This window comes from Xyrauchen texanus, chromosome 4 (assembly GCF_025860055.1).
Source record: "Xyrauchen texanus isolate HMW12.3.18 chromosome 4, RBS_HiC_50CHRs, whole genome shotgun sequence".
In the NCBI taxonomy this organism is placed as follows: Eukaryota; Metazoa; Chordata; class Actinopteri; order Cypriniformes; family Catostomidae; genus Xyrauchen; species Xyrauchen texanus.
The window spans coordinates 48,962,276-49,105,280 of NC_068279.1; the positions used below are offsets into that span (position 1 = coordinate 48,962,276).

Consider the following 143,005-nt stretch of genomic DNA (forward strand, 5'->3'; position numbering starts at 1 on the left):
AAAGGGAGGAACACAAAACACAAACACTGTCAAAAATCAATGGTTTCTGAAACTTGCCAAAGGCAGACTGCCAGACAACTAGCCAGCCACTGACAGGTCACGTGACATGCCAGGCTCAGACTGGCAGCTACCAGCCATCCACTGACAGGTCACGTGACCTGCCAGTGGCGGCTCCTGCCAGCCAGCTGAAGATTGAACCCCCACTCTATTTGGAGGAGGGTTGTGTATATGTTTAGCCTCTGTGTTGAGTTTCTGCATCAGAAGCTTCTAGAGTTTAGTTGTTGTGGTTTGTAGAATATTGTCTGCCTGTCTTTCTGTCTGCCTGTCTTTCACAAAACCAAAATGACAATTAAATACATTTTTGGCCTTTCACAAATATTCAGTGACCAATATAGCCACCCATCTTTTCAATTACTCCCTTGAGCAATTTATCCATCCAGTCTGTCAGTTTCTTGATCTGTTCATGATCAACTTTCGCTGAAGCAGTAACCACAACCTCCTAAATGCTGTTCAAAGAGGTGTATTGTCTTCCCTCACTGTAAATCTCATGTTTGAGAAGGGCCCACCATTTCTCAGTAGGATTTAAGTCAGCTGATGAAGGGGGCCAAGTCATTATTTGGGCATCTTTGAGGCCCTTGCTGGCTAGCCAAGCAGTGGAGTACTTGGATGCATGTGATGGAGCATTGTCCTGCATAAAGATCATGGCCTTCTTGAATACTTGAAGAAAGTACTTTCCAGAAACTGGCAGTAGTTTTGAGAGTCCATCTTCAACTCGACAAGGTCCAACTACCTCATCCTTAATGATGGCAGCCCATACCAGTACCCCTCCTCCACCTTTCTGGCACCTGACTCGAAGTGGTGCCCTGTGTCCATTAGTGATCCAACCACGTGCCCATCCATCTAGTCATTCAAGAGTCTCTCTCTCATTTCATCTGTCCTTAAAACCTTTGAAAAGTTTCTTTGCTCAATCTTGATGCTTCAACTTGTGAAAATATTCAGTGGTGGTCATGTTTCAGCCTTCTTGACCTTGGCCATGTCTCTGAGCACTTAGCACCTTCTGGAAACTCCAGGTAGGTTGCAGTTCTAGAATATGGCAGCATTGGAGGATTATAAATTCCTAGAAGTTTCACGTTAAATTATTCTCAAATCTTTTGCATTTAATTTGCACCTTTTCTTCTCCATGTGTTCTTTGCGCCCCAGTTGACTATTCGCAAGAAAAAGTTTGATTGTCCGGTGGTCACACCTCAATAGTTTAGCTATTTTAAGAATGTTGCATCCATCTGTTCTCGATTTTGAATCATCCAACATCATCCTCAAAGTCAAATGGATTCAAAATGATATTCGTTCAAGTGATAAGTTATGATTTTAAATCCCAAATATAATTAAGAAAATTAGAGGCATTTACTTTTTTCTTAATTGTAACTTTGATGTCAGCAGACTTCCCATTAAATTATCTAATTTCCATATACCGGTATTGCTATCGTGGATGGTTGTGTATAAGCACTTCTCCCATCACAGAAATGGTCATAATAAAAACACAAATTTTACACTCTTTAAAATGGAAATAAATAATAATTTTAATGCATTAACAGGAGTAAAAAAAACTGAAAAGCCCAAAAGAGTATTAACTTTTATAAAGCCTTGAATATCTCCTTTTGAATCTTAATGTTATATGCTTTGTATACTATATAATGTATAGCCTGTTAGTGTACACTGTCAATATACCCTTTTGAAAGATCTTCTTATTTCTCCTTTTTGTTCTCAATTGGATTTTGTTGACTCTACAGATGGAAGCATTCCACTAGAACACAAATGTTTACTTTTGTGTAGATACTGAATTGATTTGTCTTCAGGAAATGCTTCTACTTTGTTAAAACAATAAATTTAGGGGGACTGTGTAGCTCCGTGGTAAAGAGGCTGACTACCACCCCTGGAGTTTGCTAGTTCGAATCCCAGGGTGGGATGAGTGACTCCAGTCAGGTCTCCTAAGCAACCAAATTGGCCTGGTTGCTAGGGAGGGTAGAGTCACTTGGGGTAACATCCTTGTGATCGCTATAATGTGGTTCGCTCTCGTTGGGGGGGCGTGGTGAGTTGTGTGTGGATGCCGTGGTGGCATGCGCTATATCGCCATAGTAATGCACTCAACAAGCAACATGCGCGGATTGACGGTCTCAGACGCAGAGGCAGCTGAGATTCGTCCTCCACCACCTGGATTGAGGCGAGTCACTACGCCACCACGAGGACTTAAGAGTACATTGGGAATTGGGCATTTCAAATTGGGAGAAAAAGGGGAGGAAAAAAAAAAGATTTAAGTAAGTAAAACTTACGAGTGAGTTACAACTTTGCAGAGGTGCTTTTGATCATTGCATCAAAACTGTGCACGTGACCGAAACCACTGCCTTAAAATGATAAGTATTCCTTGCTTCAGTGTCACAAAAATGGGTGATTTAATTTATTAGATTGTTCAGATCCAGTGACCCAGACATTTCTATTACATTCTCCAAATTCCTTAAAACACTCATTCATGTGCAAGTGCATGTGTTTCCAATTGAAGCTAAGAATACAGAACATGGCCTATATACAACTTAAGAAATGGATTCGATATTTCTGATTCGCAAGCTCTCGAGTTGATTTAGTGTCATAGCTGTAACTTAGTCTCATGAATGTTGAGTTTTATGCACTGTGCGTTTTGCTGCAGTTTCCTGGTGAAATTATTGATTGCTTCATTATATTATTATTATACACTCACCTAAAGGATTATTAGGAACACCTGTTCAATTTCTCATTAATGCAATTATCTAATCAACCAATCACATGGCAGTTGCTTCAATGCATTTAGGGGTGTGGTCCTGGTCAAGACAATCTCCTGAACTCCAAACTGAATGTCAGAATGGGAAAGAAAGGTGATTTAAGCAATTTTGAGCGTGGCATGGTTGTTGGTGCCAGACGGGCCGGTCTCAGTATTTCACAATCTGCTCAGTTACTGGGATTTTCACGCACAACCATTTCTAGGGTTTACAAAGAATGGTGTGAAAAGGGGAAAAACATCCAGTATGTGGCAGTCCTGTGGGAGAAAATGCCTTGTTGATGCTAGAGGTCAGAGGAGAATGGGCCGACTGATTCAAGCTGATAGAAGAGCAACTTTGCCTGAAATAACCACTCGTTACAACCGAGGTATGCAGCAAAGCATTTGTGAAGCCACAACATGCACAACCTTGAGGCGGATGGGCTACAACAGCAGAAGACCCCACCGGGTACCACTCATCTCCACTACAAATAGGAAAAAGAGGCTACAATTTGCAAGAGCTCACCAAAATTGAACAGTTGAAGACTGGAAAAATGTTGCCTGGTCTGATGAGTCGCGATTTCTGTTGAGACATTCAGATGGTAGAGTCAGACTTTGGCGTAAACAGAATGAGAACATGGATCCATCGTGTCTTGTTACCACTGTGCAGGCTGGTGGTGGTGGTGTAATGGTGTGGGGGATGTTTTCTTGGCACACTTTAGGCCCCTTAGTGCCAATTGGGCATCGTTTAAATGCCACGGCCTACCTGAGCATTGTTTCTGACCATGTCCATCCCTTTATGGCCACCATGTACCCATCCTCTGATGGCTACTTCCAGCAGGATAATGCACCATGTCACAAAGCTCAAATCATTTCAAATTGGTTTCTTGAACATGACAATGAGTTCACTGTTCCACCAGATCTCAACCCAATAGAGCATCTTTGGGATGTGGTGGAACGGGAGCTTCATGCCCTGGATGTGCATCCCACAAATCTCCATTAACTGCAAGATGCTATCCTATCAATATGGGCCAACATTTCTAAAGAATGCTTTCAGCACCTTGTTGAATCAATGCCACGTAGATTTAAGGCAGTTCTGAAGGCGAAAGGGGGTCAAACACAGTATTAGTATGGTGTTCCTAATAATCCTTTAGGTGAGTGTATACTGATTCACTTTCACACAAATCAGGACTGCAACAGCTGATTATGTCTTTTATAAATATATTTTTCACACTATTACTCACACACTGCTTGATATCAAAGCACTTTTACTATAACACATCATTTGAAAAACGATACATTTTAGCACTTGTATTACAGACACACCTACAGACACACCTACATTTACACACTTGTTCCAACATGATCAGCTTCCGTGGTAGTTTACCTTATTGAGTTTTGGACCTCATTGAGTACTTGGCAGACCGCGGTTCGAGCCAAGCCAATCACAGAAGCTGACACATGAGATGAAAGTGTCATAGAAGCGAAATGAGATGACGTGGTTGCTTCAGAAAGTGTGCATTTAAGTTTTTTTATTTGGCTTTAGGACACTATCGGTTGGTTAAGGGTAAGGATGGCTGTTTTTTTAACCTCTCATTTACTTTTAAAATACTATTGTTTAGGTAAAAGTTTATGCTAGGGATGTATGTTTTACTCATTAAAACATCCATCTGATATTCACCTTAAGAACGTTGTCTAATTACGTCACCTTTTTGACGTAATTTTTGGCGCCCCTGCTGGACATTTCACTGGGAAACTGCAACCAAACTTCTATTGAAGCATGCAGTTTCGATTTGCTGAAATGTTTCAAAAGTCACATAACGTTCATAAGACAAAGCATAGAACGCAGCACATAAAAGATTGCAAAAATGTAGGCATAGTAACGTTCATTCTATGAGACTTAGTTGTTTTGTTGTTGTTTTTAATCTACAATTTACTGAAAAGGGTAATTAAAGAGACTGCGTGGATCTCGTCTTTGGACACACATCACTCACATTATGCACACAGTCACATTTCAAATGACCTTTTTGTCATAATATTTTGGGATTATTAAGACACTTGGACACAGTAATTTTTCATTTCTTAATTACAAATGATGATAATCAATTGTATTTTCTCCTTCATTTTCAGACCCCTTCAGCTGTGAATAAAGTCAAACAGCTTTTACAAGATAAGACAGAATATGTGAGTATTTACTCGAGTTATTCATCAGCAATGAAATCATGCTGTTTTTTATTTCACCCTCATTCTTTGAATTTATTTTGTACACCATTCATCTGATCCCAAACAGATTGGCCTTAAGGTCGGCGTTCGAACCAGAGGTTGCAATGGCCTCACCTATACTCTTGACTACACCAAGGAGAAAGACAAATCAGATGAGGAGGTGTTGCAAGATGGTGAGTAGGAAAATGAATGAACACACTCCATCTCAACAGAAGCACATAATAGCTCTAATCCAAAACATAATGAGCTGCATTGTTGTCTACTGCGTACATAGACTGCAACCTTCTAAGGCAACATCCTTAGAAGAAATGGAACCCTATAAATGACTAACTTGGAAAACCATGCAAAGGCAGCAACTATGTGCACCAAACAAATAGCTCCCAATGTGAAGCATGCAGGAGACAATTCACTATTAATGAAATAACTGAATGAATTCAATCTGATAAACTGAATCCGACTTCCCGATGCTACTTTAAAGAAGGGAGTGTTTTATTATTACCTCCTGCTAGTGTGCAATACATTATGATGTAAAACAGCATTTTGTCACACTGTGCAGTGCACAGCTACTCGTTGGAAAAGCTAGTTTGTTACTGGAAAAGCTACATTATTTTGAAAACAGCTGAGCAACTGTTATACTAATGAAAAATATAGGTAGGTTAGCAACATCAGTACTTTTTGGTATGTCCAGGACAAGCATGCCTTGAGTGCCAGTTAATATTATGACAACATTAACATTCCATTTATTGATTTAGAGTACATATATATTATTTATTTATTTTTGAACATTATTTATTTTTATCTTTGCATTAAGCAGTCTAAAGTGTAAATTCTTAAGTAAACAGTAGAGTGCAACAGTGCCCCGCCCACTTTTCCAGCCATCTTGGTTCTGGAAGTGTTTTTCCCACATATTTTTTCTCATAGGGATTTCATAAGCCATCTCACAGCCATTTCACAGCCATCAACCAAACCAGCCATCTCCAAGGTGAATCACAACATTACAAACTTTGTTTTTTGAAGTGCATAGAATTTAGACAACAAGACAAAGGTACAAAACTGGGTAATCAATGTATTTAATGAGGGAATGAAATACAATCCCATGAAGCTTCATTATACGTTGTTCATTATAAGTTTTAATTCAATACATTTAAAGTACATTTTAAAATATTCAGAGATAAACAAATAAAGTAGTTTGAGAGTGTAGGGAGGCAGATGCGATTCCATCATTTGTATTGCATCACGAAAGTGGGCGGTCGCTGCATATCTCTTGCCGTGGTTTGCCAACATGGGTAGTGTAGTTCTTCACCAGGAATTCCACTAGTAAACATATTTCAAAAATGGAGCTCATGGTTGCTCTGTCTTAAAAGGTTTGTAAGTTATTGTTCAAAATCAATTTGCCTATGGAGAAAATCAATGGGTTTTTACTTCCAGAACCCGACTGTTGCACTCTATTGCCAGATTACCATGGAGACCTATTTTACTTGTTTTGTTGCTGCACATTTTTCAGGCGTGAGGGTGTTCATTGAGAAGAAGGCACAGCTGACATTGCTGGGCACAGAGATGGATTTCGTTGAAACAAAAATTTCCAGCGAGTTTGTATTCAACAATCCCAACATCAAAGGAACATGTGGGTGTGGCGAAAGCTTCAACATGTGAACCTTGCTGCACGTTCCACTGAACTTAAAGCTCTACCCCTGCAAAACATCCACTCCAAGTCCATAATTCAGAGGTGTGAGTAAAGATCAGAGACACAGGAGACCGAGAAAGAGGAATGTTTGGGCATCACCTCCTGCACTGCTACCAGCCACCAAAACACACACCGATGTACACTTTCTGTGGAACACAATTGGAGATATTTTGAAGAATCTTCGCACAAAGTTCTCATTTTGTGTTTCACAGAAAAATAACAGGTTTGGAATGACAATAGTGTGAGGAAATAACGACAGAACAAATTTTGGGGTAAACTACTATTTCCTTCAAGACAATTTTGTGTTTGATATTGTCTATTGAACATGTGCCTGTACAGCCATCTCATGCGGATCTCAGAGGAGATATTATAACAGCACTCCATGTTTGTGGTTTTTGAAGGAGTTTAATGAATTAATTTAATAAATAAATGTAATAAGTAATCTGTCATCCAGTTGAGCTGACACGCATTCATATTTTGCTAACCTGGTTAATGAGATCTAATGATGAGGCTGAACCTGCTGATGTCACATGTCTCATCCTTAAAATGATAGGGCCTCGATGTACAACAAAGGAGCTTTGCAGTTGCTTCCTTTTAGTTAATTGTGGACCAGCAGTATTTTTTATTTATTTTTCTGTCCACGAATAACTGTCAAACCATTTAAATATTACCTGTCTGGTCAGTAAATACTTAACAAATTAAAACAGTGGTTTATAACTATATATGTTGTAGCATGTACCATGTTACATGGTAGTGGAAAAGTATGCAGCACAGGAAGAGATACCATTTAGAGAATTTTCAAATGCAATTGTTTGACTTAGTCAAACTTGTTACATTGAGATGTAAGTATAATTAATGTGTACATAAGAATGTAAATCCCTTCGACTGTCTTTTAACGCACAAATAAACTCCTGCTATACATGAGTATGTCGTTTTTGTTGTTTTTTGCCCTCGATTATTAAATGCCCCCATTATCTTCGGATATGTGTGGCAGTAAAAATCTATTCTAGTGCAAAGACAAATGCAGTAACTGCATATTTTGTTGAAATTGAGTTCCATCTGAAATTTGGTCTCTTGTAATATGATCGGTCTTGTGGTCTGATTGATGGGTTTGGCTGAATTATGTTGATATTGAAAGAAACAGACGGAAAATTGTAGTAATGCATCTTATTGTTAAGATAATAACATACTTGGTCACTTTTTAAGATATTTCATAACAAAATTCCATTAAATTGACTTGTGTAATATTACAAGCTAAATATACTATAATTTAGAATCACTTTTCATAGTAGATTTATACAAATAGATTTTTGTTGCCGTATTTAAATGCAGCCTGCACACATTTGTCCATACTTAAAAACACTGCAACAGCAGGCCTACCTAAAAGGTCTAAACTTGTCATATTCAAATTATCCTATTAAATATTGTTTTCCTATTTGGTAAGGTCTTCATATCCATATTTATCTTCGTAAATATTTTCAAGATAATGATTTCACATAATTTCACTTTTGTTGGCTTTAGTACAATGACAACATAAAAGGCAATGCTTTATAATATCACTATTTTTCCCACACAGTATAAATGGTCTCAAGAGAAAGAAATAATTCATTTGCAGCTCTGGATATTTGTTTGTGGTTTTTAATGTAAACGTCCTCCTTTTTATTTACACATTTTGTGTAAAAATCTTATTTTTTGTCATTTGAAAATACAAGCCTATCTAAAGAAAAAAAAATAAAATACTTTGTTTTTAAAATGACAATTAAATGGCATTTCATTAACATAAATCAATTGTATATTAGGTACAACAAGGGCAATCCGAGGTAAGGGGTTTCTCAAAAGTGCAAAAGGCACAACAGCGATCCCAATAAATGCAATCAGGGTTAAGGGGTGTCTCAAAAGTGCACAACAGCGATCCCAACAAGTGCAGTCCGAGTTAAGGAGTGTCTCAAAAGTGCAAAACGCACAACAGCGATCCCAACAAGGGCAATCCGAGTTAAGGGGTGTCTCAAAAGTGCAAAACGCACAACAGCGATCCCAACAAGTGCAGTCCGAGTTAAGGAGTGTCTCAAAAGTGCAAAACGCACAACAGCGATCCCAACAAGGGCAATCCGAGTTAAGGGGTGTCTCAAAAGTGCAAAACGCACAACAGCGATCCCAACAAGTGCAGTCCGAGTTAAGGAGTGTCTCAAAAGTGCAAAACGCACAACAGCGATCCCAACAAGGGCAATCCGAGTTAAGGGGTGTCTCAAAAGTGCAAAACGCACAACAGCGATCCCAACAAGGGCAATCCGAGTTAAGGAGTGTCTCAAAAGTGCAAAACGCACAACAGCGATCCCAACAAGGGCAATCCGATTTAAGGAGTGTCTCAAAAGTGCAAAAAGCACAACAGCAATCCCAACAAGGGCAATCCGAGTTACGGAATGTCTCAAAAGTGCAAAACGTACAACAGCGATCCCAACAAGGGCAATCCGAGTAGTGTCTCGAAAGTGCAAATTATTTATATCCCTGTTATAACTATAGTGATGTCAGACCACCTGTAATGCATTCACAAACATCTGACACACATCGTACACTACTTGGACTTTAGAAATATGATTTTATGTCGAGGGGTCCAATAGAATCTACGTAAAATCTTGAATTGCATAAGGCGCACCCTTGCATCTCTAGATGCAGACTTGATGTTTTTTAGAATCCTATCCCACACTCCCTCCTCCAATACCAAGTTTAAATCTTTCTCACATAATCTCTTGAGAGAAGTTAAAGCTCCATCCCCCAGACTCTGAATTAGCAGGGAGTAATACACTGATGCCTCATGGCCTTTTCCAAAAGGAGTAATCGTCACTTCCAAAGTATCTGCTGCTTTAGGGGGGTGTAAGCAATACCGCCACTCCCTATACGCAGACTATGTGTAGGGCACCATCTTACCATAGGAGGGCACCAGAAAGTCCAACGGCTGCTCTTACTCAGACGTTATACGTTTTTCAATGATCCTGTACGTTTGGCCCCTGAATGGAACCTGCCAGATAGGCCAGGATTAGCTCGATCGGTTATGAACACCATCCTGCAGCCATTAGATGAGCAGATGGGCCCAGGCACATTTATAAGAGCGGGCTATCTGCTATAATTCTGATATAGCCGCCGGTATGTAGGCCGCTGTCAAAATTGAGAGTGCCTCTTATTAGTCTCTTCCTTCCCAACCATGGTTGTGAAGTACTTATACTGTGTGTATTTATAAGATTCATATACATTCCCAGTCTAGATTAATTTTCCCTCCTGGGTTTTCACTATTTAGGGAGATTGATCATTAATATATACATATTGAGGCATATTTTCACCATCCTATGTGGCCTGTGTCATCCTATACATATCATTCCTCAAGTGTCTTTGCCTCGGGCAAGGCCCCTCTGTGGGGAGTGATCTCACATCAGTAGTGTTCCCACAGCATCAGAACACAATGTTGAGAGGCCATAATCGAAAGGGAACATCTTGACTGCGCATGTGATCTCGGTCCCCTGAGATGAAGGGAACGAGACATTGCATAAGCTGGCCGCACTACTGACCCAGAGCTTTGCAGTGCGAGCATTGCACTCCTTGTCCCTCAGTGGAAAAATTCTGAGGAAATGTTTGTTTTGCATCAGCTTATATAGGCCAACTGTGTGCCTAAAGGATGGGGCTGAAATACCATTGCCAATTTTTGAATTTCCATTATTGTACAATGGACTTCAACTAGGTTGTTGAGAAAGGAATTTCCCATAGCGTCAGCAACGCAATTGTAACAGATAAATTACGGGCAAGGAGGTGGGAACCAGCTGAACAGTAAGCAAAGTGTAATAAGAAACTCAACTTAAAAAACAATTACAAAAAGAGGTACATATGCAACGAGGCAGCTTGCGTCTCTCTCTCTCGAACTGGTGCCTCCGGCTCCCCTTTATCTCGCTCTCCCGCTGATCAGCTGATTCAGCACCGGTTGTTCATCATCATGGCCCGGCCTCGCCCTCCTTGTCACACTCCTCCCCTGCCTGATTCCCATTTGAGTGTACAGCTTTAACAGTTCAACTTTTAAGACTTTATACAGTATTAGTGTGCAAGTACATAGGTAAGTGTGTAATGAGTTATTCAAAGTAAAAACATGTTGTTACTATAATAGGCTGTTTTTCTACAGCTCCTAACACATTGTGAGTGTTGTCAGTGCTACTACTTAAATTGATATAAGGTCCTAATAAGCATGACATAGCCAAGTTAAAGTACAAAATGTTATGCGGCAAGTCTAAATGTTCAGGAGCATATTTCAAAAACTAAAGAGGGGAAGGATTTTTCTTCTTCTTCTTCTTCTTATTATTATTGTTGTTAATATTATGGGTAGGATGTGTTTGCGAAAGTATTAAATGTGGTGTGACATCACTGATGTGTTTGTGAATCTATAAAAGGCGGTTTGACATCATCAGGTTATATGACCAAGAAGTTATATGGATTTAACATTTTTAAAAATCCATAAAAAACACACAAAATCATATTTCCAAAATCCTAGTTGTGAAAGATGTGTTATGGGTGTTTGTATATGTTTAACAGGCGGTGTGACATCATCATGTCATAAACATTCTATAGTTACGATTTTAAAATAAAAGTTATGTAAGGTGGAAAGGTGTTGTGTATACATGTGCTATAGGAGGTCTGACATTCATCTATTTATGTTAGCTATAAGTTAAATGCGATTCCAGTTACATTACATTGTTATAACATCATTACATACCCTAGGGAATAAGCCATTTCTGGCTTTAAATGTTTGTTTTGTACTATGTATTTCTACTTAACTTGTTTGACTTCTTTCACTTAAACACACAATCCATCTAATATTTACTCAACTGCTTCTTCTGACAAGGATGAAAGCCTTCCCAGTGGTCAGAAGTTAAAAAGTGGGGTTCACTCTGAACTGTTTATTGGTGCATTACAGTCCTAAAATAAAAATAATTTTTAGGAAATTATTTGTGAACCTCAAAGATATACAATCCTTTTTGACAGGTGTTGTCCAATTCTCTTTGTGCTGAGTATTTAAAGTACACTGGTATAGCATGTGATTTGGTCATACTGGTGCAACTGTGGACCAATGCCATTTTGTATGGTGTATTTGTCTTGAATAAAAATATAGCATCACACATCAAGAGAAGAGCTATCAAAACTAGTTAACTTATTTAATATGGACAGATGTTTATTTCAGTTGACACAAATTTTGCAATAAAGTTTTTTTTAATCCTTCTAAAAATAGTCAAAGTATTTTCCCCCCTAAGTGTTGTAGTATAACCAACAGGTGACCACTGATGTGTAAACTGATTTTGGTGACACTACACTTGTAAGAGTGAAGTTATTGAATATTTTTGTAGTCTCGCTTTTCACCGTTGCACTTTTTAGACGGTCCCTACGCACCCTCCGGCTGCACGTAGAGACCAATGTTATTGTTTACACTGTTAACGTTTCGCTTATGTTATTGATATGGGAAGTTCGAATATATGAATATATTTCCTACTTTACCGAACTGATAGATGTCATGCTTCCCTTTTGCCTCTGATAAATGTACTATTTATATTTTCTTGCGCGTGCAGTGCTTTAATCCTGCCCCACCTCAAACACAAAAGCGACACCTGAGCCTCCAGAAGACTGTTGTCATGGTAACGCGTGTACGCGGGCTGTATTGCGCCATACAGTGCGCGCTAAAACACCCGGGAAAAGCCGCACTTCACCGGACGACCTCAGGATGCTGATCACGCGGGGCAGGTCTTTCAGTACAGCATCACTCCCCGCAGTTCAAACCTTTACCTGGAGAAGCAAGGGAAGATAGTTGTGAAGAGAGTTGTATTCGTCAGAGATGTCGACATTAAGTGACTCAGGCTTTGAAGAGGATCTTCAGAGTTCTCCGGCAGTTAAGCAGTGGACAGTAGATTCAAGCATCAGACTGACACTGGAGTGCGATTATGAAGAGTGTTGTTTCATCATTCAGAGACACAATGAGCAACAGTTTCTGGCACAGAACTGTCTGGATCATCAACCGCAGGTCAGATGAGCATGATACACATCTTGAATACAGGGGCGAAAATTTCATCAAAATGTTGGGGGGGGGGACAATAAACATAACAATTCTCAAGAGCAATTTTTGAAGGGGACACCAAGGTTTTTTTTTGTTTTTGCCCCGTTTGCATTTGTATTATTTTATTTCTTAAACAATTATTTTAAGAATATATCATTATATTATTTACAATACACATATTTTAATGATATTTTTGGGGAGGGACAACCCTCAGATAGGGGGATAGGGGGTCCTGACCCGCCTTTGCTTGAATACCTCATGCGATTTCTATAGGTGTCTCCCCTTCATTTGTCTACTAACAATGTCCAACACCAGAGGAGATCTTAAAGTCATGAGTTGTTCCCACCATAGTGTCACTTCTAGCACATCTTAAATTGTGTTTTTGAAATAAAACATCCTATTTGTCTTGCTAAGGCTATAAATACATTTTATAGCTAACATATTCATGTAGCCTAAATTCACATATTGTAACTAAGTAATATGTTCACAATTCCTGCATAATTTGGCAAAATTACAGCTTGACTGTAAATTACACCCAATTAAAATATTCTGCTCACCAAGTGTATTTACTTTTTTCTCATTTAATGTTTTCTTCAAATGTCTCTTTTCTCATCTAGCACACTCTTCACTGATGCGTTTATCGACTTTGTATAAAAGCACAGTCACTTTTGAAAAGCTTTTTGTAGCATAATGTTGATTATCACAGAAAATAAGTATGACTCTTCCCAGGGCGGAGCCAGAAGGGTGGCATGGAATATTGAGCTTTGCCACCCTGCTTGGCACCTCAACTCGGACCCCTCTCGCATTCTGGAGACAGTGCACAACAGCCTAACTTGCATGTAACCGGTCCTACTTGACCCGCTCCAAGTTGGATTCAAACCGGCATCTCTGGCATGGGAGGTGGGTGCGCTAACGAGGAGACTAAAGACTGCAGCCTCTAGCATCAGTCGCTAGTGCGCCTCTTGAGGCCCGGCGGAGTGAGGTTTACACACACTGCACAGCTACCTACCAGCTGGCCACCGTTACACTCACCCCTTTACACCTCACTCCCATCTGGGTCACGGCACCACTGTAACCGGTCGTACTTGTCCTGCTCCTAGCGGGATTCAAACCGGCATCTCCGGCATGGGGGACGGGCGTGCTAACTAGGAGGCTAAAGGCTATAGCCTCTACCGTCAGTCGCTAGAGCACCTCTTGAGGTGAGGGGAGTGAGGTTTACACACTGCAAAGCTGGCTACCGTTACATGCGCATGGTCCATAACGATGTTACGCACCCCCACTCCCCCACCCTCTGCTCTGACAAACTTATGACTCGACTCGTGCCACCCCTGGCTAAAAAATCATGGACATGCCCCTTACTAGAGGTCGACCAATATATTGGTTTTGCCAATTAATTGGCACCAATAACAGATTGCTGTAACTATCGGTTATTGGCAATAATGCACACCGATAGTTCCCCCATTGTGTCCGGTGCTGGGGAGACTGGGACGGATCAGCTGTCATTATACAGTATGAGAGTGGCCTCTAGAGGTGATCACTTCAATGAAAGTTCTTTTTAATTAGGCACATCATTTAAAAAACAGTGCTCCTGCACGAGATGCGGAATATACAAAAACAAAGGGAAACAAAGACGTTAGTCTAGGGTGCGTTTATATAGAACACGAATGGATGGTTGCAAAAGCATTCGGTGTGAACAGCCCCTTACAGTAGGTGGAGGTCTTTGGTCATTGCGTCTTGCTCTCTTATAAGCGTTTCTCAGATTAAGCAATGAGTTGTTTAAATGCTTTGTCAGGAAAGATGTTCAACTTGGAAATGTGTGTCTAGTGATCCTAGCATTCGGTTCCAGTCTGTTGTGTTCCGTCTGTTTGAGCAGCCCCTGGCCTGGGCTCATAGTCTGAGCCGCTCCACCACTGAGTTCAGCCGAATACCACTGGTATCTGGGAATATTGCTACTCTACTGCTATCTGGGAATATTGCTAGTCTAAAAACAATGTGGTATTTCGCTGTTATTATGAAGCTTGAGTCTGGAGTATTAGGAATCTGTGCAAGTGTAACACCATGTGAACTGTCTACTCATTTTACTTTTGACTCAACATTTGAGAATATGGACTGACTATAGCTTTTTATTTATTTATTTTATGCACATTAGTTGAAAATGAAATGCTCTTTTTTTTAACAGCCAGGATAGAAATGTTCTATGCTATTATATTATGGTGCAGAATGTCTTATGTATTTACTGCACCCTCTTGTGGACTAAGGAAATCAGCTGACTTTAAAAATGTGAATATTAGTTTATATATATTAATATTTATATATTTATTTCATTTAAAAAAGTATAATAATTGTTCAGTCAGTAATGTTTATTTTTGTAATAAAGTTTAGCACTATTTTACTTTGAGTATTATTTCTTAATCCAGTATCGGATTAAAAACTATCAGTTGATTAATCGTTTATTGGGAGGTACTGCCCAACTTAGTTATCTGTATCGGTAAAATCGGTCGACCTCTACCCCTGACTCTTCCCTTGTAAAACCCCGGGGACATGAAAGTGCCCGAAGGTGAAGAAATACCCATGTTCCACATTTCCACGATGAAGCTGTTAGAGGAGGACATGTGAGGCATCTATTTCTCAAACTAGAGACTCTGATGTACTTATCCTCTTGTTTAGTTGTACATCTGGCCGTCCACATCTCTTTCTGTCCTTGTTAGAGTCAATTGTCCTTTGTCTTTGAAGATTGTAGTGTACAGCTTTGTATGAAAATTATTTTTTTTGGCAATTTTAAGCATTGTATAGCCTTCATTCCTCAAAATAACGATTGCCTGACGAGTTTCTAGAGAAAGACGTTTCTTTTTTGCCATTTTTTGACCTTAAGACATGCCAGTCAATTGCGTACTGTGTCAACTCAAAAACAAAGACAATGTTAAGCTTCATTTAACAAACCAAATAGCTTTCAACGGTGTTTGATATAATAGTTCAAACACCTAGTAGTTCAAATAGCTCGGTCCGATATCAATCACACCTATGGAAGCATTGGTATGAGTGCCTTTTAAGATTTTTGTGAAAAAGGGTGTATTGTATATGTTTATGTAATTGTTTTTTCTTTCTTTTTTTTTTTTTCTTTTTTCTCTCTCTTTTTTTTGTGATGTATGTCCTGTTGTTGGGCCTAGAGCCTGTAATAAAGTTTAAAAAAAAAAAATAGTGATTTTCTAGAACCAAATTATCAATTTATCATGATTACTCAAGGATAAGGTGTTGGAGTGATGGCTGCTGGAAATGGGGTCTGTCTAGATTTTATCAAAAATGACTTTCAAATAGTGATGGTGCTGTTTTACATCAGTAATGTCCCGATTATACTTTGTGATCAATTGAATGCCACTTTGGTGAATTAAAGTACCAATTTCCTTCCAAAACAGCAAAATCTGTACATTAATCCAAACTTTTGGCCACCAGTGTATATATGATATACAGATAAACACTATACAAATATATATATACACACTGTATAAAAAACCAAAAACATTTTCTCCAAGAAAAAATATTGTTCTTGGCTCAAAGCATTCATGAATTAATTTTTTAAATTAATTTGTATATTGTTACAGATAACTGCAGAGGCTCGCAGCAGACTGATCAGCTGGCTCATAGCTGTACACAGACAGCTCAAATTGTCCTTTGAATCATGCTGTTTGGCTGTGAATATCATGGACCGTTTTTTGATCTCCACATCAGTAGCTGCAGACTGTTTCCAGTTACTGGGAGTGACATCTTTGCTGATTGCAACTAAACAAGTAGGCAATAGCTTTTTCTTTCCTTTTCTCAGTTTGATTTCGTTCAGTTTCATCAGTTTCATTGTATTTATAATTAATAATCATTATTTCTGGTAATTTTGTCTTAAAGTTAGTATTAGGACCAACAGTGAATTTCTGTACTTAAGAGGTGTTTAACCCTTAATCGCTGTTCAGGACATATTTGACCCGAATAATTTTTGTTTTGTTAACAAAAATGGTTTCCCTCATCTGTGTGGCATAAGGCTTGGGGAATTTTTCCTACAATTGTCATCTGAACACACACACACAAAATGGATTTGATTCGATGGAAAGTTATTGTAAAAAAAGTGCAACACTCATTGTGTTTGGGTCAAATTTGACCCGCCATTGGAAATGAAGGGGTGAGACTATAACACAGCAATTTTAAATTGTAATCAAATAAAATAAATAAATCTAACATAATGCAGAACTCACAGTCACTAAAATAAATTAGTGAGACTACAACACACACACACAGGTTTGTTTGATTATATTAATGAGGACATCTCATAGATAGATCAACATCATCTGGCCCATTTTGGAGGCTTATTTTTACTTATGAGGATATTTGGCCAGACAAACCTGTCCACACATATCAAACATACCATAAAGGTCTGAGTCTGAGCTAGAATTTTGATGTTTGAAATGAATAATAGGTAACAAAATATGTACTCTGTCTTTTCTTTATATCACAGTCAGATTTAACTGTGGAAGCATGGTCAGGTTTGACAGTTCATCACAAGTGGTTTAAAAAAAAAAATGCTACAATTTGACAAATAATATTTTTTGATATTGTCTATATATATATATATATATATATCCAATGCATAACTTGTGATAATATCAGAGATCAAGTTTGTTACAACATTGACTCATAGAGATTAGCCAATGCATGGAGGAGTGAGGCCATCTTCTGGTTATAATTGTCAGTTCATGTTATAATTGTTATTTTAATCCAGCAGATGGTCCCAATTTGACATATTTTGATTATTTGTTAATTATAATATAAAGATTTTTTTATAGAAGTGAAGATAACATAAACGTGCCTTTTATGAAAATGTATAAAGTTAATAATTTAGATGTAAATTAGGATAAAATGGTTTTTTTTTAAATCCCTAAAAATGCATAACTTTAGTGGTTTCACTTTACAGTTTTTTTAAGCACGATTTTGAAAACAGGGCTCCTTTTGTCAAAACACTAGACACAACCACACACACAAATAGCAGAACACCTCAGATCTTTGCAAAATGAAACGCTTCATTCAATACTATACAATCATTTATAAAAACCCAATTCTGACACCGTATGGCGTTCATATGATCTGATTCTTTTTGAACCAGTTACACACGGCTGTGCTCAATATAAACACTTTTAACAGTTCTGCTTTTCTAATGATATAGTCTGGGTTTGATATTGTTAGAGTAAAGTACATAAATATATTGACCAAACACAACACACAAGGCCAGTACTGCACACGGATGAAAATATTTCTCCCCACATTGTAAAATTAGTCAATACATCCATGCATTTCCAAAGGTTGCATTTTGCACTGAAAATCAGAACATATTGTAAATAGAATATAATACGTAAACACAGCAAAAACATTCATGGAGACAAAAAAGCATGACCTAAAAAAACCCTAAGCATCATCTCTTTGCCTAGCTGGATCTGGCCATAGCACTTCATCCACATCACAGGCTATGTCCTCTCTTGCAAGACAGTGGGGACAGTTTTGGACCAGAGCTGCTCGGTGGAAAGATACATGAATATTCCGGGTCAAATTTGACCAGAACAGTAAAACTGTATTCCTCAAATGAACACAGATTAAGGGTTTTTAAGTGGGGCCTATGTGTCCAAAAACTGCTTGGGGCCACATTACGTCAATCTGAGCGTATTTGGATTGTTTTTTTGTTTTTTTTTTCAGGTTGAAGTGTGTTCACCTCGCATCAAAGAACTCCTCTCACTTTGCTGCAACTCTTTTTCCAGAGAACAACTATGCAATCTCGAATGCCTTATTCTTCTCAGACTCAATTTTAGACTGGTTGCACCTACCCTTGCATTCTTTCTGGACTATTTCACCAGTCGTGGCTTTCCTGGTCATCAAACTAGTGGACACTTGGGAAAGACCATCCCTACGCAGGATCGAAATATATATAATGAGCACAGAGCTGCTGTGGACCAGCATTCCAGTGAAAAGAGGTTAAAGTGGTTGGCTTGCAAAGTCTGTGAACTGAGTTTGGCAGACTACACGTTTAACAAGTATATACCTTCTGTGATTGTACAGTGTGCTATGAAATTGGCAAAAGATCTGCTGACACCTTCAGTTCAATCAACGGACAACAATAGCTCTAAGACATTTCATTCATTCTGTTTTGAAGAAAACCTGCTACTTACCTTCGAGAATCAGGTTTTATTTCAACAATGCACTGAAGATCTGAAATTGTTAGTTTCTCTTAATCAAGATGCAGTCCAAGACTTTGTAACACTATAAACAATGTTTATTAATTCTATAAAATGGTCACATTGAACATTTGCTATACATTATATTATTCTTAAGTAATTTGTACTGTTACTAAGATACCCTACTAAGGGAATGTTTATTATTCTGAATGTACTGTCATTCTTTAATAGTGCATTTAGTTTGACCTCATGTATTAGCTTGATGTTAGTAGGCCTACCTCTAAACTCAATTCTTTATTGCTAAAAGGGTGATTCTTACAAAAATGTAAAAAAAATATGTAAATTGGGGTCCAGAAAAAAATGACACAATGCAAAAAATCTTAATGGTCCTAAATTCAGGCTTCATTTTCTTTATTTTCTTTTATTATTATTTTTATTTGAGGTAAATATGACCAGGACATTTTCTTGACAAGTTTTATGAGAATCACCCCAAAAGCTGAATTAAAAGGTGAATTGATATGATACATTAACCGTTTGAAGGCACTAAAGCAGTATTTGCTTAATTCAATATTTATTTAAGAATAAGTTGGTATGTGTTTATATATAATCAAAATGTAGTTTTCTTACCATGTCTGTTTGTCACCATAAAATTAAAACTGCAATTCATGAAAATGGTAAATCAAAGTTTCTGTTAGCTTTGATTCTCTGGGAACAGGTCAAAAATATGGCTTTGATGTTGTTGATGCATTTGAAGTTCTTAGAGGCAATCACAGTGAACTGAATCCATCTCTCTGTATTAAGGCCAAAAGTGTTCCTATTCGTTCGCGCTTAGAAAAGTATACTCTGATCGGTGTCGATCAGGTGCGAGGCGATCCGGAACCCGCAAAAGCATATACCTGGGACTTTAGTGTGTTTGTGGGAGTGATGCAGGTTGCAAGTGTGTTGATTAAATGTTGTGCTGGGACACTACTGTTACACTATTTGTGCTACAGACATTAATGATACCTCAAGTTGTGTGGCTTGTGTTAGTATTTTTCTAAGTAATCAGACGTATACGATTTTGGGGTAGTATATAATGAAATGTGCGAAAAAAAAATGCCTTTGACTTACAGTGATTGAGGCAGCAAAGTCATATAGTGACCAGAATATCAGAGAGACTACTAAGTCGAAATACGACCTAGGACTAGTTGGAACCACATAGCAACGACACAGAATACCCCTACAATCACAGAGCAAAGCACTAAAAACTCACCCAAATTACCTTAGCAGCCGCATAGCAACACTGGAGAGAATTCTCTCCATTTCGCAGTGCATAGCAACAAACGGGGTCTTGATCCCTTTACCCCAGGGGCCTTTAGCCTAAACAAAAAGTCTGAAGTTCAGAACTAACATCTTAAAAGGATGGTTCACTCAAAAATGAAAACTCTCTCATCATTTACTCCCCCTAATGCCATCCCAGATGTGAATAACTTTCTTTCTTCTGCTGAACGCAAAGACCTTTTCAAAATATCTCAAGTGAATGGTGGCCAGAACTTTGAAGGTCCAAAAAGCACATAAAGGCAGCATAAAAGTCATCCATATTACTTAAGTGGTTAAAACCATGTCTTCTGAAGTTATAGGTGTGGGAGGGAAACAGATCAATATTTAAGTCCATTTTATTTTACTCCTCCCTGTCCAGTAGATGGCGATATGCACAAAGAATGCGAATCCCCAAAAAAAACTAGAATGTGCATTGGAGGGCTGTTTGAACGTGTAGATTTATTGCAATGAAGGACTTAAATATTAATCTGTTTCTTACCCACACCTATCATATTGCTTGAAGACATGAATTTAACCACTGGAGTCTTATGGATTATTTTATGCTGCCTTTATGTGCTTTTTGGAGCTTCAAAGTTTTGGACCCTGTTGACTTGCATTGCATAGACCAACAGAGCTGAGATATTCTTCTAAAAATCTTCATTTGTGTTCTGCAGAAGAAACAAAGTCATACACATCTGGAAATGCATGAGGGGGATACTTTGGGGTGAACTATTCCTTTAACAGAGTGAGAGAGTTTAGAACTATTATTTTATTTTTAATAATGTTTCTAAATTTAGCCTACAGAATATAACAAAAATAAGTTTAGCATTCCACATGTAATTTGCTGCTGGGCATTTTTGTGGCATACTTTACGTGACGTAAATCAGTCTTGCTCAAGTCGTTTTGTCACACAAGAAACAGGGCGTAGAGATCGGTGACCATATTAATGTTGACATAGACTTCAGTATAACTACATTGCAGTGCCAAATGATTTACAGTAAGAAAAAACAACAACAATCTACTAATTTGTCTCGCCAATCATTCACCAACCTGGGCGTGAGATTTCGAATTTGTCGGTCTGCTATTGGTTAGTGGGACAAAAGGGGCGGGACTTCAACTCAAATCTCTCACCGCATGACTCTCTGCAGGCATGCAGTCTGTCTGACGCAAAAACGTCAGGAAAACGGTTGGAGGGTGAATGGAAACATAAACGGCTACCGGTTAATAAAGAGCGCTCTTGTTTCCTAAAGAGAGTGTATTATAAATACGCTGGCCAGCTCTTACCTTTTTAGAGAGCATCTACACAAACCAACCCGATTGAACCGCTTATGTTTGTGAGACGCAAATGATTTCGCTTCTTTAAAAGTATTTTACTTTTTTAGCTCCTCTTTCAAGGCAGTGACATGACTGAGAAGCGATACTCCAGCATGGACGAGTCGTCGCTCCGTAATCTGGTGAGCTCAGCTCTCAATAATGTGACTCCTCAATTGTAACAGATTGTATGATGATGACTTATTTTTCCGGACATCACCCATCATTCTTAATGATATCCGAGAATCTTTAATAACAATGTCCTTTTATATATTGTTCTCGTCAGTAGGAGACAATTGCACATATAAACATAATGCGCCACCTCAAGCACGTGTCATGTTATAAATCGGTTAAAAACGTCTGTAAAAAGTTGCTTATGGTCAGTCTTGACAAAATGATAACGTTATGTTGTTTATTATTATTGTTGGCATTAATGAGTGGTATATTCATTTCTCTCTGTCTTAGGGCTGACAAAAAGTTATTTCCTATTTAAAAATTCCCCTTGATATTGCAATTGCGATTATTATAATTGTTATAATTTTTTTGATGAATGGAATTTAAATAATTTTGTGTTGGTATTTTTTATGTCTCAGAAGATGCGATCTGTGTTCATTAATTACTTTATTTGCATAAAGTGTTATTCAAATTTAGATTTTTGAGTGAGCAAGTGAGCAACAATACTAAAATAATAAAGCTGTTGTTACTTGTATTCAGATAGACTAATTAAAACATTTCTGATTTGTTATTGCACTCTTGCACACAATGGACAACAAACAAATTAATTGTAAATATGTAATTGGCACTTCAAAATGTGTAAATTGCAACAGCTGTAATTGTAATCCCTATTATTTTTTAGATTAATCGTGCAGGCCTACTCTATCTGTAAGACTGATGGGTAAAATTGATGTTGGCAGTTGGGATCCACAATATACAGTGGGTACGGAAAGTATTCAGACCCCCTTAAATGTTTCACTCTTTGTTATATTGCAGCCATTTGCTAAAATCATTTAAGTTCATTTTTTTCCCTCATTATTATACACACAGCACCCCATATTGACAGAAAAACACAGAATTGTTGAGATTTTTGCACATTTATTAAAAAAGAAAAACTGAAATATCACATGGTCCTAAGTATTCAGACCCTTTGTTCAGTATTTAGTAGAAGCACCCTTTTGATCTAATACAGCCATGAGTCTTTTTGGGAAAGATGCAACAAGTTTTTCACATCTGGATTTGGGTATCCTCTGCCATTCCTCCTTGCAGATCCTCTCCAGTTCTGTCAGGTTGGATGGTAAACGTTGGTGGACAGCCATTTTCAGGTCTCTCCAGAGATGCTCAATTGGGTTTAGGTCAGGGCTCTGGCTGGGCCATTCAAGAACAGTCACGGAGTTGTTGTGAAGCCACTCCTTCGTTATTTTAGCGGTGTGCTTAGGGTCATTGTCTTGTTGGAAGGTGAACCTTCGGCCCAGTCTGAGGTCCAGAGCACTCTGGAGAAGGTTTTCGTCCAGGATATCCCTGTACTTGGCCGCATTCATCTTTCCCTCGATTGCAACCAGTCGTCCTGTCCCTGCAGCTGAAAAACACCCCACAGCATGATGCTGCCACCACCATGCTTCACTGTTGAGACTGTATTGGACAGGTGATGAGCAGTGCCTGGTTTTCTCCACACATACCGCTTAGAATTAAGGCCAAAAAGTTCTATCTTGGTCTCATCAGACCAGTGAATCTTATTTATCACCATCTTGGAGTCCTTCAGGTGTTTTTTAGCAAACTCCATGCGGGTTTTCATGTGTCTTGCACTGAGGAGAGGCTTCCGTCGGGCCACTCTGCCATAAAGCCCCGACTGGTGGATGGCTGCAGTGATGGTTGACTTACTACAACTTTCTCCCATCTCCTGACTGCATCTCTGGAGCTCAGCCACAGTGATCTTTGGGTTCTTCTTTACCTCTCTCACCAAGGCTCTTCTCCCCCGATAGCTCAGTTTGGCCGGACGGCCAGCTCTAGGAAGGGTTCTGGTCAGTCCCAAACGTCTTCCATTTAAGGATTATGGAGGCCACTGTGCTTTTATGAACCTTAAGGGCAGCAGAAATTTTTTGTAACCTTGGCCAGATCTGTGCCTTGCCACAATTCTGTCTCTGAGCTCTTCAGGCAGTTCCTTTGACCTCATGATTCTCATTTGCTCTGACATGCACTGTGAGCTGTAAGGTCTTATATAGACAGGTGTGTGGCTTTCCTAATCAAGTCCAATCAGTATAATCAAACACAGCTGGACTCAATTGAATGTGTAGAACCATCTCAAGGATGATCAGAAGAAATGGACAGCACCTGAGTTAAATATATGAGTGTCCCAGCAAAGGGTCTGAATACTTAGGACCATGTGATATTTCAGTTTGTCTTTTTTAAGAAAATGTCAACAATTCTGTGTTTTTCTGTCAATATGGGGTGCTGTGTGTACAATAATGAGGAAAAAAAATGAACTTAAATGATTTTAGCAAATGGCTGCAATATAACAAAGAGTGAAAAATTTAAGGGGGTCTGAATACTTTCCGTACCCACTGTATCATTGACCATGTGGGCTGATATTAATAATATTTATTATTATATATTTTTAATAATCGATAACAGTCTGATTTAGATTTTTTTTCTATTGAAATATATTTTTTTCCTGTGCTATGTTTCAAAGTGTTAAACAGTTATAGGTTACATCTTACAGATCAATATAATGTTTTGATGCCAGATTAAAAAATTCTTAATCAGTGGTCCACCAAAATTAGTTTTTTAATAGCCGATGCAGATATATCAAGAGATAGCAGATAGGCCATATGATTCTAATGAAAGACATAATACAATTTAATAAATGAGACACAACATGTCTTAAATTAAGTTAAAATTTATCTTGCGCAGTATTTACTCCAAATTCTTTCAAATTTGCTCAGACCTTTGAACTAACATTTCTGTTAATTTGCTAAGCGAACACTGTTGGCCAATGCCAACAATATAAAAATGACCAATTATCAGCAATTGGCCTGGCTAAAATATCACTGGCCAATGACTATAATATTGATTATTGGCCATAACATTGAAATTGCGACTGGTATTGGCCATACTTTCTGTATTTGTGCTAGTTAGCAGACATGACATGTTCTGATTCTGATATAGGCATAAGAAATATTATTGCATTAACCTGCCTGAAACCGTTATTCCAAATGTCATGAATGACAACAGTGTTAGCACCTTCTTAGTAGGTTTTACCTGAGTCTGGTATCTCTTCAGTAACACAGTGGCGGTTGTGACTCACATGGGGCCCTAAAGGGTCATCACCGAGCCTCCACCTGGACATCTAATGGTTAGACAGAGACCTGGAGAGGCTTACAAGACACAGTGTCTCGCACCCACTGTGAAATTTGGTGGAGGAATGGCGATGATCTGGGGGTGTTTCAGCAAAGCTGAAATCGGGCAGATTCGTCTTTGTGAAGGACGCATGAATCAAGCCACGCATAGTTATCCTGGACGAAAACTTGCTTTCTTCTGCTCTGACATTGTTCCCCAACTCTGAGGATTGGTTTTTCCAGCAGGACAATGCTCCATGCCACACAGCCAGGTCAAATAAGGTGTGGATGGAGGACCACCGGATCCAGACCCTATCATGGCCAGCCCAGTCTCCATCTGGAATGTTATCAAGAGGAAGATGAATGGCCACAAGCCATTAAACAAAGCCGAGCTGCTTGAATTTTTGCACCAGGAGTGGCATAAAGTCACCCAACAGCAATGTGAAAGACCGGAGAGCATGTCAAGATGCATGAAAGCTGTGATTGAAAATCAGTGTTATTCCACCAAATATTGATTTCTGAAGTTAAAACATTAGTATTGAGTTGTTTACAAATTTATATTATTTTGACCAGTTGTCATTTTCTGCAAATAAATGCTCTAAATGACAATATTTTTATTTGGAATTTGGGAGAAATGTTGTCAGTACTTTATAGAATAAAACAAAAATGTTAATTTTACTCAAACTCATACCTATAAATGGTAAATCCAGAGAAACTTTTGCAATGGTCTCTTAATTTTTTCCAGAGCTGTATATTATAGCACTATAATACAATAAAATGGCAGCTCACTTCCTGTTGATGGTGGCTGACTTCCTGTTCCGGTTGCTGCCAGCACGCTGCACGAGTGTTTGTACTGTTTCAACTGCGTGTATTTTTATCTCGCGTCTCGACTGCATACATTTGTTTTCTCCAGTGTTTTACATGGATCATAGCATCAATCTCAAACATCTGCTGATTAGGAATGACATCGAAACACATTGATCTCAAACCCTCTCCACTCAAGATCAACCATAACAACAACAAACAATTGCGGTAAGTCATGTCATCTGCTCATGTTATTTCTTCCTTTATTACATGCCACATGTTTACTATAGATTCTTCCATCAGCATTGAGGGATTTACATGTGATAAATGTAAGGAATTAGTCAGGCTGATGGCTAATGAGTTCGAGGCACGCATCTGAACGCTAGTGGAGGTCAGTGAGAAATTTAAGCCGGTAGATACTGTTTCAGATGTGGATAGTACAGCGAACAACACACACACTTTTGTTCCGGATGTAGAGCCCCAGCAGAATGGTATTTGGATGACATCTCGGCGGCATACATGCTCAACAAAGCGACACCGCTCTCCTGTTCCTGTTACGGTTTCCAATCGAGAATCGAGTAGATTTTCTAAAATTGTTATTCATTCAGTAACGATGTATGGCTTCGCCTGTCAGAGATCACTAAAGATAATGTTAAAGAGGTGTGTGAACTTGCAAAAACAATGTCAGACACTGTAATATGCTCTGGCCCCTTCCATGCTTGTGGGAACCCTGCAAGGTTTATAGTAGATTAGTGTCACTGAACGACTGGATGTCTGAGTGGTGTCTGGAGAATAGCATATGATTTATAGACAATTGGAAGAGTTTTTGGAGTAGACCTGACTTGCTAAAGAGAGACGGACTCCATCATTCCAGGGAAGGTGCCGCTCTCCTCTCTAGTAACTGGGCTCATAGTCTTAATAGTGAAAGTAATTGACTACCTGGGGTCCAGGTCAGACAAAGCAGACAAACGGGTTAATCCGAACATCTGCTATCTGCCTTGAGGCGTCACACAGGTCACATAAACTACAACACATAGATCACTTGGATATCATATAAAGACTGTGTCCGTTCCTGAACTACCAAACACAAAACACACTAAATCATTAAGAATACATTTGTTTAAGATCAAACATCTAAATAAATATAAAGGTAGGGCTACTAATCATAAAATTTATTTTCTACCAAAACACTCATTGTAAATGAAATTATTACATTTAGTTTGGATGTGCTCTGTTTGGCTGAAACCTGGCTTAAACCAGATGAATATATTAGTTTAAATGAATCTACTTCCCCAGGTTATTGTTATAAACATGAGCCTTGTCTGAAGGGTAGATGAGGAGGTGTTGCTATAATTTACAGTGAAGTTTTTGGTGTTACTTAGAGGACAGGTTATAAGTTTAAGTCATTTGAACTAAAAATGCTTAATGTGACACAGTCAGATATAAATAAAAAATCTCTGTCGTCTTTTGCCCTTGCTACAGTGTATAGATTACCTGGGCCGTACTCTGGTTTCCCAGGTGAATTGATTAATTGTTGGTGACTTGAACATTCACATAGATAATGAAAATTACACTTTGGGATTAACGTTTATCAATATTCTCAACTCTCTTGGAGTCAGACAAAATGTGACTAGACCAACTCATCGCCATAATCATACGTTAGATTTAATTCTGTCATATGGAGTTGATGTTGATACTATAGAAATTCTACCGCAGAGCTATGACATCTCAGAACCTTAACTTGTCTCTTGTTTGCTGCGATCAGCTAATGTCATTCAATCTACACCACGCTATCGTTCAGGTAGATCAATTCTTTGACCACTAAAGATAGCGTCAATTAATAATCTTCCAGAATTGTCTCACATAATCAGTAAGCCGAAAAGTATAGAAGAACTTGATGTGATAACAAAAAATATAAATAAAATCTTCTCTAGCACACTTGATAGTGTCGAACCCCCCCCCCTTGATTAAAGAAAACTGTTTTTTTTTGTCAGAAAAAATGTCAGAAGTTTACATACACTAAGTTAACTGTGCCTTTAAGCTGCTTGGAAAATTTCAGAAAATTATATCAAGCCTTTAGGCAATTAACCAATTAGCTTCGGATAGGAGGTGTACTGAATTTGAGGTGGACCTGTGGATATATTTGAATGCCTACCTCCAAACTCAGTGACTCTTTGCTTGACATTATGGAAAATCAAAAGAAATCAGCCAAGACCTCAGGAAAAAAGTCTGGTTCATCCTTGGGAGAAATTTCCAAACATCTGAAGGTACCACGTTCATTTGTACAAACAATAGTATGTAAGTATAAACACCATGGGACCATGCAGTCATCATACCACTCAGGAAGGAGATGGATTCTGTTTCCTAGAGATGAACATAGTTTGGTGCAAAATGTGCTAATCAATCCCAGAACAACAGCAAAGGACCATGTGAAGGTGCTGGAGGAAACAGGTAGACAAGTATCTAATTAAGCCACTGCTCCAAAACTGCCATAAAAAAGCCAGACTACAGTTTGCAAGTGCATATGAGGACAAAGATCTTACTTTTTGGAGAAATATTCTCTGGTCTGATGAGGCAAATATTGAACTGTTTGGCCATAACGACTATTGTTATATTTGGAGGAAAAAGGGTGAGGCTTGCAAGCTAAAGTACACCACCCCAACTGTGAAGCATGGGATTGGCTGCATCATGTTGTGGGGGTGCTTTGCTGCCGGAGTGACTGTTGCACTTCACAAAATAGATGGCATCATGAGGATGAAAATTATGTGGATATATTGAAGAAATAGACATCAGTCAGGAAGTTAAATCTTGGTCGAAAATGGGTCTTCCAAATGTACAATGACCCCAAGCATACCTCTAAAGTTGTGGCAAAATGGCTTAAGGACAACAAAGTCAAGGTATTGGAGTGGCCATCACAAAGCCAAAGCCTGGCCCTGACCTCAATCCGATAGAAAATATGTGGGCAGAACTGAAAAAGCGTGTGTGAGCAAGGAGGCTTACAAATCTGTCACCATTACACCAGTTCTGTCTGGAGGAATGGGCCAAGATTCCAGCAACTTGTTGTGAGAAGCTTGTGGAAGACTACACAAAATGTTTGACCCAAGATAAACAATTTAAAATTTTTCATTTTTAAATTCTGTTAACTACATTAAAAGATTTGAATGGTCTAACTCCACAGTAATTAAGTGACCTTCTGACATGCTATATTCCATCACGTTCATTAGGATCACAAAATTCTGGCTTGTTAATAGTTCCTAGAATATCAAAATCCACAAAAGGAGGTAGATCCTTTTCCTATTTGGCTCATAAACTATGGAATAGTCTCCCTAACACTGTTCGGGATGCAGACACACTCAGTTTAAGTCTAGAATAAAGGCTCATCTATCAACTCACAATTAGGCTTATTTAGTTAGGTCTGCGGGAACCAGAAACATCTATCATGATCAATAACTCTGCATCAAATTTGATTTGGCATTTACTAATATTATTCTATTTGTTTAAATATCTCAACCTTGGGATTCATATCCTGAGGTTACCAGAGCCAGACAGATCCAACTCCACTGCTACTTGTAACTGAGTGACAATGACAAACAACAGCCGTGCTAGCCAGACATCACTTCAGTCTTTTACGAGGGACTTCAGAGGATGAACTGATGCCAACTCCAACTGTAAGACATTGGATACTTCATATGCCACTGTCTAAACCTTGGATTAGGATGGACCTCACTGATCTCTGCCTGCGTCACCTTTGTCTATTGATGGACTGCACTCTTGAAATGGAATACATTGACTATCAATTTATTGCCAACAAAAGCCTTTAATCAGCCAATTAACAAAGGATAATTGCTTTTATGGGAACATCTGTAGTTAATCCAGGATAGACTTCAAAGACATTAGTCATTAATCTTAAAGTTCATTAAAAATATGTTTTTAAACACTGGACCTTAACACTTACTTAGTTTACAAATTTTAAACCATGACTTGCACTGCACACAAATGACTAATATTGGCATTATATTCATGATGTTAGCCAGAGGGGAACTGGCACCCACAGTTTTTCTCCCATTAACCAACATCTTCTGGAGTTTTGTGTTCCTTGCCGCAGTCACATTCAGCTTGCTCACTGGGGTTCTAAATACAATTATTATTAAATTTGTATATACAATTTACAATCATATTTAATCAAACTACACAATGATCACTAAGACTTTATAGATATTACAGATAATGTTTTTTGTTAATACATGATTTTCTGTAAAGCTCCTTTGAAACGATGTGTGTTTGAAAAGCGCTGTACAAATAAAATTGTCTTGACTAAATTATAAAATACAGACCTAAATTAATAATTCAAAATGGGTTTTGTTCCTTTGTTTAAAGGCATAGTTCACCCAAAAATGAAAATTCTCTAATTTACTCACCCTCATGATATCTCAGCTGTGTATGACTTTCTTCAGCAGAACACATTTGAAGAAAATTTTAAAAATATCTCAGCTCAGTAGGTCCTTAAAATGCAAGTGGATGGTGATCCAATATTTGAATCTCCAAAAATCACAGACAGTCAGCATAAACGTCATCTATATGATTGTAGCAGTTAAATTAATGTCTTCTAAAGCTATACGGTTACTATAGGGTGTAGTTCAAGCGGTTTCTCTCGTGATGTATTCATGTTGCCATGGTACAGGTGTAATCTCACATTCTCCACTCGGTTGAGACATCCAGGATAAGCACTCAAATGCTCCATTGTGAGTAAAGAAACAGATAAATACAGATATAAACTAGGGTTGGGCGATGTCCCCTAAATTGGCAGTTGACGATGTTGACAGTAAAACATCGCGATGGACGATGATATCGTCGGTGGGGGGGGGGGTTATATAATTTCATATAATTTTCAAAAATTATATGAAAAATTATAATTTCGTTATTTTACTAACCCAACTAATGACTCGTCGGCGCTTTATCAGTAGGTTGCACCGACACGTGAAGCATTTTTTTTTTTAGCTTTCACTTAAGAAGAGTTGTGCACTATTTATTTTAATATATCTCTTTACATAAATACTATTTTCCACTTAAAAACTATAATTTCGTTATTTTACTCACTGATGAGCAAAAGGTCGAGGCAGAAATGACCATGTACCTGCAGGAAATGGCCATTGATGGGGAAGAGGACCCGCTGACTTGGTGGAAAACGAATCGACAAAAGGTTTCCGCTCATGGCAAGATTAGCACGGAAATATCTGTGCATATGTGCTACCAGTACTCCATCAGAGCTGGTCTTCAGCACAGCGGTAGTGTAGTTACTCCAATCCGCAGCTTATTAAAACCAGATAAAGTGAATATGTTGGTATTTCTGGCCAGAAACATCGAAATTTAAACATGGTCTATGGTGAAAGATATTAGACTTCTTTACGCATTTTTCGCCATCCGCTATGGAGCTATTCGATTTTGCATATTATTTTTTAAACGCTCATTTGTGTAGTTCATATGACCACTTTACAATATTTCAATAACATAATTTATTTTGTAGCCTGTGCTGAAGTTAATTGTGCTGCTAATTATAAGTGAAATGTTAATGCCGAAGTTTCGGTCTGAGTGTTGTTCCCGCTTTCTTGTTTTATTTGTTGTTCTTCTATGTTTTAATAAATGTGTGTTATTCATATTCACCTTGTTTCTTTCATTTGATTTGACATTATGGATTTATGGCCAAGGAAATTTTTCTTTAAAAGTATTAACCAGACAAAAGTTATTTGACGCTCGCTGGTCTGGGTTTATCTTAAACTGCCGCTTCAGTGTATACAAGAGCTATGTGACAATGAGCAAGATTTTCTGAGACACTACAACTACTAATAATTAATTAATAAAGGCTATTTTCTTGTAGCCTACAACATAAAAATATTTTAATCTAAATGTACAGTGTAAGACATGTAAAAAAAGACAAGAAGCTAACAATGTCAAGATCAATATTTGTGTAGCCTGCCTGACACGGTATTTTCACAGACTAACACGCCACGCCTCTGGCATATACTACAGTATTTAAAATAGCATATATGCATTAGTTATATTCTCAATTTAATTTACAGAGCAATCCCTGCAAAGTTTTTAGGTTAACTATAGAAGAGACTAGGATTAGTGAGTCACACTAGCAAGACTCGCAAAAGGGGGCGTGGCATCACGATGGTGGCTCTACATCGTGATGTTGGTCAGCCATCACGATGGACGATGATATCGTCCATCGGCACAACCCTAATATAAACCAAAACTGTACAGCATTCCTCCTCACTTGTAAACAACGCTACTCTTCCGGCTGTGACGCACTTGCCTCCGTTCTCACGTGTTTCAAATGCCAGTATGATTACATCACATCCGCATACCGCTGCTGACCAGGAGCATGATTTAGAGTTTAAAAAAGTACTAAAATTTGTATTGTTTTCACACCAAAACAGATCGTGTCATTTTAGAAGACATTAATTTAACAGCTGGAGTTGTATGGATGACATTTATGCTGACTGTCTGTGATTTTTGCAGCTTTTAAAGAGATCTCCTTTCACTTGCATTTTTAAGGACCTACTGAGCAAGTAGTAAAATATTTTACTAATTTTCTTCATATGTGCTCTGGTGAAGAAAGTCAGTCATACAAACCTGGGATATCATGAGGGTGAGCAAATAATGAGATAATGTACATTTTTGGGTGAACTATCCCTAAAGAATTATTTTTCAATGGTATGGTTGACATTCCTGTGTAATTGCCTTTTTGCCCCTCAATGCAAAATGTAGTTACATGCTATTTGTCTAAAGGTAACTTTTCTTGTCCTATACAATCGTTCGTGTATATTGTGAGGGAACTTTAAAATCGTAGTTCTGAACAGGAACACTACATGGCAAAGGAGCTTAATTTTCAAATAACTTCAATCACAATCACAAATGCCACTGCATGTACAAGCCACATTAGATTGTAATTGCCATTTAACAGATATATGTTTGTTAATTAGCACTTTAAAAAGTCTAATATAGCTAAATAATTAGCTTTCCAAACATGGACACGCAGCTTCAGAAAAGAGTAAATGTGGTTGGGATAGTTGCTAATATACAATAATGTTTCCACTAAAGTTCAGCCTCAGAAATTCCTACAGAATTGTATCAGATCTTCTGTAACTCATAAGCTTCACAAATCTGACGTGTGCCAGCTCTTTACTGTAAATTCACAGGACACAGAACATGAGCACAAAACCTGCATTCAGAGCAATGGGGAAAACTTAATGGCCAGGTGATGTATCTTTCACCCATAATTCTTACATAACGCATCATTACTTTAAGAGAAAGGTCACCTGGCTGGAAAGATTTGATCATGGTTTTTGGAATATGGTAGATGGGTTATTGTTAGTTGTTGGGTCCGAACCAGCTTAGCCGTGGTGGTCTACCTGGTTGACCTCAGCCCCACATACTAGTTGTAGTCCAGCTGACCAATCTTAACCATCTTCATGAAGCTGGTTTTAGCTGTATTGTCCAATAGGGCAAGGATACCTTCTTTAATTACTTTTACCAAAAGTGTGAGCAGGTGTATGTATCCTATGGGGCAAAACGTATTCACTCAAATTCCAAAATGGTAATAATGCCCCATTTAACACAGAAAAACAAATTCAAGAGTGGTTTAATTACACCAACATGTCAAACGGCTTTCATTTCCCCCAGTTACCAGATCTAAATATTATCGAACCTTAATGGAAAGTTCTCGAAGGCAGTTGAAAGTGACCCCCCTTTGTCCCTTAAATTACTAAACACTTTTCCCTCAAAGCTCCCCCCTTCAAACATTTTCCACACTCCCCTCTTCAGAATGTTTGGATATCTCAGAGTCTTAATTCCATAGAAGTCAGAAGTGTCACAGTCTCCGGTGGGTTGTGGAAAAGTGGAGTTTTCCCCAGCTTTCCTGTTGACTACAGGGCTTATTTTATTTTTAGTTTCCTGTGAATTTATCTCCCCCCCCCCCCCAAAAGTGTCCTTTGCAGCACATCTACTCGCCCTTGTGAATATACACCCTGGTTTTACCACAAAACACTTCCTTTATTCTTAGACTTGCACTGCAGTATTTGTACTGAATCATGGTGGACTCCTTGTCTTGGTATTCTGCTTGTATTCTGCTATTGTACATCTATTTATTAAGGACATGGAAATCTCCAAAAAGGAAAAAAAAAGAAGTTTATATGACTTGTGCATTATATGCCAAATCTTCAGAAGCCATAGCTTTGTGAGATTCAGACCAAAATTAAATGTGTTGTTCACTGATTTCCCCTGCACCCGATAAGCATACTTCTAGTACAATACATATAGTATAATACTTATAGGCCTATATAGTATGCCAAAAATTATTTCAATGGAGTGGGGTGTCTGAATTCACTGTATTTATTAAACCGTAGGCAAGAAATGGATGACCTACTGTATCCAGCAAAATTCTGAAGTGCACATCCAATGGACTCTTAACTATCCAATAATGCCACAGGAAATAAGGAGATGCAATAATCGAAATGCTGAATGAAAGTAAAGATTAAAGCAGAGAACAGCTAGTCGGGAGTCTCTTCTATATTGTAAGTGCTATACTGTACCAAGTTAGTATAACAGTTAGTACCGTTCTTCGAATCTGATTGGATGAATGCCGTTTCAAGAGTGCCAATAGCTCAGGCCATCAGCACTGGGATGCTTTACTGTCAGAAACGGAGATGGAATTAAACACACACAGATCCTTTTTACTTCAATAACTTGTTAGAAATAGCCTAAGCTGTTGTTACTAGATCTAAACTGACTGCCTGAGGCATTGTACCTATGACAATGGACATACAGCACTCTTGCTCGTGTGATATTGCTTTATTAAATTGTACTTGTTTAACAAAACCAGAGTAAATCTCTCTCTCTCTCTCTCTCTCTTTCTGTTAAAATAACAGCATCAGGGTAACAGATATTCAAATAATGTATTCATTATTAACTAAACAGCAAAAAATTTAACATTTAAACACCCCAATGTAAAAAACAAATATTTCATTAAAATATAATCAAATGTGATGGGTCATTGTAAAGGGATCAGTGGAAAGGAGGAGGAGAGAACCGGCTTGATAATATAAATAATAGTTTAATGTTAAACTTAAAACAAGGACACAAACACACATGACGGACATGTCCGTAAACGATCTCTCTCTCCCGCACGATACTCTGCAGTTGGCCTTTAAACCTCAGAGGCTTGATTAGCCTAATACGGGACCGGGTGTGTATGATCACGACCCGGCCCCGCCCTCCGCCCTGCTACAGTCATATAGGGACATCTGGAAATGGACAGTTATTTTTACCGTGATTTTAATGATACTTTATCATAATAAAACCAAACATGGATTGTCTTGTTAAACAAAATAAAAAACATTTCACTGTTAACTAAAATATTTTTTTTACAATATTTTACCGTAAAATTACATTTATTGTCTTGTTAAACAATACATCGTTTTTCACCGTAAATGGTACTTTTATTTATTCATTTTACTGTATTTTTACTTTCCTTTTCCATTTAAAATAATGTTGTTGTTTTTTTACAGCGATGAATAGCAGGTCACGTTTGATTCGGTTTGGCCATTTTTAAATCTGTATGTATTCACAGGCTAGATGCAAGCTTTGGGGGAGGGGAAGATTGCTTTTAATTGTTTTATGTTATTGTTTATTTGCTTGAAAATAAATTCTATGAACATTTTGTATTGAAAGAGACCTCAGCATACAAATTGAGAACAATAATTTTCATTTTTGGGGACAATAAAGCTAGAGAGAAATAATGGTGTGGCAATGTACTAATTGTGTACAACAAATACAAGTCATTATACATTTTAATACAATATTAATCTTAGTAAATAGTCAAGACTGTAGAAATGAATTTTTATGATTTCCATTTTCAAAGTTTATTTGTCTTGATAGTATAGTTCTCCTCAACAGTGATGAAGGCATTTCCTGATAACATTTTGTGGTCCCAAAGGACATATCTAATTTGTGTTCCTGTTTAGATTGAACTTGGAGTGAACCATGTATACTGTAACACCAGAATTGTCATTCATTCACTAGTCATTGCTGTACTAAAGAGTTATAATATTTATACTTTCCAGAGTATTTTTATTCCCAAAACAGTTTATTAATATTAGTCTCCATAATACACATATGTTAGGCAGATTGTTAATGTCTAAATATAGGCTATATTTTTGTTATGTTTGAGTCACGTCTCATTCATACCGACAGCTTAGTACATCAAGTGGCTGTATTGTTGTTGGTCATTGTAGGCATTCTTAAAGTTTTCTGTAAACTACAGCAGTGCATATTGCATCAAATCATGAAGAAGATGAATGATTATTAATGCGTGAATCAAACACCTGGAATGCTGACAATATCTGACACGTTTTTCCACGCATCATTTTTATGATAACCCTGTATATTGGCAGACACAAATAATATAGAACAGTGAAATCACTTAAAGTAAGATGAACTTCCCAACCTTGCCTTCTCATCACTTGTGGTTACACTAATTACTCTAATTAGTCTTCAAGCATTTTCCTCTACTTTCCGTGCATTCGCTCACAGAGTTTGCAGCTTGACTATTTAAAATCACATTGTCCACACTGGTCTATTATTGTGTTATAATCTCAGATAAACAATTCACTGAAAACAATAAGAACAAAGCAAATATCGTCTTTTTATTTGAAGAATGTATGTTTACATTTTGTTTGGTAGTAGTTTAGATAATGATAAGCAATAATAGTTATAAGTAGGGCTGTCCATTTAACATGTTAGCTCAGTGCAATTATATGAAAAATAATGCTTTAAACACAGTTAATCATGTCCCCGGATGTAATTTGGAATATTTCTACCATCAGAGCAATTCAATCTTGAAGTACCACCTGTTTTCAGCAGGGGGCAGTAAGCAAAACTCCAGCTGCATAGGCAACATGCAGCTGTACAGATAACAAACCACACTCATGGTGCGTTCAGACCAGAGGCACCGAGAGCGGCAAAGCGACCGGAAGTCATTAATTTTCCATGGCAGCCAGCATCTCTCGGCGGCGAGTCATGGCCGTTGTGTCCGTGAGGAAATTTAGTTTATTATGGTAATCAGCCAGAGTGCAACAGTTCAAAGAGAGTGGGCAGGGTGTGTGGGGTCCAGAGTGATTCTACCTGCATGTTTCCTCACTGTGGAGACATACAGGTCTTGGAGGGTGTGCAGGGGGCCACCAATAATCCTTTCAGCAGTCCTGACTGTCTGTTGTAGTTTTCTTCTATCTGATTTGGTGGATGAACCAAACCAGACACTTATAGATGTGCACAGAATAGACTCAATGATGGACAAATAGAACTGTGTCACGAGATCCTGAGGCAGGTTGAACTTCCTCAGCCGGCAAAGGAAGCACAACCTCTACTGAGCCTTCTTCACAATGGAGTCTATGTGGGTGTCTCACTTCAGGTCCTGAGAGATGGTAGAGCCCAGGAACCTGAATGACTCCACTCCTGCCACTGTGCTGTTCAGGATGGTGAGGGGGTGAGTGCGGGGGGAAGTCCAATATCATCTTCACTGTTTTGAGTGTGTTCTACTCAAGGTTGTTGTGACTACACCAGACAGCCAGCTGATAAACCTCCCATCTGTATGCAGACTTGTTACCATCGTGGATGAGGCCAATGACCGTGGTGTCATCCGAAAACTTCAGGAGTTGACAATGGGGTCTTTTGCAGTGCAGTCATCCAAGTACAGGGAGAAGAGCAGTGGATGGAGAATGCATCCCTGAGGAGCACCAGTGCTAATAGTGAGGGTCCTGGATGCAAGTTTCCCCAGTCTCACAAGCTGCTGCCTGTCTGTCAGAAATCTGGTGATCATTCGACAGATTGAGGTGGGCATGGAGAGCTGGATCAGTTTGGTTGAGAGAAGATCAGGCATGATGGTATTGAAGGCTGAACTGAAGTCCACAAATAGGATCCTTGCATAAGTCCCAGGTCTGTCGAGGTGTTGCAGGAGATAATGCAGTCGCATATTGACAGCATCACCCATAGACCTGTTTGTTTGGTAAGCAAACTGAAGGGGGTCCAACAGGGGTCCAGTAATATCCTTATGTAGACCAAAACCAGTCTCTAAAACAACTTCATGACCGCAGACGTGAGAGCGACTGGCCTGTAGTCATTAAGTTCTGTGATTTGGGGGTTTTTCGGGGACTGGATTTGTGGAGTGTTTGAAGCAGCAAGGAACTTCACACTACTCCAGTGATCTATTGTGAAGATGGGGGCCAGTTGGTCAGTGCAGACTTTCAGACAGGCAGGTGAAACACTGTCTGGTCCTGAAGCCTTCCTAGTCTTTTGTTTATGAAAGACCTGGCACACATCCTCCTCACAGACTATAAGTGCAGATTGAGTAGCAGGAGGGGGGGTTCCAAGAGGTGTTGGTGTGTGTGAAGTGAAGATCAGAGCAAGAGAGGGGTATGAGACTGGGCTTTTCAAACCTGCAGTAAAACACATTCAGTTCATCAGCCATTAGTTGACTCTCTACAGAGTGAGGGGGAGGCGTCTTGTACTTGGCCATGTTTTTAGGCCTTTCCACACAGATGCAGGATCGTTAGCTGAAAACTGGTATACTGATGGAGCCACCACTAAATGGCCCTTCAGTTCCAGATTTAAACTTTGAAAAGCTTCTTTTACCTCAGATGTACCACAAACTTCGGAAAAAGATGTCCTTGCATGTGTGGCCACCCATATAGTTTTGACCCATTGCTTTTAAAGGTGACATTAAATATATATTACATGTATTTTTAGTTTTTGCATAATAATAGAAAATCCCACATCAGACAGAAACTACCTGAATATGAAAAACACACATTAAGACTATTTGGAAAGCTAAAGAATTTGAATTTCCTTTGGAATATTTTTAAGGAATTATGGTCTAGGAAAAGGAAATGGACTGTATATGTTGGGTCACATTATGATAGTAAGTGTTCCAGGCCAGTTTTCCAGGTCATTGCTCATCTTCCTGAATGTGTGTCACTAAAACTCTCATTGTCTTGCTCTCTTTCTTTGCCCTTCACTCTCTTATTCAAGCTGCATTGCAGTCCAGGGCGGGATTATGTGCCCTTTGTCCTTATATGGGCATAATCACACTGAGGCTTATTCACACACTCTCACTCTCATTCACACACTTTGCTCTGCTTTTGCATCTATTTCCATCACGTGTGATAGAAAGGTGAAAGTTGTTGTATTTTGCACCAAGGACTGTGGTATTTTACAAAAGGTACATTTCCACAGACTCTGACTATATAAAAACTTTAGGATTTGTCAAAGCATTTACTTACCATCATGTTGCTCCAAACCCTAAAATTACACCTCACCTCTCAAGGATCTTATGTCTATATCATTATTGTTGGTGATAATATGGTTCTTTGTGTTTACATTTTATACCTACCTCTAATGGCACATACAATCGACATTAACCGTGGTTGGCCATTGGACATAAGCTGCAAAGCTGCAGAATTTATGCTGTCTGTAAGACTAAATAACCTGCCAATCCATTAGTATAATTATTTTTAGGAAGCTTCAAGTTTAGAGTGAGTGTTTGTTTTGTATACTTTTGAGTAGTCTGCCCAAAAATGTAAAATATAAGTCTAATATATCTATAAGTCTATTTTAGCCTGTTCTGGAACTTCCACCTGACTAGACGTTGAATTAGCCATGCCCCCTCTTTCCAAAACCCCGCACACCAAAGACAAGCACACACACGCAATCAAACTTGAAACTGTTGTGTTGGAGCAGATGAAGGGCGATAGGTCCTCCTGAGCATTTCCCCGTCCGAGCCTGAGCATTTCATGGGAGCAGGTCATCGTACTGGCACTTATACGAACATATGGGCACCTCTGTGAACACACACAATCATTTCCTCACTGTGACAGGCACTTGTTCAAAATTAGTAAAATCCCATATGCTTGTTTGCTGTGCAACCAAAATTCCAATAATAATAACCAGAACAACATTTTTATTTGTTGCATAATGAATGAATTTTAATTACAAACAACCCAGAAATACACCAGTGACTCTTATTTTCAAATGTCTATGCTACTAGCTCACACAAGGGAAACAAAACATGCACTGGCACAATCATGTACAAAGTAAACATTGCCATATGGACTAATACATACTGTATGAGCAGTGATTCATCATTAATCAGTAGATCATCATTAATCAGCAATAGTTCAAAAGTGATCACTTGTCAATTGTCATGCGTTTTATTTTTAAATAACTTTTTGCATTAATAATCGTGAATAAGTCCATAAATAGTGATGTGCCAGAGTCTTGGCTCCGTTACAATGCTCTAAATGTTATTTTGTTTACTAATTTAAGCTCATGGTAGACTTTATATTCACCATATAAATGTTTTTTTTTTTTTTCCCCCACAAAGGAACACCGAGGAAAAATTATGCTTTTATCTCTGTTGATTTTTGCCAAAGACTGATAATTCCAAAAAGAAATCGTCTGTACCAATATATCGGTCGAGCTCTAGTTAACAATTACTAACTTTTAAGTTTAAACAAGGACCCAAAATAAACATAGTCCACTTGACTTGTGCGTCATATTCATGTCTTCTGAAATGCTTTATCTTAAGTCTTTCATGCTTTGTTTTTAGCTTACAGATGATGTGTTGTCACATCCAGTTTTAAATAGTAGCATGATCAAACTTCCGCGTGTACTCTTCTCACAGGCAACGTACGGTTTCCAGTTTCGATAACTCAGTTTAACTACACAATAAATCGATTGACCTTGCCAATAAACTGCAACATTTTAAGCTGCTTTTTTTCTCCCTTAACCCTACCTAATGGACAATGGTATCTGAGGTATTAAAATAATAGTTTACCAAAAAATGCAACATTTGTGTATGACTTTCTTTTTTAAAAATGACATTTTTTGAAGAATATTTCAGCTCTGTAGGTCCTCACAATGCAAGTGAATGTTGACCAAAACAGCTCCAAAAAGCAAATAAATTCAGTATAAAAGTAATCCACATGAATCCAGTGGATACATTCATATCTCCTGAAGTGAATGGGATAGGTGTAGGTGAGAATCAGATACATTTTAAGTCCTTTTTTTTTACTGTAAATCTCCACTTTCGACCTGCCTTCCTTTGTGCATTCACAAGAGGACGGAGTTCTTCTTTTTCTGTGTTTTGGTGATTCACATTCTTTGTCCATATCACCACCTGTTCGGCTGGAAGGAGAAAGGAAAAGGGAGGGATAAAGGAGAGGAAAAGAATAAATAAATCCTATTTGCACAACAGTACATTAGTGGGCGAAATGCACAAAGAATGCAAATTGCCAAAAAACGAAAGAAAAACCTCTTGTAAATATGCGTTGGAGGACTATTTGAAAGTGAAGATTTGTAGTAAAGAGGACTTTTTTTTGCTGCCGTTGTGCTTTTTGGAGCTTAAAGTTCTGGTCACCATTCACTCGCATTGTATGGACCTACAGAGCTGAAATATTGGTATAAAAATGTTTTTTGTTCAGCAGTGAAAGAAAGTCATACACATCTGAGATGGCACGAGGGTGTGTAAATGATGAGGAATGTAAATTTTTGGGTGTTTGTAGTGCAAAAGTGTTACAGGTCTGTGTGCATAAATAAAGAAAATGGACTATTCAGGTTACCCTCAAAGGATGGAACAGAAATAATTAAAGTCTGAAGAGTTTTTAACATTTTAACATAAGTTTTCCCTCCAATGTCTATGGTGGTTACAACTCTATAAGGGAAAGTTTGAGATGAAAACTCTTGAACGTTTTGTGCATACTTGATCTACACAAAACACACAGTCCATTTTAACAGAGCCTTTATAGAGAATAGGCCTCCTTACTGACCTGCTGTACAAATGACCTGCTTTTGCATCTTCAGCTGAACATTCCAGGTCATGGCCTCATTTACCCCAAAGTAATCTTCTCACACCAACCTCTTTTCTGTTTGTGCTGTGTTCTGTGTTTCTGCAGCTGGATAAGACTATAGACCTAGACGAGCGTCGGCTGATCCGGACAGCGATTCGAGACCTACGCCGCTCTGAGATTGAAGAAATGGAGGCGGCACTGACCAGTAAACGCTTCAGACGTGCCCACCAGCACACACATGATGATAAGGAAAACCAGTGCTGGTATGAAAAGTTGTCCTCTCTGTGGTCGCAAAGCATTGTTTTGCTTCCTTGCATAAATGAAAACAGAATAGAAATGTACATTTTTCCATTGTCCTTCCACCATCTTAACAATCATTTTAATTGACAGTGTTTTACCATTTCTTTTAAAACTCTGATATTGTAGCTGCAGTATACAGCAGGACCTATCCACTGTCCTACATGCTATACAGTCAGCATTGTGTTTGTAGATGGTAACACTGACCAATACGTTTGAATGTAAACTTGTTGCATGCTCGTATTTGCAGTCCTGATGTGGCAGCTTCATTAGATGTGCTATCGGGGAAGCTTCAGGCTATTCACGACATTGAAGAACTTACTGGACTGGTAAGGTCTAGCGCAAAGAAACAACATACAAGGCAAACAATTAAATGGGTCATGGCTGGAAGAATCACATTTTCCTTGATGTTTTGACATACAAGATGTCATTCTACTGTAAAAACACTAAGTTTCATAACACAAAACTTCCTCCTCACTTGAAACCAAGCTGCTAAAATGACTCGTTCTCTACTTCCTCCACATTGTGATGTCATTTATTTAGATTTACATTTCTGCATTTGGTAGAAGCTTTAATCCAAAGCGACTTACAGTGCACTTATTACCTGGAGCAACCTCGAGTTAAGTGCCTTGCTCAAGGACACGGTGGTGGTGGCTGTGGGGATTGAACCAGCAACCTTCTGATTACCAGTTATGTACTTTAGCCCATTACGCCACCACCACTCTGTCACACTGTGTCATACATTTGCATCTTACTGCTTCTATGATAACACATCATGGCCTACTTTACCTTATTACCTCAGTAGCCCCGCCCAGTAGTGGTGAGTAGTGAGATAGCAATGAGAGAGCATGTCAGTCAATAGCAGAGAGCCAATCAGAACAGAAGGCATTAAGTCTTAAAGGAGAAGCGGCAACAAAACAGGGCATATCTGATGGAGGGTCAGAATGAGGGTGGAAAATGATCATGTTTTACAAATACAGTATAGGATTGTTTTACAAGCAAAATACTTTTCTAACATTGTAAATTAACCTCAAGGAACATATTACAATTATAAAAACCCTTTAATAAACAGTTGCCCAACTTGTACTTACTGTTTTCTGTTCATGCAGTCGGTGAACATAATTTGTTTCAAAGAGATGTTTGTGTACATTTTCTGTTGATCATGGCATCATTAATTCGTCAAATAATTATGTAGAATGTAGTCAAGCAACTTTTCAGCATTTTAAAGAGGCGATTCATGTGCCTGGATCACACTGGTGATGTTTGGGGCGGAGCTATCTGTTTGTTGACCAGTTAAAGGTGGGAAACCTGTTTGACAACAATCATGTTTGCGGTTCCATTTGGTGCCACAGGACTAACACCTCTAAACTGAGCTGGTGAGGTAAAAGAGTGGGGTAAACAATATCCACGCACAAATTGCTTGTAAATGTAAGACCATATTTATAAGTAAAGGCTTGTAAAGGGATATAATAAACATAAATAATAGTTTTAATATAAAACTGAACAAAAAGACACAAACACACACGACGGACAGCTGCCTATTAACAATCTCTCTCTGTCGCACCATCATCCGCAGTCGGCCTTTATCCCTCTCAGAGGCTTAATTGTGTGCAGAATCACCACCCGGCCCCGCCCTCCGCCCTGTCACATTCCTCCCTCGTTCTCTCAGGCCGGGGAGCCCCCGGCATGACATACATCCCCCCCACCTTCCATGGGGGAGGGCGTGCCCTAAGCCCCGTCTGCCGGCAGGTCTTCCTGAATCTGGGAGGGGACAGGGGGAGGGAAACAGAAATAATTAAAATAGGGGGGGTACTTCCTGTAACAGTGTAGTACCCCCCCAAAAAACACTGTAAAATTTAAAAGAGGGTAAAGGCCATCGTGGAGCGGCAGTGAGAGAGAGAGAGAAAGAGAGAGGAGAGAGAAATAAAAAAAAAAAAAACACTTACTCGGCAGTTCTCCTATATATATATATATACACTGTACATACTGATCAGTCACAACATTAAAACCAACTGGTTTATGTTGTGTACGCCCCCCCTCGTGCTGCCAAAATAGTGCCAACCTGCATCTTAGAATAGCATTCTGAGATTATATTCTGCTCACCACAATTGTACAGAGCGGTTATCTGAGTTACCTGGCCTAGTCTGGCTATTCTCTGTTGACCTCTCTCATCAACAAGGTGTTCCCATCTGCAGAACTGCCACTCACTGGATGTTTTTTTGCTTTTGGCACCATTCGGAGTAAATGCTAGACACTGTTGTGTGTGAAAATCCCAGGAGAGTTACAGAAATAATCAAACCAGCCCATCTGGCACCAACAATCATCCATGCGATAATCTAATCAGCCAATCGTGTGGCAGCAGTGCATAAAATCAAGCAGATACGGATCAGGAGCTTCAGTTAATGTTCACATCAACCATCAGAATGGGGAAATGTGATATAAGTGATTTGGAGCATGGCATGATTGTTGGTGCCAGATTGGCTGATTTGGAATCGGTATTGAGTTTTTTTTATGTTCAGTTTTCAGAGTTGTGACAAGACTTACTTTCTCATGTCAAATGCACTAAAGAGGACTTTGTGGTTAAAGTTAAATAAAAAAGAAGAATTCTTAAATGTGAAGTATGTGTTTTCTTTAACTGTAATATTAGTCATGAAATTTAGTTGGTCTTATTAAAATGATGATTTTTAATTTTATAAGTATTATTTACAAACTGTACATTTGGGTATCCAGCTATAGAACCCACGTTAATAAAAATGAAATGTAATAAACTAAAACTAAACTATAAAATATTTGAAAACTAAAACTAACAAAGAATTAACAAACAAAAAGAAAATGAAACTAAATTGGAGTGAAATATTTTAAACGAGATTGAACTAAAACTAAATGTAAAATTTAAAACTATTATAACCTCGATGCGCAAACAACATTTCGGTAACGTGTTGTTGCATGTGCCAATGAGCATTGTCAAACTCACTGCTGATTGCTGAGGCTTGCACCGATGAATGCTGAGTTTTGTGCAGAGAGCACTCTGGTATTTCAGACTGCGAGGCAATTTTATCAAAAATCAGACAGAGGTCCAGATAAAGATGATTGGGGAAGCCAGTTGGCTAGCCCTGCCATATTAAGTACATGTAGTTACCTAATATTACGCAGTACTTTCTTGGGTAAGTACAGTACACTGTAAGTATACAGAAAGTACACGTACTGTAAAATGAATTGCAACCCTAAAAGGTTAACGGCAGTACCCATACACAGCCCAGCGTGCTGCCAAATGTAAACAAATGCACGCAAATCCAAATGGCCAGGGACTGTCTCCATCCGCGGATCTCCAAACCAAAACCCTTTGAGCTCGCTCGATTTCCAGCTTATGAATCAATGAATGAACGTAACATTTATATAGCACTTTTCTGACAGTACACTCAGTAGCGCTTTACACAGTGAACAGGAGACTCTTCTCAACCACCACCAGTGTGCATCCACCTGGATGATGCGACGGCAGCCATAGCGTGCCAGTACGCTCACCACACACCAGCTATTGGTGGAGAGGAGAGAGTGGAGTGATAGAGACAATTAATGGATGGGGATTATTAGGAAGCCAATGGGGGAATTTGGCCAGGACTTCTGAATTCTGTGGAAATCTACAAAGACTTTCTTTCTGTGGAATTCTGGGGGTGCAGATTTCATGTGGGCCTAAACATTAGTCACGTCAGCATAACTTCTGTTTTTATGTCTTACCCTTTGTTTGTCTTGCTTTCTTTCAAGTTACGAAGCGCCAGTCAATATGAAGAAAGAAAACTGATCCGTGCAGCCATTCGCCGGCTGAGAGATGAGCAGATACGAGGTGAGATTCTATCTGTAGAGCTAGCAGAGTATCTATATACTGTACGTGTGTGTGTTTGTGTGTTTGTGTTTACATTCCCCAGTTCTCATTCACAGGAGCTTTAGAGAAGGTTGAGAGTGCCGGCAAGAGAACTGAGCCCAGACTAAATTCCCACAGCAGCTTTGACCTGCAGGTGAGTAAATGAATATCATAAGATGTAAATACCATGTATGAACTTGGATGAAGTTTATGGCTTAATGTGGAATTAGGAGTGATAAGACACAGACGTGATGATTGGCCTTTTCAAACATTCAGGGAGTCAATAAGTACAAATGTTAACTTCAAGCATTCATTGTTTTTTAAAATCATTTGATTATGTATTACCAAAAAAGCGGAGTATAATTATGGAAAATTAGAGAAAAAGATCATGTAACCTTAGATTGTGCTGTTTTAGTTGGTGGTCTGACATTTGTAATAACCTTATTGCCATTTCATACAGAAATCTCAAATTAGGAAGTTCAGACCAACTCACACTTATCAGAAAACATTTTAATTCTAAATGCTATTTGGAAACAATCATACACTTTATGGTACTTAACAGTTTTGTTATCTGTCTACATGCAAATACTTGTATACAAATAATTGTATTATTTTGTTTATATTTTAACATATATTAAAGCATAATTCTCATACTAAAAATGTGCTTTTATAAATACATTTATGAAATTTGTCCTTGAATTGAAATACAATTTATTTGCTGTCTTCATTCATAGCTGGTTTCACTTTACCTACATTTGTGCAAAATAAATTTTCCATGCCTCATTGTACGTATTATGGCACTTTCCTGGTGAACAATGTACAAATTTATTTTTATTTTTTGGGTTGTAAGTGTTATTTCCTATTTTCTTATGCATCAAAATTATAGAAAATGGCTATTATTCCCCACAAACTTTGCTTTTATACATATTTCCAATGAGAAAACGGCAAATTTAGAAATTAGTCATTTTTCGAGATTTATGATTGTACTGTAAATCACATTCACGAATCAGCCCCCAAATGTAGTCTCCCATCATGTTCTCATTATACTGTACTTGGTAGCGGTATTCAAAGTCCAGTAAATCCTGATGGAAGCACTCACCTTGCTTCTCCAAGGACGCTCCCATGTTCTCCTTGAATTTGTCAAGATGAGCAAGAAGGAAATGGACTTTGAGGGATTTCAGAGGTGGAGCTGAGGAGAGAAACCCATACTACCCCAACCAAAAAGACCTCAATGACTTGATTAGAGATTGTGGTCTCACCAAGTCCAATGCCTAGCTTTTGACATCTAGGCTCAAGCAGTGGAACTTGTTGGATGAAAGTGTGAAAGACGCAGATCAGAGGAAGCGTCACCAACCTTTTTCCAGCTTCTTCACCCCTTAAGATGGGCTCTGCTTCTGCCACAATGTGACCAGTCTGTTTGATGCAATCACAATCGCCTGTAACCAGAATGAGTGGCGCCTCTTCATTGACAGCTCATCCAGGAGCCTCAAAGCTCCATAATGGTAACAAGTCTCTTCCCCTGGCTCACTCAGTGCACCTCAAAGAGGATTACAATAGCATCAAGACCTTGCTGGATGCCTTGAAGTATGACGAGTATGTCTGGGAGGTCATAGGACACTTCAAAATGGTGGCATTCCTGATGGGTCTCCAAGGCGGTTTTACCAAGTTTCCCTGCTATCTTTGCCTTTGGGACAGTAGGGAAACCAAGGCGCACTACCACAGGTACTGAGGACTGGCCACAGTGGACCAAGTTCTCTGTGGGGAGGAACAACGTCAAGTAGGAGCCACTGGTGGACCCCCGGAAGGTGCTGATGCCACCACTGCACATCAAATTGGGCCTTATGAAACAATTTGTCAGAACTCTAGATAAGCAGTCGGTAGCCTTCAAGCACCTTCAAGACTTCTTCCCTAAGCTGTCTGAGGCAAAGGTCAAAGCCGGTGTCTTCGTCGGACCACAGAAAAAGAAGATCCTGGAGTGCAATTAATTCCCCAAGAAGCTCACTAGTAAGGGAAAGCGACTTGGAACAGCTTTGTTGCAGTGGTTCGGGGCTTCCTGGGCAATCACAAGGCCAAAAACTATTTGGAGCTGGTTGAGACACTGGTGAAGAACTACGGCACAATGGGCTGTACGATGTACCTCAAAGTGCATATCCTTGATGCTCATCATGATAAATTCAAGGAGGACATGGGAGCATACACGGAGGAGTAAGGCGAGTGCTTCCATCAGGATATACTGGACTTTGAATACCGCTACCAAGTACGGTATAATGAGAACATGATGGGAGACTACATTTGGGGGCTGATTCGTGAAAGTGATTTACAGTCGTAAATCTCGAATAACTACTCACTTCTAAATCTTTTGTAGTCATTTTTGTATTACGTTACATAGTGTAAATAAATGTTAATTTGGATTCATATGTTGTTTTCTTCTGACTTTATGTGATCGAAAAGACACATTCACCTGTTTTCTCATTGGAAATAGGTACATTTCAAAATATAACTGTCCTGGTCACAAAAGCAAAGTTTGTGGGGAATAATAGCAATTTTCTATACTTTTGAGGCATAAGCAATTTGTAAATAACACTTACTACCCAGGAACCAAAATTGTGTTACATAGTGTTTTTATTTACTTTCACATAAATGACGAGTAAAACCTTTCCACAGCGCATGACTTGTTACGCGATGCATTTAAACCTTTGCATTACATAACCAACTACATTTGCAAGCTCAAATTGCGCAGTAGCTCAACTGATAGCGTTGCATTTGCTATGTTAAGGAACAGGGTACTAGTCCTGAAGAGCTTGAGTGTCGAGTCACAGAAGTGCCACAAAATGACATGGTTGTGTCAGCAATTGCATTTTTCATCTTACATTTGCTTTTTTTAACCCTATCAGTTAGGTTTAGGCTTTGTTGATTTTCAACTCAATTGAGCATTAACCATAACTTTATCTTTTAGCGCCACACAGTGAATATTTCACCTGCCGCGATACGTGTAATGAACCATGTAATATCACTGTGCAAAAATGTCACCACGGTCCCATAATTTTCATGAGATCAGCCTTAGGTTCATATCACAAAACATTGGTTTTATTATTTTGTTTAAATTTTATAGAGTAAATATAAACTATATATATTTATTATACCATTGATTGTATTTATAGTTAAACATTTATATACAAGAATAGTTTAACTCTCCTTGTAAACCTAGAGTATAGACCTCTAAAATATTATTCACAAATAAAATAATTTATAAAAACTTTTTCAAATAGCATTTGCCGGCTTTAAATGTAGTTAATGTATCAGCAAATTCTTGGTCTTATATTTAATTCATTTTTGAAAAACATGGAATTATTTATTTTTTTTGCTCATGCATATTATATTATACTATATTATTTTGTAAGTATGCAAACTCTCCCTATAAAAATAGACCTTTTAAAAGAGCATTTGCATATAGAGACTTGAAAGGTGTTTTGGAATATCTGGATATGTAAAATGTAATATGCAAATACATAGAATATGTCTCATACTGAATGCATAAACATCCACTACTTTCACTTTCTTTTCATTCCAACACTCACACACGATACGCATGCACTTGCATTTCTCCTTCATTGGCTGTAAGGTGTTAATACAGTTGAAAGTGTGCAGTTTCTGTTACCTTAATCCACCCTCTCCACTCTTCCCCATTAATTCCTCTTTATTTCAGCTGTATCCTCATGTGTTATTTCTCTGACACTTTGTCCTGGAGTTGCTTGGCTGAACATCTACACCCATGCCTATCCATTTTTTATTGTTTGTAAGCTCTAGGACAATTTTTACCCACATCCAGCTTGTACAATGACTACATTTAACAGTTAACAAACTGTGACATGATTTCAGTGTAGGAAACAAAGGCATCTAACACACTGAAGCTAACACATCCACACTAATACGTTTTGAGTTAAAAACGCTCTGATGTTCTAACGTTTATGCCTCTCATGCTCACTGGAACACCATTTTCCTCCACCGAAAATTTAGAGTTTCTGAAATGTTAGAACTGCATACTTTGGTTAACATTGACGTTAGGAAACTGAAAACGAATAATGACTAATAATGGTAATTAGGTCACGTGATATCAATATAGACTATTACTGTTTGAAATCATTACATATTACTTCCTGCTTCACAAAACTTTTTTTTTTTTTTTTAATAGTTGTTCGTATGCAGTATGCAGTAATCAGCATGCTAGTATTCCATTGTGAACATAGTCAGAGAGTTTAATGTATTAAAGCATCATATACATATAAGTTGGAGGACCCAGCTTATTGCATGTATTTTTTTTTTTTTTTATTTGATCCCCTTTTTCTCCCAAATTTGGAATGACCAATTCCCACCACTTACTGGTTCCTTGTGGTGGTGCGGTTATTTGCCTCAATCCAGGTGGCAGAGGACAAGTGTCAGTTGCCTCCGCTCCAGAGACAATCAATCCGTGCATCTTATCACGCGGATCTTTGTGCACGACACCACAGAGACTCACAGCATGTGGAGGCTCATGCTACTCTCTGCAATCCATGAACAACTTACCATGTGCCCCGTTGAGAGCAAGAACCACTCATTGCGACCATGAGGAGATTACCCCATGTGACTCTACCCTGCCTAGCAACTGGGCTAATTTGGTTGATTAGGAGACCTGACTGGAGTCATTCAGCATGCCCTGGACTCGAACTCACGAATCCAGGGGTGGTAGTCAGCGTCAATACTCGATGAGCTACCCAGGCCCCAACAGGAAACATATTTACTGGCTTAATCAGTTAATCAGTGATCCTTTAAATAGCTAGCGAGATTTCAAGATGTCAGGAACAGTTATGATAAATGGATGGGTGCAGTCACAAGGCATTTTCAAATTTCTCTCTGAAATGTAAGTGTAGAATGCAAATCTAATTTCTGACATCAGACAACTGTCTCATAGAATGAACATTACTATAACTGAGATTTTGCAAACTTAGTTATACATGCCGTGTTCTACATTTTGTGGCAGTGAAATAAACACTAGAGTCGCGTTGACAACTGTGCGTTTTATTCACTTTCACACAAAGCACGACTAAAATGGCTAATTATGACTTTATAAACACTTATTTTTCATGCTGTTACTCACACACTGTGATTTTATTCTATCAAAACACTTAATCTAATGCATCATTTGAAAAACAACACATTTTAATGCTTGTATTACAGAAACACTTACATTTACACACTCATTCCAATGCACTGATGTGCACGGAACGGGCCTGCCCCTTTCGTTCACATATCAAAATGTGCCCTTTTAAGAGTACGGAGATTTTAGCGGAGGTGCCCTTAAGAGTGCTTTGTTTTTGGACACTATCAGTTAGGTTTAGGTGTTGGTTAAGGGTAAGGATGTCTGTTTTGTTTACCTCTCATTTGCTTTTTTAGAACCCAATTGGTTAGATTTAGTTAAAAGTTTTAGGATAGGGAGGGACTTTTTTTGCTTTGTTTGTTTGGTTCTTTTCCATGCTACAAAAATACAAATAAAAAGTATCATAAAAGTGGTCCATATGATTTGTGGACTACATTCCAAATGTTCTGAAGTCATACAATCACTTTGTTTGAGGAATTGAGGATGTAAAAGACTTTAAATGATATTCACACAAAATGTTCCTTTCTGCCATAATCTTTAAATATCTTATGTATTTTCACACATTTAAAAGGAAGGTTCACCCAAAAAAGAAAATTATCTCATCATTTACTCACCCTCATGCCATCGCAGATGTGTATGACTTTTTTCTTCTGAGACAGTTTAGACTGTGTTTTGTATTCTAATGTTGTACTTCAGGCTTGTGAGACTTCAACAGTTCTTATTTAATTTTGAGTTGGACATTCATAACTTCCACATCAGTAAAAGATTACTTGTATATCGGACTATAAATGGAAGCACCGTGTGTTTCACGCTGTAGATTCAAATGGACCGGCTCATAAGAGTCATTCTTTCGCGGATTGGACTATACAAGAAGCGCATATAATTCGTGCTGTAGATTCAAAAGAGCCGGCTTGAGACTTGTTCGATCGGGAATCAAATACACCGGTAGAGCTGTGTGTTTTATGCTGTAGAGTCAGTAGAGGGCAGCGCTGCTGTAGAAATGTGCTGCTGGAAACACTGTCAGAGTATTTCAGGACGGTGTTCCAGCCGCATCAGTGGAAAATTGCACCGTTTACCAATCCTTCATGAAAGTCGTGAAGATCATACGGTTCCAGTACTTTTTTAAAGAATGCCCTATTCAAGATGCATTGCACCAGGTTTGACGTCAAAGATATGAAATGTAATTTGTTCTTGCATCTCAAACCAGACACGACACAGCTTGATGCTCCATATTTCAATGCAAGCTAATGATTTTTAAGAGATATTTTGGAGGGCAAGATTTTTAGAGAATAATGACTTGCACTGCATGGCTTTAACAGACTTGGAATATTGTTTTTAAGTCATACGGACTACTTTTGTTTCCTTTTTTTTTGGTGCCATTTCTGGAGCTTGATAGCCCCTGGTCACTGTCTGCTTTAATAGTAGGCTATGGAAAAGCAGCTTGAACAGTATTCAATAGAACTCTTCTTGTGTATTCCACAGAAGGAAGAAAAACATGTGGGTTTAGAATACAATGACCTGAGGGTAATGAAGAATTTTCATTTTGTGGTGAACTATTCCTTTAAGTGAGCAAAGATCTACAATGTGCAAATAGTATCAAAGTGACATTTTTTGGAATTCATTAAAAATTAAAAATGCAGATTTCTGGCTATTAGAAGTTTCTCAATAGGAGTACAGTCTATAGTGTGCTACATATTACAAATAATATGTATTGAATTAAATAGGGCTGAGTAGGAAATAGGAAAATGGCCTATGCACGTTCTTGACATTTACATTTAATTTGAATACAGTAGTTTATATTTGGCCCTGCGTATGAATGGTTTTGCCGTGTGTGGTCTGAGGGATTCCCTTGTGTGTGCCAGCAGAAGTTTAGTCTTTCAACCTTTTCTCTTACACATGTCTTTTTTGCTTGTTTTTGTTTTCATTTTTTTTTTTTTTCTCAGTTTGGCATTATTCAAGGGATTCAGAACATTCAGAAAATGTTTACAGTATATAATAGTATATAAGTATTAGTATAGAGTGTGGATTAAATATGAAGTTCTGAACACTAATCTGTTCTAATTTAAAGGATAGGTCAGGTCAGCATTAATATTTCCTCTATATATAATATTACTTTCACAGTTTTCAGAGTTTAAAAACGTGAAAACGCACAACATTTTTCAGATGCAAAGTTTAAACGGAGGATCACTGTTGTTGTTTATCTGTTGACCTACAATATAATGTGAGACGAGAGACTGAGTGAACCAGGATGAGGGGTGGGCTGTGAAGAGAAGGAAAGGGAGAGGGGAGTGATCAGGAAGAGAGTGGGTGTGGCCAGTGCGATTATATGTGTGTGTGTATCCGGTAGTCAGAGCTCAGTGTGTTGCTCTGTTCCATTTACACATACTGGGAAAGAGAGTTATAGACAGGAACACAGAAAGAAGGTAAATGACTCTTTCATTAAATAATATAATAGAGTTTTATGAGTTTTCATACATATTCTGTTGTCATAAGTTTTTTTTTTTGGACAATCTTTTGTTAATGAATATTGGGGGAAAAAATATGAAATATTATTTGATATTATCTATTGTATTTTATTGTATTATATTTGGGACAATATTATATTTATCTATTTTTTCTTCCAGTTTGCCAAAGCTGTGTTAATCTAGATTAGAAACACACAAACTCTTTTAAATGTAATTAATGTATCTGTTCATCCTTGGTCCATTTTTAATTGATTTTGGAATAAATTATGGATTTTTTGTAATTTTGGTTTGGTAGTAAAGTAAATATTTTATTTATTTTATTTAATATTTATTTTCTACTAATGTCCCAAAATAAAATAAATAAACACTAAATTGTGCCTTTTCTAATTTTGGATTTTCCTCAGATTTTTTTTTAATTTATTTTTTATATATTATAATTGATAATATAATATATAATTGTATTATTAAGAATAATATATTGTATTATATTATAGCCATTAGTATTATTATAGTTTCAGTTGAACTATTTGTAGAAAACTAAAATAAGATGTGTCTTTTTTTATTGTTGAAAAGGAAAACATTTGATCAGCAAAATGGAACTTACACTTGAACATTTTGTGATGAATTTGACATATCAAAGAGCAGCTTTAAGATATTTAGTGATTATAGTGTTTAGTCTCTAGTGTGTGTGTGTGTGTGTGTGTGACTTAGAGCCAAAATGACAGATTATACTACTTATTTCACTAATCATGAGTTCAGAGTGTTTCACCAGACGCTCATGGAAAATGACACAGGAAAAGCCTGACTGCTTCACTCACACTAGATCTTATGAGCTTTGTGCTCTCAGGTATCTTAGAGTTGGGTAATTTGGGTCATCTTTGGCAGTGGGAGGTGTCATTTTGGGAAAAAATGCAAAAGGTTTCCATATAGGTTTGACAAACAGAGATCTTGTGACTCTTGAGAGGTCAGGAGAGTCCGTTTGGCCCACGCTTTACTGTGCTCACCATCTGAGGACATTGGTTAGCTGGAAACCTCAACTATGTTCTGAATAGCATACTATCAAACTACTCATAGTTATTCTGTAGTATGCAGTATGTATCCTGTTGACAGCATATACACTTTCTGTTTACATGGAAAACCAGGATGACCTACGACACCTGCCGAAATGTGTAGTTCAACACTGTATCCCGCAACGTGCTCAACTTGATCTTCCATTTTCAATTAAATGGATCAGATGGAAAATTGGCAGATTTTCAGTATCTCCTTATATTATTATTTGATTAGACGGCCAAAAGTTAAGACATTTGTTACACCGAATTATAATACGAAAAGTAAAGTAACCATTTCTATTTCCGTGATGATGACTTGGAAACTTTAGCTGAATTAAACATGCAACGCAACATGATAATATAGCGTACTAGGGTACAGGGTGTCTTTCAACATAAAAAAAGGAGAAAGTATAAAGCGCTTATAACATTGGATGCAGTGAGCGGTACACTAGTATTCCATTCCGAACATACAGTAGCCTCTGATACAGCATGTTTTGAAGCTGAAGTATGTAATTCCTGTGACACTAGTGCCACCGAACGGAATTGCAAAAATAAAAACAATTTTCAGAACAGCTTTCCGAAAAAACTAAAGGATTGTGTATGAACTGTAATATTATAATTATGTGTCTTTGGATAGAAATACTGTATATAGATAGAAATATATAACTGCTTCTGTGTAAAGCCTTTTTATCGAAATGTGAAATATGCCACATAGATTTTTTTGTTTTTTTGCAAGTAAAATCTTTCAGGTTTACTATAAGACAAAATATTCTTGTCCTTCACCTATTTTACACACTGTATGTAGAGTCAAAATTATCTCCTCAGACTGGATTCCAAAACTTGATTCTGTTGATCTGGAACAAAAATGCTCCCCTTGTGTAAAGCATGATATTTGTGATTGTGTTTGTGTTGGGCTTCTGATTAACAGCGATTGGTGTTTATTGTACCATATAGCTTTGAATCCTACAGCAGCCAGACAAGGTTACCGACAATCCAAAAAGACAAAGTCCACGGCATTAAGCCAACTCTAAAGATTTTTAGCCCATACAGCTCCATTTACGACATACAGAAACAACTAGATCTCTAGTTGAGTTTGGTTCACCAGTCTGAGAGGATTCTTTACATAGATTTTCCCACTATTCTTAATTTCTGCACTTGAATGCGAATGTCGTGATTTTTAAGGGAATAGTTCACCCAAAAATGAAAATTCTAATTATATTGTCCTTAACTCGTATGACTTTCTTTTTCTGCGGAACACAAAAGGATATATTTAAAAGAATGTCACAATCGCTGTTTTCCAAACAATGGCATTGGATAGCGCCACATTTTTCAAAGTGCGTATTTTTCAACGTTTTCTTCAAGGTATTCGATCACATTGTATGATGAACAGACCAAAATGAAGGTCTTTATTCACTCTGAAATCGAAATAAATCAGTGATCAACTTGTGTAAATATGGCGACATGCCATTAACACCAAACCTCATTGGTTCTTCCACGTCTCGACACCAAACGATATGATGTCATTGTACAAGAACCAATGAAGGTTGGTGTTATTGACGCGTCACAAAATTTGATTTTGGCTCTAAATATGATTTGATTTCTGATGGCTTAATTTAAAATTGTCCTGAAACAGATTTTTGTATATTTTTTATTTTGGCCAAATGTATTTTTAAGTACTTGCTCCTTAGTAATCATTGAGAAGTTTATATATTTTTTTTACTGTTACTTGAATCATTTAATGGGGCCTTAGAAACATTGTATTTATTGACTCGTCTTTTAATTGTATGGTTATTTATGTATTCATTTTGCCTGTTTACAGGAAAGGCAGAGAGAGAACACCAGCAACGCAGAAACGCTCATCAGCCAGTCGGAGAGAATTGAGAACCACAGAGACGGCAAGTTAACAAATCACAAAAACCATATCGCACACATCAGTACTTCAGAATAACAGTTGACGTCTGCAAGTTTGTGAAAACAAACACTATGGTTTAGTGGTGACAGACTTCATCGGGGAATTTTATTTATAAATAACAAAATGATAACAAAGAATTGGCCGGACAGTGTCTAGTACAGACTGATCTCACTGTGAATTCGGTGACAGGAGGTCGAAAGTTATTCAGCTGAATTCGATCTGTGCTCACCGAAATTGAAAGCACTGCCCCCAGTGGCCAAAGCGGGAATTGTTGTTGAAAGTATGGGAACGCGTGAGCTCCGATTTCAATGTGAAATGTCTACAGGGTGGTGTCAAAAGCAAGTATTATTTGTAAAGTATGTAAAACAGTCAACAGGAATGCATATATTCTAAACCATACAGCCTAACCCCAACCCTGAACCTGACCGTCAATGGAGTAATAATGTAACCTTAGTTGGATGCGACCTCATTACTGATTATGTAAACACAATTACTTCATAGTTTCCACTGCTAACAGAAGCACTTCAGGAAAAGGTATTTGAATTGATGCAAAAATGTCTGATTGGAGATGGCACTTGACAGGGTACCAGAACATTCGGTAGCAACATGTTGTTTTGCTGCGTAATTATGTTGTACTAGAAAGCGTATGCAAAGGAGGAATCTTTTGGACTTTTTCAAATCCATTTGTAAGTTCATACTGTATGTTCATCCATTATAAACTCCTCTTAGACAGCAAAAGATCTTCCTCTTCTCAAAATGTTTATAGAAACAGTATTATGGGCAATTCTACAACAAGGTAGATTACTTTGTCGAAGAGTCACCCCCAACAGGTCAAGTCCTTTATTTAGACCCAGAGTCTGTTGAAGTCACTTTGAGGTTTTATGGCCCTTGACCTATTTGGTGTCTGTGCCCTTACTCAACTGCGCAGCCCGGTAGTTGTGGCCAGGGTGAGAGCAGGGCCAAGCAGAGATGGCTGTAATGACTGCACAAATGAGACATTTTGGTCTGACAACTCTCTGATTGTTATTCAGACAAAGGAAGTTTAAGGCTGGGACAGGACAGGGAAGAGCGGTTTATATATAGATGTTGTTTAGAGAAGGGGGGAGGGGCACACTTATTGTCCTTAACATTTTTTGAAGTTTGGGTCAGAGTCAAAGCTGCTTCCGTGTCATTTTTTTTTCAATGTTAAAATACTTTCTTGTATCACAGGTTTATATGCCAGGGAGCCCTTTAGGGGGACAGGGCGGGATAAAACATTTTCTGAAATAGTTTTGCATTCCATTGCAATAAGTTTTGCATGTTCTTGCAATAGTTTACATTTACTACGGTTTTACTATTCTAACTATATTTTTACCATATTTGTGATGAAACCATAGTAATAATCTATGTTACTCTAATTGATCTATAATCAAAAACTTTGGTAATACATTTCATAATTTGTGTTTATAGTTTTGGATACCATAGTTTAACAGTCTACACAATATTACTATAGTAAAACCATAGTTTCTGCCAAAAAACAATACGTAAATTATGGTTTTACTATAGTAATATTGTAGAATCCTAGGCCATTATTTAAATTTCACATGTGTTACCCTGATGGTGTTTAGTGTTTGTGTGAGTGACACTGAGCACTGTTTCTACATGTTTAATGGTCATTGCTCCAGGAATCACAATTACATCCCGTAAAGCCTGAAACATGGTTACCGTATTTTTTTCGGTGAGTTTTTACTGTAAATTTAACTGAATTTTTTTACAGTGTATAGTAGCCTAACTTTTATTTTGACCATGGTAACTATTGTGGTTACTGTAGTAAAACCATGGTTAATTTATTGTGAGGGAATGCAAAACTATTTTAGAGAAAAAACTAAACTATTCCCATCCTGGCCCTTTACTCTATGAGTAAACAATCATAGGTCGATTACTACAAAAAGTGTAAACACTTGATATGCGAAGCTCTAGAAAATCCACCTCCGTCTATCGCATAAACTAAACAGATTTTGAGAGTTTACGTGCTTGGCGCAGGTGTATTTTCTAGAGCTTCACATTGTGTCAAAATGTGCCTTAAAGTGGTGGAAATGGTTTATGTGCAGAATGATGATGTGTTTTGACCATTTTTGCATATGTTATGGGTGTGCAATAGCTTGATGTGACTGGCCAAATGAAAGGTAGGATCTCGGCACACAATTTTTCGAACATAGCCGTTGACATTCGGTAGCTGCTATGTCAGACTACTCTACAAATTAAGCAATTTTAATAGCACCACAGAGTGAATTATGGGACAAAATGCTTACATATAATTGTCTCTTCACATTAATGTATGATAAAAGAAAGTATTTTAACATTTAAATAATTGCATCAGCTTTCAAATGGAATGGTCTGGAAAAGTGTGATCTGGGGAAAAAGTAACAGAAGACGCAACACTCTTTTAAAAAATGTGCAATATGCATTTTCTATACCATCTAACCAATTAAACACTACCTCAAAACCCAAAGACCAGATTGGTCTCCCTTCAATTACACATTAAACTTTCAAACTTTACACATTAAAAATGGAAACAAATAAATAAAGAAAACTTATGGCAGAGGGAGTTTGTTGAGCTGCGGTCTATGTATAGTCAGGCATTTGTCTGACAGTGTGGAGAGTCTTTCTTTGCGTTGAAGGAGAGGAATGTGTCTGGGGTTTGGATCTTCAGACTTCATTGCCTCCCACATCACTTGTGGTAAACAAAGCAGAGAAGATGGCAATCTAATTAAGCTCCCGACTGGGCCAGAGCTTAGGACTTGGTGCTGGATAAAAGTGTCAAAATATGTCAATTACTCTCGTCTTAAACATGTCTTTAAAATTCAGATTCAGTCATTTAAGCCTAGCAATGCAAACTTAAAGAGCCATTCATTTAATAATGGTATATGTGAGTGTTTCTTCAACTTCTGCCACTTTTAAACTACATGACTTCATGTTGCCTGTAAAAATGAAATGTGTGCTTTGATCCTGAATGAAGCTGCTGCATCACATATTTCTTTGCCAAATTGCTCATTGTGGATGTCATATTCTGTGAATTAAGACCTTTTTAACAACTATGCACATTATAATTACTACATACACTGGGCTGGACTGGGAAGAGAAATCGCCCTAGGATTTTACATGGCAGCTGGCCCAAATCTTGTTGGGGTGGGGGGGGTTGGTGTCCGCTGTCCTTTTCTGCATATCGCGGTGCCGTTTTGTGGTCCATTCTGCATAACGCGGTGGCTCATTTTAGCTTATCGCGGCCCATTCAGCACGTGTCACGGCCGACCCACCTGCCTGCTCGGTTCTCCCGATGGCCGTTCCGCCCATGATCGGCCCCAAAGTGCGTCGGCCCACCGGGAAAATGCCAGGTATGCCAGATTACCAGTCCAGCCCTGTACATACACATGCACTGCTAATCCTGGTACAAGGAAAACATTATTAGAAATGAAAAGTACATTTCGCATTTAGATATGATGCATTAATACGGATTTGATGATGTCAGGTTTTGACTGAGCAGATTGTAATTAAATTAAGCTAACTGTTAATTAACTGTATGCTTATGATTTCTATGCTAATAAGTCCACACAGGAAAAATATTCATTGCTTTTTTCACGCTTATTTTGGTGAGTCAAGTGGCTTTTTTTGCACTTGGTTTTTCAGGCCAAGTTGCTTATTTCTTTTGTGAGATCTGGCAACACTGCAACTGGTATTTCACCCACCCTTAGCGCAGAGTACTTTCATATTAAAAATAACATTATTATAACCGTTTTTGGTTTATTTCGAACTGGTTACGATTTCAGATGGACACTGCTAAACTATTCCCATCCTGGCCCTTTACTCTATGAGTAAACAATCATAGGTCGATTACTACAAAAAGTGTAAACACTTGAAATGCGAAGCTCTAGAAAATCCACCTCCGTCTATCGCATAAACTAAACAGATTTTGAGAGTTTACGTGCTTGGCGCAGGTGTATTTTCTAGAGCTTCACATTGTGTCAAAATGTGCCTTAAAGTGGTGGAAATGGTTTATGTGCAGAATGATGATGTGTTTTGACCATTTTTGCATATGTTATGGGTGTGCGATAGCTTGATGTGACTGGCCAAATGAAAGGTAGGATCTCGTCACATAATTTTTCGAACCTAGCCGTTGACATTTGGTAGCTGCTATGTCAGACTACTCTACAAATTAAGCAATTTTAATAGCACCACAGAGTGAATTATGGGACAAAATGCTCTGTGCTACTAGCGTCACCAAACAAAACAAACAAAATATTCAATTTTAAAGCCACTTTTTGTATTGTGCCCAATGCTTTACTTGATCCTTAATATTGCTGCAGTAATACTGTTGCCACAATATTATGTAATGCATTTGAAATATTTGAATTATATTTAAGAGACCTATGTAATTATTATATTTATAATAATTTTAATTATTCTATATGACCTGTTTTCTGGTGCTTTTTTTTAGTAAATATTGGTATGTGGTTAATTTTGATACATTTTATTAATTGGCATATCTTGTAATTCATTTGAAATAAATCAAATAAAAAGTTAATCGATTAATAGCCCTAATTTGACCATAAATATGGCACACTTCAGCTTTAAATGTGATATTTAACATACTCCGCAGCATCTTACCTTAAAAAATAGCATTTAAAAACACTGATTATCATAAATCTAAAAATATATTTGAAAAGCCTGTTAGGGAGTATATCCTGGCTGAACCAACAATGTAAATAATGTAAGACGTAGACTAAGCACTCTCAGAAGCACCAACTGTGCTCTGCTTCTTCAGAGAACTGAGAATGGTAGAAACACATCGATACTTCCTGACCAGATGTGAAAAGCATCAGGATGTCGGGTAGACTGCTGTCATACAAATTACAGGGACATGCTCACAAATGCTGCTACCTTAAAAGAGCATTAGCTCTCTATCATTACAGCAACAGACTTTGACCAGTGAGAACGTAAATCTCTCAAATACTGTCAATTTGGACGAAATACAGTTTTTATGCTTTTTCCCCCACCATAGGCATGAAAAACCTGGTAATATCAGTCAAGTTTTTTAAATTGTGATTTACAGGTCTAGAAAAGTTACAGGAATGAATAAAATCTTTAAAAGATTTCTATAACTAAAAAAGTTCTATAACTTTTAAAATGATGCTACATTCTGAAATATTCATCAACTAAATTGCTCTTATTGACTTAATTCTGTATCTATCTATATATATTAGGGCTGTCGATTTAACACGTTAATTCAGTGCGATACATTTTTATAAAAAATTATGCGTTAAAAAAATGTACGCAATTAATCCCCCCTGGACCATAATAAGGAAGATTCCTGAGAAATGCAAGCTTGTAGTACCACCTGTTTACTACAGAGGGCAGTAAGTGAAACTTCAGCTGTGTGGCAACAAGCAGTTTATACAGTGAAGGGAACAACCATCCAGCAGCAGCACAACATAAACATGCGATACATTCAAAACACTTGATGGAGCGTAAATCCGAACTAAGGGATCTCAAGATGTGTTCTAAGTATTAAACTATATGTAACTTGACACAGTGACCTAAAAATGTTATGTTTATGACGCAACACACCCGAGACGCTACACAAGCATGTCTGACGCTTGTTGAAATTGACGGGTCCTTAAACAAGCCCTCATAATAAATCTCGAACTGATTGAAAAATTCACTTGTGAAATGGATTGCTGTGAACTGTATGCCAATGATTGACTTATGATCATTAATATGGTAGTAAACAATACATTGTATTCTAAAGCCGCTTTTTGTATTGTCTTATCAATTATTAACTCTTTTGCCACAAGAATGAAATGTTATTTATATATATATAATTTTGTAACTATTTAAAGATAAATATGTATAATTATTTAATCATTATATATAGAATTATTGTTATATGAGGGCTTTCTCAGCATATACGATTATTTGCGATTAATCGCGATTAATTAATTGGGACACCATGTAATTAATCCGATTAAAAATGTTAATCGATTGACAGCCCTAATAAATATAGATAGATATAATAATACAAAATATATATTGATATTTATATATATTTCTCCAATAATGAGGAACAACTGGAAATGTCATGGAAATTCATTGGCCAAAAGGTTTGGGAACACTGTGGCACTTTTTGTTATTATCACAAAGAAATGCCAGGATTTAATTAGAATTATTTCAAAAATAGATGTTTTAATTAAAATTTTAGGCATTTTTTTTTATTATTATTATAATTTTTTCCCCCATTTGCTTTTGTTTTGTCAATTTGGAGCTGGATTGGATCTTTGTGGCGATGAGGAACATAAACGTAATGTATTTTCCTAATAGTAGGCTGAAGGTTTGACTCTAAGCATAAAAGACTAGTGTCACTTCCTGCACCCAACATGTGTTCTCTTTGTCCTATATCCCTGTCGTATGACAGCCTTTGCTCTTGAGTGTGTGGATACACAGGAAATGTGAAAGGAAATGTCTCCATCTCCGCCCAGCATGCACAGCTCATTACAATAACCATCTTGCATTCCTTTGGCTATAGTCCTGTACGTTTTGTCTGCATCTGGCTGTCTATATTTGCTTTTTTATGTCTTTTATGTCACATTTAGAAAAAATTGTGAATGATCCGATATTTTGGTTTAAGAATATGATTTTGTCTGTTTGTTTAAAGTTAATGTGTTCAGAATTGCATACGTTCTACTCATACTGTATAACTTATGAAATAAATTAAATGTTTGTATTTCACATAACTTAAAGCTGAAATAACGTTTTCAGTATAAAAAGCTTTCTCCTATCCCAGCGTAAAGGTATATTTCATCCAAAAATAAAAAAGTCTATCATCATCTGTATGAAGAATGTGAATAACCAAAAATACTAAAAGAAGAAGAATGTGAAAGTGATTTGTATCTCACCCACACACATCATATTGCTTTAAATATATTGATTTAACTACCGGAGTCTTATAGATAACTTTTCTGCTGACTTGATTCATTTTGGCACCCATTCACTTGCCCTATGGACCAAATATTATACTAAAAATGTTCCTTTGCACATCTGGAATGGGATGAGGGTGAGTAAATGGTGAGAGAATTTTCATTTTTGGGTGAACTATCTCTTTAATATGCAGAAACGGATATAAGTAAGCCATACATAGAATAATTTTCTCAAAAACTAGTGGTTGACCGATATGGGTTTTTCAATAGTTAATTCTGAATTAATTTCATTATTACGATTATTACACCAAGTGACCAAAACAATATCTTGTCATGGCTTGTTACGAAAAAAAAGAACATGTTAGTGCTATCAGTTATCACTTGTCGCTTTAGCTGTTCTTCTTTAGGACGCTGTGGCCCTGTTTACGCTTAGTATTAAGATGCGTTTTGGGCGATCCATTTCAAATGGGATGATGCTAAAGAGAGATGTGAATGGGGTCCAAAACAGTTTCAGATTTGTCCTCATGCCGCATTCGGAGGTAGTCGAAAATGGGGTGTAACGATTTACTTATTTTCATTCACTCAATTTTACATCGATTACTAATTCCTGATTTCTATCGGCCTTGAAATATGATTTTTTTGAATCGTGGATCGTTAATATTGGTCAATAATCGGTTAAACATGCTAAAAATCAAATTAATCATGATTTGAAAAGAAAAAGTTTACAATATTTTAAAATATATAAATATTTTAATCATTTGTTGTGTGATTTAATGAAGACATGCTGATGTCCTGACTTTCAAAGAAAAAAAAGATGGGCAAATGTAGCCATTTTGCTTCTATTCCACAACACTCCCATAATGTGAGTCACGTTCACTGATCAGGACGATTGGGACTACAGTCGGCTATGATGTGTATCGCGCAGTCTGACATAATGTCGCATAGTATGCCATGGCGATATCAATGTATTCATGTCGTTCAGTCTGACAAGCAACAATCATAAAGGACTATTATAAATCGTACAGTGTGCACCCGCCTTAAGTGACACAAAAAAATAGATCTGAAACCTTTAAAGTCCAGATACAAGTTGAAAAAAATTGTGCAAAGAAAGCTGGCTTTTTTCCTAATGAAGTCTTTCACATGAATTACTGTTAATTTTGCTGCTACTTTATCTAGTAGACTAGTTAACAGGAAAGTATTTCTTAATAGGTTACACATTTATATTGAAATAATGTGTATTTAAAGGTATGTGTTTTTTTGCCTATAAAAGAATACCCCTAATTAGTGTCAAAGACAGTGATAGATATTCTAAACTGATGTTGAAAAAAACATCAACACTGGTATCGGATCAGGATTGGTATTGGACGACTAGAGAGAAATAGCGGTAATGGTGTTTCCCTAATTAAAACATTTGATCACAAAAAAACTGCCAGTAACATGCTTTTTTGAAAGAAAATAATTGTCAGATTTCAATATTTAAGAGAGCGAATGCATATACATACAAAGGAACTTCACAGAACTTCTTTAGTTTGTCTGATATTAACATTCGGTAGGCAAACAAAGCCAAAGCTCTGTTAATACAGGTACTCAAGTTTGCGCTAAACGTCATGTTGGTGCTTCGATTAAATGAAAGCTTAATTGAGAGAAACATTGCACCATTTTTGTACACTTTCTTTTTTACTTTATTTGCACTTTGGGCGATATCATGCAGTATGCATAATGCGTTGTTGTAGTGCGTAGTTATTGATGTATGTTGTCATATTATCAGACACCCTCCCTTTGAAATCCAAACACAAAGCAATGTGTCTTGCCTGTTCGCTTGTGATCATCCAAAACGCATCTTAATATCAGGTGGAAACAGTGCCTGGTGTAGTGAAGGAATAGTTACATATGTATTTGTTCTGTTGCAGGCTCCACCCCTGACATGGTTTTAGTACTAGATCCTCTGGTTCGAGAGAAAGTCTCTTGCCCTCTTACCCAACGGATTCAGTGTGATCTTGGCTTGCCCTCCTCAGAAGTCATTCCTTCGTACCGTGAGCATTCTGACTCTGGAGGAGAAGAAGAGTTTAATAGCTGTGACTCCCATCAAAGAAAGAGGCAGATCTCCAGCGCTTCAGACCACAGTCACAAATCCTTCACCTGTAGCACTGACCAAAGCTCTCTCTCTGGACCAGCTGAAGAGAAGGTGGGTGCAGGTAGATCTTTGTCTGGCATGGTTTCAGAAACTCAGCAAATTGAACAAGACCAGAAGAAACTTGACAATGGTGTGGAGACGACTCTCTTTAGGGGCAGGGCCAGTTCAAGAGACTACTCACTGAATGGGACCACCAAGAGGCCTGAAGACATTTCAGAACGAAAGGTAACTAGCACAGCAAGAGGAAGTTAATGGGATCTCTTGGGAGCAGTCCCTCTGTTAGTTCCACCAGGAGGTACTGTTTCTCTACAGTTCAGATTTAGACAGACAGTCTAACTTCTGTCCTCCTGAAGTCTCCTTTATTGATACACAACTAGCCACATCCTTCTGAACAAGCTTCATCAGAATCCAATTTGAGTATCATCAGAGAAAAACAATATAAAATAACGTTTTTGAGGAATCTTAAAACTGCTACTGTGCAAGCACTGTAATAACTTGAAGCAATATATTTAGTGTTGTAAACAGAAATTACATTATTGAAAAACTGGATTATGTTGTTCTCTGGGAAGTTGATCTTCAATAAATCTTTTTCTATAGGCTGCATCCAGTAGAGACACTCTCAGGTCTTCTCTCTCTAACGGCATTGAAACAGGTGAGCAGTTCTGTTCAGTTAGATGTTTTTTCTACAACCCCAATTCAGAAAAAGTTTGTACCTTAAGGAAAATGCTAATATAAACAAAAAGGTGTGATTTGTATTTTAAATTCATGCTTTGCTATATTGAAAGCACCACAACTACACATTATATGATGTTTTTCCTTGTGTATTTCATTTTTGTTTAAAAAGAAAATACAGTCATTTTTAATCAGATGATTGCTACACGCTCCAAAAAAGTTGTAAATTTAAGACTAATAACAATTTGATGAGTTGAATAACAAGGAGATGTGAAACAGGAGATGTTAAACAGGTGAGGCAATCAGTGTCATAGTATATAAGAGTCTCCAAAAACAGCCTAGTCATTTAAGAGTAAGGATCATTCAAGATTTGTCAATTTGCCAACAGATGCTTCAGCAAATAATCCAGCACTTTGAGAACAATGATCTCCAAAGACAGATTGGAAGGATTTTGTGCATTTCACCCTCTACAGTGCACAACATAGTTAAACGTTAAAAGATTCGAGGAATCTGGTCAAATCTCGGTGCATAAAGGGCAAGACGAAAACCACTTCTGAATGCACTTGATCGCTGATCCCTCAGATCTGTCTTAAAAAACGGCAAAGCAGAAGCCATACATCAACACTGTCCAGAAGCGCTGCCAACTTCTCTTGGCTCGGTCTCATCTTAGATGGAAAGTAGAACAGTGGAACTGTTTTTTCACTTTGTGTTTTTAAAAAAAATACAAAGCCGTCGTGTTCTCTGACCCAAAGAGGAAATGGACCATCCAAGCTGTTATTAGTTTCATGTCCAAAGCCAGTGTCCGTATGGGCCCGGGTTTGTCAGTACCCATAGCATTGGTAACTCGCACATCTGTGAGAACACCATGAATACAGACAGATATGTAAGAATTTTGTGCAACACATACTGCCATCCAGCACCATCTTTTCCAGGGACGCCCCTGCATTTTCCAGCAGGACAACTTCAGACCATATACTGCACATGTTTCAAGTGCATGGCTGTGAAAGCAGAAAGTGTGGGTGCTAGATTGTCCTGCCTGCAGTCCTGACCATCTCCAATTGAGAATGTGTAATGCTTTATGAAGCACACCATACAGCAACAAAGACCCCGTACACTTGTGCAGCTAAAGACCTGCATAATGGATGAATGGGGGAAAATTCCACTTTCTAAACTTAGCAAACTTGTGTCTTCAGTGCCCAAATGCTTAATAAGTGTTATTAGAACAAATGGTGATGTTTCACAGTGGGGGAAACACTTGACTGTCTCAACTTTTTTGGAGCATTTTGAAATTACTGTACATGAAATTCACAAGGAAAAACATAATATAATGTGTAGTTGTAGTGCTTTCAATAAAAAAATTAACCCTAGGAAAGGGTGAATATAATTTACAAATCACACATTTTTGTTTTTATTAGCATTTTTCATACTGTCTCAATTTTTTGGGAATTGGGATTGGATAAGTTTAGCAGATCACTTCAAACAAACCTCACAAATGGTTTTTGTTTTACCACTAGAGGCTCCCAAATTTCATGAATATTAATGTAAAAAGTTATTATTAAAATATATTAGTATTTATTAGTATCATACCAATGATCAATGCTATCCAGCATGATTTGGGAGTCTTCCAAAGAGCATCTTGTGTGTTTCAATGGAATCAAAGAAATATGTCCTTTTGTATAAAGGAGTTCACCTGGTCAAATCTCATTGGCTTATTTGATTAATGACCCAGAAATAGTCCAGAATCAAATATTTCACATTAATTTTGTGTTAGAACTAGGGCTGTCAATCGATAAAAATTTGTAATCGAATTAATTACATGGTGTCCCGATTAATTAATCGCATATACAAATATTTGCTGAGAAATCCCCTCTTATAACAATAATTCAATATATAATGATGAAATAATTATACTTGGTATCTTTATAATATATAAAAATTATATATATATATATATATATATATATATATATATATATATATATATATATATATATATATATATATATATAAAATAAATAAATATTCAGATAATTAAAATGCATTAAATTCTTGTGGCAGAAGAGTTAATCATTGATAAGACAATATAAAAAGGAGCTTTAGAATACAATGTATTGTTCACTACCATATTATTGATCATAAGTGAATTTGTCAATCAGTTGGAGATTTATTGTGAGGGTTTGTTTAGGGACCATCAATTTACATCTGCGTTAGACATTTTTTTTTTAGAAACAAGCCAGGGGTACATAGTACACAATACTACAGATATATTTTACAATAATGCCAAGACATTATATTCATTACATAGTGTAATGGTTTTCAATGCTTTGGAGTTGTTGGAGGTACAAAGAGTATTTAAATAATATTTTAAGTCTTTACAAAAAGTGCAAATAGGGGCTTTATAGACATAAATTTACACTTATGTATTAAAAACTTAGCAAGAAAAATAAACAGATTAATCAGAAAATATTAACTTATCAAATCTGTGAAAACCAAATAAAACATCTTTATAAAGCAAAGAAAAACTAGTTAAAATAGAGGTACGTACAAACAAACAAACTTTTAATCTACAGCATTACAGAAGGCATAGGCGGAAATCGCGGGGGGAAACCCCCTATCTGAGGGTTGTCCCCCCCTAAAATATCATTAAAATATGTTTATTGTAAATAATATAATGATATATTATATTATTGTAAATAATATAATGATATATTCTTAAAATAATTGTTTAAGAAATAAAATAATACAAATGCAAACGGGGCAACAACGAAAAAACCCCTTTGTGTCCCCTTCAAATATTGCTCTTGAGAATTGTTATGTTTATTGTCCCCCCCAACATTTTGATGAAATTTTCGCCCCTGACAGAAGGAGCAAAGTGGATCTATTTCAGGGAGCATGTTTCTTAAATAAAGATTGACTGGGTAAAAACGCTGTAACAGTTTAAAGGACACCTCATTGGTAATTAAATATGTATGAGGAAAAGACCGTATGACCTGTGTCAGACATGCTTGTGTCGCGTCTCGGGTGTGTTGCGTCATAAAAATAATATGTTTAGGTCACTGTGTCAAGTTAAATATAGTTTAATACTCAAACTTTAAACACATCTTAAGATCCCTTAAAGATCGCATTTGCGCTCCAAGTGTTTTGAACGCAAGAAATTGTTTTCTTCACTGTATAAACTGTGTGTTGCTCACACAGCTGGAATTTCAATTACTGCCCTCTGGAGTTAACAGGTGGTACTACAAGCTTGAATGTCTCAGTTAAGCATTGCGATTAAAGTGCGTTAATTTATTTAACACGTTAATTTTTGTTAAATCGACAGCCCTAGTTAGAACGTTTCTTTGTTTTACATTTTTACAAATCCTAATATTTAGTTTATTTTCAGGTGTATATTCATTTTAAATCCCAGATTTTCAATATGTTCTAAGATGGCCCCTCACTGCATTATTATTTTAGATTAATTGTTCAAATTGGAAATTCATTGCCAGTACTGAGCCCTACATATACTGTATGATGTTTTGTTAATTTTATTGGTAACAGTCCAGTACCGCATTACTCAGATTAAATTAATTGATTAAATTGAAATATTTGACTTGAAAAAATATCCCTAAAAATCTATTCCAGGGTGCAAATATTGCCCCTTAATGGTAAAGCTAATTTCTGACACTGCTAAACACACACTATTCAAATCGTACTTGCAAATATCACATAACTAGTAAGCTAGAATACAAAGCAGGAAGTATCTAGTACAAATTAAAAATGTCTAGATATGACAGTGTACCAAATAAAATACACCTAATATAGTACCCTTGCATTACAAGTGTGTTTTTGCTTTCCAAGATGTCAAGTGAAGTTGATGTCCTCCAGTTTTCTTTTAAGCATCAAGATGTCTCTCTCTTCACAGTCCTTGGGCTCTATCCCAAGATCTTTACTCTTTCTTATGACCTAATAGGGCCATTACCGCATACACAAGCCTAGGGGCCTGGTCCAGCATAATGCTTAATCAGTCTTTCCTCTCTCCTCCTCCTTTTGAAGAGACCAAAACATCCTGCATCAACCATTGGAAAGAAAATTCCCAAAATAGATCCCTGTAATATCTCAATTGTATCTCCAAGACAGCAATGAGATTCAATGGAGAGCAAACAGAGACTTTCTTTTTTTTTTGTAAAATTAAAATACTCCAATCCCAGCTTAATATGCAGCGACATGAAAACATAGCTCTGCTTCTTTGAGCATCCTGACCAGCCCAACACTGCAACGTTAGCTCCACCAATGCTGTAAGTTTTGAGTGGGACTATGAGTTTGTCAACCAATAGAAGACAGAGAAGTGTTTGGGGAAACCTTGAAAATGTTGGGCTTTGTAGTGAAACACAAGCAGGACGAATTTCTGTATAAATCATTAATAAATCTGTATTTATACAAATTGTCACATTGAAATGTTTGCAACAAATGATGTAAGGATGGTTTACAAATGATTTATAAGAAACTGTTTTTGCATTGTTTTTTGCAATTCCACATGGCGTTGCGCAAACATTGCACACTTCACCTTTAAACGAATGTTCTGATTTCTAAGTTTTCAATCAACTTCAATCGAAGAATTTGTGGCATTATGTTGATTAATATATTCATCCTGCTTTATTCATCTTGGTGCAACTACACTAAAGCCAACCAGGACAGCCGGAACCTAGGAGTGGTGGTGGTTGACCAGCTTAACTTCACCGGCCACATCTCATCAATCACCAGGTCTTGCAGGTTCGCGTTTTACAACATCAAGAAAGTCAGACCTTTCATGTCAGAATATGCTACAAAGCTCTGGCCATCTCAAGACTTGACTACTGCAATGCTCTGTTGGCCAGCCTCCCAGCTAGTACTATTAAGCCACTGCAGATGGTCCAGAATGCTCCAGCACGTCTGGTCTTCAATCAGCCAAAGAGACCTCACTTCACCCCACTCTTGATTTCACTCCACTGGCTACCAGAAGCTGCCAGCATCAAATTTAAGGCTTTGACTCTGCCCTTCAGGACAGCCAATGGAACCACACCCACTTACTTCAATTCACTTCTCCAGGCCTATGTTCCAAATTGTTCTACGGTCAATGAATGTGCGGTGGCTAGTGGTCCCATTGCAAAGATGCTCAAATTCTATTTCACGATCAATCACTTTCTCTGTTCCTCTGTGGTGGAATGAGCTTCAAACCTCCACATTATCTGCTGACGCCATCTGAACATTCAAGTTCCGCAAACATTTAACCTATGCACACTAATTGCACTTACTATCTAACAACAATAACAAAAAAATCCTTGTCTGTCTCTTTCTTCTACGCTAGTTAGTACTCCAGCCACTGTGAGAACTTGGCAGTGCGATACTGCAGAAATTGACTTTTGTATGAAAATTGCTTGCTATGTTCTTCATTTGCTTATCTGTGTGCAGCTATTTAAAATTCTTCCAAGAGCAAATTATCGGACCTATATTTTCTGCATTCATTTTATCCTCTTTTTTCAATACTCATACTCTTGTTCTATGTATATACTGTAACTTGCTCATTTGCTTCTATTTTTATTTCTCCTGAGAAATTTGAAATATTTTGTATACATTTCTTTCCAGATTCTAAAAACAAAAGCGCATTCTCTGGGCCCTTCATTCGCACAAATCCTGTGTGTGACAGAATGCGTACATTTGCCGAACCTGTTACGAATGTGCCTAGAAGTATCCATGCATCTTCTCAGTCAACAAACACACATGCTACTTCAAAAGCGTCTGCAGACAAGTCCCAGGACACCCTGTCCTGTTCATCCTCCATCCAAAAAAAAGGGAGGAATGTCAACGAAAATGTGTTTGCCCAGCCCAAGCTTTTCTCCAGCCAATCACGTGCCGCAGTGGGAGGCTCAAATGGTCACATTGAAAATGTTAGGCATGTGTGTAGTGCCTCAGAAGAAGCGCAGACTCCTGAGGGAACAGCATCTTCAGGGACCCAGGACACCCGTGGGGAACCGGAGTCAAACATGAAGACCTTCCTCAGCATCGAGATCAAAGATGGGCGAAATGCAACGTCACATTCTTCACTGTCGTCTTCTACAGGTGTACACAATATGAGCCCTCGAATCATCACAGCTGCTGCTCCACAGAGAACAGGTAAGAAAATGATTATCCAAAGGCCATTTATATTTGTGTTAAAAAGGACAACATATATTTGTTCATGTGCAGGGTCTGAAATGAACTTGAGTTTGAAATACCAGCTATAAATATATTTTATTGTGCATGAAATGTGATTTGTATCATATTTGTTTTTTTTATATATTAAAGAAATAATGCATATTGCACATATAATGCACACTTACCTAGAGCAAGCAGTGCAGAATGAGTAAGGAGATGTTCCCACAGGACATGTGTTTGCATTCAAAAACAGCTAGATTGAGCATGAACATAAAGCAGAATGCATTTATATATTCTGATTTTGTTAGAAGGCAGTTTCTGTGATGGGTTGATGGATGCAGCAAACACCAGAGATCAATGCATCACTTGCATTTTCATATTCAAGCTAGTATCACTGTGAAACTGCACCTTTCCCAAAAACCATTAAGACCATAGGGATTTTTCCTCTAAAATGTTCATGGTGATGGAATGCCATTAGGAATGTGTTGCCTAGGGCTGTGCCGATACAATGATTTATCGATATAACACAATGCTTTTTCTTAAGATATTGTTTTCATACATTCTGTATATACAGTACTCTCATCTATTTAAATATATCAAGTCCAACATTTCTAAATAAGCGCAAACTCTAAAGGCCTTTGCCCACTAAAGGTGACCATAAGAGGTGAATCTCAGATGAATGGCACTTTAACTTACAAAGTGATGTGAATTAAATTAATATTTATTGTCCACTCATGTTGAAATTGGTCTTTGGCCCCCCCCACGTGGTAGTAAAAAACGATATATAAAAAAAAAATAAACTGTTTTATACAAAAATAAATTTACCGTAACAAAGACAGGTATTCACATCCACACATGAAGACAACTACACTGATATCCTTCCTTTCAGCCTTGTACACATCAGAATCATCATATTACATTATTCAATAAAACAACAGAAGTTGGTATATATAACCTCTTAACAATATTTTTTGTGGCTCTAGGCACTCTATATCATTGTCCTGAAGGCAATTTTTCAAATTCATTGTACATTGGATGTAAGGGATCCCTCTCTATCATCATGGCTTTCCTCCTTGTTTGAGTTATATACATGTCTGAAATCTGTCTTTGTGGCTTCCCAATTATTTTACTTGCAATATTCACAACTCTTGTTGTTGATCCCTAAGTTTACATACCAACATATGATGGTCAGAAGGTCGCTGGTTCGATCCCCACAGCCACCACCATTGTATCCTTGAGCAAGGCACTTAACCCCAGGTTGCTCTGGGGGTATTGTCCCTGTAATAAGGGCTCTGTAAGTCACTTTGGATAAAATATTTGACCATTTACACAGCTTGGCCGTTTATTGTAGCAGGTTGACACAATGTTCCCTTTTACTGGGAACGATCGCCATTAACACATTCACGCCCTTACAATAGGTGGCGCTACTCTACAAGCAGTTTTACGCAGGTATGGTAGGTGGCGCAAAGCACCTTTCAAATGGTCCACCCAATGTCCATCACGGATTAGAAGAAGAACTAATTCACAGTTTTGCAAAATGACAAGCAAATGATCACTCTAGTTAGTGAGCAGATTGTGAAAAGAAAATGGAGGGAAAAAATGCAGCAGCAGTGTTGAAGAGTTTGTTGTTGAATGTAAGGTAGTAATGCAGCAATATATTTTACATGTTAAAGAAACCAGTATGAGAAAATTTGATTCAGTTAAGGCATTTGATGCAAATGAAATACACATTCTCACTGCTGGAACAGGATTTCATCCTCAAGTTACTTCAGGGTTTAATGTTGGTCAAAACCAAAAAGCCACCTTGCGCTGGTTTTGGTAACTGCAACAGCTCCTGACACGTGATCCAAGGCTCATATTTTATTAGTCAGAGCATTTCATCGCCAGGCGAAGAAAAACAAATGGACACACTCACTGTAAAAAAGCTCCTCTTTGATACGTTGTGAATGTTCGCTTCCGGTGAGAATGGCCAGTTAGGTATCAATTGTTTCAATTCAAAATGTTGATTGCGGTGAAAATTTGCCTTTAGTGTGCAAAGGCCTTATGTCCATCATTGGTGGCCTTAAAGTCCATCATTTCTTAGTACGATCAGAGTTTTGGCATGAATGTTTGCTCAAGTCGATAATGGCTTCTTACGAATCCATTGTTTCGATTGAAAATGTTGATTGCGGTGAAAATATGCCTTTAGTGTGCAAAGGCCGTATGTCCATCATTGGTGGCCTTAAAGTCCATCATTTCTTAGTACGATCAGAGTTTTGGCATGAATGTTTGCTCAAGTCGATAATGTCTTCTTACGAATCCATTGTTTCGATTGAAAATGTTGATTGCGGTGAGAAATCACTGCGAAAATTCGCCTTTGGTGTGCAAATGCATTAAAATCCATAATTTCTTAGTATGGTCAGAGTTTCAGCATGAATGTTTGCTCTAGGTGAGAATGACTTGTTAGGAATCCACAGTTTTGATTCAAAATGTTTATCGTGGCGAGAAATCTCAGCAAAACATTTTCTTAGTACAATCAGAGCCTCTTCTATGAGGATATTCAATCATGATCCAATTACGATATTGTGATGGAGCTTGATATATTGAATTGTGACGCATGTATCTTGATTTATATCGTATCGTGAAATTATTGGGTGGTAACACTTAGACTGCCGATTGTCAGAATTCTGAAGAAAAGGATAGATTATAATTCTACTGGCTAAACTGAAATTCCATTAGGATTTTTGATTAGGATTTATTCATTCTATCTGATTGGGATATAATAATCCACAATTATCCTTATCGGTACTATTCCAAAAAGATTTCGATTATGTTTTGTATTACGTTCCCTTTGGGAAAATTCCCATTATGATCCAATAAGACTTGTTCCAAATTAAGACCTCAATGGGGATTCCTTAGTATTCCATTTTTTTTTACTAGGGCTGTTGGGTCACAGGCCTAGAATTAGGGAAAGATTTGATACTATTAATGGATAAAAGGCTAGAAAACTGTCATATGTGTTTCACAGATGTTTTTATGAGCAAAGGTGTGTGGGCTGATGGAACACACTGGAGTTCAAGCCATACATTTTCTCAATTTGGCAGCCATGTTGGAAATTACACCCTGAAATGAAATGGATGAGTCTGCATATTTGGTGGGTTTTGCATTTAAACTGCAAACAAATCTATTCTACAGAAACTATTGCAGTTCCCTTAAGTGTCAGTAGAATTCAATCGATTTTATTGGTCGTCACTTTAGTTTACTTTTTCATGTGAATTCACAGTTTATAAATTGATTACATAATGATCTACAGTCATTTCGACCACTTTTGTAGTACATTTTCTGTAGTTCACTCCAAAAATGAACTACATATGGTTTTTCTTTTTCTGTGGAACACATAATTAGATATTTAGCTGAATTTCCAGGCTTGTCTTTTTCATGCAATGAAAGTGGATGGCGAATAGAGGCTGTCAAATTCCAAAAAGTATCATAAAGTGAGTCCATATGTATTGTGTTCTGTGTTCAAAGTCATCTAAAGCAGACTTTGTGTGAGGAACAAACTGTAATGTAAGTAAAAACTTACAGTAGTCTTGCTCTTATCTGACCACAAAAATGTCCCTCATCACAATGAGAGTAGTGCTCCCATGTAGCTTCAAATTTATTGTTGGCCTTTCTGGGGCTTTTTCTGTAAGTCTCCATGGTGACACTGTGAGGTTTGGGATATGAAATTTTCTAGGCAGTTTCACTGTCTGGATGTTATATTGTATCTTCTATTTCCTTATAATGAAACCAAGAGTTCTCTTACGAGAGGTTCTCTCGTATTGCGTAAGCTAGCTTACGCTACGGGAAAGATTAATCTTTTCTGAGATATTGAAGCCAAAAAATTATCCTTAATTTTGTATCATTTGTCAACGCAGTGCAGCAACTGCAGACCTTGAGCGGGCTAGCTAGCGAGCTCATTGGTTGCTCTGCGGCAACTGCTGCAGCCTATAGACGAACTTGGGCGAACTCGCGTCCAATGAGAGGCGTCCGCGCGCTTACTGCATCAAAGCCCGCCAAAATGGCCGTGGCTAGAGTGCATATAAGCATAGTTCGTAGGCTGGAACCCTGATTTTCATCTCTTCAGCGAAGCTCTTCGCATCTCTGAACTGGAAGCCGCGTCGCCGTTCGAGGGGCCGCGCCCCTCGAACGGCCCCTCTCAGCGCCGGAGACCGCCACATCATCTGCGCTCTCTGCCTGGGACTGGGGCATGCAGAGCTCGCCCTCGCTGAAGGCGGATGCGACCTCTGCGAGGAGCTTCCAATGTCGACCCTGCGGGCTCGTTTGCCCATTCTCTGCCCGCTCTGTCACACGGCCAGCAAACACTTCTCTGTATGTAAGTCCCGTGCCCGCGACTATGCTCGCGCATCACTTAACAGATGTGACTCTTTCCGCATTCACCTCAATCGGGAAGTCACTCACAGAACAGCCTGTCCCTGCTGTCTGCGAGCAGTCATGCATAAGCACAGTAAGCGCGCTCACACATTCTGTTCAGCACGCTGTGTGCAGCAATCAGGGCGATTTGGCCATTCACCCTCTAGCGTTACGCTTCAAAGCGTGGGAAGCTATCCCAGGGATATCCAAATGGGTGTTAAGCACAATAAAACAGGGCTATTTGCTACAGTTCGATCGTCGCCCTCCCCGCTTCAGAGCGCGGCTCGAAACTATTGTGAACACGGAAGCAGCCTGCATGCTTCGCTCAGAAATAGCAAACCTTCTGTGCAAAAGGGCCATAGAGAAAGTGCCGCCTTCGCTGAGCGAAGTTAGGGTTTTACAGCCGTTATTTTCTTGTTCCCAAGAAAGACGGCGGCCTCAGACCAATATTAGATCTCAAGGGTTTGAACAAGGTGCTTGCAAAAAGACCGTTCAAAATGCTTACAATCAGGAAACTCCTCGCGCATACGCGCCAGGGGGACTGGTTTATCTCTCTCGATCTGAAAGATGCCTACTTTCAGATTCAGATAAATCCCCGTCACAGGCCATTCTTGAGATTCGCCTTCGACGGCCAGGTTTATCAATACACCGTCCTTCCGTTCGGCCTGTCTTTAGCACCCCGTACTTTCACGAAGTGCATGGATGCGGCGCTCGCACCCCTGCGGAGTCAGGGCTTGCGAATTCTGAACTATTTGGACGACTGGCTGATTATGGCACAGTCACATACGGAGCTTCTGTCTCACAGAACAGTTCTCCTCAGCCATCTGAACAGTTTGGGTCTTGCAGTCAATTGGACCAAGAGCTCACTACAGCCCAGTCAGGCAATTTCCTTCCTTGGAATAGAACTAGACTCCGTGGCAATGACGGCTCGCTTATCTACACAGCGCGCGCGCCGTGTTCAGCGACTAGCCGCGTCCTTTCAGATGAACAGCCTCACGCCTCTGAAAAAATTTCAGAGAGTGCTAGGTTACATGGCCTCAGCCGCAGCAGTACTTCAGCTGGGTTTACTGCGCATGCGCCCGCTTCAGCATTGGCTAAACACCCGCGCGTCTCGCCGGGCTTGGGCCACAGGCCGCCAGCCGATCAAGGTGACTCAGACCTGTATTTCAGCTCTGCAGCCCTGGACAGTGGCCGAATGGTATCAGCGGGGAGTGACGATGGGAGCTGTATCTCGCCGAAAAGTCATCTCGACAGACGCGTCCAACACGGGTTGGGGCGCGGTCTGCGAGGGCTCTCCGGTTTTTGGCCTATGGTCAGTTCAGGAAAAGCTCCTTCACATAAATTGTCTGGAAATGATAGCGGTCGAGTACGCGCTTGTGCGCTTTCTCCCGGTCATTCAGGGTCACCACGTCCTGGTCCGTTCGGACAACAGATCTGTGGTATCCTACCTAAACCGTCAGGGCGGTGTCAGATCCAGGAACCTCTTCCATCTGACGAAACGCATACTGAGTTGGTCCCAGTGCCACCTGCGCTCGCTGAGGGCGACGCACGTGCCAGGCCACCTGAACGACGGCCCAGACAGACTGTCCAGAGACAATATTCCTCCAGGGGAATGGTCCCTGCACGCTCAAACAGTCCAGAAGTTATGGCGCATATTCGGCAGAGCAGAGATAGACCTCTTTGCGTCAGAAGAGAACTCTCACTGCCCAATATTTTTCTCGAAAGCGAGGACGCGCTGGCCCAGGACTGGCCCAACCGCCCGCTTTACGCCTTCCCTCCCATCTCGCTATTGCCACAGGTAATGCAGAGGATCAGGGAAACGCGTCACTCGGTGCTCCTCATAGCCCCGCGTTGGGAGAATCAGACATGGTTCCCGGAGCTTACGCAGCTGTCACTGACAGCGCCGTGGCCCATCCCAGTGAGAGCAGATCTCCTCTCTCAAGCTCGCGGCACGATCTGGCATCCCCACCCAGAGCGCTGGGCGCTGCACGCGTGGGTGATCAACGACTACCCGTCGCTCTGCCAGAAGGGGTAATAAACACCATCATACACGCTAGAGCCCCTTCCACGAGAAGACTCTATGCGTCAAAATGGTCTGTGTTTTCAAAGTGGTGCACCGACAGAGACCTGGACCCACGGACATGTGGGGTGTCGTCGCTGCTCGTGTTTTTACAAGATCTGCTGGATAAGGGCAGATCCCCATCTACGCTCAGTGTATGTGGCGGCCGTCGCGGCGTTCGCTGAACCCCTGCACGGCCAGTCACTGGGAAAAAACGAGCTGGTCATCCGCTTCCTCGACGGAGCTAGAAGGATGAACCCCCCGCACCCCCCATCGGTTCCTATCTGGGATCTTTCTATAATTCTCGAAACTATGAAAGCCCCCCCTTTCGAACCACTTCAATCCGTGGATTTGCAATACCTTTCACTCAAAACCGTTTTTCTGACTGCCCTGTCATCAGTCGAACATGTGGGAGACCTTCACGCGCTGTCTGTCAGCGCTGCGTGTCTTGAGTTCGGACCAAGTGACTCCAAGGTCATTTTAAAGCCTAGACACGGCTATGTTCCCAAGGTGATCGGTACTCCTTTCAGAGCACAGGTCATTTCCCTATCGGCGCTGCCAGCATCCGATAGCGAACGCAACGCCAATCTCCTTTGCCCAGTCAGAGCACTGAGATTGTATACTGCGCGCTCCGCCTCTTTCAGACGCTCTGAGCAGCTTTTCGTTTCGTTCGGAGGGCGCACCAAAGGTCTCGCCGCCTCGAAACAGACACTGTCTAGATGGATAGTGGACGCTATTGCTGCCGCATACGCGTCAAAAGACCTGCCATGCCCGTTGGGCATTAGGGCTCACTCCACTAGAGGCATGGCCTCATCGTGGGCATGGTCCAGCGGGATTTCCATTCACGACATATGTGTGGCAGCGGGCTGGGCTTCCCCCTCCACCTTTGTCAGATTTTACAATCTGGAAGTGCCCGCCCTGCAGGCAAAACTACTAGCGGTTTAATACGCTACAGCTCCCCTGGTGAGCTGCACTGATGGGACTCATTCCACACAGACCGGCACCGCCGCTCTGTCGTTCCCTTCCCACTATGTGCTTATGTATTACACACACACTGGCCCGCACTCTTGCCGGCCAAATATTATTTCCCCACTCACAAGGCCTCCCCTGGGTCCCCCCACCCCCGGGGCTCATGCAGTGGATGCTTGGCGCGCACGGCGTTTACAATGGGTTCCCGTAGCGTAAGCTAGCTTACGCAATACGAGAGCACCTCTCGTAAGAGAACGAATCGGTTACCTAACGTAACCTCGGTTCTCTCTAGATGAGGGAACGAGTATTGCGTAGCCGGCCGTGCTCGCGCAACGAGCGACTTTCGCTTCATTCAATGAAAACCAGGGTTCCAGCCTACGAACTACGCTTATATGCACTCTAGCCACGCCCATTTTGGCGGGCTTTGATGCAGTAAGCGCGAGGACGCCTCTCATTGGACGTGAGTTCGCCCAAGTTTGTCTATAGGCTGCAGCAGTTGCCGCAGAGCAACCAATGAGCTCGCTAGCTAGCCCGCTCAAGGTCTGCAGTTGCTGCACTGCGTTGACAAATGATACAAAATGAAGGATAATTTTTTGGCTTCAATATCTCAGAAAAGATGAATCTTTCCCGTAGCGTAAGCTAGCTTACGCAATACTCGTTCCCTCATCTAGAGAGAACCGAGGTTACGTTAGGTATCCGATTCGTTTTCTCTGGAACACCCGAACACTTGGATGTTGTTTTGTACTTTTACATGTATTTCTCAAGTAAACAGTCAGTAATACACAATAGAGATATAAGTTAAGAGCAGAGAGAATTTAATTTCTTTTTCTTGTCCTTATCATTTGATATTAATTAGAGATATACCAATAGTGGATCTTGCTGGTGGTGGAAAATGCTGATAACCAATAGCCTTTCAAATGGATTTTTATAATGTTAAAAAATGTTCTTAGTCTTTCCTTACTATGACGGGAACAGACATACAGACTACACAATTCCAAAATTAATAAAATCCCAGATGCAGTTTATTGTGCATCCAAACACAATAAAGACTCATACTTATTTTGGGACTCTTATTTTGAAATGACACAGACATGGCTGAGTTACAGTGCTCTATATTTAAGTGTTTACCTATTTTTTGTGCTCTATTTATTCACTAGATTAGGTTTTTTTATGATTATTTACAAGATATGAAGTTGGGGGCACAGTCTATGAAGGGTCACGTTTCAGTTTTTATTTATTTATTTTTTTTATAATTCTGTTTGCATCCCCCTCTTTAATATGAAACACCGATCAGGGGTGTAAAGTAATTGAGTAAAAATACTTGGGTATTAACCTTAAGTATTATTTTTTTAGATTTGTACTTTGCTCAAGTGCAAAATCGACAGAATGTGATTTATTCATTCAAAACTATGAGCATGAAGTGAGAAACACGAACGTTTCTTTTTTTCTTTTTTTTTTTACTAAACTTTATTTTACACGCCTGTTACTTTCACAGTTTGGACATTTATGAAGTCAAAAATGATCATTCACATTGCACATGTCCAACTCCATCAGCCCACACACCTTTGCTCATAAAAACATCTGTGAATGTGAATGATGTGGTTAATTTTGGTCTTTCTCTATGTCTCAAGGGACATTGCAATTCATGAGTGCCTTCTCCAATGCAACGGTCATTGTGGGACTGTGGCCACGTTTTTTACAAAATAAAATGATGTGGTTCATTACACGTCTCGGGCACTTCCGAAGTGATATGTCCAATGTGTGGCGCTAAAAGCGAGTGAAATTTTCTCTCAAACAGATTTTAAGGTTAATCTTCTATCGAATTTAAATGAACAAAACCAACATCCCTACCCTAAACCTAACTGATAGTGTCAGAAAAAGCAAATGTGAAATGAGAAACACAGCCATGTTGTGGTTCTATGACACTTTCAGCTCATGTATCTACTTTTGTGCTTTTCAGGACTTTTATCCCGGTCCTTTACAATCACAAGTGCAACGCTCTATCAGTTGAGCTACCACGCAATTTGATCATGCCATTAATCTGCCATTTTGCTCATGTTTTGAGTGAAAGGGGATAAAAGACATTGTTGTTTTTGCGCCTCTATTGTTCATTCCACCAGGAAATTGCCATGTTACGTACAACATTTAGCATTTTTATTGTAACATGATTCTTTGACCAGGTTGCGAATGTCACTAGGGGAGAAATATGACCGTCGTCAGAGACTGTAAAAAGGCAACTTAACAACCAATCGAATTTAACAACATCCTCTCTCAGACAATCTACTCTATTGATTTCATTCTAGCTAGGAAAAAAGTAATTTTGACATTTTTTTAATACTTAAGTACAATTTAATATCAAAACTTTTTTACTTTCACTCAAGTATGTTTTTGGCTAGATACTTGGACTTGTAATTGAGTACAATTTTCACTCAGTATCCATACTTTCACTTTAGTATAATTGAAGTATTAAGTACTTTTTACACCCCTGCACCTGATTATCTAATCAAAATACCAAAATATGTATTGAACTGGAATAAATGCTAAGGAATAAAAAACGACTATCGACAACTATTGCCGTTGATTTTTGAAGATAATCGATAGTTTAAAAAAGCAACTATAGGCACCGATTAATCGGTAAAACCGATATATCAGCCTATCTCTAATATCAGTGACATAATAGACAGCAGCCAGTCTATTATGCTGTTTACACTGCAAAGTTGTAAGCATAGATTTAATATTTTGACATAAATCAGATTTTCTTTATAGCCCGTTCTTTTAAGACATAATCAACCTCACCAAGATATGCATTTCTAACACAGGCGCAAGCACACTTCACAGAGCACACAGGCAAATCCGAGCATTTTAGTGTTGTTGTGTAAAGTAAAAAGTTAAGACCATGGTGATGATCACTTAGTGAGCAAATCATTCTTTGAGTTGAATCTTTGAACGCATTGTTTTTACGACCCCTGAAATATAATCATGTCACCCTTAATTCACCCACACTCTCTCCTCACACACACACACACACACACACACACACACACACAATGCAAAGTACTTGCAATGTCTTTAATGCCTATGAAAAACACAATCACTATTCTTCCCCCTCGCCCTTCTCTCTCTCTCTCTCTCTCTCTCTCTCTCTCTCTCTCTCTCTGTCTCTTCTTAATATCATCAACTGGCCATATTTGTCATAGTGCCACAGCTGTGTCAGACCATCCTTTTTTGGAAGCGCTGTGCTCATCTTTGCCTGTGAAAGGTCTTGCAGGCAGTGGAAGTGTACTTGAAAGCTTCAGGATATTTAATGGTATAGACCTGCAGTAAAAGTGTGTTTACCTCTCACTCAGCCACATAAGGAAACTGCCATGTTGTGTAATCTTTGGCGGAGTGAAGGAAGAGACAGTAAACAGTGCAGACTGCTTTATTTAGGAACAACGTACACTGTTTCATTTCATCAGCACAATTCTCTTAGCCAAAGAGCTTTTATTTGAGAATTTATAGAAGGTTTTATGACTTGGTATAACAAAGAAAGGTTTAAATGAAGAGTATCAATTTCTTATGGAGAAAAGGCACATTTTACTTAGTTGGGGGGAAACGAATGCAGACGTTTTCTGGTAAACGTATGGGTGACAGTGAGTGTGTGATTTTATGTCTGTTCCAGGTGTTGTGTCATATGGTGAAAAAGTCACGTTGCGATTTAATTTGGCAAATATTGCGATGGCGATTTGAATATGCTAAACATTTAACTTGTATGTGCAAAATGTGAATATAATGTAAACCTAGAGTGCTTTGCATATAAGATGCATGATATAAGTGTGATAAAATCACTTAAAATGAAACATGATTACAGAGTTTCATTGTTATGAAAGCAAAGTTGTAATATTTGAAATAACTTAACACAGATAGGGTTAGTAGGGTTTGTGGCTATACTTTTCATATACTTAACTATACTTTTTTTTTTAACAAAAGAGTAGAAATTACCATTAATAAAGTTAATTTCTGACATGATAACTTGACGCCACTCACTGAATTAAATGTGTAACAAGGATGTCATATGAGAACAATGTGGCATAACTGCATACGGTTTCACATATTATTATTATTATTATTATTATTTTAAATAGTATGCAGTATACAGTGTATACTGTGGAGTAAGTAGTATGTTAGTATTCCATTCTGAACATAGTCAGAGAACACCGTGTTTATTAGAGCAGGAATGGCCATGTGAGTTTATGAGTATACATAAGTCACTGAAACACCCTCCATCCACTCAAGACTCAAGCTCGTTTTTACATCAAAATATTTCTTGGTGTGGCAAGATGTTCTCAAAGCTCAGTCTCATTTAAGTCTCATACTTGTGTAACCATTTTAATTTATTTGTTTTTTTGTGTCCTCTCAGAGCTGACTCTTGGTTTAAGAGCGACACCGTTCAAAATCACCAGTTCGAGTCTGTCATCTGGATCTACTGTTAAGGTATTTAACATATAAAGTCTGTTTTAGCCACCGACACAAAAACACACTGTTTGTGCATGCAAATAAGTCTAAGGAAACCAATAGGCAGTGATTTTACCCAAGGTAAACCCAACCTAATAAAATGGATAAACCTTCATGTGTAAACCCCAAAGCATATCAACACCAATATATGCAGAAATTGCCAACGTAGGTCCTGAATAGAAAAGTTAAGGTTTAAAACATATATTATACATATATTGAATTTCTTTTTTTTTTTTTTTCTTTTTTTTTTTTTTACTATTCGTTTAAGCCACTTATCCAGTTGTTTCTCATTACTTTGTTGATGGGGTGCACATAAAATAATAATAAAAAATGATTTTTTGTATAATGTTCTCACAGAAAGTGGTAAAAGTTGATCAGATATTATACTTACGTGGGCTTTATCTTTAGATATTAATCAAACATTGCATAATTTATATAAATTAATTATGCAGCAATATGATTAAAAACTGCAATTTTTTGATAACTTCTTAAACATTCTGTAATAAAAAAAACCCCTATACAATATATGTGACTTCCATAGACCTACATTAGAAAAGAGCAAAAGTTTGTCTGATAATATGACAGACGGCAAGAGTTGTCAAGGTAGGATGGGTCATTAATGTTTTTAGGCAGGGCTTGGCGAGAGTTAAATCCTTTGCGTTTCTCGCCCATGTCGGGCAGTGTGGTAATCTCGTTAAAGGATAAGTGCAGGTTGGTTTGTTAACAGGTTGACTAGGTTATGCCACACACAAATGAGAGATTAATATATTTGTGTGTGAGCGACAGAGAAGGAGCGAAAGAGAAAGCCGTGAGAGAGAACACGCAAAACAGCGATCATGATTTGAAGACAAACTTGTACACAGCAAACTGGGACAGAGGTACAAATTAGTTGGATTTGAGGGATTGAATGTGATTGCTTGTGTCTGATACTAGTAAAGACTGTTGGGGTTAATGCCGCATTCTTTTTCTACCCATCCTGTAATAATTTGACTGAGATTTATCACAATGACAGCTACGATGACAGACATGTATGTAGCGCTATTAAAGTTAACAGCTGATTTTAGCAGATGGTTGACGTGGAAATTTCAAGCAGTTTTAGCAGTGTTACTTTGGTAGGAGACATCCTAAGCTTTCCATAAAGATATTATGGTAATATGGCATTTGGATCATAATTTTAGTTAGTTACTTTTGGAGTTATGAATAAGTATTTTAGTTTACTTTAAGTTTTTCCCCTATCATTTCAGTTTTTAATTTTTATTTCAGCAGAAGTAATAGAACAGCTGACCAAAAGCAAAAACTCAGGCAGCATTTTCACATACGGTTGCCATTAACATGAAATTGGTTAACAACTGATGATTAACTTATTAATCTAGTTAGCAACAAAACCTTTTCGGAGCGCTCATGTTTAAAACCTGACTGGAACAAGTTGGATGCCCCTCAACCAAGTTTACATTCTAGAGTTTGGAGCATTGTTCTAACTGTTCGAACAGCTAATGTTAGCATCCTTTCCACCTTGTCAGCAATGCAGTTCTCAGTGCAGCTTCGTTATTACCAAATTAATTATCTACTACACTAATTGGTAAATCCGATATATCGGTCAACTTCAGTTAGGACACCAGGTAAGAGATATTTGCTCCTAATATAGCAATATCAATTGTTTTTGAGAGTTGGTTTTGCTTCAGGACCCAGATTTTACATTGGACATCAAGTGGCAACCCAACACAATAGAAAATGTAACCTGTATTCAATGTAGCCTGGGTTGCATTTTCCTTTAGCTTGCAAGTATAAGGACATGTATCAAGTGACATTTTTTGTGTTGTTGATGTCAACACTTCTTGCTGATCTTTCATCGAATGAAGAAGCATCTTTTCATACAGGGGTACCTAAAAACTTTCAAACTGTTCCCTGGAAAGTATTGCTCTCTCCTCTGTAGCTGCGCATACCCAAATTCTTGGCAGCGTTTGTTTTGCGGACACTCTTTTACAGCATGCAGTGGTATATTTAGTGGCACTCTTTTAAACTATGCAGGATATTTTTAGTTGCATGACTGTCAGTAAGTCAAAGCAGATTGCCTGAGGGTCGAGCTTTGTTGCTTGAATGAAAGGGGACTGATTTAAATAGCTGTCTGAGACTCAAATATATGCTGACATTTTCATGCTATTGAATTATCTGTCATTTGGGTGAGTGAGTTCAGAGGTGGGTTTTGGCCAATGAAAGATTTCTAGTGACAGCTAGAGCGTCTTTTACATATACACCTGCTGGGCTATGTCACATCAAGGGCAAAATTGGGAAACAGGAGAGTAGTGTTCTCTAAAACCTAATTAAAACTCATTTTAAAGCCAATATCAAATCAAAATGGATCCATATAATTTATTACTACACACCCCTGGTGTTATTGTGCATGTTATTCCAAAGAACAAATTTTGTCTTCGTGATCTTTCATCAAAATGTAAAAACTTGCTCCAATTCTGAAATGCCTTTTCGGCTGACATCACCAAGGCCGCTTGGGTTTCAACCAATGGGTAGTGTTGATTTTTGAGCATGGGAGTACACAATTGACAGCAAACTGTGCTATGGAACGCCCACTTTTCATGATTCAGTAAGTTTCTGATAAAATGTCAGCCGTAGCCTTGTGGGCAAGTGCTCTGACACATGGTGCAGTAGCATCTTGGGTGACCCGGGTTCAAGTCCCAGTTCGAGGTCCTTTCCCGATCCTGATCCTCCTCTTCTCCCAGTCATTTCCTGTCTCTCTCTCCAATAACCTATCTAATAAAGGCAAAAAATTTAAACAAAAAATAAATAAAAGAATTCTGATAAAATCAAGTCTTGTACATTTGTTTTCTAAGTTGTTTCCATAGGAATAATTTTATAGTAAGGAAATCAAATTGGTCAAAGCACAAGCTATTAAGTGAGTGCAGATGTTTCTAGCTATGCAAGCTTTATTTCATACATAGTACAACTTTTGCTGATTCGCAAACTCTCTTATTCGCAAAGTTGAATCTTTCTTTTGACGGAGACTGCTTATGTAGTATATCTGTTACTACGGTAAAGGCGGCAATATGGTTGTTGCAAAATTGAAGAAGGAATGGTGATGTCAGTTCAAACTAAATCTGCCAGTGTGTTTTACTTTGTTGCGGTGATTCGACACAGCTTGCTAGCTCGAACTTTCAGGCCTTCTTACTGCCATTAGTCCATGGAAAAGTTGGGTGTGACCTGGTGCTCCACCTACTTTGACACCAACACCAACTTTGACATCTTGTTCAAGTTAATTTCTTCACTCAATCCAGATAGTCAACATGAACCCTTTTATACACCCATCTTTGCCACAAATTAATAAAAAAATACAATAACAGAGGGTAATCTGTGCGTATTTTAAACATGTATAGCGTGTTAGCTTTAGCATTAGCACCATGAATGCAAAATGTAATCATTACAAATTACTCATTATCCACAGCATATATTTTACTTTAGAAAAATCATCAAGTGGTTAAAACAGGTTCTTTTACCATTCTCGTGCGTCTTCTGCTCATATAATGAGGCATGTAGTAATTCATAACGTTTTAATGTCATATTGGTTTTAAATGTATTCTGTTGACAGGTCAAAGCTCGTCTCATATTTAAATGCTCCCCAAAACGCCGGCCCCAGCAGAGTAGGTGGTGTCCGAATTTTTGCAAACAGTATTCCATTGCTCAGCTGTTTTGACCTTTCTAGCTCTGAGTGAAGAATGAAGAACTTTTCTGTGAGTGTATTAGAGCCTTAATGGTTAAATACTTTTCAGATCCCCTTAAAACAAAGCAAATGCAAAGTTGTGGCTTGGACTGCAGCTATGTGGATATGGCCTTGTGTAGCTGTTCACCGCTGCCTCTGCAGAATTTGTCCTCTGCCAGTGAAAGGTGTGCAGGACAAGAGCTCTAAAAAAAGAGAGCCAGGGGCTTATGGGAGATTGCCTACTAGAATAATGGCCAGATTGTTGATAAATAGATGACTATGGCACCTGAGTTAGCAGGGGCTCTGGGGCCCCCAGCTGCCATGGTGACAGAATTCCATGCCTAACCATTGGCTGATGCACTCTGGACAGCTGCCGGGGGTTTGGAGTGAGGTATAAAAGGCCAGAGTTGTCTCTAATGTGGGTCTAAGTTGGGTGTGATTTGCTTTGCCAGCAACTATATATATATAAATACAAGTCGATTTGCTCCGATTATTGTCATACACTCTAATTGTTGGAATTGTGAGCATTCAAAGAAGTTAAACAATTGCCACCTGCTGATTAGTTGCACGTAAGGTGGATTTTAGAGAAGCAGCTAACAATACCATACCATGCCTGGAATCAGTTTGGACCCTATTCCAGCCCTGGGTGATGAACCCTCTCCACCAGGTAGCCCGGATCAGGAGTGTGCTGAATCAGGTCTGGAATCAGTGATCGGAGATCTTCTTTTACAGTCGGATGTGGATGATGAAACGGATGAAAGAGTCGGTGATGGAGATGAGCGTTTTTTTGAGTTGGAACTCAACCTTCAGCGAGCCGTACAGGAGGTACATTGCGACTTGAAGGTTTTTGGCAAAAAGATACAACAATGTTTGGATGAAGCTAGATCCCAGGTTACGCCGGTCGTTGAGGCCATTGCTGCCATGCAGGAAGAGAACTCCAGGTTAAGGATCCAACAAGAGGAGCTTGCGAGGCAAGTAATGTCACTTTGTGAAGCACTTGGACTGCCTGAACTGAATCTACAAGAGCAATATGTTGACCCAACAAACAGCGAACCTTCCGATTCGGATGTAAACCCAGTACTACATTCTCCAACCTTTGCCGCTGTTTGCCACACCTCATCTACATTGTCTCCAACCAGTGGTGTCTCGCGGAGCAATAGCATGGTAGTATGCATGTGTCTCTGCCTATTCATCAGACATTTGTCAGATTGAAAACAGTATTAGTGATGTTTGATAAGGCAAGGTATCACTTGCTTACAGTTGGGAGTACGTAATTCATCCCGCACAGTTTGTGCTACAGAGATTAATAATAACTCTTATTGACATTTTTGCCTAACTGACTATAAAACAGGAAACAACAAAAAAAAAATCCCATAAGCCTGCATTGAATGAGAAAACTGAGGCATATCTAGGGACCATAATATCATAGAGACTTGGTGGTGGTATCTTTTGATTTCAGCCAGTAAGAAACCACCCAGAACACATTAGTAATTACTAGAGGTGGGCGATGTAAGCAAAAATGTATATTGCGATTGTCGGCCAACATTTTGGTCGATAAATACAGTTTAAATAGGTAATGTCCACCCTGTTATTTTCCACCCTGACCAATTAAATAATGGACATCTGAATTGTTTTAGTCATTTAGCTTGGCCAGTATGACTAATAAAATCTTTAACATGTCCCTTTAATGATGTAACTTAAAAATAAATAGAAAAATCCATTGAATACTGGAAACCTCTTTGGTGACTGTATACTAGATATGCCCCCCTCCCCCCAACACACACCCCTCTAATATAACTCATGCTTGATGAAAATAAAATAACGATTATGATACAATGATAGTTGTTTTGCGCCACCTCTGACTGGCATTTTTCATATCCCCGATAGAAACGAATCTCAAAATGTCCATTAAAATTTTTGTATGGGCAAACACCACTGAGGAAATGTAAAAATCTAATTATCCCACATGGCAAGGAGTATTTTGACACATTTCTGTTTATGGCAAACGATTGCTTCATGAATCTTTTGTCATTATTTAAATAGCATTCATTGTGAATGCAACTTTTTCCACCACATACTATTACTTCTCTACACTTATGGTGAATAACGTGGGCTGGAAATTAAGCCAAATAAAACTATTGCAATTTCCAAATGGAAATAACTTTGAATTATTATCATCTTAAACATCAGAAATGGTCTCCAAATTTTAAAGTGGTATGAATGATTATGTTTATGCACATTTTAGGTTATGCTTTAATTAGTTTGTATGGTGTAATGCAGTAATACGTAATGGATCATGAAAGTAAAGACCCTTATGGCCCATTACGGTTTGATTCATTGGAAGTCTTAGTGTCTGAGTTTGCTTCCAGGAAGGGATTTAATTCAGTCAGATCAGACGTTCCAAGGATCTTTTGATTTAGGGCAAGTTGTGCTCCAGATACAGTGCAAATACTTTGTAGTTCACTGAGCTGTAAAAGGTTGGTTGTAAGTTGGATATGCATAAATTTGTTAACGTGAATAACAGTTTACTTGATTTGAACCTGTACGAAAGTTTGTGTACTCTTTGTATTACTCCTTACATGGTCAAAAGAGGACTAAAAAAGAACTACATAAACCATACATCATCATATGGTCTCTGTTTAAACACTAAAAAAATACAATCTTAAGTATTTAAGTGTAGAGCAAAGCCTTGCTTATCAGGGATTAGTTAGAAATAAAAGGATGGTGACTTAATGTGGCAGTCTATTTCTGTATCAGCCTGTTGTCAGGTTTTTGATTGTGCTTAATGTAGTTTTTTAAAAGTATAATGTACATCATTACTGCCAGGCTATTGCTCATTCTCATTATTGGTAAGTAATTCTTTCATAGGATACCAATAATTGAAAAACTATTTGTCTTTTTTTATTAGGATGCCAAATTTAACACATTAACAAACTTCCTGTAGAGATTATTAAATATGTCTAATGCTGATAAATATATCTAGGTAAGTCCTGTTAAGGTGAGATATTAAGAAGTTAAATAAGTGTGAAATATGACCTACACAGCTCACACAAACTATCAGTAGTGCAGATGTTACTGAGAAGACCACAGGACTTTATTGAAAGTGAATATACAACATTAGGAAATTGTATGTGGTAGAATGTGAATGTCACAGATAAATTCCAGACAGTGCATTCCTTTAACTCCCTATCGGCCACACTATTTATTAATGACACAAAGAAAAACAGGTAGTATTAAAGTTTAAAAAATATTGTAAATATGGTAAATACTGAATTATTACTATATACATTACCATTCATCATATTGCGTCATTACAGTATATGTTATGTTATTCCGAGGTACTCCAGAAAGCTTATTGGTGTTACCATGGTCCATTACCAAAAAAACATATTATTGCATGGCACAACATAAAAAAAGTAATACTTCTGTGCCATGTCCAGTAATCCATTGCAATACCGTAGAACTTTTCTCTAAGTTTTTCAGTGTTTGTATTAATAAAGGGTTTGTGATTTTTAATTTAAAGGCAGAAAAAAATTCAAATCAACATAAAATTAATTTCAAATAGGTTTAAAGTGACAGTTATTAAAAAAGAATGAGGTATTTGTAAATACCCAATTTTCCTAAAAAAAGAAAAAATAATTTTTACCCTTTATATTCCATTCTCATGTATAAATAACATTTGATTAGGTCACATTTAAAATATATTTCGATATATTTCAAGCAAACTTGATTTAGTGATTTGGGATGTTGTTCCCCAAAACATGTTTATATGTCTCATATACCGCTAACCACAGCATGGTCAGGTTTTAGGAATATGCCTCTTTATGTTATTAGCTGAGAGTCATTTCTCTTTTGTGTTTATTTATTTATTTATTTTTTGGTCATTGCTGAACTACTGCAACTATGAAAGCAGCCCTGAGATAAATAAAGAAAATAACAATTGTAACATTTCACGTGTGCAGAACTGAAAGGAATGGTGTTGGACACATTAAGAAAATTAGTGCTTTGGAAAGATAAATGATCATACATAATTCAGAGCTCAAATAAACTTATTATGCATTTAATAAATTGTACAAATAATAAAGTTTGTGCAAGCATTTTTCAACAATAGATGTAAATGACATTTTAATGCATAATCACATATACAGCCGTGGCCAAAAGTATTTGCAGTTACATACATTTTGTGTTTTGCAAAGTTTGCTGCTTCAGTATTTGTAGATTATTTTTTCACATGTTTCTATGGTTTACTGGATACAATAATAAGCATTTCATAAGTTTTTAAAGGCTTTTATTGGCAAAAACATTCAATATATACAAAGAGTCAATATTTACAGTGTTGACCCTTGTTCTTCATAACCTCTGCAATTCGCTCTGGCATGCTGGATATCAGCTTCTGGGCCAAATCCTGACTGATGCGATCCATTCTTGCCTGATTAGTGCTCGTAGTTGATCACGATTTGTGGGCTTCTGTTTGTCCTCTCGCCTTTTGAGGATTGACCATAGTTTCTCTATGGGATTAAGATCCGGGGAGTTGCCTGCCCACGGATCCAAAATTTCAATGAAATGATCTCCGAGCCACTTCATTATCACTCTTGTCTTGTGACATGGTGCTCCATCATGCTGAAAAATGCACGGATCATCAACAAATTGCTCCTTGATCGTTGGGAGAATTTGCTCTTGCAGGACGTTTTGATACAATTCTGTATTCATGGCAGTGTTTTTGGGCAGAATTGTGAGAGAGCCCACTCCCTTGGATGAAAAGCAACCCCACACATGTACATACGTACAGTCTAGTATCAACCAACGTCAGTCATTTAAAAAAGCACCTGTATCGACTACAGTAATACTGGAATGGTAAATCAGAAATCATGCATACATAAATGCTACTAAATTACATGCTAGAAAGTATCCACAAAATGAATCCTCGACAAGTAAATGTTGCATACAATAACCAACTGATTAGTGCTCTTTCATAGACCAAGTTTTGCTTTGTGTTTCGTCACAAGCATCTCATACTTTGTATGCCTACTTTTCCATTCTCTCAAAGTGATAATGCTCTAAACCTTCCCCCTTACTGAGTGTCTGGTCTGGCATGCATGTGCACAGCGCTGGCGGTGTATTGGAGGAGGGACCTGTGAAGCGCTTTGGCTTTCAGGGTTGAGAGCAGCAAGCAAAGGCTCCCAGGGACATTCACAGAAATCACTGAGCTCTCATGCCTGTCTAAATGTCAGCGAGCTTTTGTGTAAACACAGCTGTATTCATAGATCAGATTCAACAACCAGCCCCTTTTTCCATCTCCTTTTTCCCCTGTACGCACTTCACTCGCTCTCTGCTCTGACTTACCGTCCCTTCCCCAGTTTTATTTTTAAACAGTCATTTATTTATTTCCCTACACTTAAATCTTAATGTCAGTTGATTTGCTGTCAATAGTGAGTTTAGGTTTTATTGCCATAGAATCGGATCATAAATAGTCAGCTAGTGGCTTGATTTTATGTTGTTTTTCTTTCCCATGATGGTCCCATGTTTCTCATGCATATATATTATTTTTTAGTACACTCACAAAGCACTTTATTAGGAACATTTTGGTCCTAATGAAGTGCCCAACGTGTTCATCTGCTGTTGTAGCCCATGTGCCTCAATGTTTGACGTCTTGTGCATTCTGAGATGCTCTTCTGTTCACTACAATTGTACAGAGTGGTTATCTGAGTTACCGTCACCTTTCTGTCAGCTCGAACCAGGCAGGCCATTTTCAGTTGACCTTTCTCATCAACAAGGCATTTCCGTCCGCAGAACTGCCGCTCACCGGATGTTGTTTGTTTTTTGACACCATTCTGAGTAAACTCTAAGAGACCGTTGTGCGTGAAAATCCCAGGAGATCAGTAGTTACAGAAATACTCAAAACCGGCCCATCTGGCACCAACAATCATGCCACAGTCGAAATCACGGAGATCACATTTATTTCCCCATTCTGATGGTTGATGTGAATATTAACTGATGCCCTGACCTGTTTCCGCACAATTTTATGCATTGCTGCCACACGATTGACTGAGTAGATAATTGCATGAATAAGTAGGTGTACAGGTGTTCCTAATAAAGTGCTCGGTGAGTGTACTGTATATATATAGTACACATTGGCCACAAAAAGTATTTTGACACTTTAGTCGCACTTAAAAATGTGTACATAATATTATAAAATATCAAATCAAGTGGCTTTTTTTTTTTTTTTTTAAGAAATAGAGCACAAGCACACTTTTCAAGCAAAACATTTCACAAAAGTTAGTTTGTGAGGTTGTAAATGATAAAACAATAGATACACTTCACCATAAGTATAAGTTCATATAAAGACTAAATAGAGTTTTACTAGCTTTGTTTTTCATTCTCACACACAGATGGAGACAGAGCCCATTTCTCTTGTGGTTGAGCCTGTGAGAGAGATGAAGACCAGCACTTCTGTTCTTCCTAACGGCTCATCCATAAGCTCCATCAACACTGAGGTGCAAAATGAGAAGCTGACCTCAGAACAGCTGCAGGACATCGAAGACGAGGAGATCCTGGACAAAATGGTACAAAATCTCCCGAGCTGATCGTTTTAACTGTTAAATACAAATACCACAAGAACAAAAAGAAATTATAAAAATAAACAGTCAGTAGAATTATTTTGGAGCTATGTCGTAGTGGTTAGCACATGTGACCAACATTTTCATAGTGCATGTTGACAAACTGAGTCGTTTTTGTTAACATCGGCTGCCCCTCAAATCCAGTCATATTTGAATCTCAATCAGAAGAAAATGGACAAAAACGCCATAGCATTATAAAACAAAATTTTTGTGTTTACACACAACACACATCTGACGCATTGCATCCGAATATATGAATCTGTTCATCTCAAGCACATCAGCACCATAAACTAACAAACAGTCATGACATATGAAATATTCATGAATGAAACCATTTTGCGATAGGGTCCAATTGCGTTTTTAATCGTTCAGTAACTGTTCCTTTGCAAAGCTTGAATCATATTATGGTTGGTTCACAAGCAATCCACCCTGATATGAGCTGAAAAAAACGCACATACTGTACATAGTCCAAAGTATGATGAACAAGACGCACACTGAGGTGCACATCACCGTAAAACACATCAAAACGGTCAAAGACGTCCATCTAGTGCATGTTTACATACTGTACATAGATGGGCGCAAGAAAGTGTCCAGGATGTATTTGTGCTCAAAGCAGCGGAATGACACTGAATATGAATTTTTAATCAAATTAATTACAGGACATCCCGATTAATTAAATAATTAATCGCATAATAAAGTTGATTAACATAAAGAATGCATTATAATAAAAAAATATATAAATATAATATGCAGGGCCTAAAATAAATATATGATACAGATTGAAATTCACTTTGAAATGAATTGCATTGTTGTGGCAGATGAATAAAGCATTGATTAGACAATACAAAAAGTCGCTTAAGAACTCAATATACAGTATTGTTTGCTTTATTCTCATTTATTGAACAAGCCCATAGTTGACAGCAATCTGTTTTGCATTGAGCTTGTCAATGTGTCCCATTCTCACAGTACGCGTTGTTGCTTTCCGTCTGCACTATTTTTAATTGTTGCTCTATGCACATGTGCATCAGACGGACACATTTGAGCATCTCACTGGTATTCAATGTCATATAAGCCGCCTTTTTAGCATGCTGCATCAAGTTAAAATTAGTGGAATCTATGAGCGGTTCTCATTCTGTGGCTTCGCTGCTTGAGAGAGTTTTTGAGGTGTGTTGCCACCTATTAACGCTGCTGGTAAAAACATGTACTTGAATAGTAGGAATATCAGTACTTTTATTACGGAATTTATGTACACTTCAGGGGGCATGCTTAATTGTGTGAATTTTTTTAACGCATTACTTTTTATATAATTGCACTAAATTAATGCGTTAAATCGACAGCCCTCAAAAAAAATACCTTGAAGTAACGTGAATTTTTTCCCCATTAACTATTTTTCCATTGGGATTTCATAAAAGTCTTAAGAAAAACGTTCTACGCCATAAATCAAACAACCAACTTTGAGGTAAATTTCCTCCCTATACTGACAGTTGTCCAAAAACAGACTCACACGTGCACTGTGACAGGGGAATGTTGCGGGACACGGAAGAGGTGAGGTGCCTTTTATATACTTGCGCGAGGGAGGGTGCAACCAGCTGAGACCTTAAAAAGATCGTTTGTGAGCATCCGATATATTAGCCTTCTGTTGAGCATGTACAACTGCTGAATTATGGCATTCAGCACACAGTCGCAAGTTTGGGTCACATGATTTGTTCACTCTGGTGGGCGTAATGACTCCAAATTAATAAACAAACCTCACAAATATTGTGACGCGTGTTGTGTTTTCCATCATGTGCACGTTTGTTATGATTCGGACCGCAGCAAACACGTTGACACGTGTGGAAACCACCTAAGAGTGTTGGGAGACTGACTCGATTGCGTCATTCCTGAAGTATATTTATCATGTATTTTATGTATGTCAAATATCCTTTTTCACTCGGAAATACGTCACATTACTGAAGTAAAGTGGATTGTGATCACTGTTTCATGTTGAGTTTAACTATAGTAATTAAACTTTAGTTAGTAAGCTTTAATGAGATTTATTTAAATCTATATGAATATTTTTATCATATACCCAACATTAAACAATTAATCATTTTGTTTTCTTTTATAGCTTGATGACTGTAAAGATTTCGAAGAAAGGAAACTGATCAGGGCTGCAATGAGAGAACTCCGGAAAAAAAAGCGAGGTACTGTAAATAGATCCCTATAGACCTGTAAATAGACCTGTTTTCACCCCTTCCTCTCTTCTTCTGCCCTTGTTTTCTCCTTTCTACTTTAGTCTTTCTTGGTGATACACTCAAAAAGAAAATGGAACTTTCACTATAGTCAATTTTACTCAATACTCCAATGTTCATACTACTCAAAAAATCCATGTAACTAAAATAAATTAAACAAAAATAATCATAATAATAATAAATCCATGTACGTTGGGATAATATATGATTTTTGGTTAATGTGGTTATTTGTAACTGGACAGATGATTTCTAGTTTCCAGCATGCTTTGCATGGGACTCGACAGGGAGAGTAAACGTTAAACTTGTCATTTTATGTGTCTTTGTGCAAGATGAATGTAAAGTACTCATTGAGCAATTGCTATGCTAACCATATCATAGCGACCAAGTAGATTCCCACCAGCATGTGTTTAGCATGCTAACATTTCCAGTCACTAGGTAGCATGTGACTAAAATAGCTTCATTTAAATTGCTGTATTTTGACATGTAAAAGTTTTATTAAACATTTATTAAATATTTCAAACATCTGGAACCACTGTCCAGGATTGAATCAAGTGGAGTTATTTTTTGAGTGTATAAAACATTGAGTATCTATTCTAGACTAATCTCTGCTAGACAATCTTTGTTCTTCCTTTTGGTCAATCTGATGTCTCTCTCTCTCTCTCTCTCTGCTCTCAGAGGCAAAGCTGGGATGCACACAGGAGGAAATGGGTAGGGATGCTGGATCATGTGTGAACCAGTCATTTTGCCCAGTTCACTCTTCGCTAAGCCCTAGTTATTTTTTTATTGTGGGTCTTAGCGAAGTGTCAATTAGAGCATTGGTGTTGTGCTTGCATATAACTCATAAGTGTGATAGGTTACTCCGGCAATGTTAGATTGTGCATGAAAGTGTATGTGTTTTGTAATCATATGGTACCACTCACTTTGTTTTTGCTTGATAGAATTTACACTCATCGATGATTAAAGGGATAGTTCACCCAAGAATGAAAATTCTCTCATCTTTTACTCACCCTCATGCCATCCCAGATGTGTATGGCTTTCTTTCATCAGCAGAACACAAACAAAGGTTTTTAAAAGAATATCTCAGCTCTGTTGGTCCTCAAAAGCACATAAAGGCAGCATAAAAGTAATCCATAACTCAAGTGGTTTAATCCATATCTTCAGAAGTGATATGATAGGTGAGGGTGAGAAACAGATCAATATTTAAATCCTTTTTTACTATAAATTTCCACCTTTTACCAGCCTCAACAAGTAGGTGGCTGAAATGTGAAAGTCAAAGTCACTTCCACACCAGATTGTGGTAGTGAAAGTGAAAGTCTAGATTTTCAGTACTGAAGGACATAAAATATTGATCTGTTTGTCACCCTATCATATCGTTTCAGAAGATATGGATTTAACAGTGGATTACTTTTATGCTGCCTTTATGTCCTTCTGAGTTCTGGTCACCATTCACATGCATTGTGTGGACCTACAGAGCTGAGATATTCTTCTAAAAATCTCCATTTGTGTTCTGCAGAAGTAAGTCAAAGAAAGCATATTTTTACCCGTGTTCTGTATTTTTGGACTTGATGTATTTTAGAGTAGTCTCACATCTTTGTGCCAGTGATGTGCAGTGTGTGTGTGTGTGTGTGTGTGTGTGTGTGTGTGTGTGTTTTATTTTAACTACTGTTTTCCTTGGAGGTGTTTTTGAGGCCATACCTAATTATTTTCAGGTATCAAAATATACAGTGTATTTTGTATCACATGGTACCTTTTATTTATTTTTCAACCCTTTCCTCTCTCCTACTTTTACTTTCCAATTCTCAGTATCTGCCCTCCCTAAACTCAAATGTTTATATGCTCCAGGAGACGAACGTCTTTTTTTTTTTTTGATAGGTGGACATTTAATAGCCGAGTCCATTAAATATCCAAAATAAATTTATGAAATATTGACCAATGCTGTCAATTTGAAATACTGATATGGCCACTGACGTATTGTGCATTGCTAAGCTGTATCTATACCCTCTCTCATCCACTTTTTCCTCCATCTTCATCCTAATTTCTCTTCCCTCCATCATTCATAATCCATCCTGACATTCATGTCGCTGTCCTCCTCAGATCAGAGAGAGAAGGAGAGAGATGTTCGTCTGAAGGAGCTCAGACAGCAGAGAGAAGAGAGGGCTCAGAAAGTTCGGGTGGGTGGAGACACCAGTGAAGTTGTGATGAAGAAGATTGAGCGGTCTGCAGATGGCTCCACCATCAGCCACATAAACAGTCGCGTTTCGCAGACAGGTACTGCAGCAGTAGTGTTGTGAACTCTGCTTGTATGGCTTTGAAGAGAAGAGGAGATTATTGTGGCACAAAGTCTGCTCCACATTGTTGCCTATTCTGGCTAAGAACTGCCCGTGTAGAGGCTGTGCAAGGTGACCAGACACAATTTACTTGTTTAAGGGCGGGTAAATCTGAATCAGAAATTTGGTGTGCAATATTCATTGTACAGTGCATGGGCGGTCCATTTATCAAACCAGGTGGAAAAAAAGATTGATAGTTCCGAAATAAGTTTATCACCGGGACTGTTTGTGGGCTTTACTAAACTTGATTGTAACACTTTTATTGTTTGCATGTGCAGGTGATGCTGGCAGGACGTCCCGCAGCACTATCATGGAATCAAGCTACATTCAAAAGACAGACAGTGAGTTCATTAGACTCTCTTTGTACTCGCACTGTACGATTTTGACAATGATTTTGCTGTCTGAGACAAATTTTGGTGGTTGTTAAAGATTTCTCTTGTCATAGGGAAACTCGTCACTCTATGATCGCTAAATGTGTGAGGTGTTCTCTAACTCTGATTAATTGACTTTGCAATTAATCTTAGCCTCAATCAGTTCTGGCAGTGCCAAGAATTTAGCATTGCAATCGTGCAGTGTGACCGCTCCTACGACAGATGAATTGAAACTTCAATCTGAGCGATCAAGTCCAAAGTCTTGGCTGCATTGTGCAGCCATTATTTTGGACATTGTACAGTCCAAAATAATGTTGCACAGTTTGCCATGGCTTTTACCCAAGATCTCACTGGGACCGTATTGTACAGTCTGATAAGCAACAATCTTAAAGGGCTGTACAAATTATACAGTGTGCACCCTGTTCAAGAATGAAACGTGCCCACTTATAGCGTTGTTTATTTGCGCATGCTGTCTGTATTGTTTTAACAGCCTGATTCACTAAAGGAATTATACAAATCAGGTAACGGTGCAAAAAAAACCAAAAAAACACAACCAAACATTTCGTGCTGAACGCATTTTGCACGACACAATTCCCCATCTTCTGGGTCGGTTCTGTGTGCAGGTATGTGGAGGATCTGACAATACACCACAAATGTAATCCATACTCCTGAAAGGGCTGTGAAACTAAATTAGAAATTTTCACATAAATATTACCAATTAGTTAGATTTAGATTTGAATTTTAAAGACATTATTTCAGGTAGGGGGAAAAATCTAAAAGATATCTGACTTGTAATTGGACATTGTCTCCTACGCCCACAAGAGGGTGCAAAAATCAATAGAAACTTGTCAGCACCGCGATTGTCATTGCGAAGAACATATCTAGCTCTTTACAAATGTGTGTAAAATTATAAAGTCAACATATTAATACAGTTTATATTCTCAAATCTTAATAAAAAAAAACGTAAAACGAGAAAAGAAACACTTCAATAGATGGTTCTATGTTAAATTCGTGTTGCACAGTAGTCAAGTTTCATAATACCAATGATACTATAATGCTTTCATTAAATACAGCTGTATGTACATACTAATGCATATGCAGTGAGACACTTGTAGAGCAAGCCAGGCATAAGCCAACTGTAACGTTTGGTGTGGAAGCAGGACAAGACAGACGAGAGGTGCGGATCCAGACGCGGTTTTATTGTACGTTAAAGTTGACACAAAACAAACAGGAACAAATGAAAACCTCCACATGGGGAAAACAAAACTAAATCAGGAAACATCGAGGGTACACGGAACTGGATGAACAAACGGGAAGACAGGCAACGGAGCAAAATATCAACATTCCTCAAACAACGATCGACAAGGACTGAACAAAGAACCAGGGTTTAAATACAAGAGGAACAAACAAGGGAATGAGGGACACCTGGGGGAAGCAATCAGGGAAGGAGAAGCAATCAGGGGAACACCAATCATAAAAAGAAACTACAGAGCTTGACAAAGACCAAACAGGAAACAGGAACTAAACTAAACTTCAAAATGACAACACAAAACAAAAGACAACAGTGAACATGACAGAATCCCCCCCCCCTCAAAAGGACCGGATTCCAGACGGTCCTAAGAAACAAGAAAATAGAAAAAATGAAAAAAATTTCAAGGAGAGAGGGGCTAGAAAAGGGGAAAACAGACAGACAAAAGGGGGCACAAGGGGCACAGGGACAGTCCAAGGAGGCACAAGTCAAGTAAATTTTATTTGTATAGCGCCTTTCACAACACACATCGTTTCAAAGCAGCTTTACAGAATATCAGCATTAACAGACGATAAAACTGTAATGTCTATAAAGTCGATTAATCATCATTGTGTCATTTAGATAAAATACGATTTTTAATAGTGTTTAAAAATAATTAAATGATAATTGTATTAATAACCCCAGTGAGCAAGCTGTAGGCGACACAAGGGGCACAGGGACAGTCCGAGGAGGCACAAGGGGCAATTAGGCAGTCCATGGGGGCGTAAGGGGCAATCAGGCAGTCCACGGGGGCACAAAGGGCGGGCAGGCAGACCAGGGAGGCCGAAAAGGCGGGCAGGCAGTCTATGGGGGTGTGTGAAGGTGGCCTGGGGGGCGTCCACAGGGTAGGGATAGGCTTAGGAGGCCAGGGAGGTATCGACCGGGCAGGGACAGGTTTAGGTGGTCTGGGAGATGGCCGTAGAGCAGGGGCAGTTCGGGGAGCTTGGGAGGAGGCCATTGGACAGGGACAGGTCCAGGTCCAGGAGGTGGCCTCAGGCCTCAGCTGAGAGGGGCTCTGGAGACGAAGCTGAGGGGGGCTCAGGAGGCGGAGCTGAGGGAGGCTCTGGAGACTAAGCTGAGGGAGGCTCTGATGGCTGAGGGGGGCTCTAGAGGCTCCGGAGGCGGAGCTGAGTAAGGCGGAGCCGAGAGAGACCCAGGAGGCGGAGCCAAGAGAGGCGGAACCATGGAAAACTCTGGAGGCTCAGGGGGTGGAGCCGAGGGAGACTCAGGAGGCAGAGCAGAGGGAGGCGGAACCATGGAAAACTCTGGAGGCTCAGGGGGCGGAGCTGAGGGAGACTCAGGAGGCAGAACTGAGGGAGGCTCAGGAGGCAGAGCAGAGGGAGGCTCAGGAGGCAGAGCAGAGGGAGGCTCAGGAGACAGAGCAGAGGGAGGCTTAGGAGGCAGAGCCGAGGAAGGCTCAGGAGGCGCCGTGGGAGGCTTTAGATGCGGAGCCCTGGAAGGCCCTGGAGGCGGCGCCGATGGAGGTGGCGCCGCAGGAAGCTCCAGAGGCGGAGGCCTGGAAGGCTCTGGGGGCGGAGCCGTAGGAGGCTCGGGAGGCGGAGCCGTGAGAGGCTCGGGAGGCGGAGCCGTAGGAGGTTCGGGAGTTCCTGGGAGAAGAGCCGTAGGAGGCTTGGGGGGCGGAGCCGTAGGAGGCTCGGGAGGCGGAGCCGTAGGAGGCTCAGGATGCTCGGGAGGCGGAGCCCTAGGAGGCTCTGGGGGCGGAGCCCTGGAAGGCTCGAGGGGCGGAGTCCTGGAAGGCTCGAGAGGCGGAGCCCTGGCAGGCTCAAGAGGCTCGAGAGGCGGAGCCCTGGGAGGCTCGAGAGGCTTGAGAGGCGGAGCCCTGGGAGGCTCGAGAGATTTGAGAGGCGGAACCCTGGGAGGCTTGAGAGGCGGAGCCCTGGAAGGCTCGAGAGGAGGAGCCCTAGGAGGCTCGAGAGGAGGAGCCCAGGGAGGCTCGAGGGGCGCTGGCTCTAGGACGGGCACGACCACTGGCGCTGGCTCAGGGATGGTCGAGGCCACAGGCGCTGGCTCAGGGAAGGTCGAGGCCACAGGCGCTGGCTCAGGGACGGTCGAGGCCACAGGCGCTGGCTCAGGGACGGTCGAGGCCACAGGCGCTGGCTCACTGACATCGGGGCCTAAGGGCTCTGGCTGGTTGACCGTGGCTGAAGGGGGCTCAGGCTCGCTGACCGTGGCTGACGAGGGCTCAGGCTCACTGACCGTGGCTGACGAGGGCTCAGGCTCGCTCACTGTGGCTGACATGGGCGTAGGCTCGCTCACCGTGGCTGGCGTGGGCTGGGAAGCGGAAGCCCGTCTTCTCTTCCTCCTCCGGGCAGATGAAGTGGACCGTGCAGGCTCATGGGAAACGACTGGTGTGGGGGTTTGCTCGCTGGCAGGTGGGGCAGGCATGATGGGAAGAGACATGGGCGAGTGGGAAGTCACCACTGCGGGAGGCATTCAAATTGCCCCTAAAGAAGACCACCAGAGCTGAATCCGGGAAGTCCGAGACGTGTGCCAGCTCAAGGAAGTCCTGGATGTGGTCTTCAACCGGTCGGTCCCCTTGCTTTAAACAAAGCAGCTGACAGTTGGCCTGTTGGACCGCTGGATCCATTTTAGGGTTGATCGTTCTGTAACGTTTGGTGCGGAAGCAGGACAAGACAGACGAGAGGTGCGGATCCAGACGTGGTTTTATTGTACGTTAAAGTTGACACAAAACAAACAGGAACAAATGAAAACCTCCACATGGGGAAAACAAAACTAAATCAGGAAACATCGAGGGGACACGGAACTGGATGAACAAACGGGAAGACAGGCAACGGAGCAAAACATCAACATTCCTCAAACAACGATCGACAAGGACTGAACAAAGAACTAGGGTTTAAATACAAGAGGAACAAACAAGGGAATGAGGGACACCTGGGGGAAGCAATCAGGGAAGGAGAAGCAATCAGGGGAACACCAATCATAAAAAGAAACTACAGAGGACTACAAAGACCAAACAGGAAACAGGAACTAAACTAAACTTCAAAATGACAGCACAAAACAAAAGACAACAGTGAACATGACAGAATAAAAGAAACTACAAAGGACTACAAAAACCAAACAGGAAACAGGAACTAAACTAAACTTCAAAATAACAGTACAAAACCAAAAGAGAACAGTGAACGTGACACCGACACATGCAACCTGGTAAATTGCAGTAAAATCATTGGATTTTCTGTACTGGCAAAATTTCCACATCTACAATTCACACATCAGCATCAAGATGACGTTTAACTCTGAGATGTAGTTAGTTATTTTATGATTAGCAAATGTATTGCGCTTTTAGGCTAGATTACTCTACACCACTTCTAAAATCGGAACAGAATCATACAATACTAGGAATCATTCTCTTATCGATGTAAATGGGTACAGACACAAATTTGGCATCACAAATGACAACTTGGCTGCCAAGTTGATCTGATCACAAACTCACGTGGAAACACACACCCCTGTTCTAGAAGACACATGACAGATGTTAACAAACATGGAAGTACCGGAACGTTGTCGTTGATGTAGCTGCTTCTGTTTTGAGTCTCAAAAAAACTGGCCGCGCGTATTTGGGTATGACATTGGGTGGAAATATGAGAATGTGATGTGAGTTTAAAAGTGTGTGGTGTAAAAAATTAATGCTCCACTTTGAGCACTTTCACCATCTCCATTTCTTCATGGTCCTGTGTTGTGGCCGGGTATGGTCGATTTCCATTGGCTGCTCAACATATGACTTCAGATTTGAGTCGTGGAGCATCAGACACTACGAGATATCCTTCACAGTCCTTTTTAAAGTAACTCTTTTTATATGCAACTAAATAGAATAATTTCCCTATCTGTCCAATTTTAAGACATTTTAGGACTGAAGAGTAACTAAATCATCTCTGTCTTTTATCAGCACGTCCTGAACTGGTACATGCTCAAACTGTTTGTCTTACAACTCTGTTCACACATAGCATCAAAATTGAACTTTTCAGGTAATGTTACATCTTCTCATTCAGGGAAATTGCCAGTGAAAAATTTACTGGTATTTTCGAATGGGGCATGTTCACACAAGACCCCTAAACTTAAAATTGCAGGTCATTTTCTAGAATTGATTTCAAATGATTGTGTGAAAGCAACTATAGTCAAGGCTCAAAATACAACACCAAAGACCGCCACCAATGGGGGCCATTCTCTCTGAACGTGCCCGTATCTTTCTACGTAAACATACGATAGATGGACGTCTTTGACCTTCATTGTTTCTCTCTGGGTTTTTTCAGCGTCTTTTGCGGTAACGATGCATTTTTAGATGCTGTATCAAATTAAAAGGAAAGTCAGCCTTTAAAAAGCATCAGGAGACTTTCGCGTCTGTTTTATTCGTGCAATCGTTCTGAACAGCCTGTAAGTAAGTGCCAGTGCTTGGCTCACATCCAGAATTCCAATGCTCATTGTAGTATTGTGCATTCGTGTCTTAAATTTGTGAAAGTTTGAATTACTTATTTAAATTTGTCTGCCTTAACTCCTGAATTGGCTTTCTAAAATGCTGAAACTTTACTGGATTACATTAGATAGAAAATGTACATACTGTCAATAGCACAAGGGGAATAGCATAGAGTTTTGGGAATAAAGCTTCATTCTAGAATAAGCCAGAATTTACATTTACATGAAAAAAAGGACAATGACTTGAAATACTTGTGGCGCAGTGCTATTTTGGCGCATTTAGAGCCTGGTTCAACTGGATTACTAGTTGTTAGTGAACGCAGGTTTCTGCAGAAGTTGCTCAACTGTTTAGTGAATTCATCACACTTTATCTCAGCTTGATTTCATAAAAATGATGTGACTGCAGGGACTTTTTTGCAGTTTGATATTACGTGGTTCATTATACATTAGGGTTGGGCGATGTCCCCTAAATTGGCAGTTGACGATGTTGACAGTAAAACATCGCGATGGACGATGATATCGTCGGGGGGGTATATAATTTCATATAATTTTCAAAAATTATATGAAAAATTATAATTTCGTTATTTTACCAACCCAACTAATGACTCGTCGGCGCTTTATCAGTAGGTTGCACGACACGTGAAGCTTTTTTTTTTTTAGCTTTCACTTAAGAAGAGTTGTGCACTATTTATTTTAATATATATCTTTACATAAATAATATTTTCCACTTAAAAACTATAATTTCGTTATTTTACTCACTGATGAGCAAAAGGTGGAGGCAGAAATGACCATGTACCTGCAGGAAATGGCCATTGATGGGGAAGAGGACCCGCTGACTTGGTGGAAAACGAACAACAAGGTTTCCGTTCATGGCAAGATTAGCACGGAAATATCTGTGCATATGTGCTACCAGTACTCCATCAGAGTGGGTCTTCAGCACAGCGGGTAGTGTAGTTACTCCAATCCGCAGCTTATTAAAACCAGATAAAGTGAATATGTTGGTATTTCTGGCCAGAAACATCGAAATTTAAACATGGTCTATGGTGAAAGATATTAGACTTCTTTACGCATTTTTCGCCATCCGTTGCGGAGCTATTCGATTTTGCATATTATTTTTTAAACGTTCATTTGTGTAGTTCATATGACCACTTTACAATATTTCAATAACATAATTTATTTTGTAGCCTGTGCTGAAGTTAATTGTGCTGCTAATTATAAGTGAAATGTTAATGCCGAGTTTCGGTCTGAGTGTTGTTCCCGTTTTCCTGTTCTTTATTTGTTGTTCTTCTATGTTTTAATAAATGTGTGTTATTCATATTCACCTTGTTTCTTTCATTTGATTTGACATTATGGATTTATGGCCAAGGAAATGTTTCTTTAAAAGTATTAACCAGACAAAAGTTATTTGACGTTCGCTGGTCTGGGTTTATCTTAAACTGCCGCTTCAGTGTATACAAGAGCTATGTGACAATGAGCAAGATTTACTGAGACACTACAACTACTAATAATTCATTAATAAAGGCTATTTTCTTGTAGCCTACAACATAAAATATTTTAATCTAAATGTACAGTGTAAGACATGTAAAAAAAAGACAAGAAGCTAACAATGTCAAGATCAATATTTGTGTAGCCTGCCTGACATGGTATTTTCACAGACTAACACGTCACGTCTCTGGCGTATACTACAGTATTTAAAATGGCATATATGCATTAGTTATATTCTCAATTTAATTTACAGAGCAATCCCTGCAAAGTTTTTAGGTTAACTATAGAAGAGACTAGGATTAGTGAGTCACACTAGCAAGACTCGCAAAAGGGGGCGTGGCATCACGATGGTGGCTCTACATCGTGATGTTGGTCAGCCATCACGATGGACGATGATATCGTCCATCGGCACAACCCTATTATACATATCACAGCTGTGCTGAGGTGAAATTGACACTATTTGGCACTAAAAAAGGTTTAATGTTACTCCCAACAGATTAGGTTTTTCAGGTTAATACTCAAAGGGGTTAAATAGATAGTTCACCCAAAAATGAAAATTCTGTCATTACTTACACATCCTCATGCCATCCCAGATGAAAATGACATTCTTTCTTCTGCAGAACACAAATGAAGATTTTTAGAAGAATATTTCAGCTCTGTAGCTCCATACAATGCAAGTGAATGGTGACCAGAAGTTTTAATTTCCAAACATCAGATAAAGCCATCATAAAAGTAATCCTTACGACTCCAGTGGTTAAATCCATATCTTCAGAAGTGATATAAATATTTATCACTTTCTCATCCACAACTATGTCCTTTTTTCCTATAAATCGCCACATTTGACCAGACCAATAGTTTGCGATATGCATGAAGACTGCACCCTCCCCCCAAACAAAAAAAGAAAAACAAAAAAACAAAAGAAGAAGAATGTGAAAGTGGAGATTTATAGTTAAAAAAAAAAACGGAATTATTGATGTTTCTCACCCACACCTATAATATCTCTCCTGAGGTCATGGATTAAACCACTGACTATACATTCTTTTGAAAATCTTTGTTTGTGTTTGCAGATGAAAGAAAGTCATACACATCTGGTATAACATGACGATGAGTAAATTATGAGAGAATTTTCTTTTATGGGTGAACTATCCCTTTAATTACACACAGCCTACCTCCCTACCCTAAACCTAACCGATAATGTCATAAAAAGCAAATGTGAGATGAAAGATTATTGAATAAACTACATTTTGTGGTGCTTCTAAGACACTTTCAACATACCCTGGTCCTTTGCATAACAAGTGCAACGCCCTATCACTTGAGTTACTGCACAATTTTATCATGCCTGAACAAGGTTGTAAATGTTGTTGAATAGAAAAGGAAATGTTAAAATGTATCACCTCACAAGTCATGCACTATAGGGAAAATGTTTTGATGTCATAATATAACAGTTTTTAAGTAACAGGGTAAAAGTAGGTGTTTATGCACTGATAGTCTGCAGTTTTGGTTTGTGTAAAAGATAATAAAAGTCATTGTTGTAGCATCTCTAGTGTTCATTCTATGAGACCTAGTTGCATTATGTTCATTACTATCAGTCTTCCTATCAAACCCTCGTTTTCTCTTGTTGTCCTAATAGAAGGCACAGTTCAAACTAAATCCTACAGCTACTCCAGCGCCACAGCTACAAGGAAGATTGGCAGGTAGGTGGCATGAAAAAGTCATTACAAACCCATTTTAGATTGTATTCTTTCATGATCAGATATACTCATGTTTTGTTTCTCTCTCTCTCTCTCTCTCTTTCAGTGTTTTTGACCGTGAAGACGACATGCCTCGAAGTGTGAGCAGAACATCAGCTCTTGAGCACAGACAGACAGAGAGAACAGAGTTAATGAGATCTCAGACTTTACCCAAGACATCCACAGCTCAGGCACGAAAAGCCATGATTGAGAAACTCGAGAAAGACACCGGAGGGTAATTTTAAAGTTTTCAAGAGTTTTGACCACATTGAGTTCAAAGAATTGCCAGATATTTAGCAACTCTTCTCTTTCTCCATATAGCAATTCAGCGATAACAGTAAACAAGGTGCAGCGTTCTACAAGCTTTGGTGTGCCCAATGCCAACTCCATCAAACAGATGCTTTTGGACTGGTGCAGATCTAAGACACGTTCCTATGAGGTAACCGGAGCAAATCAGAATGTGACTTAAAGGGACGGTTCACCCAAAAATGAAGCCTCAGTCTATCCTGACATCACAAGTTATTTAGCAGTATGTCCAAGCTGCTCTTTTGCTTTTAACTTCATTATAAAGTGATCGGAGGTCCTTTTTTAAAAAGAACAAAAAGCATCATAAAAGTAGTCCAAATGACTTCTGCACTTTATTTAAAGTATACTTCAAGCTTAAGTCCCCTGCACACTTGATACGTAATCGAAGATTGAACATCATTTAGAACAAAATCTGGCCTAAACAGAAGCATTAGCGCCATGAATGCAAAAGGTAAACATTACAAATTACACATTACCAAATAAATGTATTTATTTATTTAAATCATTGACTTGTTAAAACAGCTTCTTTTACTGATCTCTTGTGAATTCTACTCATAGAATGTGGCATAAAGTCATTGATAACACATTTTAATGTCATATTAGTTGATGACATGTAGAGCGTCCTCATATTTAAATGCTCGTCTAAACGCCTCCCCCAGCGGTGTGGCTGGAGTCTGTATGTTCGCAAACAGGATGTCGTTTCTCAGCTGTTTCGAACTTCTTTTTGGCTCAGTTTAAAGAATGAAGAAGCACTTTGCCATGAGTGTGCCAGGACCTTTATGCAGTACGTGGGTCAGTTGTCCCTTTTAAAAATCTAGTTTAAAACATATGTATCAAGTTTGTAGAAAGTAATCTTTGTGTCCATGTTGGCTATACCACTTTACATTGATTTGGTAGACAACACTTTTAAATATTAATAATATATATATATATATATATATAAAAAAAGCTTTCACAATTATTTTTTTAAAGAAATATAAAAGATTATTCCAAACTTTTTTCCCTTTATATTTACTAATATATTAAAAGATTACATTAACTTTATTATTCAAAAATGTAAAACATGTTTGTAATAGTAGAGGTGTATTCAAGTCATTGTTTTGTGTATATTTTTAAATAACATAATTATACAGTAATTTTAAATCAGATGATGTCAACCCGCTCCAAAAAAGTTGAGACAGGGTAAATTTAAGACTAATAACAATTTGATGAGATTCTCAAAAATCCATGCAATGACATCATTAGGCAGAACACAGCCATTCTCTCAAGGTTGAGACATACTCACTGGGACACAAGCCTTATCTGCAATTGCTAGTGATGGTATTCTAGTCATCAAGAGACTGAAGAGACAGGGGTAATCCAGTCACCTTTCAACTTGTTGCCAACTGTTGCTCTGTTTTTCCTCTTGCATTTAATGAAGCACGTGAATATCCAGAACTTCTCGTCCAGCTGGAGTGATGGTATGGCGTTCTGCGCTCTAGTGCACAACTTCTTTCCAGAAGCCTTTGACTACTCCAGCCTCAGTCCCAGTAACCGCAGGCACAACTTTGAGGTGGCCTTCAGTACAGCAGAGTGAGTCACATGCATACTTTACATTATCAATTGGCCAGAAAGTCCGATATTTATAAAGAAATTAGTTAACATAATTTTTTGGGTTATTTTCAACTTACCATAATATCTATGGACAGCATCTGTAGACAATAATTTTGACTCGCCATTCAAGGAGAATGAAGTGTACACTAATGCACTACAGTTGAAATCTAGCAGGCAAGAGGGCAATAAACATTTAAAATATGCATGTTTAATCATAACACTTAAAAATTGAGGGACTCCAGCCAGGTCTCCCAAGCAACCAAATTGGCCAGGTTGCTAAGGAGGGTAGAGTCACATGGGATAACCTCTTCGTGGTCGCTATAATGTGGTTCTCGCTCTCAGTGGGGCACATGGAGAGTTGTGCGTGGATCCCGCTGAGAATAGCGTGAAGCCACCACAGGCACCATGTCTCCGCGGTAACGTGCTCAACAAGCCACGTGATAAGATGCGTGGATTGACTTCTCGGACGTGGAGGCAACTGAGATTCGTCCTCCGCCACCCGGATTGAGGCGAGTCATTCACCACCACGAGGACCTAGAGCGCGTTGGGAATTGGGCATTACAAATTGGGGAGAAAATCATAATCAGCAACAAAATGATTATGTGTGAGACAGGTGTAATGCGGTCTGTCATCTTTCAATTCGATATTTCAATTCATGTCACGGCCAGCTAAAAATTCAACTTGGTTATATTCTTGTTATCCATGCTTTTTACATTTCAGCTTTTAAACCCTCAAGTGCACTTGTCTCTTAGATTTACATGGTGAAGTGCTCTACTGGAAACATGTTTTTTGTTCACATCTGCAAACCGAGGGATGAGTCAAACTTATTGTTTTGATAATGAACAGACTGCCACAGATGCAGTCCATAGACTTAAGTGTTTTTTAAGCAAGAATATTCCTTTAAAGACTGTCAGTCTCCATAATGATATTCTATATGGAAAGACATTTAAACATTTATATTAATGCACTGAGTTGATGTTTGAGCCTGTTTTAGAAATACAACCGAACCTATTAACAAGTTAATCCAATCTGCATCTCTGATCCTCTCAGATTAATCTTTTTAGAAACTGCTTTGCCATTTATTTATGCACTTAAGTCCTCTTAAAGGAATAGTTCACCCAAAAAATGAAAATTCTCTTGTAATCACCCTCACGCCATCCCAGATGTATATTACTTCCTTTCATTCTTCTGCTGAGCACAAATGATGATTTTTAGAAGAATATCTCAACTCTGTAGGACCATAAAATGCAAGTGAATGGTGGCCAGAACTTTGAAGCTCTATAAAGCACATAAAGACTGCATAAAATAAATCCATACGACTCCAGTGGTTTAATCCATGTCTTCTGAAGAAATCTAATTGATTTTGGGTGAGAAACAACAAAACTGTATCTCCTTTTCCACTATAAATCTTGACGTCACCAGTCTTATCGGCAATCATGATTTCAAGCTCGAAATCATGATTGTACATAGAGACTGCAATGCAAGATCTACAATGAAAACAAGTTACATTTTGGTCTGCTCTCACCCAAATTTTATTGGATTGCTTCAGAAGACATGGATTAAACCACTGGAGTCATATGGATTTATTTTATGTAGTCTTTATGTGCTTTATAGAGCTTCAAAGTTCTGGTCACCATTCACTTGCATTGTATGGTCCTATAGAGCTGAGATATTCTTGTAGAAATCTTAGTTTGTGTTCTGCAGAAGAAAGAAAGTCATACACATCTGGGATGGCATGAGGGTGAGTAAATGATGAGAGCATTTTCATTTTTGCTTGCACTATTCCTTCGTCAACTTAAATGACTAAACCTTTAGCTTTCCAAGCTTTTCAATTGTTTATTATTTACATTTCTACTTTCCTTCCCAGCGTAACAACATTCGTAATGTAACATTCTTGCATTTATGCTCCTTTCTAAACGAGAAGCATCCAGCCGAACACTAATGAATGAGCCCAGTATAGTGTCTCCTAATGGAAGAGCATTACTCAAAGACAGTATTAAGAGTAGACCTGAACCTGCTTCCTCCCTCCTTTCCTTCTGCCTGGTTGATCTGTCCCCAGGTAATTCCCATAGACGATCATTTCATGACTATCTTCCTTTATCTGAATATGAGCAGTGGTTTATATCACCTCCTTGGCTGTTGTCTTCATTAAAGGCACAATCTGAAATTGCTTCAGTTTCTGGCAAGTTATTACCACTATTGTTGCCTAATCTGGCGTATACACCAGTTTAGTTGCTGGAGGTCACCAGTTCCTACTCAACTGCAGTACCTAACTGTACCAAATTGTGCCCCTATCAGAGGCCCCTCCCATCCTGTACTTTTGTCACTTAATTTGCAAGTGTCCCTCCTACTTTTCAGATGATTCTTATGCCCTCGCTATTTAGAATGAACATTTGAAAACAAAATCTTTGTTTTTAGTCTTGCTGATTTTCTGGAGCAATAGTAGAGTGTTTAAAAAGCAATAACAGATGGTGTCTTTAAAGAGTGCAGTCTGCACTGCTGCAGCATGCTCCCTCCCATCACCTGTATCACTGAGCTTCTATAAATGCATTTTAGCTAGATACACACCCAGCAGGCTGTTTTATGATCAGACAAACTGTGTTTGTCTGGCGATTTGGTTACATGTTTAATAGCCCGTCCACCTCACTATTTGCATTGCTGTTATTGTCTCTCCATATATCCATGTTCACAAAAACATTTGCATAATGAGATCACTGAATGGACGCATAGTGTTGCTTTATTTCATGTTGTTTATGTCTGTCTGTGCACATGTATTTGTCATTTATCAAATAATTTACCCAAAATGATAATTCTGTCATCAATTACTCACCTTCATTTCAGTATAAACCCATATGACTCGCTTTTGTCCATGGAACACAAAAGGACGAATGTCCGATTGTCCGAATGACTGATTTTCATACAATAAAAGTGGATAGTGATTTTTACTGCCAAGCTTCAGAAAGAAAAAAATAAGCACCATAAATGTAGTCCTTACAACTCATATGCAATATTCCAAGTCTTCTGAAGTCATACGATGCGTCTTCATGCAGCATATTTGAATAAACATGACTGCGAATGAAATTTGAGAGGTACTGCGGAGAGGAAGATTATCAGTGAATAACGACTTAAATTACAGCCTTTAATTTCATACATGGAATGGGTCGAATGGACTACTGTGTGTGTGTGTGTGTGTGTGTGTGTGTGTGTGTGGATTGGAAGTGAAAATGAACATCCACTTTGATTGTTCAATAAAAGAGTCATACAGGTTTGGAATGACATGAGGGTGAGAAAATGACAAATTTCACTTTCGGGTGAACTATACCTTTAAGATTGTGTAGCATGAAACACATTGAAATATGCTGTCATCGTCACAGAGTTTAATGTTGGCTTTTTGATTTTTATGTTTCTCATTTCTTCCTCCTCACTGCTCCTCATCTTCCTGTCCTGTTGGCTGCCCCTGGCCACCCCTTTTCTATCTTTCCCTTTAATATTTCTACTTTACCATCTATTTTATATCCCACTTTGATCTACTGATCTGTTGTTTCTATTTTCTGTCTATTTGTTTACTACTTTCTGTCTTCTTTAATTCCTTCCTCCCTTCACTTCCTCCTCCTCTTCCTCCCATTGCCCTTCATCGCTGTGAGAGTAGGAAGCTGGCAGACTGTCCGCAGCTTTTGGACGTGGAGGACATGGTGCGGATGCGGGAGCCCGATTGGAAGTGCGTGTACACGTACCTCCAGGAGTTCTACAGGGGCTTGGTGCAGAAGGGATTGGTCAAAACCAAAAACTCCTCTTAGGGTCAGAACTCCAATGGTGAGAGCGAGAAACACAGTCTTGGGACTGGCAGAAGGGCTGAGTGTTAATTAAACGCTATGGTGGATGGAACAAACAAATCTTAGATCTTGAACTTTTAATGAAGATTTTATGTATAATGAAGAAAAAAATATCTACGTGACAGAATCCATGCTAAAATGTCATGCAAAAAAAAAAAAAAAGATCATAAAGTTTAATGAGGCTGCAAACCAGATTTAATTTAACTCTGTTTTCTCGCAATCATGTGGTTAACAATAATTTAACAATCAGAAATTAGACTGTTTCTTTAGACAAATGTCTTAAAAAAAATATATATATATATATATATATATATATATATATATATATATATATATATATATATATATATATATAATAATAATGGATAATATCCAGCATTTTTAGGTAATCTAGGATTGTTATTTTGTTAAAAATGGCTTTAGTTGTAAAGAGGTGGATGGACCAGACAAAGCATCAAAGTAATATTTAATTAATCAAAAACACTCAAACATAAACACATACAGGGCAGCTGCCTGTTGCTCTCTCTCTCTCTCCCAAACCTCCACCTCCGGCGGCCTTTATCCCTCTCGTCGGCTAGATTTGCCTGATTAGGAGCCGGGCGTGCGTCATCACGGCCCGGCCCCGCCCTCATCCTTGCCACACTCCTCCCTCCTTTCGGGGAGCCCCCGGAATGACGTACACTCCCCCTGCCCCCCTCCTCGGCCCCACCTTCTCGGACCTGGGAGGGAGACAAGGGGAGGGAAAAGCAGCAACAACAACAAAAAAAGAAGAGGGAAAGGCCAAAACGGAGCGACATTGGGAGAGAGAGAGGAGAAAGAGAGAGAAAAATTATAACTCGCCGGTTCTCTGATTCGCCGTAGCCTCGTCCTCGGTCACTCCTCCACCCTCTAGTGGATGACAGCCGCTCCTCCCCGGGTGGATCGGAGGCAGTCCTCCAGCTTTGGTGGATGGTAGGGGTCTCTTCCGCCCCTGGCAGTGGTTCTCCTGCTCCAGGCGGTCGGTAGTGAGCCCCTCACGGATGGCAGTCTTTCCTTCGAACCCACCGCATTTTAGTGGTCAGTAGGGGTCTCCTCCATCCCCCAGCGGATGGCTGCAGCTAATCATTTGGGGTGGATGTTAGTGGCACATCCCTCCTCCTTCCCGGGTTTCGGCACCAATGTAACAAAGGTAAAAGGGAAAGAATGAGGTGAGAACCGGGTGAAGCATCAAAGTAATATTTAATTAATCAAAAACACATAAACATGACTGTAGCTCTCTCTCTCTCTCTCTCTCTCTCGAACCTACGCCTCCGGCGTCCTTTATCCCGCTCGTCGGCTTGATTAGCCTGATTTGGTGCCAGGCTTGCATTATCACGGCCAGTCCCTCCCTCCTCCTTGCCACAGACCACTTAATATAGCTTGGTGTTGAAGTATTTCTAGTAAGAAAATTATAAAACATTCAAAAAGTTAAATATCTAGGTCTAATATTTAATACATTTGATTTTGTTTATTTTAAAATGGCTTTAGTTTTAAATGGATGGATGGACCAGACTGATTCCATTTGAACATTAACTAACATACTACAGGGAGTTACATTTTAAAATGTTTATAATAGACTAAATAGTTTGCACACTTAAGTATTAAATGATTATATAATATATTTACTGTAAATCTGTGGTTACTCTGCTAGGACACCATTGTGCACTTGAAAGGAATTCCTAAATGTCCAAAATCATTGTAAAAAAACAGGTTAGAAAAGTGAAGTTAGTAATGAAAAAGGTTTAGCGTCATTTGTTTGCAGCTGTCAGTTGGTTTGATACGATGTTATCTAATGCCATAACATTCAGACATTTTTATGTGGCTTAAGGGTCCAAATATTTTCTGGAGCCATAAACATGCATATATATTATAGATGTTAAAATAGACAAATTAGACCCAACAATACCAACTAAATATTCAAATAAAAAGGTCCTTTGTCACTCTATCTTCGCCTTTTCATCTCAGAAGTGCACCATGACAAGTATTGGTCTTTATCACATTGTTGTTTATCAGTTTCTGGTGATTATCTTAAAAAACATATTGCATATCTGCCCGGTTACCGGGTATGTTGGAGCGTAAACTGCACTGAAGACACTGATGTCCAAACATGGTCTTACTCATAGACATGTAAAACGAGACAGACAACAGGATCAAAGCTTGGCGTTCTCAAAAGATCTGTTTTAACTACCAATTTAGAGACAAGGTCAGAAACAGAAAAAACAATATTGTTTGGATTCTCTCGACACATGTTAATCTTCACTGTCACGATGCAGATTAAACTATCACATGGTTACAGCTCTATGCTTTGTCTCTACCAGAACGTTGACTTAAAATGGTAGCAAAAGGTTGATTTTAAAAGCTGTGATGTATACATTACTCTTTTATTTTGCCAGTAAGTAGTCGATAAGCTACAGTGTCCTACAGTGTCCCCAAAACGTATTTAGACACTGTAGGTACACTTTAAATCAGTGTCAGAATGTCATTTCATCAGATAAAAAAAATGTCAAACCAGATGTCATTTACAGTATATTTATATAAATATTGCACAAGCACACTGTTCAACCAGAACATTTCTTAAACAGTATAGAAGTATATTAATGACAAATGTCTTTAAAAAAAGCTCATTGAATCCCACTAATTCAAACAATGCAGGTATAACTTTGATAACACTACTAATCAGAGCCGAATGTAATGACAAACAGAATATAATAAAGGTTTATGTGGTGAGAACCTCGCCGTATTGTCCTTGGTGTTCATCAACGTCCGATTGCACCACCTAGTGGTGACTCATAGTTGCAGCAACTGAAGATTGTGCATCGGCACTCTACTGCTTTTTCTGCAATGCTGGGATGTGCAAGGTTGAATTTCCAACCACATTTTAACCACTGACATTTTAGAAGTGAATTTGTATAGTAAAATATAATGGACTGAATAGTATATGTGGAAAAAGAAACATGGAATAAAAAAAAAGAATATTTTTGAACTACATTTTGGAAGGTGAATATTTATTGACAAATCTTTGTGTGAAATGTTCTCTGTTAAAATATTCATCGCTCCTGTATAACAGCGTAAAACCGTGTTAAATTGCAGCCCCAAGAATGCAAGCACTATTAATGCAATGTGTTTTTTTTTATCAGTGCGAATAAAAATAATTTTTTGTATCAAGGACATTTGTCATTAATATACTTCTGTAAAGAAGGTTGTTAGATTTGAAATGGTGAAACAATAGATATACTCAATATTAAGCGGCATGCTCAACTTATTTTACTTCCATAATGTGACAAAGTTCCAAGTGGAACAGGATATTCAATGAGAAAAATTGTTGTAGAATGGGACTTTGCCGTACAAATTCTGTGAAAGCGTAAAAGCACTAAAATTAAAGAAAAGTAAACGACTTCAAATCCATTGGAAATTGATTGGAAAGAAAATGGCAAAGTAAGTTATTACATTTTAATTAAACATTTATTTTTTTGTGGAGTACACTTTGAATCATGCAAAATACAACCAATAATATGTATTAAATGTGCACGCAGTAACTTTTTTCTTGTCATCTTGAACTTACAGTGACACCTGGTGGTGTGGATGCAACATAATTCAAAATCAATAGTTTTCAGTCACAGATGCCATTGTAGAAATTCACAATCAGCCATGATTAATTCAATCCAAGAGTGAAAGTGTCCAATAACAAGATGGTTACTGAGATTAAGCAAGTAGTATTCAGCAGGTCATGTGATTTTAAAATGGCCACCCCCATGAGAGCCCCTGCCCCAAGCGGAATAAAACAGCTTTTATAAGGATACTGATGTGACTAGAGTCCTCATATCGTGTGTGCTCATGATTTAATACATATGTTTTAAAATTACAATTCATTTCTTTAGGAGTAAAACTGTTTTAATGGGGGAAAAATGGCTGAGTGCGCCTTTAAGAAGGTAAATGACACCAGTTGGTTAAATGTCATTGCAAAAATGACTCAGTGAAGTTAGTTATGAGAAAGGCTCTAGCAGCATTTGTTTTCAGATGCCACTTGTTTTGATATTGCTATATAATGCAGTGACATTCATACATTATGTCTGTTGAAGGTGTCCGAATACTGTTTTTCGGGGCCACTCTACTTGTATCAAGTGGTTATGCTACACCCTGTTGGTTAGTCATATGAATTGCAATGTGTTTTAGCTTAGATTGCAAACATACTGTATAGCACATTATAAATCACACCATTTGGATTGTGTTTCAATTACTTATTATATTCATCTCTGTCTCTTTAAATTAGGGCCTATGCTAATTGTATGCCCCTGCTGGAGGTGGAAGACATGATGATAATGGGTAAGAAGCCAGACTCCAAGTGTGTCTTCACGTATGTGCAGTCACTGATTAACCATCTACGCAAATATGAGATGATGAGAGCTCGGGCTCAGCATGCCACCGACTTCTGATGCTGCGATACGGAGGCGTGTCTTGTGATCCTACAACATATTTCTTGTGATACTACAGTAGCTTTACCGGAAGATACAATTTCCCCCCCCAAAATAGTTTTATTTTGATTTTGAAGTCAAAATCACCCTGGTTTAAAAAAGACGAGTTAATCAAAAGTTACTATTCTGTCATCATCTACTCACCCTCATGTTGTTCCAAACTGTATGACCTTCATTGTTCCGTGGAAGACAAAATAAGTTATTTTGATGTAGGCTGCTCTTTTCAAAGAATTTGAAAAATTACAAAGAAATGGGGCTGGAACTTTCAGGCTTCAAAAGGGATGCAAAAGCATCATAAAAGTAGTCCATACGACTCATGCATAATAATCCAAGTCTTCGGAAGCCATATGATGGCATTCTCTGATAAACATTAGTTAATTGCTCTAAATTTTGAAATCTACCCTAGCTCTTTGGTGCATCCAATTCATAAACGGATCATCTTGCACGAGTATACACACATGAGTCATATGGACCAATTTAATGATACTTTTCATTAAATTCTTACATGGTGCTTTTGCATGCTTTTTGAAGTTTAAAAGCTTTTGTCCCTATAGTCATTGTAAAAGCATGGAAAAAAGTGACCAGAATTCAAAACTTCAAGCAGTCAATCAGGTTTGGAACTACATGTAAATGATCATTTTTAGGTGAACTACCCCTTTAAAATTGTGTTTACTTTCAAGACAGAGCCAAAGAATTCCTCCCAATAACAGCTGTAATAAGCTGCAATTGCATATTTTTTAAATGTATGAATAAGTTTTTTTACTCAAGTTTGTTTAAAGGTGCAGTACAAAAAAAGAAAACAAAACCATTAATCTGAAAATCTACCAAAATGTTTTATTAATGGTAAAATAATAACAATTGCAAGCTGTATTTGGTGTACTTCTCAGCCTTGTGTTGCCTACTAGATTTCATGTGTTTAACATTGTTTTATGATGATTGCCCATATCTAGTGTTTTTAAATACTTTTAAAACCGTTCCACGGTACTGTTGCTTGTTAAAGGAGCTCAGACCTGCATGCTTTTTCACAAGTTTACTTGAAGTTTCAGTTCTTTCTTGAACAATTGAGATTATGCTGTCATCTGTATTGGTATTGTGTTTATTTAAGAACTTTGCAGGAATATTATTCTCACTGCTTTATATGACTTCAGCCGTTTAGTGCAAAATGCAACTTAATGACTGTTTTTAAATGCATATTTCTTAGAAGTAATTGAACGTTTGGTTTTACACTGAACACCGACCATTTCAGTAAGTTTCTCCTTTAGTAAGAACATATTCATTTTGAAATGATATACAGATACACAAACAGCAGCATGTACAGTATAGATGCACTTACATACGGTCCTTATTTATGGATGAGTATATCTTTGGTATATATATTCATGAAGTCCATAAACTTCATTTGGAAGCATTGAAGTCTGTCCTAAATTAAAAGATGTGTTCCTGATTAAAGGGTCTGTTTGTGTACAGAGCCGATCAAGAGAAAAGTCTCATTTAAACAGTGTATGTTAGTGGCTAAATTCGAGCCATGCTTGATTAGGACAACTTGAGAATAATAATGTTTGACCAGTAAGTTCTTTCTGAAAAGGTCATTGATATTTATATATTTGGTTCTAAAGATGGTTGTAGTTTGATTAAGGACTGCATATAATTTAATGACAACTGACTAAATGCAAAGCTACAGCAACAACTGCTTCTTGAAGGTTGCACTAGTAAGGCAAATGAGCAGTAAAGGTGATTATAAACATTTGTTTGTACACACTTATTTAAAACTTGTTTACTCGGTATTTCCGAACACCATTTCATCTAGTAATCATTAAAACCATAAATTATACCAAGAAGGTGTTTGTCATTTATTGTACGACTGCATGTCCTCTATGAAGCCATTTTATTTATTTATTTCAAGCATGATTGAAATGGCACAGCTAAAAGTTTTATAATCTTAAATAAATTGTTCACCCAAAAATGGAAATTCATTCACCCTCATGCCATCCCAGATGTGTTCGACTTTCTTCAGCAGAACAAAAATAAAGAATTTTAGAAGAATATCTCAGCTCTGAAGGTCCATACAATGCAAGTGAATGGTGACCAAACCTTTGTAGCTCCAAAAATTACAAGGAAAACATAAAAGTAATCCATAAGACTCCAGTGTTTAAATCCATATCTTCTCAAGCGACATAATAGGTGTGGGTGAGAAACAGGTAAAAGTGAAAGTGGAGATGTAGAGTAAAAAAGGACTTAAATATTGTTCTGTTTCTCACCCACACCTATTATATCGCTGTTATAAGTCTATGAAAGTGTTTTTCACACATTTGTGCCTTGAAAATGATGTCTTTGAGGATAAAGCTACATATTTTAAAACTCAAAATTCATGAATGATAATGAACGTCTCAAAATGAATTTTTATAAATGTTAACCTTATCGTTTCAGAGTATCAGAGACACCAGTTATTGAACTACAGTAATTACATTCACCCAAAAATTAAATAAAAGGCTAAATGTACTAATCTTAAACGTGTCCTTTTTTTTTCTTTCTGCAATCAAATCAATTTGCGAAAAAATGCTATGCAAGTTTGTTTATTGTGCACACCGGTTTTCTTACTGGGAGATGTCTCTGAAATTTTGCATAACATCCAAAACCATGCACAATTAGCACTCATAAACGTGTCATAATTTTGCAGTAGGTGTACATCTGGTCACTGCTCTACACTCCACGAGAAAATGTTTGCTGTAAGAGAGGTGGCACAGGTGAAAGAAGCTTACACATAATGATCTGAGAAATAGCCTCATTCTTTCGCTGTACTGTATTTCAGTATCTCGTCAGCTGACATGCAGGAGATGCACAGATGTGAGCATGTTGGAGGGGCAGAGATCCAGGTTTTGAACCTGTGGCCCTAAACCCATATGTTTTACAAGCTGTGTATGGGACATATCGCCAGCATTTTGGTGAGATAGAATAGGTTGGTAACAATCTTACCTGTTGATAACTAAAAGCATCATTTCAAAGATTAACATCCTTTTACAACAGAGAGAACATTTTAATATATTACACAATGCAACGACCTGACCCACTGTACAAGCTAACTTCAAGAAGTTTCGTCTTAGATGCTACAGACACCTGGCCTTTAGGAATTGTATTGGGTTTACCTTGGCTGACACATCAGGGTGGTGATTCCCTCGTGTGCTGTTATTTACAAATCATTTACAAATGAAAAATAACTGATTGTGCTGTGTTATATTCCTCAAAACATGAATATCTGGACCCAGGGTTCCCCAGGAGAATACTGCCCAGAATATCATATTCCCACCATCACCTTGTGTCCTTTTTTGCTCAATGTAAATTATGAACACTTCGGTTTAAAAAATATAAATACATTAAAACAGCATATACACAATCTAACATGCCAAAGACTTTTGCACAGTAATATATATATAGCCAAAAGTTTGGAATAATGTAAATATTTTGCTCTTATGGAAATAAATTGTTACATTTATTCACCAAAGTTGCATTCAACTGTTCACAATGTATAGTCAGGACATTAATATTGTGAAAAATTGCTATTACAATTAGATTTTTTCCCCCCCCAAACTTCTTAAACTACTTCAAAGAGTTCTCAGCAAACAATCCTCCACGTGCAGCAATGACAGCTTTGCAGATCCTTGTTATTCCAGCTGTCAGTTTGTCCAGATACTCAGGTGACATTTCACACCACACTTCCTGTAGCACTTGCCATATATGCGAATGTCTTATCGGGCACTTCTCACGCACCTTACAGTCTAGCTGATACCACAAATGCTCAATGGGTTTAAGATCAGCAACACTCTTTTCCAACTATCTGTTGTCCAATGTCTGTGATTCTTTGCCCACTCTAACCTTTTCATTTTGTTTTCTGTTTCAAAAGTGGCTTTTTCTTTACAATTCTTCACATAAGACCAGCACCCCTGAGTCTTCTCTTTACTGTTGTACATGAAACTGGTGTTGAGCGGGTAGAATTCAATGAAGCTGTCAGCTGAGGACATGTGAGGCATCTATTTCTCAAACTAGACTGACTATACTGGCTCAGTGGTTGAGGCTCTCTGAGGTTGTATCAAGGCTGACCCTGCACTCTGACCCCAGCTTAGCTGGGATATGTGAAAACTAATAAATTTCACTGTATATATATATATATAAGCAAAAAATGTGTGTATAATGTGTGACCAAAATAAAGGATTCTATTCTGTTCTTAAATTACCAATTTCCATCCGAAACAGCAAAATCTGTACATTATTTTGAATATATATATATATGAACATCAAGCAAGTAATAAACTGAATTTAAAAACTGACATAAGTGTGGTAAAGACACATTGAAGGTGGGAGGACATGTTTTGTGCTTGCTGACTGTAGATGGAACTTCACAGCTGATCACAGGTCTGGATGAGCTCTGAATCGTGACGTGTGTTGAGCAACATCTTCACTCTTTCATGACCCTTTAAAGGCACGTACACACTAGGGAAAGCCCAAATTGAGTATTTGGCGCACGGGAGAGCAAAAGGTCAGTTTGGAAGGCATGTCTCACAGTGGGAAGAGGCGGTCGTGGATGGAGATGGCTATTTATGACGATGTACAAGTAAACATTGAAACAATTCTCCAGGCTCCCTCTCCATAATTCATATATTTTTAGCATGACAGAGAAATATAAGTGGACACTGAATAAATACACCACACCATTTGCAGCAAAATGTTGAAATGCATAACAGAGCTTCACTATCGGAACCTCTTGTGTTTTCCCTCTCCGGCCTTCCAACGTGCCATCCCCTTTGAAATCAATGCATTCACAACTTTCTCTGATGCAGTGTAAACTAGTGAGTTGGCGCCCTAATGTGGAGGGCAATGCAACACTTGACACTGGCGTTTAGTGGAGCATTGACGCCTCAACTCATAAAAAAACACTTTGCAATGACAAAAGGACATTATTGAAACTCATCAGCAGTTCACAAACCGAATGGAAATAATAGATCTGCTTTGTTCTCTAATAGTGCTTAAATGCTATAAAGACTCTTGGCAGATTTTGGTCATGAAAATCTCAAAATGATTAAATGACTCACTCATAGCACATTAGACTTTCGCCAACTAGTGACATATCCAGAAGTGGTCACAAACTAATCAATTAATAAAACTGAACAAATATGTGAAACAGAAGCAAGCCACACAAATATTATTTTTGCAGCTAATTGTGCAGCTAATTTTCTATACTTGAATCTATACTTGGCCTTTTCTTTACTCCCCAATTTGGAATGCCCAATTCCCAATGCACTCTAAATCCTTGTGGTGGTGTAGTGACTCAATCCGGGTGGCGGAGGACGAATCTCAGTTTCTGAGCCCGTCAGTCCACTGGTTTGGTAGCATGGTGATTAGGCCTTAATACATCAGGATGCCAACTAATTTTCAATAATTCAATGATCGGAGACGGCTTATGACTTACAACATGTAGCATGCTGAAAACACAGAATCTAGTCATAAAAATGGCATTAGCAATAAACTGTAGAATGTCATGGACTATGACATAATGTATTTGGACGAAAATTATGATATGTCCTTGTGTGATAATTGAACTAAAATAAGTGTCTGATTTAATTGAATAAATAAATAATCTGCATTTGATGCATGCTTCAAAATGAATGTGTAGAGCTGGCCGCTCAAATAATGTGTGTAAGATGACCGAGACAGAGTGCACGCCGAAGTGTGCAGTACATACAGACTATGTATTTATTTAATTAAATCACAGCTTTTCGGGGATTAATAATCACACTGGGCCAAGGAGCAAACTGCTTATCTGGAGGTGAGAAACTACCATCAAAAACACAGGAACGCCAAAATAAAAGCTCGATTTAAATGGATGGATGTGTTTTTGCTTATATATTACACTTTTTGGGCACATAAAATGTCCTGTAAAATTGTGGCTTGAAAAGTGTGGGAACCCTGATAATGGAATAAAGTTATTTTTAAATGACCCAACTGAGAGTCTCAACGTGGCTACATTTTTCTTTCTTCACATTACGGATTATGTTGATTAAGGTTATGCTAGTTAACTAACTTTTACTTAGCAATTGCATACATTAGCATGCTAAATGCTTAGTAGTAATTGCTCATTGAGTAAAACAACATAAAAATTTTGTTTGTGTACCCGTCCTCAACCAAGGCAAAAGCTCTGCTCTTCAACACAAAGGTTCCCCAACGTACAGAATCGGTCTAAATCTCAAAATAACTACATTAAACGTCAAGTCTCCCCCTTTTCTCATCTTACTCAAAAATACATAAAATAACACTTAATTTCAACATTTGTACTTTCCACATCAAGTCCCAAGCAAAGCATCCTGGGACCTACAAATCTGCTACCAATGTTGTTGAACATACTTGATTGGTTCACATTCACCCGACATAATGTAGTAGTAGTGCACAGTTTAGAGAATTACATTAATCAAAAGCAGAGAAAAACAGTTTAGAAAAGAAACACAATTTTTTTTTTTTTTGTGTAGATCACAAATATTATTATTTAGTAAATGGGACAGCCTGCGTTTTCCAGTTTTTTTGTATGCTGTACGGCAGGCAGGTGTGCATATATCAGCTATTTTGCAAAGGCTTCAAATGTAGCTCTTCTAATCAGATTTCAAAGTTTGTATTCTGAATAATGAAATAATCAAAACACTGATTCATTTTGATCATATTTAAAATATTTATTTTTCAATGGTGCATTCATGCTCCCACAGCCTGTTTTGGAGCCTAATTTTTGCCTGTGAGAACAAATATAATCAGTCTGCAGCCATTTACAGAGTTTTACAGCTGTAGACATCATTAACGTCCCCTCTGGGCAGAAATAAGGTTATGTAGAGTGGGAGCAAACAAACAACTAACAGTTCATTGCCACAAACATAAACAATAATCGCACACAAGCTTGCACTTCTTAACAATATAACTCAATGCCACTCAAATTAACTCCAGTTGGGGAAAGTGTGTTGAATTTACAAACTATTTTTAAGCAATAATGTGGCCACATTTTGCAAGAAGATAAACTCTCCCGAGAGAGAGCTGGTATTACTCAGTTCAGTTCTCATGACATTTATAAATCAACCAGGTTTTAAGACATTGTCATTCAACCCGATCGCTCTTATATACGCGGTTACAAATCTGGGTGATGGGAATCCGCCTCTGATTGGTGCTCTTCGGCTAAATCAGTTTTAGGGGGCAATGAAGTTGATTGATGTCCCTCAAAGGGACTGTCTTTCGCTGGGGAAAAGCGAAACTCTTCTGGCACCTGGTCTTCAGGATGCTCTTTTTTATAAAAGCCCAGCTCGGCCAAGAGGTTGTTTATCTCAGAACAAGTCATTTCAGACAATGGGATCCTCTGAAAGGGAAGCGTATGGATTATAAAGACGGGGAATCCATTCAAATTAAAGGCTGGATTCAAAACATCACATTTACTTTGCAAATGTTCATGCCAGGATGGGGACTATGCTAATAATCTGGTTGAGACTACAGCAAATAATAGTGACCAAGACAAGCGATAATTTTAACATTCACTTTTATGATTGTAGCCCACATTTTCATACAAAAGATTATGTATTAATATTATCCAGGCTATCTATACATAAGTAGTGTGAGAATGCTAATCCTGGTTTAAAAAGAACTTGCACTGGCCATCAATTTGGGATTCCCAGATCTCAGTTTTATAGGTATTGTAACGATTGTGTGGAAGGAGGAGAAGGCAGACGAGAGGTGTGGATCCAAAAGCAGTCTTTATTTGAAATAACACAAACGCTGGGGAAAATAAAAGGTCCACGATGGGAAAAGGAAACTAAAATGCTGGATAACATACAGGAGGAGTGCGGACAGCGACCATACACGAAGGGTAGGGAAATCCTCGAACGGGCGGAGAGCTGGGAACAAGAGCAGCAGGGAGAGAGGTTAACACAGAACATGTAACGTCAACGATCGACAGCGGAAGGGGAAAACAGCGGGGTTTAAATGGACAGACACGGTGATAACAAAATGACGAACAGGTGCGGACAATAACACGCAGACAGGGCCGGAAACACTGGGGAAGTTGGTAGAGCCAGGGAGGACTTCTGAGGCGGAGCAGTCAAAGACTTGGGTGGCGGCGCCGTGGAAGGCGTAGGTGGTGAAGGCACGGAAGGCGGAGCTGAGGGAGCCACTGGAGGCGGAGCCGAGGGAGGCTCAGGAGGTGGAGCCGAGGGAGGTTCAGGAGGCGGAGTCGGGAGAGGCTCGGGAGACTCCGGAGGCGGAGCCGTGGTTGGCAGAGCTGTGGGAGGCTCAGGGGGTGGAGCCGAGGGAGGCTCAGGAGGCAGGGCCGAGGGAGGCGGAACCATGGAAAACTCTGGAGGCTCAGGGGTGGAGCCGTGAGAGGCTCAAGAGGCAGGGCCGAGGAAGGCTCAGGAGGCGGAGCCAAGGAAGGCGGCAGCGCCGTAGGAGGCTTTAGGGGCGGAGACCTGGAAGGCTCTGGAGGTGAAGTCGAGGGAGGCTCAGGAGGTGGAGCCGAGGAAGGCTCAGGAGGCGGAGCCGAGGAAGGTGGCGCCGTAGGAGGCTCTAGAGGCGGAGGCCTGGGAGGCTCAGGAGGTGGAGCCAATGGAGGTGGTGTCGTAGGGGGCTCCAGAGGCGAAGGCCTGGAAGGCTCTGGAGGTGGAGCCGAAGGGGGCTCCGGAGACGGAACTGAGGAAGGCTCAGGAGATGGAGCTGAGGAAGGCCTAGGAGGCGAAGCCGAGGATGGTTCAGGAGGTGGAGCCGAGGGCGGTGGCGCCGTGGGCAACTCTAGAGGCGGAGGCCTGGAAGGCTTGAGAGACGGAGTTCTGAAAGGCTCGAGAAGCTTGAGAGGCAGAGCCCTGGGAGGCTCGAGAGGCGGAGCCCTGGGAGGCTCAAGAGGCTTGAGGGGTGGAGCCCTGGGAGGCTCGAGAGGCTTGAGGGGCGGAGCCCTGGAAGGCTCGAGAGACTTGAGAGGCGGAGCCCTGGAAGGCTCGAGAGACGGAGCCCTGGAAGGTTCGAGAGAAGGAGTTCTGGAAGGCTTGAGAAGCTTGAGAGGCAGAGCCCTGGGAGGCTTGAGAGGCTTGAGAGGCGGAGCCCTGGGAGGCTCGAGGGGCAGAGCTCTGGGGAGCTCGAGAGGCGGAGCCCTGGGAGGCTCGAGAGGCGGAGCCCTGGGAGGCTCGAGAGGTTCGAGAGGCAGAGCTCTGGGAAGCTCGAGAGGCGGAGCCCTGGGAGGCTCGAGAGGCTTGAGAGGCGGAGCCCTGAGAGGCTCGAGAGGAGCCCTGTGAGGCTCGAGAGACTTGAGAGGCGGAGTCTTGGAAGACTCAGGAGGCAGAGCTCTGGGAGGCTTGAGAGGAGCCCTGGAAGACTCGGTAGGCGAAGCTCTGGAAAGCTCTGAAGGCGGAGCTCTGGAAAGCTCGGGAGGCTCGGAAGACGCTGACTCTTGGACGGGCACGACCACTGGCGCTGGCTTTTGGACGGTCATGGCTACTGGCACTGGCTCTTGGACGGTCATGGCTACTGGCACTGGCTCTTGGACGGTCGAGGCTACAGGCGCTGGCTCAGGGACGGTCGAGGCTACAGGCGCTGGCTCAGGGACGGTCGAGGCTACAGGCGCTGGCTCAGGGACGGTCGAGGCTACAGGCGCTGGCTCAGGGACGGCCAAGGCGTCAGGCACTGGCTCACTGACCTCTGAGGCGACAGGTACTGGCTGGGTGACCGTGGTATGCACTAGCTTGGGTTCGCTGGACGCTGGGGGCCGAGCCACGGGGCGTTCTGGGGACGGAGCTGCGGTAGACGGAGGCTGGAGAGCACAGACCCTTCCTTTTCTCCTCTTCCTCCGGGCGGATGAGGCTGACAACGCTGGAACGCTGTTCCTGGTTGGCGTGGCCTCAGGCTCGCTGGCCGTGGCTGGAGTGGGCACAGGCTTGCTGACCGTGGCTGGAGTGGGCTCAGGCTCGCTGAGCGTGGCTGGCGTGGGCTCAGGCTCGCTCACCGTGACAGGCGTGGGCTCGCACACAGTGACAGGCGTGGGCACTGGCTCGCAGACCGGGGCAGGCGTGGGCTCTGGCTCGCAGACCGGGGCAGGCGTGGGCTCTGGGGCAGGTGTGGCAGGGAGCCCAGAGGTGAGAGCCGGGATCGAGAGAGGTGATTCCCCGGCAGCGAATTCCTCCACGACGAGACTTACGTATTCCTGCCAGGTGTAGTCTCCAATCTCCGGCAAATCATCACCCCGGTGTGCAGGTACCCCAATCCTGTAGACGGTCTTCAGGAGGTTGTCATCCCAACCGGTGTAGCTGGCCATGCAGGAGAAAAAGTGGGAGAACTCCCGGATGTTTAGCTCCATATGCGTCAGTCCCACGAAGAAAGCCGCTGGATCCATTGTGGTCGATCGTTCTGTAATGATTGTGTGGAAGGAGGAGAAGGCAGACGGGAGGTGTGGATCCAAAAGCGGTCTTTATTTGAAATAACACAAACACTGGGGAAAATAAAAGGTCCACGATGGGAAAAGGAAACTAAAATGCTGGATAACATACAGGAGGAGTGCGGACAGCGACCATACACGAAGGGTAGGGAAATCCTCGAATGGGCGGAGAGCTGGGAACAAGACCAGCAGGGAGAGAGGTTAACACAGAACATGTAACGTCAACGATCGACAGCGGAAGGGGAAAACAGCGGGGTTTAAATGGACAGACACGGTGATAACAAAATGACGAACAGGTGCGGACAATAACACGCAGACAGGGCCGGAAACGACGGGAAGAAGGGAAGTGTAGTTTTCACAGAGACAGTGAAACACGGGCGGACAACAAGGAAGACATGACAGGGAGCGTGAACGGTAAAACAGAAAACACGGGCGGACAACCAGGGAGCGTGACATGGAAAGTGACTAGTGACGGGTGAAACAGAAAACACGGGGCGGACAACACGAAACATGGTGCAGATGACGCAAAGCACAGTGCAGGTGACACGAAACATGGTGCGGGTGACACGAAAACGTGACAGGTATTTACAGCTGTGCACACACCCCTAAGGCGGCAGGAGCTTTGGGAGAGGTGATTGCTGCTTTTGGAAAGGGTCGTGAGGCATCAGTGTATTGCTCCCTGCTAACTCAGAGTCTGGGGGAAGAAGCTTTGACTTCTATTAAGAGATTATGGGAGAAGGATTTGAATTTGGTATTGGAGGATGGAGTGTGGGTTAAGATTCTGAAAAATGTCAAGTCTGTATCTAGATTTAAGATTTTACATAGATTTTATTGGACCCCCTCTAGATTATATTGGCTTGGTTTTAAAGACACACCCACCTGTTGGCGATGCCAATCAGAAGTTGTCTTTTGGGGGTGTCCTAAGATCCAAGATTTTTGGTTAAATGTTCAGAATTATTTGTGTGATGTTTTGAACATTCAAATTTTGCTTTATCCCAGGCTCTGTGTTTTGGGTGATGGGGCGGTCATGAATTTGGGGAATAATCACATTGAAAATGGGGTTCTGACCATTCTCATGATCGGCAGGCAAGTAATTTTAAAGAGTTGGAAGTCAAGTGGAGCACCCTCTTTTTTGGAGTGGTGTGTAGAGATGGGGAGCGTGGCTGCATTTGAGGAGGTGGTAAGTAGAAGGCTGGCGTTTAGGGACATTGTTAAAAAATGGGGCAGATATTAGTTTTTTTTGGGGGGGACTCTCAGGGAGGGGATGTGAAGAGTGTAGTTTAGTTTAATCATGAATGTATTTTTGAATTAATTTTTATATTATGTTATTTATTTATTTATTTTTGGATTGTGTGTGTGTGTGTGACCACAGGGGTGTTATTTGGGGGTCGGGTTGGGATTGTATTAGTGGGGTTTAAATGTTAAATGTTGATTCTTCATATATGTTTTTCTCTGTCATGTGTATGAATCAATAAAAATTTTAATTACAAAAAAAAAAAAAAAAAGAACTTGCACTTACATTGTTAATTTAAAGTTGCTAAACACTGACACATTTTACTTACATCTAGCTCTTCATAGTAGTGGTTGAGAAGGACAAGTTCAGGATCTGCCCCAGGAATGTGCTTCATTACCAAGTTGTGGCTGAACAGATGAGCATTAAGGATGGACTCCAAACAACAATAACAAGAAAACCTTAATATTACTGATTGTGAGTAATGCTTACCTGAACACACAGTATGTTAAAGGAACAGGCTAACTCAAATATTACATTAGTGTCATAATTTATTGTCCCTAAGACCAGAAACACACTTTCCCTTTTTGATGAACTAATTCTTTAAAGTCTTAGTTACATTGGAATAGCAAATAAGTCTGTAGTTTCTTTGTAGAGTGCAGTCTAGCTGAGACATACTGCAAGGAATGAATGTGGACACACCACTGGATATCAGTTGACAAGGCCTAAACAAAAGAGATATTTTGGGTGTCTTACTTCTGTCCCACTATAGAATGCACGGTAACCTAATCTGCAATGGCCTATAACTGCATCACTTTTGTAGCTTGAGAACTGTAGAAAGAGCTGCTTTAAAAGTATATTGAAATTCCCTGGAGGGAAGTGAAGGACCCAATCCTGTTTACCATTCAGGTAACATGTGGTACAGTAACTTAAACTTTCAAATCAATCTATGGCATATTTTAGAATTTTTTTTTTTTTTTTTTTTTTTAACATATTGTCACAATCATATTGTCACAATCATGGGTTCTGCAGACTTCAAAGGATACTAAAGAGGAATGTCCTGGGTCACAAAGGCCTTGACCTGTTACGGATAAAGAGGAGAAAAAAAACCCAACTTGATACAATTTAATCTGCTGAAATGATTTGAAGTTTTTAGTTTTCTGCAATAAATTACATTCTCGTGTTATAAAATCAAAAACACTGTCAATAGAATATTTGTATTAATATCACATTGATTATAAAGTATGTGTAATGGCAGCTTACCTCCCTCAGTCTATTCAGCTGTCATCCACCACAGGTCTGGTGAGGGTGGAGAAATCACAGATTTATAAATTAATATCGATTAAAATTAAAACACACACACACACAGATTTAATTAATTCAAAGACCCCTCCCCATGCACACACTGTGATTCAATTAAAATGTTTAAAAAGTATATTTAATAGAATATTATAAAATTTATATGAGAAAGAGAGAGGCATAGACATACCCCTATGTTATTGTTTGTATTTATAATTTGTATTTTGTGTAATTTTAACAGGTTAATATAACTATATTTGTTTGCAAATTTGATTTGCTGTTGTACATACTAAAATTCTGCCATATACATTAAGTTCATTTTATTTATTTATTTTCAGCATAATTTTATAGATTTTCTTAACGCAATCAGACCGTTTACGTAGACTTTTATTTTGACATCTGAACTCAATCCCAACTTTTATTTTGACATTCTGGAAGACACTAATATATTGCGATCCCAAACAAAAACTATATTTCTGTGTTTGCAATAACCCAGTAGCATAAACAAACAATAAACGTGTAAGAAAATTAACAAATATGTAGGAATAAAAACAATTATGTAAGCTATTATGCATTTATTAATGTTAACCAAGACATATTTACAAAAATGTTTTCCTGAATAGCATTCCTTGCTCCATAGATTACAAATGTCATAGTCGAATTAGCATCAGAATACCAAAAAATAAAAGAGAATTGGGTACTTTTGCCATTACTATATTAAACATAAACAAATCATTTTTGCTATTAAAGCTAGAGCTTAAACTCCAAGAAGTCTCCATGCTCTATCCTAAACGTATTTATTGTCAAATTAAGAAGAGAAATAAAACGTTGAGACGGGAAAATGTCGACAATAAATAAACAGATGGAGATGTGTGTCCCGTCCTTTACTCAAGCGCGCACCGGCACAGATTTGTCTATTAGAAGCTGAATTACAGATTAAACTCGCCTCCACTCTGGCCTTCGCAAGACCCTCCAGTTTTTTCGTGTCCAGTTCATATGATAAGATGAATGAGGGAAACAGGGCAGTGAAAATAAGCGTCCACATCCTGCACGAAATACTGTTCACTACAGTGAGGAGAACACGTCCGGACGCTGCCACGTCACAGTTTCATTCTTCTCTTTTTGCATGCTGTTTTAGGACGGAAGTGAACGCTATCTAGAGGCAGAGAGACAAATTCCTCACAACTGTGGAATTTGGGTTTGACAGTATGATGTCCTTGTTTTGATGATAAAGCTGGTTATCACTGATTACAGCTCACACACGTGTGCTGTAGCCGCTTTTGTATAATCATAGGAAATAATAATAATAATAATAATAATGAAACCCACTTTACACGGTCAAAGCATTATTATCATTCTTGCTGATTATTCAACTGAGTGATTATGGCAAATGTATCTATCTTCTAAAACTGGAATGTTTGTTTTTAAGCAGTAATTATTTGAAATCAATGAAGCGGCAAATAAATTCCCCGAAGAATCAATAGACACAAAAACCCACATTTACTTACAGAGGCCATTCATAATTATAAATAAAAACATATATAAAACATTATAGGTGGTAAATGACGTGACACCCTTTTTTTTTTCTATATCTAAAAAATAAAATAAAAATGCAATTCACACAAAACATGGCCTTTCTTGAATTAAATTACTTAATTGAATTAAATGTTGGCATGAGTAGTGCAAAATAATATTTTAATATTATTTCCTCAACTCAAACTATTTTAAAAATACGATTCGAAACTTCATATGCTTTTAATTTTTTTTCATGTTGAAAAATATGTTTATTTTTTTGTTGAGTATAATATTCTTGTGAAAAATTCAGGATTTCAGTTCATAAATTGTAATTTGAATTGAATTGGCCACGCCCCACAGGAATTTGAATCGGAATGATAGGAAGTGGAATTTTGCAATTCAAATAAATTCAACACAGTCTCACTTCACAAGTTCATTAGTCCAATATACATTTTTGACCAAATATGCCTTTTTACTCCCTAGGTAAAATAATAAAAAAATTTAATAATTATAGACATAAGATTGCTCTCTCTCTCTAATATTGTCCTTTTATCATGACACTGGAGCCACGGTTGTACTTGTTTCATCTAGCAGGTATGATTGTCTTTGGGATTTCAGATTACAGTCTACATCGGAATGCTTGGGAAATAAGAGTCTTGTGAAAAAATAAAGCAAACAATGAAACCCTTTTCTGTGTCTTATGCAAATCACCATATTAAGAGTCTGATGGAGAACCTTTTTCTTACTTTGTTTGTTTAGAAAAACATCAAGGTTTTAACTTTTTGTTTGTTAACAGATGATACTGTAGAACCAATACATGAATAAAAAACTATAATATAACATCAACAACTTTTTTTTTACTATACAAAGAACCATAAAGCCAACTCAAGAACTCAATATAGCAATTGGTTCTGCATAAGAAGAGGATTCTTCTCTCTTGGTCCTGGAGTCGCCTCATGTAGGCTCATTAACCACCTCTTTCTCCATATGTGCTCATAAGGGTGTGAAGATCGATTCCTCTCTGACAATCTTCATTCACTTTAAAACAACGTGCATGCCATATTTTCATTTGAGAATTATCTTTGAATACGTTGAGTTTTTATTTATTTATTTATTTTGTTTGTTGTAAATGCTGTTTTTTGGACTGTCCTAAAACTACAGCAAGAGTCTTCACCAGGACGAGGACAGCACAGACTTGGTGACGTGTGAATTTCAGAGTGGAGTTTAAAGTCCTCCTGCAGAAGATCTCGAGTGGCATAGATGAACTGCACACAGAACTGCTATGATGCCCTACAAAGGGAGAACACAGTAACTACAGAAACACAGAAACCCAAGTTTTTTAATTGTCCTGACAAATGTGGATCATTTGTCAAATGTGGATCAAATAGAGTTTCACTCTATTTCCTCTGAATCTGAGCAAAGTTGAGGCAGACCTCTCTTTAACAGGACTAAACATAGTCTAAGAGACTTGATTTTGGTTATAACTCTGTTTTGACCAAATGTGTACTGGGCTTTACCTCCGCAGGGCAGTAAATATTGTCTGTGATAATCTAACTGTCCGTTTAGACTGTGCTATTAATAGGTGACAAAACCAACAGATGCATGGGCAGAGGATTAAACAAACCAAAATAATTAAATAAGACCTACATGCAGTACAGTACATCATCAGCATTCTCTTGTGCTGCAGTGAAGAGACGTATTATCTATGTGGAACAGCAGCCGCAGCGCAGAGGCTTAAGTCCACTGTGCACCAGAGTGTGAAATGCTGCCTGTAGAAGACACTTTGACCAGTGGCGCTTTCAGCTTACATAACCACTCTCACAAACCCACAAACATTTCATTTTCTTACAATGGCTTGCTGTCCACTGTTATATAGTACACTCTGAAGAACACTATGCCATATGTTTAGCTAAAGCTACCAAAACACTTGAGAGATCCAAAAGCAAAAGAAAGCATATCCCAATATGAATAGATGCAGACATAATAGCTGTAATTAGCAGCTGTGTGGGATGTCTATTGGCCTACATGGTGGTAATCTGGAGCATTGCTCTGATGTGCATTTATTATTATTATTTATTTTTTTACAAGCATTGTATAATAACAACATGACCATATTCTAGCTGGGTTGTCATTTGATTAAGATCTCATCTTTGGTTGGTCTGAAGTGTTGGGCTATATCACAATCAACTGAGGAAAGTTCAAAACATTTCCCTAAAACCGTAATTTACCTTCTTTATATCCTTCTTTAGTTTAAGCTGCTTATTTTTCAGCTATTCTAGATTGTATCATCTGGCTGTAATTGTTGCAGAACATGCAGGTAAAAATTAGGCTGTGTGTAAGACTTCGTAGCCTTTTTTGGCACTTGTTGAGACAAGCATAAGCAATTATTATAATACAATTATAATTAGGTATACAGGCTTTAACTCTTGTGTGATTTTCATGAAACCTGTCAAGAAAATGATCTGGTACTATTCTACCACAAAATCAAATGAATTTGCATATAGAAAGACTATAGGGCCATTAAGATTATTATTATTATTAAGCACATTTAACCCTCAATTCACATTACTGCAATGCAAAATAAATAAATGAATAAAAACAAATAATAAATTATTATTATTATAGATCATAATGGTACTCTTTTAGTTCTGCCTTTCATTTACGCTGATTTTAATAAATAGTTTATTTATTATACAACACAACAGCAACTTTTAACTGTGATACAGTAAAAATTACGGTGTTACGGTAATAAGAATCATCAATGAGAACAAGGGGAATAGTATAAGAAAAGTTTAAATATTAATTTCCGCTTCTCCCTCCATTTCTTTCAAAATAGCTAAAATCTGCACTTACAATGGAAGTGAATGGAGGTTAATTTTTGAACATTTAAATACACATTGTTACAAAAGTATAGACACAAGACATAAACAATATGCATGTAAACATGACCCTTAAATGTAATTATTAAGTAAGTAAAATGTGGACTGTATTCTTCTGACTTCCTTTTTTTTCACGCTTACATTTTTGACACTGTTTTTGCACCTAAACATGGCCAAAAACATTGCAAACCTGCAATCAGTGATATGCAAGCAAAGAAAGTGTTTAAAGAACAGCAAGATGCATTCACCACGTAGAATCAGTCTGTATGTGTAAAATAAACTACTGCGAATGTGAAAATGACTTGTGTTTGTGGCATAAATATTTTCCAGAAATAATCCGATAAACACTGTTTCATTTTTCCTTTTGTTTTGCGAGCACACTTTTGGCACAAGTTTCTCACTGAAAACAGTTTTGCAAGTGTAAGAGGGAAGGCACGTCTACCTGCTTCTTGTAGCCAATCAAATGAGGTTGTCCTTGGACAGTTTACTCTGACCTGATTGGTTTAATAACGTGACAGCCTCTTCTTCATAAGGCTCAGCATCGTTCCTCTGGGTATCTCTTCTATCTTAAATAATAAACTTAAATATTAATACATACACGCTCTTTTATTGTGAGAGTTAAGTTGAGGCAAGACCAAACCATTTTGGGGGTGAAGGGGTCACGGGTTTCCTTAGTCCTTTAAAATAGTAAATGCAGTAAATGTAATACGTTTCTGAATAAAGGCTTTAATGCATGAAAGTTTCTTTTCTCTGATGTATATGTAAATGACATGACATCAGCTGGCTTGCAAAAGGAAATTACAAAAATAATTTACTGTCCTCAAGTTGTCCCTCATTGTTTTTTCCCACCAATAGAATCTTATCACAAACTTTTCTTCAAGAATCCTAACGCTGCTTGCACTTTTACAGACAAAAACACTTAATATTGACCACTGCTGTCAAGGTCCAAAGAGGGAAAAAACATAATTAAAATACCATAAAAATAGTCCATACAACACTAAGCTGTCATATGGACTACTGATGTGATGTCTTTACACTGAACCTTTAATAAGGATTTATAGTATTTGTCCTTTTTGAAGCTCGACAGCTCCTGCTCACTATAAAATGTTATGGAATAGAGGAATAGAGCTGCTTAAAAGTAACAGCATATGTGTTTTGAAAAACCAAAGGTTGAATAAATGAGTGAAATTTTTTAAACTGGTGGCTTATTTTTTGAGCAACGACCTGATAAGGATAAGTCTCTTTTAAAAGAAGACTCTTAGGAGATGCCGTGAAAAATTCGTAATTAATTAAAGACAGAATAAATTATTTATAAAATCTTAAATTTATATAAAATTATGACTTAATACTATTTGGACATTATCCTTGTCACAATCTAAACCTCAGTGGAAGCCTCAAATCACAGGTCTAATATTCTAGTTCTGATCTAGCTCTGCTTTCTGTTTTATCCATTATTTTCTTTCCAGATTACCACATTCATTCAATTCCTTAACAATATACACACATTCACGCTTTATCTTAAGCCTCATATACTAAAAACAGCTCCATTAATGCTGTCACATTCATAGTTCCCTTACGACTCAGTTCACTTGACATTGCGTATTAACGCCTCGATAGTGCCTTCATACATGACCTATTTGAAACCTATAATAACACCAAGATTTTTATATTTATATGGTGTTCAGTTTTCCCAGTATGCTGTGTGCACGTTGAGCTCCGGCCCTCTGAAAATGCATGCAGCCTCATCTCGTTTGGTGGATATGATGCTGGGGATGATGACGATGTCATGTCTCTGGCCAGGCGACTGGTCAGTGGATAATGCTACCGCCCCTTCCCCCAGCGAGGGCGAGGTCCGTATACTTGCCACTGACGTGGAGATGCTTCACAGCCTTACAAGGGCAGTAGAAGAACTCAACCTCGAGTGGTCTCACCCAGAGGAACCTGGGCAGTCTCGTCTTGATGAGTGGTTCTTACAGTCTGGACGCTGTTAAGTGACCGCGTCACACAGATTTGCCAAGTTTTTCCCCGAAGTGCACAGTGAACTATCTAAGCCCTGGCATGCGCCCTTCTAAGCGCGCACGCACAGTGACGCCGTTCTCACGAATATGGACCATGGGTAAAAGAACGGCTATGCCCAACTACCCCCTGTGGAGGAGGCCTATGAGTAACAGGGTGTGGAAATCAAGACCTGTACATCCTTCTAAGCTGTGTAGACGGCCTAGGCGGCAGGACAAGCTGGGTCAGCACTCCAAGCAATGGCAGCCGGCCTCTTTGGCGGCGCAGTGAGTAAGTTAGCTGAGTGTTATGTCACAACTCAGCAGCAGTCACAAGCAATAAGACACTTTATGCCCAAACGGAGCATAGCGCAGACGACTCGCTCCCACTCTGTCTCAAGCCAGCATCCGGCTAAAAGACCCACGCCCGCTAACTCAGCGCCAGCACCTGCCCCCATCGAGCCACCGCTGAGGCCACGCAAACCCAGACTGAAATAGTCGCACCAGCACCCACCTTGCGCCGATGGGAGGAACTCCCACGCGCAGCAGAAGCACTCCTGGCGGGTGCAATGCTTTGAAGTGGAAAACAGAGCCCGTGGTTCCCTCCGGTGCTCCAAAGAAGGCTCGATTATAGACACAGAACACTGTTCCCATGATCCCCACTGCTGTTCGTCGGTAGAGGAATGTTGTTCCTCACAATGTATTGAAAACTTTTGTTTCTGTGTCATGCAATAAAAAATGTTTTACAAAATGCAATAAATAATACAGCACTTGTTGCAAATGCATGAGATGCTCATACATTTTCAAAAAGAGCACTTTTCCTCTTCAAAGCACACACATTATGCGCAACCGCTTCCCTATCGTGAGTGACGCATTATATCATATGGTGAGCAAACCAAATTGCCCCTTGTCCATTACGCGAATGCATGGCAAGCCCTGACGGACATTTCAGAATGGGTGCAAAAAACTGTTGAACATGGTTATACGATCCAATTTCCATACCGGCTTCCCCGTTTTCATGCCGTTCTGTCTTCCACGGTTTCATCTGAAAATGTGCCCCTGTTACGAGCATTAGTGAAAAATGCAATAGAGATTGTGCCAAATTGTCAAGCACAAAAAGGGTTTTACAGCCGTTATTTTCTTGTCCCAAAGAAAGACCTGGATCTGAGACATTTAAATTGCGCACTTATAAAGCACCCATTCAAAATGTTACTCAGGAACGGATCTATCACATTTACGGCCACACAACTGGTTTGCGTCGATAGATCTGAGGGATGCATACTTTCATATCCAAATTGAGCGACACCACAGAATGTTTTTGAGATTTGTGTTCGAGGGAACAGCGTACCAATTCCTTCAGGTTGTCTCTGTCAGCACAGAGACTTACTGCTTCAACATCTAAACAGCTTGGGCCTCAATGTAAACTGGGTGAAAAGCACACTCTCTCCCAGCCAAAAAATCTCCTTTTTGGGAGTCCACCTCAACTCCACGAGCAGGCGCGCATGGGTGTACGAACTAAAATCACGGGTGTGCGAACTCAGGCCATTCTACAGTGTCTGTCTCAGTTCAAACTGGGGAGAACACTTCCACTGAAGCTGTTTCAGAAAGCATTGGGACTTATGGCGGCGGCATCAGCCGTCATCCCATTAGGTCTCTTACACATGAGAAATCTTCAGTGCTGGCTAAAGCATGTGCTACAACATGCTTGCATGCGCATCACTATATCTCGCCACTGTATAGCTGCATTGGTACCATAGATAGCGCCTGCATTTTACCAGCAAGGTGTCGTGCTGGGGCAAATTATCAAGTGGAAAGTGGTGACTACGGATGCTTCCAACACAGTTTGGGGGGTGGTGTGGATTGGGCGCCCGACTTTCAGCATCTGGACAGGTCCAAGGAGGGTATGGCATATCAGCCGCCTAGAGCTATCGGCTGTAATTCTAGCCTTGAAGGCTTTTCAGTCAGAAATAGCGAACTGTAATGTCCTGGTTCGCTCAGACAACATGACAGTTGTGGCATATATAAACCGCCAAGGTGGAATTCATTCACCGCCACTGTTGAGACTGACATGGCACCTCCTCCTATGGAGCGAGTGTCATCTCCTCTCCCTGAGGGCAACATATGTCCCAGGCCACCTGAATTAAGGCGCGGACCTACTGTCACGCCAAGGGGTGATACCGGGCAAATGGAGACTTCATCCTCAAACAGTGTTGGGGATTTGGGAAATTTTGGCAAAGCAGAAATCTATCTATTTGCCTCAGTGGAGAGTAACCACTATGCCCTTTGGTATTCGAAGTCCCAAGCCCCGTTGGGAACGGATGCAATGGCACAAATGCAAATATGCATTTCCTCTGATATGCGTGTCATATTCGGTGCTATAGTTGCACCGAAATGGCCCAACCAGCCATGGTTTCCAGAAATGATGGAGATGCTATGCAGCTCACCATGGGAAATACCACTGAGGAGGGATCTTCTCTCTCAGGCGCAGGGCACAATCTGGCATCCCCAGCCCCAGCTGTGGAACCTGCATGTGTGGCCCCTGAACGGGGTGCTCTACACGCACCAGAACTGATGATCATGAACACCATTTTACAAGCCAGAGCACTGTCCACAAGATGCCTCTATGCACTAAAATGGAAGGTTTTCACTGATTGGTGTCTCTCGCATAGCAAGGTCCCAGTAAACTGCCCTATACATGAAATTTGAATATTGCTTCAAGAGTGATTAGATGCAGGACTCACCCCATCAATGCTCAAAGTGTATGTGGCAACTATATCTGCGTATCACACACATGAAACCGGTGCCTCTATAGGCAAGCGTGAATTAATCATAAAGTTCCTTAAAGGAGCAAGATGATTAAACCCACCTCGGCCGGATACATTCCTGACTTGGGACTTAACTTTAGTCCTAAAAGCTTTCACAGGGCCCCCCTTTGAGCCTTTGGACTCTGTTGATTTGAGCATGCTCTCCATTAAGACCGCACTACTACTGGCTCTGGCCTCAGTAAAACGGGTAGGTGACCTGCATGGACTATCAGTCGACAATTCATGTCTGGAATTTGGCCCCGGTCTTTCAAGAGTCACTGTCAAACCCAGGAAAGGCTATGTACCCAAGGTACTGACCACACCCTTCAAAGCGCAGGTTGTTCACCTTCAGACCTTCTTCCCTCCTCCATTTCATTCAAATGAGGAACAATCATTGCATTTGTTATGCCCTGTGCAGACGCTTCACACATACGTTGAGCGTAAACGGCAGTTTAGACTGCCTGATCAGCTCTTTTTATGCTATGGAGGATGCACAACAGGAATGTCCGTCTCTAAGCAAAGACTTTCTCACTGGATTGTCGATGCAATTACCCTGGATTACGAGTCCCAGGGTCAGACTTGCCCAATTAGTGTTAATCCACACTCAACTAGAGGCATGGCCTCCTCATGGGCATGGACGAATGGTGTGTCCTTACAAGACATATGTTTTGCAGCAAGATGGTCCTCTCAAAACACATTCGCAAGGTTTTACAACCTAGACGTAACGTTTCTTTCTTCCTCTCTGTTTAGAGCACTTGCTATTCATTAGCCATATATACAGTATATATATATACTTATGCCCTTCCCTTTAAGTACAGGCTCCTCATCATTTACACAACCACCTGCATTCAGGCCTTTATAATTACCATAAATTCACGAGCACTTTCATTATAAATAAATTCCATTCCTGACTGGGTTCATAAGGAGTTAATTATAATATATTACTATAGTTCATATATTCGTTATGAGCGATCTCCTCCTGGCCATCACGAGGAACACTTACTGCGGAATGCTCATGTCGGTCATCGTCACATAAGACTACGCCGCCATGTTTAATCTCGGGGAAGTTATGACGTACACATACTACAGTGCGGCATGATGGGATTCTGTTCCCCATATGCGTTAATATGAAATGTCATGTTAACTGAGTCATAAGGGAACGTCTCGGTTACGTACATAAGCTTGGTTCCCTGAGACGAAGGGAAGGAGACATTGCGAACTCTAGCCGCACTACAAGACTCAGAGTTCTTGAGGCATGAGCGATGCGCTCCTTGTTCTCAGTCAGATATTCTGAGGATAGTGTCTGTACACCTGTTTTTATAGCGGTCAGTTTCCCGCCAAAACAGGCGGGGCTCAAACACCATCAATATTAAAATATTGCCGTTATTATAGAGAGGTTTCAAATAGGTTGTGTATAAAGGCACTCCCCATATGTGTTAATACGCAATGTCTCGTTCACTTCATCTCAGGGAACCAAGGTTACGTACATAACCGAAATGCTAGAAATAAAATATAACTTATGTACATGACATATGTTTTATTAAAAATGGTGAATTTCACGAAATGGAGAATAGTTTGTATCCTTAAAAATTACTTATGGTTGGTAAAACATTTTAATCATAAAACAGTGGTCAAATTTTGCATATTAAGTTAGATACTTATGACACTAACGCTCTTAAACAACTGCTTGGTGATGCGTGGTGCTGGAATAATCCACGAGGTTCCCATTTAGCATCTTAAACTTGAGTCCGCCATTATCGATTTGATCTCATATGACATTGACGAGACAGACTGAGCACGCTAAAAATTACACTTTTTTTTTTTAACCATTATGTTATTCCTGCAACAACTTAATGACAATTATACAGCAGACATACTGGAGTGCAGGAGAACAGCAACAAGGATACAAATTATTTGGGGGCAGTTTGCCCATATCTGATTATGGGGACTTATGCAAAGCATTAAAGTATTGCTAATCCTTTTTTTCTTACGCTTGCAACTTGATTTATGCTTTCACAAATCTCACTCTGTGCATGTAAATCATTTAGGAACTATTTCACCATCATAAGTTTTCCCATGTTTCACTGAAAACCTCTATCGCATGTCGCGTGATGAAAGCCATGGTAACGGATGCAGCGGAATTTCATACAGTTAGAAACCGAAGTCTAAAAGCTAAGCTTGCCTAAACCTTGAACCCCTTTGCTGCCTTGCAAGAACTGATATTTCCTTCAGAAGATGAAAATCTAGTTAAGATTTTGATAATAG

General features: G+C 39.0%; 4 protein-coding genes across 5 annotated transcripts in view; 3 read left to right on the forward strand and 1 right to left on the reverse strand.

The window, feature by feature from the left end:
• isca1 (iron-sulfur cluster assembly 1) overlaps window positions 1–7,609 on the forward strand; it is a 10,320-nt gene extending 2,711 nt beyond the window's left edge. The window contains exons 2-4 of the mRNA XM_052125343.1: window positions 4,916–4,969; window positions 5,076–5,181; window positions 6,513–7,609. Coding sequence (XP_051981303.1) covers window positions 4,916–4,969; window positions 5,076–5,181; window positions 6,513–6,661 — 309 coding nt within the window. The 3' untranslated portion in view covers window positions 6,662–7,609. The remainder of the gene's footprint in view (window positions 1–4,915; window positions 4,970–5,075; window positions 5,182–6,512) is intronic.
• A 4,943-nt stretch (window positions 7,610–12,552) lies between these two features.
• On the forward strand, window positions 12,553–19,065 carry LOC127641581 (cyclin-O protein B-like). Its single transcript, XM_052124581.1, has 3 exons — window positions 12,553–12,738; window positions 16,371–16,556; window positions 18,499–19,065. The coding sequence occupies exons 1-3, from the start codon at window positions 12,553–12,555 to the stop codon at window positions 19,063–19,065; spliced, it is 939 nt and encodes a 312-aa protein (XP_051980541.1).
• A 2,401-nt stretch (window positions 19,066–21,466) lies between these two features.
• LOC127638986 (smoothelin-like) lies at window positions 21,467–120,441 on the forward strand. Of its 2 annotated transcripts, none has more exons than XM_052120774.1 (20): window positions 21,467–21,727; window positions 41,725–41,882; window positions 42,167–42,245; window positions 45,679–45,757; window positions 45,853–45,929; window positions 56,243–56,318; window positions 65,196–65,644; window positions 66,017–66,071; window positions 71,693–72,220; window positions 84,061–84,134; window positions 94,254–94,427; window positions 96,589–96,664; window positions 97,388–97,420; window positions 98,807–98,980; window positions 99,318–99,380; window positions 108,263–108,326; window positions 108,430–108,597; window positions 108,684–108,801; window positions 110,089–110,240; window positions 118,383–120,441. In XM_052120774.1, the coding sequence occupies exons 1-20, from the start codon at window positions 21,677–21,679 to the stop codon at window positions 118,543–118,545; spliced, it is 2,811 nt and encodes a 936-aa protein (XP_051976734.1). In that variant the 5' UTR covers window positions 21,467–21,676; the 3' UTR covers window positions 118,546–120,441. The 2 variants fall into 2 exon arrangements, with proteins under 2 accessions (XP_051976734.1, XP_051976745.1); XM_052120785.1 differs by lacking the exon at window positions 97,388–97,420 and adding an exon at window positions 113,911–114,074 and having other exon boundaries at window positions 21,468–21,727; window positions 118,383–118,527.
• Window positions 120,442–125,280: 4,839 nt separating this feature from the next.
• On the reverse strand, window positions 125,281–132,677 carry selenom (selenoprotein M). Its single transcript, XM_052125220.1, has 5 exons — window positions 132,495–132,677; window positions 131,513–131,548; window positions 131,296–131,330; window positions 130,581–130,659; window positions 125,281–125,964 (listed from the first exon to the last, which is right to left on the reverse strand). Exons 1-5 carry the CDS (start codon window positions 132,591–132,593, stop codon window positions 125,740–125,742), a joined length of 474 nt encoding a protein of 157 aa, XP_051981180.1. The 5' UTR covers window positions 132,594–132,677; the 3' UTR covers window positions 125,281–125,739.
• Window positions 132,678–143,005: the final 10,328 nt, after the last annotated feature.

Coding starts and splice junctions, on each gene's coding strand:
- LOC127641581 (XM_052124581.1), top strand. CDS start 12,553: ATGTCGACATTAAGTGACTCAGGCTTTGAAGAGGATCTTCAGAGTTCT. Junction 12,739..16,370: donor GTCTGGATCATCAACCGCAG/GTCAGATGAGCA, acceptor ATATTGTTACAG/ATAACTGCAGAGGCTCGCAG. Junction 16,557..18,498: donor TGCTGATTGCAACTAAACAA/GTAGGCAATAGC, acceptor TTTTTTTTTCAG/GTTGAAGTGTGTTCACCTCG.
- LOC127638986 (XM_052120774.1), top strand. CDS start 21,677: ATGACTGAGAAGCGATACTCCAGCATGGACGAGTCGTCGCTCCGTAAT. Junction 65,645..66,016: donor AAGACATTTCAGAACGAAAG/GTAACTAGCACA, acceptor CTTTTTCTATAG/GCTGCATCCAGTAGAGACAC. Junction 99,381..108,262: donor CTACATTCAAAAGACAGACA/GTGAGTTCATTA, acceptor TTGTCCTAATAG/AAGGCACAGTTCAAACTAAA.